Genomic DNA, 129,980 nt, shown 5'->3' with positions numbered 1-129,980 from the left:
TTATACAAAATAACTATGAGGACTTTCTATAAAGAGTCTGTCTCCTCCCACATCTGACTGGACCCAATCAAGCTTTTTTTGTGGCAGGAGATTACGTACATCGTGTACAGCGTATCAAACTGTATTCAGCAGCCGGGAAACAAGTTTTCAACGATTCAAAGCGTCAGACATCAAATAGGCCTCTGTTCGTTGTTTGACTTTTAAAGAAACTACTTTCACATTAACACAAACACACACACACACACACACACACACACAGTGGTGAGTGTGTTGACTGAGTGTGTGTGTGTGTGTGTGTGTAACTGCAGCTCCCAGACGCTATCCAGAGGCGTTTCATCAACTTCAGGGCCGGTTTGAAAACGACCTCTGTAGGGCCACACTCAGACCTAAAGAAAGCAGCCCTTGGTCAGTCACTGGGAGAGAGAGGGAGGGAAAGATGGAGAAAATATGTACACTGTGTGTAAACAGAGAAAGAAGTCAGTGGCGGACTTTGATAACGTCTCTCAGGCTGAAGCATTTACCGGCAACAGTGTTTGTCTTCATCTTCCCATAAATAAAGGTGCACCTCTCTGATTTTTTTTTTCCATTCATTTGGTAAAACACCCTGAAGCAACACTGCTCACACCTACATTTGTAATATCTTTTTTTGTTTTTTACCTGTTATCACTTGGTTAAAGCATGTCAAGCCCAAACCAGAAGAAATACCCCCAATACAATGCTTGTGATGTTATTTATGCCTTATTAACCCACAATCCAAAGTGAGCAGTCATGAACCCGGTTGGTTCACTTTGACAACCTTACCATACCTTAGGTAAAAAACAAGTTACAGAAAAGAAATTGAAAATACAAACTTACTGGAGGAAAGAAACAATTAGGTAACGGTTGAATAGAAAGGAGGGAGGAGGATTTGTGTATTTTATCCATTCTTTGAAATAAGAATGCATTCAAACTGACAGTTGGGTTAAGAACTAGTATTATGGGTTAGATTATGTGTTATAACCTGATGCTTTAATTACCCCCACCCAACCCCTTGTCCAATCCCCGACCTTCTCCCCCATCCCTCGACCGCACTCTTAGATCTCGGTGTGGTGCTGCTGCGTCAGCCCAGGGCCCGTATGGCGTCCTGCATACCGTTGGTTCAGACCACAAAACACACACTCTTCAATGGCTGCCCTTTAATCGGACGACCAACACACACACCCAAAGCGCTGCGAGCCTTTAATGATCAAAATAGCCTTCGAGCACCGAGGAGAGAGGAGCCGAGCGGTTGAAGAGGAGCTCTGAGGTAGTGATTTCAATGTCCTCTTTGGTCAAAACAGTTTAACCAGGGAAAACATTTGCCTTTTTTCACTTCCACGGGCTTCATCTCGGTATTAATCAAGCCAAATCTGCCACCTGTAGTTGTTTGGTATTACCGAGGCCGAAAGATTTTGTGCTGGAAACAGGTTGCAAGAGGAGCCAATAGTAGACGTAAAAGTACCCTGTGAAGTTTGGTGATGCTAGAAACTAAAGTTGTGTATATGTGGGTGGTATTTACACACATTCCTGCCAACGGTTTGACACTAATCCACTGATCAACAGGTGGATGTAACAGAAAAGAAGCATTCGAGCCAATAACCATGGATGCAAAACTGCAGCTTACAAAGTTTTTAGTAAACTGGGCTTTACTAGTGTTTTATGAGGAAGAAAATGCATTCAGCAAATGAGACAAACAAGTAGTTTCTGGTGAGTAACGCTGAATGTAAAAAAAAAAAAAAAAAGACACTGAAAAATCAGTTAAACGTGATTTGATTGGACCCATCTTGAGAACTCTTCGTGGCTCTTTCGGTTGACGGCTAGAGAGGAATGAAGAAAATACATTTCGCAGATATTTCATTATGCTCCACAAACAAGTTGACAAAAAAAAAAGATCCACTCTCGTTGACATTTTTTTTTTTTGTATCTCCTGCCCCAAAAGCTAAATTGTGTCTAGTAAGATGTTTGAGGTCATTCACACTTTTCTGGACTTGAAAAACAGATTAAAAAAAAGTCATGAATTGAATTCCTCTTCTTTGTGGGGGCAATGATCATATCACTTATCAGACCGGCATCTTTTCCCCCGAGGACCTCTGAGCTGAAGGAGCGTCTCTGTGGTTGCTGACGTGTCGGAGGTCGTTCAGGACAAGCCTGCAGTACAGTTGAACCTCTGTGGCGCTGACACGCATCCACAAACATTAGAGGAAGATTTGTAGGTCGACCCTGAATGCCTCGCTGTCTGTGTGGCTTTCACAGAGGAGTAACTAGTCGCTCTTCAACCTCCCCACAGTTGGATGAATGGTCGTTACTGTGGATAGTACGCCATCCATCCATCCGTCCGTCTAACAGCAGAGAGGAAAGGGATGTAGTAAGAAGGAGGGATAATGAAAATAATAGGGGGGTGTAGAGGAGGGAGGGAAGACGTCTGGGTCTAATTTACGGCGCTAATAAATCCCCACTCTTTACCCTCTAACCCCTGAACCAGCCACGCAGCTCCCTAAAATCGTAATCACTCCCCAGCCGGCCCCCTCTGTATCCTCATGGGGGCGAGACAGAGAAAGGAAAGAGGGCGAACAGTGGCCATATTATTCTGCTGTAAAACCAAATGGCGTCCTTGTAATCACCTGACTGCCCCCCCCCCCCCCCCCCCCCCCCCGACTCAGCCAGACAGCCGCTGGAGCAGTCGGCCAAAGAGACAGTCAGTTATTCAGTGAGCTGTGTGGCGGGGCGGCCTGACTGGATGACTTATAGAGGTCCTTCTAGCTTTAGGACACACACACACACACACACACACACACACACAGACGTGGCCTTCTACCCACCCGTTTTTACCGCCAAAAAACTGTGCTTTTTTTTAAAAACTGTGGATGGATTTAAAAGCTATTGTAAAGTGGACAGAAAAAGTCACGTTTAGTCTGTAATTCACAAACAGGGTGGTTTCTTGCACAATCGAGCTACTTTTTGCACGCATTTGCCTCACAAAAAAAGTCATAAAGATCCCCTCGTCTTCTCCGTTTAGTATAGACCTATCATTTAGATTGACCCAGGGTTCAATAGCCCCAACAGCTATGTTATAAAAGACCTTAAAAAGACACTTCTCTACCATTTGTAGTCTTCAGTGTCTGTCGGTTTATATTTTAAGGAGAGCTTAAACCATTGAAGTTTAGTAACTCAACCTTTTCGTTTATGGTGTTATTTTTAATAATCTAAATTAATAACAATTGTATCAGGATTGTCTGTTGAGATTCAGGCATGTGGACATCCACAAGTGGACAATCAAGCAGGAATGAAGGACATGAATCTCTATTTGTTCTCTCCGGACTTCAAGCTCAGTGTTCGGATTTACTTAAGTAAGAGTACTAATACCACACTGTGAGAATACAAGCACAATAAGTGACAGTCCTGATTTCAAAATCTCACCTAAGTAAAAGTGTTTATCAGCAGAAGTACTTGTGTTTCCTGTCAGTGTTTTTTACTAACTCCAGGATACACTGTGAAGTAGTTTTGACTACATCTTCGACTATACCTTGAATAGGGAAGGTAGAGCCGTAGTAGCACTCTAGTAGCACTTAAATGTCCCTTACCGATAGCACTTTGTAGTTTAGCACTTTAGTAGCACTTAAATGGTACTTATGGATAGTACTCTGTAGTTTAACGTTATTGAAGAAATTGTACTTGCTTGATTCTTGTTGTTCTGAGTTTGGACTCATGGTTTAATGCACTTATTGTAAGTCGCTTTGGATAAAAGCGTCAGCTAAATGACATGTAATGTAATGTAATGTAATGTACATCATCAAAATGTGTTTCGCATCGCTGTTTGTGTGGAGTGGAGTAACTCTGAGATGTAGTGGAGTTGAAGTACAAGTACCTTGAATTATACTTAAGTACAATACTTGAGTAAATATAGTCCCACATTATCTTTATGCGTGTTGCCCGGCTCTACTGACTGGTTAACATCACCTTCGCATTAACGCTCGTTTTCTCTGACTGACCGGCGTCCTGAATCCTGCTCGCCTGGCCGACCTGTCTGGTTGGCCGGCAGAAGACTCGCTGACTGACTGACTGACTGACTGACTGACTGACTGACTGACTGACTGACTGACTGACTGACTGACTGACTGACTGACTGACTTGTTTCCTGGCTGGCAGAGTGGTTCGTGTCAGAGCAGATTTATGTCGCCCGGCTCTGGTGATAACTCATTTCAGACACACTGAGCTCCCAGCGGGGGAGCAGTAAAACCACTCACTCTGTTAACCTGTTTTTCCCCTGAATGCCGTGAAAACAGCCAGTCACACTGGACTTTGTTGGTGTTGTTATTATGTATTGGGAAATGTTAACACCTCGTCTAGAACCGGGTGCATTCACATTTCGGGTCTCGGCTTTCATGGGTCCAAAATGATTGATTGCTGGAAGCTCTTGACGCAGAAACTTATTTTATAAAGATCATCTCAGCTTTCACATACACATAAACATCACTGTCGGTGCCCTTCAACACGGTTTTACGTTTCAGGAAAATGTAATTGCTGCCTGGATAATGTTAACGTTTCTTTATCCAGTGGTGTTTTCAACATTGTTGTACCACATTGCATAAGGAGGTATTGGGGGAAATAGTGGGAACACTGAATAGGGCTGAAACTCCGGATTATTTGAACCCAAACGACGATCTTTTCCTCAACCTAACTAAGTAGTTTTGTAGCCTAAACCCGACTGAGTAGTGAAGACGGAAGTTTGTTATGAAAACACTTTATGTATGTAATGAGTGAAAATGAACATGTGTTGCTGGCTTTTGTAGGAAGACGCACGAAAAATGTAACTTACGAACTGTTGTAGGAGGATGTACAACCAATCACTGAATGAGACATTTTAAAGGCTTCAACTTTCATAAAGTGAAAACACACTGAAAGACGAAAAAGAGACAACTCCCAGTTCGGACCTTAATTTACTAAATTAATTGTTTTTCCTTTTGAAACATATTCGCAGCCACGTATTTCTAGGAGACCGGGTTGTGGTGTCATAAGGCCAACAACAGTAAAAATATTAACCTATTTGACACAAAATTATAGAATTTCTCTCACTTTACCTGATCTCCAATACTACAAAACTTCTTTTCTACAGACAAAATGAGTACATTCTGGTTTTATTTCACCGTTCACTGATTATTTTATCGTCTGTTATGACTCCAGACATTTCAGAGTTTGTTGCACGAAATGCCTCAATAAATACTGAATAAAGACTTTAAGTGAAGACATGCGTAGCGAGGAGCAGCAGGTTTGCAGGCCGTGTCCAGTCCTGGTTCAGCAGGTTCAAGTCCTGGATGCGTTTTAAGGACACATGCACAAAAGGAAGCGGGCATTAAAGAGTGTGGCGTCTTGAGAGACACTCGGTCGTGAGGAAACTGCAGCTGTTAAGACAAATGAGGAACCCAAAGGTCTCATAAATCACTTTCTTTTTTTTTTAATGCAGCACTCACACCCACTTTCAACAACAATGACAGCCACTTCCTTTAAGGAAACCACATGCATCAAGCGAGGAAGAAGACAAGTGGGATGTGTGATGAGGGTGGAGCCAGCCAGCCAGCCACTGACACTGGCGGGGTTAGAGGTTTGGTCCCTCGAAGTGGGCATTCTGGGTAAAAAAACAACAGATGATGATGTTTACAGAAAGTTTTTATTATCTTCCTGTTGTCTCTAATTAACGAAATGTGCTAAAAGAACAGTGGTATGATTTTGTATGGTCTCGCCATATCTACAAATCACATTTATCTTTTTTCACTGCATGTCATTTTACTGTGTGTGTACTGAGGTACTACTTTATCGTTCAACTCCACGACGCAAATATTATATCTTTCATTGCACATTTGTCTTACAGCTTTAGTTACTTTACTTTTCAAACTTTTTATGATCAAGTTCAGGAAATATTATACCGTGCTATAGATTAAACTATCCTGCAGTATACAAACTAGCTCAAATGTGCTCCAACTGTAACACTAAAATGCTGCTTACGTGTTAAAGCATGATATTCCAATAATATATGAACCATATATAATAATTTGACTCTGAAAGGGAACTTTCTGGCCCACAAGTATTTTTACTTTAATACTTTCAGTGCATTTTTCTGGTTGTACTTTTTGACATTAACTTACATTAACTACTTTCACCAAATTAAAATACAAAAGTATTGGCATCAAATTAAATTAGACTATCAAAAAACTAATTGTACAAAATGGATGCATTTCAGAACTATATGTATTATGTTATTGGATTCTAATTATTGATGCAGTCATCTGTTCATCATTTTGATTTGTTTTGGTAAAGGTGGAAGCTTATTTAAGTATTTTCCTAATCTAAACCGATGATGTTACATCAAGTTATCAAATAAATGGAGTGGATGAAAAAAGTGCAAGATTTTCAATTGTACAATATTTCCCTGTGATATGCAGTGGAAGTATAAAGTAGCATAAAATACAATACTTGAGTTACTTTTCCACCACAGGTGAACCTGACGACAATCTAAACGCTCCTCTAGGAATATGTTAACTTAAAGTTATCAGCTGAAATTCTGAACTTAAAGTTGTATATGCACATTGATTTTCATATTGCAGTGACATGAACAGAAACAAGCAAATGGCTCTAGAAAAAAACAAACGGTATAACTCGCATCGGTTTCTGCAAAGAGGCTGCAGGAAGTCAGGACGCCCAGTTTAAAAGCAGCCATGTCCTTTAATAATACACAAAAGGTGTCATTTGTAAACAACAGATGAGTCTTTACTCAGCTGATGTGAACGATTACCGTCCACTGCAGCCCAGCAGGCCTGTAATCGTTGGCGCATGGAGCCCCAAGGATGTGACTGATTGGATGTCATTAAGTCGAATGTGCGTCAATGGACACGCAGCAAGTTTATTACAGTCAAACTCAACCCTACACTTTCTCCTCAGAGGGCAGCTCATGACCCGGAGGGTGCCGGTGGCAATTTAGACCTCTCAAGTTTTAAATGCTTCAAGTACACACATGTAAAACCTAGAGGGTTTTTTATTATTTCTGTCTACAGTAGTACATTTTTGGTTTGAACAAAAATAAGCGAGTATTGCTCCAAAATGCACATATACCTTCGCATCTATTAACAATAGTGTTTTTTGGGGGGATAGTTCTTCAAGTTTTTCTCTAAAAGAGAACATATATAAAATAAATCCTGATAACTGGTGCGATCATATCTTAAAGAGCTTGTAGTACCATATTGCCCCACTAGAGAGCTGCGCTCACTAAATGTGGGGCTGCTCGTGGTTCCTAGAGTACTAAAAATCAGGATGGGAGCAAGAGCCTTCAGTTATCAAGCTCCTCTTTTATGGAACCAGCTTCCACTTTCAGTCTGGGAGCCAGACACAGTCACCACATTTAAGACTTAAGACTTTCCTCTTTAATAGCCCTTATAGTTAGGGCTGAATCAGGTTTGACCTCGTCCAGCTCCTAGATATGCTGCTATAGGCTGCTGGGGGATGTGTTAGGATACACTGAGCACCTATCTCCACTTCTCTCTCTACTTATGGATGAATTTAAGTCTCTTCATTGCACCTTATTAACTCTACTTCTTCCCCGGAGTCTTTGTGCCTTCTCGCCTCACAGGTGTCTCACCTGCCTCCTTTTATTGTGCTTTTTCCTTCCCTACGTACTGGTCAAATCACAGAACTCTCATCACACACTTCTGTATTACATTTATAACCTGACAGGTGTAGTTTCCTCCTCTGTTCCAGGTCGGAGCATCTCCGTCTCCTCACTCATGATATTAAAACGATCTCCAGCTGTGCCAAAGCTTTGTTTATTAAGGGTGCGTTCCTGTTTGTGGGTTTTATATTGTGCATTTCTTTGAGAGGAAATTAAAAACATGTTCAAAGACAATTGACTTCTGCAGGATTTTATAACGCTGTGAATTCATGAGACTGTTTAATGGGTGAACTTTACAGCATGAACAAAACACACATCAAAGAGCTGAGTCTGTTGTTAATTGTTAAATTAACCAACCAAATATAACAAATTATGTGTGTCTGTTAGTTGTGGCAGTGCCTGTGAATTCCTTTTGGACCATTAGCACTTCTTCCTTTTGCAAAAAGAGTCTCCAGCCACACAAGGCTTTGAGCTAAATGCAAACATCAACACGTTAACATGCTCACAATGGCAATGCTAACATGCAGATATTTAGCAGGTACGTTTACCATGTTGACCAGACAGACGTCTAGATGTCCAGACGTCCAGACCTCTAGACGTCCGCAAATCTCTCTACCATGGCGGACGCATCCCTCATCAACATCCACAATCATCAACATCCACTTCCTTCCCTTAATTTATTTATCTTTTGTGGGGGGACGGGGGGGTTGTCTTTATTATAGTACAGCTAAAGATAGACAGGAAAGGGGGATGGTTTGCAGCAAAAGACCACAGGTTGGGTTCCTGTTTTACCATTTGAGCTACGAAGGCACCACTCATTCACTCTTGTTTTAATGGATTATCTGCATGGTTTATGGGTTTTCAAGGAGAAACAATTCCTTAAATGGAATTTCATTTTTCAATAATATTCAGGGCTTCACCCCAAAGTGTTTATCTCAAATTACAAGCTCTTAAAGTAGATTATTATTTACATTATAGCCAGCTAACATGACGTTAGTTTCAGGATAAGTTGTATGTATATCTACATTTACACTCGGCTCATTTCTGCCATGTGCATCGCTTTTTAGTATCCCCTGGAAACACTCACTGTTGAAGTACGGTTCTTCTTGCAACATATTTCTGTTGAGCTCTCCGGGCCAGCGTAGCAAAGGGCTACAAACAACACATCGGCTGATCAGGATCCACCCTGCTGATGGGAACACTCTTGGGAATCTTGTTTGTTCGCCTCCGTGGCAAACAAACAAGATTAACAATTACCATTGTTGAATGTAAGGACTTCGAATCAACACTTTGTTTACACGCCCTCAGCAAGTCAAACATGTTGGAGCAGAGTCTCGTGTGTTCAAGGAACCAGGAGATGAAGCTTTCCCCCCCGGGAGTCCCGTCTCCTGCCGAGAACAGTACCGACGAAGAAGAATGGTTGCATTTTATTTCGTTGTTTGTTCTCAAATCAACTTTAGCTCAGAGACACTTGACACAATTAACTTGTGTTTGAATGTGTGATTCAGATCATGTTTTGTGTTTATTAGTGTACCAGTAGAGAGAGAGACAGGGGGCAGAGATCCAGACGGGGGTGTCTCCTCCCCCCTCCTCCTGAAGAGAAGAGGAGGGCATTGGAGACCAGAGAGGATCCCAGTAGGAGGTTAATTAAAACAAACTGGCAGCGCTGTCGGACACGGAGACGTAGGTGAAACAACTGGAGCCTCGAAGTCTCTCGAACTAAAACAACTAGAAGACTCAGTTCCAATGTGAAATCATTTGAAATGACTATTTATGTCGGTTCATGTCTGTTTATTAAGGTGAATAGTTTGGAAAGTCCAGATAAATACCCTCGAAATGCACAAGCATTTGAGGTCGTGCCAGCAGCACCCCGAGAGGGAAATAGTTCAACTTTTCGAACACTTTGTTCCCTAAATATCAGCCAAGGGTTTGTAGCCCTGTCTGCGAATGATCATTTAGACATCATGATGTGCATAGTGTAGAAATAAGAGCGTCGATCTTTACAGTTCAAAGGTTAGAGTTCATGCAAATGACCATAGTGTGTGCGCCCGTGTACACGATTCATGTGCCTTCTGTCTAACAGCATAACTTGTTTTAGCCGAGTAATCTGTCAATCTTACTTGTTTCGGTGTGTTAATTGGGTTGTCCTGAGACCAATCCAATCTCTTTCTCAGGTAGAGGGGCGGGATTTAAGCGGATCAAGAGGTACCGTGTGTTAGAGGAAGGCAGAAGCTACTGTGAGCCGTGAATATTGCAAATTAAGTGCAATTTCTCTAACCTTCAACCCTGGGTCTCTGGCTTGAAAATGACATGCCCAAAATGAATAGAGTGCATCTCTGCAGCTATAATATCTATTATAATAATCTCACATTAACGGTAACTACGAGAACAGTGAGTCACAACAGTAAAAAATAGCTGAAAGATGCTAAAACGCTCTGTAAGTCTGAGGCAAAGTGTTGCAGGATGTTACACCCCTGTGGGTTTCGTTACTCCTTTCAAGTTACACATAGTTAGAAGATGAATTGATACTCTAAAAGGAAATACTGATCGCTTTGAGTTTTCACACTAACGTGTCCTAGTTTTCACCTTTCACACAAAAAACGCATTAGTATCTTAAAACAGATCCAATAAGTGAGGAAAGAAGTACTTAAATTGATGAATATGAGCGTGCGCATGTCGATGATATCAGACGGTCGTTTGGGTGACCGTGATCTCTCTGGTATGTCGGTTATTTCTGTGTTTGATGACAGATCAACGCTCCTCCCTCGGTTTGTTTGGCTTTGTTTCACTTTCAAAAACAAACCTCCCAAGAAAAACAGAAGAGGCAGCTGTTCTGATCAGAGGAGGAGGAGGAGGAGGAGGGAAAGTGACCCTCGGCACTCACCCAGAGGTCAAAGTTCAAGCATGAGGTTGGGTTTCTTCTAGCGTCATCGCAAGTTTAAGTTATGAAGATGAATTGTAAATTCATTAATACAATGACATGATTTTTAAATACATTTTCCTCCTAACGTTACTTAACGCAACGGCAAAAGTGTCTTGAAAGAAACGTGATGCCACTAGTAATTGCACCTTTATTATAAAAAAATGAGGAAATATTTTTTTTACTGAAAATTAAAGTAAAGTCACAAAAAGGCGAATTCCAATTAAGCAATTCGTGATTCAAGAAGAAGTAACAGAAGAAGAAGCTCAGTTTGTTGTCTGCACCAGGGGAATGTTTGGCCACCACAGTTTGATGAAATAAGTGACATAACTTATCTTTATTCTTTGTCCCAACACATAATCAACTGCAATAAATAACGAGGTGAAATCTAAATGTCTAGTGCAGTGGTGGAAGAAGTATTTAGCTCCTTTATTAAACTAAAAGTACAGTGCTGGAAAAATAAAGGTCCCGCATATAAAACCTCACTTAAGTAAAAGTACGCATCAGTTAAAAGTACTTAAAGTAATTAATGTTAAAATGCTCATTGTTGTCTCACAATTAAATGTTACCAGTGTTTCATTTGATGTTTCTAGATTAATATTACTTCAGTTTATCACAAACATTTAAGATCAACACATCTGGAGATACGTGGTTTTCACAGGACTGGAAGGGGAAATGATTTGATGATTAGTGGAGTAGAAGCATAAGTAAGTAGCATAAAATGGAAATTCTCATAAATGTACTGTGTTTATCTACATTCCTCCTCCGGTCTATTGTCAAACAATGACTGTGAAGACGAAACATGTGGTCCTCCATTAAAAGGAATCTCTTGTGCAAAAGGAGCTTTTAATATCATGTAGAAGGACTTTTAGTGGCAAAATAAGACACTTTTTGTGATTACAAACCTAGATATTAAGACTATTAGGAATCCACCAGTTCAGTCATAACAAAAAAAAAAAAGAAGCAAAAACCCGTTCCTTTGATTTCTACTCATAGCATAACCCAGATGACTGACATAAACACTGAGTGCAACAATGTGCAGCTTGTTATCTTGACAAATAACAGATGATAATGAGATTATGAAGAGGGGGGGTGAGACAGTCTGGCGAGGGCCCCGGTGACCGGGAGGCACCAAACGCACGACCACACAGCTACGGGTCAGTCTACACAGAGACAGGCGGGGAGACGACCACCGAGGTCTCCACCAGAAGACGTTGATGACCCGGAGACAAAGAAGAGACCGACAAACCGGCTCCAGTCTTGTCCGACTGATCTCGTCCATGAGAGATATCAATAAATCAAGTGGTGGAAAGTATGCTACATTTACTTAAGTATCTCCATTGTATGCCACTTTATGCTTCTACTCATCTGCGTTAACTTGATTTGCAGATTCAGATTGTCAACAAATAGGAAATAAAACTAATTATTATGAATTATTGGTTTAAATCATAAATTAGGACAACATTAAAGTGATTAATGCGCTCATGTTTTAATACATATTCAGAAACGGGCCATTCTGTACTTTTGGTGCTTTATCTTGACGCTTGTACTTTTGTGCTTTTACTTAAGTTACATTTTGAACGCAGGACTTTTATTTGTAAAAGAGTATTTTTACACTGTGGTATTCCTACTTTTTGTGTATAATTGTGTGGCAAATAAAAAAATAGTTAGGAACATTATATTCCATTTCTGCTAATAGTTCCCCTAAAATGCTACGCACTGGCCCTAATATATATATATATATATATATATATATATATGATTACCTCTTTCACTGCTTGTGATTGGATACAGTGGCGTTATCACACAGTCCACAATAAATGTGTTTAAATAAATAAGCCAGTTTTAAGGTCAACAAAATATTTATATCCAAAGTTTTCTGACTGTTATTGCACAAATAATTATATTTGTCTTATATATACAGTATATGTTACCTTTATCCTCTCCACCTGGGTAAACCTGCATCCTGAATGGTATCCTTTTAGCTGCTGTCTTGTGTATCGGCTGTATATCGAGGCAACTGTTACCTATAAGCTGCACACTTTGTCATTATAACATAAAATAAACCACAGTTTCCTGATTGGATAACGTGAAGCTGACTGCCAAGGTGAGTTCAACAGCCTGAACCTCGGAAAGTCCCATCGGCAGCGAGAACAAATGTTTCTTCTTCTTTTTTTTCCACACAGTCGTTTAAAGTTAGAGACATTTGGCCGGTGCAGATATATTTATAAACTCATGACTCACAATAGAAGAAAGGAAGAAAAGAAAAAAAACCGAACAGGTAAGTTTCCTTTCTCGCTGTTCAGAAGCCGGGCATTGGAAAACGGAGGCAGACAGAGGCCCTTTCTGTGTGAGCTGTGAGGGGAGCGAGTGTGCAGGCGTCACGCAGCGCCGAGACATCCTGACAAGCCGGGCCGCCGCTCGGACCAATTAAAAGGTGAGAGGAGAGGAAGAGCAGGAAGTCAGGAGCCGAGCGGAGGCCTGTCTGGACGCCACGAAAACACTGAGCTCACTGTGATCCTGTTTCACAAGCACTTGATTCTCAGTGGTGGAAGAAGTGCTCCGATGTTGTTACTTAAGTAACAATAACACCGTGTAGAAATACTCACGTTACAAGTAAAAATGCGTACATTTAAAAAAAAAAAAAAAAAAAAGCTTTCTAAAGTAAATGTACAAAAGTATCAAAATATACTGAAAGTACTCATTACGCCGAATGGGCCATTTCAGATTCATATAATATGTCATCATTCATGTGTTTCATCACTGAAATGTTGCAGCTGGTTTTAAAGCGGAGCTCAATTATATGCTGCTGGTAACTAACTTTGTTTTTTGTTGATTTATATTCTTTAAAATAATGAGATGTAATTCTTTGATAGCTTTGCTAGTCCAGTCTGTACCTCCGTACAGAAATAACAGATCTGGAATTTCTAGTAGCGCATCTCACATGAGATAATATTCTGGTTTTAATCCAGGACAGACTAACCTGGTATATTGTATGATTTTAATTTGATGTGTAGGTTCCTGAGTGTGTCTTTAACTATTGTGCATGAAAAGGGATCTATGGCAGACACGTGGAATATGCTACAGGAGGAACAATGGGACCAAATCTCCTTTCTTTAGCCTTTAATTGCGTTGCTAAATGTTCTGGTGCTGTGAGGTCTGGCAGGTCCAGCACCGTGTTGATGCTTTGGGGTTCTTTAGAGAGACGAGGCAGCAGAGAGGTTCATGGCCGTCTTTTTGATGAGGCCAGATGAGACCTTCGGCCACATTCCTGGTCAGTCTCCTGGGCTGCAGCTCGCCACATTACTGCCTGCTGTCTAAACAAACAGGGCCAGTCCCAGAGAGCCTCCTGAGCCGAGTCGTGCCAAGCCAAGGCCGGGACAAACCGCCCACCTCCGACGGTCCTTAAATATAGACTCTCCATTTTTAACTCCGGGAACAAGAAACCTTTTTTTTTTAATTTTTTAATTTTTCAGTTAGTCACAAACAAAGTCGTTCCACATGTTGTGTGGTACAAGCTGTCGTGGAAAAGCTGTTGCTGTCCGGACGTCACGAACCCGGACACTGGATTCTGTGTGCGTTTCCTCAAAGACGTTCATCTAATTGTCACCAGGCTCCTGGAGTCTTGTTTGTTTCTGTACGGAGGACATTGTGCTGTAGAGGAGTCCACTTCCACATTGTCCAGTCAGAGCTACTGTCACGAGCAGGCCCTGTCAAGTTTGGGATTTCTCTCCAAAGCCTGAAGGAGCTGATACACGGCAGTTTGTGAAATAGTCATAAAATTACATTTGTTTTGTACTGAGGGACACGAGATGTCTGTTTTCTATTCTTTTTTTTTCCACTCGGCAATAATCAGCAGATGAGTTTACATCTCTTTTCAAAAGTCATTTGTTTAGTGTTTCCTTTGGCTTGTAACTGAAGAACATAGCTGGCATGTCTGCATACGTGTGGCTGTATGTGCACCGCCTAGGAAGTAGTTATGGCAATAGCATTGTCAGAAAAAGTTGTTTTGTTGCCTAAAATAACTTCATAAGTTGATTTAACCTTCAGCCCTGGGTCTAAGTTGTTTTGCCTTCCAGGAATAAAAAAAGAAAACAGTAATCTAAAATATTTCACAATGAAAATCCCTCTTCAGGCTACAAGTAATGCTTTCGTGTCTGGCCAACCAGCGGCCGTCCAAGGCGGAGCTACAGGCAGCGATGGGCGTGGTTTAGGTGTGTGACGCAAGGACGACACTAAAGGTTTGATGGGAACCATGTTTAGTCCAAGAGACAGGTGTTCATCATTTCCCGTGCAAAACTGAAAGAACGTTTTTTCTTTAAACGTTTGCTTAAAATATGTGTGTATAAATATATCTAAATATGTGTTGGATGAAAACAGCTTGTGATGTTGTGTGGGCAGTTGTGTTTACTCTAAGTGCGTGAGAGAGGCCAGGAATGTGTGCGAGACAGAGGTCTTTAAACACGCCACAGGATTTTTATTCATCATAAAACGTAACCATATCTTTTTTGTAAACAAGTTTGTAAACAAGTATTCCTGAAATGTCCTCCCGCAGTTTTGATTGAGCCGAGACGGAAAAAAAATATCTATTTTAATTCAAAAGAAGGAACTTTTACCACGAGCACGTAATGCGCCGTTCAGAGGTAAGTGGTCGTTTCATGTTGCATTAAAGGGCGAGTTCACCAAAAATCACCAATCCATAGAATGAAGACTGTGAAAGGAAGTCTGTGGAAGTTTTTTTGACATTACATTTTACAGTACAAACTGTACCTTATGTCATGCAAATAAGTTCTCTCTCTCTCTTCCTCTTCCTGTCTCTCTCTCTCTCTCTTTCTCTCTCTCTCTATCCTTCCAGTAGCTCTCTCCAAATTTGAATCTCAAATTTAAAGACAACATTTTACATTTTAAACAAATGGTATTTACATGAAGCCAGACACAAGCAGAAACCAGACGGACGGTTCAGTGAAAAGACGGACAGAAGAGTTGTTACAACACGTGGAGTACATATTGTTACGCGGGTGTTTTTAAGTCAAATTTTACTTCAATAATCGTTTCATATAAACTGTATGAACTGTTTAATTTATAACTAAACATCATATTTATAGGCTCTCGGTGTATTTTGTATGCAAAACAAAATAAATCCTAATTAGTAATTGTAACAGTAATCTCATAAAAACTACATCATTTTACCTAATATTCGCATAAACACAATAGATGTAATTTAAGTTACATTTACATTTCTAGACAAATTCTAAATTGCAAATGTCACCCGTCTGGCACTTTTTTTCAACCAACATGTACCAACTGTTATTATTATTATTATTATTATTATTATTACATGTCATTTAGCTGACGCTTTTATCCAAAGCGACTTACAATCATACACTGTAGACACAGCTACAGGGAACAATTCAGGGTTAAGTGTCTTGCTCAAGGACACATCGACTAGGGCGGGGATTGAACCACCAACCCCCTGTTTGAAAGACGGACCTGCTAACCACTGACCCACACCTAAATGTAAACTTCCACTCCAGCTATAAACACATTGATTTGTTATACAAGTATGGTGATTGAACCCTTGACCTTGACAATATTAGCACCACGCTCTAACCATCTCAGCTAACCAGACATATATACTTGTCTCTTTTTTTAAATATATATATATATATATATATATATATATATATATATATATATATAGACCTGTTTGCCATGGGAGACCGTACCAGTTGTCACTGTCAACAGTTTAACAAGTCGAGGCAAAAAATGTGACGTCTAATTATATTTTATTGCATTTTATACGATCATTTAACTGAACTTTTCAGTAAAATGCGGACTTGAAGTGCAATAATTACAAGACTTGAGTCGTGTTTTTGTTAGGGGAGAGGAGACACAGTTCTTTGTAATATAATTGTTAAACTTCCCACTCAGACACGTTTTGAGACATGTAAAAAAAACTGCTCTCATGTCTCGTGTGTTTTTTACACAGAAAAGTTCCATTTCATGGTTTCATATTCTTCTATTGTCAAACTCTGGGGAAATCTGCACAGTGAAGCTCAAACATCCCAAAATAATGGAAACAATAATGCAAATCAAATCAAATGTTGAACAAAAACACAACAGTTAGTTTAAAAACTCTAAATAAATCGACCTCTTCGTAATGGTTGAGGGTAATATTTCGTGTAGTCGTGTTTCTACATGAAAAGAAAAGCATTCATTTGTTGATTCCAGATTGATTGTCACGATAATTAAGTGAAGGAAAGGTTTAAATGTGCACATCGCCATCACTGTACTTTCAGCAATGTTCAGTATTTACTCAGTATTTCCATTTTATTATACTTTTACTTTGCCAAATACTTATTAGTCCATATTTACATTTGTTTTACAATATAGGTAATATGACATATCTGATATTTCATGTGAAATACCAAAATATTGCACAGAAAAGTCAAAGATTAGAGAAGTCTAAAACCTGAATACAAATGTGGGTATCAGAACATAGTTCTTTAATATCTGGTGACTCTTTTGAAGGGGCTCAACCTTTATGTTTTATTATTAAACTGTACTTAAAACTCCACCTTCACCTTGAGCAGCTGACAATAAAAATGCTTGAATATTGATGCATCAGTAATGATTTATTATATCGTCGCAAGAGCCAATTTTTAATTGGTTTGGATATTTAAAGTCAATTTAACTTAGAAATACTTTGATTTTATTAAGGTACAATTTGAAAGACAATAATTTCACATGAATGGAGAATGGGAAAATGTCGGTATTGTATACTTTTTTACTTCTTCTACTTACGTAAAGGTACTTCCTCCACCTCCAGTCATGTTTTACACAATAAGTTATGTCGTGAAAGTGGTTTCACCACAGCATCAGTGAATTTGATGAATTAAACATTAATACGAGAGCATTAGAAGGTTTTTTTGCACGACACGATTTCACAACATTCATCTGGCGTTTGAATTCCTGAGCGGGGGTGTGAATCTAAAAGTGTTTATCATGGTTGTCAAATCAGATTGACATGTAACCTTTGAAGGAGAGTCTGTCGGGACGCCAGACTGCGACTCGGGGCGTGTCGATATGTGCGTGCGCGTCTTTGTGTCCGCGTCTCTGTGACAGACAGAGACGTCAAGTCATCAAGCGGGACAATGCGTCTGGTCCAGAGCTCTGAGCTCTGGGAGACGAAGACAGACAAAGAGATGGTGTGATAGGTGGAAGGAGGTGCCGGAGAGGCCAATGGGTGAAGCTGTTTGTGTCGCTCCCCCCCCCCCCCCCTTCCCCCTTCGCTGTCTGAAAACCTCTGCGAATGTCTCCGCGGGCAAATATATTCCTCCTTTTTTTTTTTTTACTGGAAACATTATGTATTTGGCTTGTTTGTGTTGACGCCGCACTGTTCTGGTTGAGGTAGCTCTTTGTCTCTTGGCCTTCTCGCTGGTTTTAACGACAAACACATTGGGGTGGAGGTGTTGGTGATCTCGAGAGGTCATCTACGCCCGTATGCAGACGATGTAGCTCTGTGCAGTAGTGAACGACTTGAAGTGTGTTTTCGTCCTCGATTCCCCGGGATCCATCGATAAACACTTGTATTTTGTTGTTCGTGTCTACAAAGTGATTTTCCAAGAATGTGCACTGTCACACGTTTATGAATTGACCACTTTGGTGCTGAATGATGCATTGCTTTGCGAATGGTTGCACAAAAATACATTTTATAGTAAATGTTAGCTCATTCATATTGGGAGAAGAAAATAAGCGTCAATGTAGTGCATGATGTTCTTGACTGTTTGATTTCCTTTTTTTGTATATATATATATATATATATATATATATATATATATATATATATTATAAACAACATGCACATTGGACACAAAAGAAAACACAAAACAAACAGATTCAGGACCATGCAAAGACAGAGGAATACAGACAAACTCCAGAAAACTGAAACGCAAATAAGCTGCACTTTAGCCATGTCAGGATTAAAAAGGAATATAACTTCCACTTGTCCAATTGTTACAGGCTTCAGGGAAAGTTGTGACATGCAGATCATACGACACATTTAACACGTTTAGTCATTTTGCTCTTTTTTAACTGGATGATTTTTTTGCCAGAAGCTCCTTGTCGATGAGCTCCATCTCATCTCCCCCACCTGAACCTCCAGTCTACCACACAGACCAGTGAGCCCGCGTCCCGTGTCCTGATTGGTCCGGTCCGTCTGCTGCCACGGCACCACAGGGGGTCATATTATGGGCCGGTGGGGGTGTCACTCAAACCCCTCAGAGGAGAAAGGGGAGGGAGGTGATGTTGCATTAGGTCATCCCCACCCCTCCTGGTCTCTCTTTGACAGGTCTCATCATACAGGAGACCTGCCGGGCAGATTGACAACTCAATGAGTCGACCAGCGCCGGGCTTTCACAAGCACCATTTCACGGCTCCAGTCTTTGTGTGACGAACCCCCTGCACCACCCAATATCCCCTTCGCTACCGCCCCCACACTCTGCCTCTTTTCTTTCTTGAAACAGCCCCTCCCTGTCTTATCGCTGCCCTGTCTCTGTTGTGCTGGTTTGAGATGGGACGTCGTGGCTCTAGTTATTATAACAACAAGAGATCAATTGGGCTTTCAGAAAAGGTATATTTTTCATTAATTGACAGAAAATGTTTGCCTCTGATCTACCTCACTGGGATTTTGGTTACTTTATTTAGCCCTCTGCCACACAATAGGTTGAATATGAGCAACAATATTCCTCAAAACCTCTCATATTGTTCTGTAAGTGTGTTTCAATCCACCAAAACTGGAAGTGGAAATGCCCCAAAATATGATTGGCTGAGGTGGAGTAATGTCTGAATTAATCAAAAGAAAGATTTGCTTTGTTGTTTAAGATTGTAGGAGATTTTGAGCTAATTTTATGTACTTTATTTCCTGCAAGGCAGTTTTATTTACATTAAAAAATCATAATGTATTAGTTAATTTATATATTGTATTAATAATCTGTAATTAACTAATATTGTCAGATAAAGGTAGTAAAAGAATACAATATTGGCTTCCATGTGTAGTGAGGTAGAAATATATAGTAGCCTACTGTATAATGGAAATACTAAAATACTCCAAATCCGTAATTAAAGGTCCAGTGTGCCAGGCTCAGAGGGATCTATTGGCAGAAATGGATTATGATATAATTAAAACAGTATTCTTTCATCAGTGTATAATAACCTGAAGATAAAAATCATTGTGTTTTCGTTATCTTAGAATGAACACTTCATAGCTACATATATATATATATATATATATATATATATATATATATATATATATATATATATATATATATATATATATACACGTCACACAGGAGAAGATTCAGTTGGTTGCAACCTGCCAACTCACTGCTAGATGGCACTAAATCATACACCTTAGATTTTTAAGTCCAGTACTTGAGTAAATGCACCTTATGGTTATGGTTAATAAAAAGGCAAATGCAGGTCTGTGACAGGACATGAACTTCAATCTCCACAACGCCGACCTCCACACCTCTTCCGTTGGGGATCCTGGGCTGAAGGATGGAGGGAAACGTGGATGCAGAAAAGAGAAGGTGGAGGAGAAGGAAGGAAGGAAGGAATGAAGGAAGGAAGCGAGGAGGGGAGCAAAGGAGGGAAAGTGGGGGGCATTGGAAGAGAGGGGATACTGTCACGCTTTGGTGCCTCTCAATTGAAGTCTGAACACCGGCCACAAAACCCGACTCGCTCCGTATACCTCTTCTTTGCATGTGAAAGGCCGGCTCCATTGTCCCGGCTTAACTGCACATTTAACCTGTCTGGGCTGAGAGAAAAGGACAATTTCTCTCCCTGTCTCTCCCCTCACACCCTCTCTCGTCTCAACAAACCAATTAGCCGGACATTTCTCCCGCAAAGACGACTTCTTTACACTCGCGGCTAAATAGCGAACAAGCCGTTCTCGGATGTTTCATTTTTTTAGCCGGAGGGAGAGAGCCGAACTCGTCCGGCTCTTGTTTGCTCTGGATTTTGGGCCTCGGGAGCCGTTAAATGATGCGTTGGAAAGATTTAAAGCCTGTTTTTTGACGGCCACTGCAGCCGGGCAGAAATAAACCTGTTGGTTGTTGTTCAGCTTTGCATCCAGAATTTGACATTAATGCACAAATGAAACTCAACTACGTTCTTATGTCACATTTCGGCTTAATTTTTCTTGTAATTAGTCACAGAGTTTAGGGTTTTTCAGTGATAAAAATGTAACTTATTACATTTACTATTAAGCACTTCACCTACGTGCAAATTCGAGGTACTTCGAGGCATTTCCATGTTATGCTACTTTATACTCCATGGGATTTATTTCATGACATACTGTATATAGATGAAGTGCAGCTATTTCTGTACTCAACAGTTAAGTGTAAGCCTCTTTTTCTTTCGCCACAATAGACGCACAATGATCCCAAAGCTTGTGTCCACAGAGAGTCGGCTGCTCAAGCTGAGAGCCGAGTGGAGATCACTTCTTCTGCCAAGGCCTCCGGCTGTGCTTTGGGTTTGTGTTTGGCTCTGAAATGGCACTGACCAACAGCGTGTGTGTGTGTTTGTGTGTGTGCATGTGTGTGTGTGTGTGTGTGTGTGTGTGTGTGTGTGACTTGTAGGTGTTGTGATGGTGCATCTCTTCTTCGAGCATAAGACTATTTTAAGAGAAAATGCTCATGCTGTTTATTGTCTATTTTAAATAAGTCTACTACACGAAGATGTAAGTATTAGATTAAAAAAAAGCAATAAAAAAAGGATAAAAGCCATTTTAAATGATTATCTCTATTTCTTACTACGAGCTGCTTTATGATATTGACCTTAAAAGTTAAACCACACACATGAATCAACTCCATATTGTGTCACAGCACACACAGTTCAGTCGGGGCTGAAAGTAACTGTAAGTAGTGAATGCTCTTCGCTCGCCTGATGCTGATGATGGTAAAGAATGAACCGCCTTCCTGAGGCGTCGAAGTCCCGGAGAGAGAGGACGCCGCGTCTCCACCTGTGAAGCCGTCAAACGGCCGACTGGGGGTTTCTTTGCATGGACGGCCGAGTGGATCCTCAGCGAGGGGCTCTGCCAACACAATGTCCGACACCCCGGCTCCTCTTGCTCTGACGCTCAGTCGAGGAGGGGGGGGGGCGTGGGGGCAGAGCAGGTCCAAAGGCCTGGTGCTGGGAGGCTCTGAAAGAGGCGGCTGAATCCCGGCGGCCCCTCAATTCCACGCTCATTCTTCTAATTAGACACTTGGAGAATTGACTCCTGCGAGGGTGAGATCGGCCTCCACTCCCCTGCAGCCAGAGTGGACGTGTGATCCCGTTTTAAATTGTACATTTCACTCTCAGAGCTCAAAGGATTTTCTGCCTTTGACTTGATTCACTTCATTTTTTGAGGGGGGGGGGCATTGCTCTGGTGTACAGGTCGTTCGTCCATGTGTAACGGTCTGGTCATGTCGGTCCAACATGGCAAAGCCACCAGAGAGTTGGGAGATCATTCTCTCTTCCGTGCCCAGTAACAGCTTCTCCGTGTGGGCCCGGGTCAGCAGAGGCCTGTACGGCCTTGTTGTCATTCGACTAGCATTAGTTGAGTTTCTCAACGTTTTAGCCAAGGGTTCCAACATCACTCTCAAAGGTTTTCATTTACTCCTTTTCTATTGTTTCAGATATATTGTTGAAACCAGAAGCTGCTCAGTGAATTTTTTTTTTGTAAGACGTAACTTGTTGTTGACGTAACCACACTTTAGCTCCCATGCTTGCATATTTTTGGAGGAATCAAGTCATAATCACAGTCAAGATTTTGTCTGGATATATAAAGTTTGTACTATACTATATATTCATGCTGTGTTCAAGTATGATTTGTTTATGCCGGTAACTTTGTTACTGTTTGAATGTGTTAGTGAGAGTCAAATTCATGTGTTCGTTATAATAATAATAAAAAACTCTGATTTGGGTTGAGAGGCTTGCACATGTTTGTGTTTTTCTGCATAGTTGTGGGGACATTTCCTGGCCGATGTCGCTGCTCAACTCTCATCAGTGTGAATGATAATTAGCGGAGAGACGGGGACGCCCCTCCCTGCTGAAGCCCCACTTTGTGAAGGCAGGTGCAGCTTTAAATGACGTGACATTTTTTGCAGTGTGCAGGAGGTGGCAGGTTGTGATCCTCCAACCCACATCTCATATACATAATCCAGCAGGCAGGCGGGCCCCTGTGTTTGTTGAATGGGGGGGGGGGGGGGGGGGGGACTCTCCCTTTCCTCCGGGGACGTTTCAGGGCTGAAAGAGAAGCCTCACCACCCGGCTACCGGGGGCCCGTGGGCGCAGTGAGAAAATGAAGACCTCTGCGCCCCTCTAAATCCCCAGGAATTTCTCATTAAGCAAGGGGTCCTGGGCTGCCGAGGGCCCTCTGGGCCCTCATCCACCCACCCCCCCCTGCGAGGGGTCTCCCTCTCTGGTGCGGAGAATGGAGCCCTCCACTCCACTTTGTGCTGGCTGCCGGCTACCAGGGCCTGTTATTCACCTTCTCCTTTCTCACCAGCACAAGAGCTTTCTCCCAATCATGCTTTCAAAGCCCTCAGGACTTCCTCTTCCTTTCATTCAGTTTTTACATAAGTGTGTGTGTGTGTGTGTGTGTGTGTGTGTGTGCGTGTGTGTGTGTGTTTGTGTGTGTGTGTGTGTGTGTGTGTGTGTGTGTGTGTGTGTGTGTGTGTGTGTGTGTGTGTGTGTGTGTGTGTGATGTCTTATTAGACCCCAAAAGAGAGAAAGGCATAATTGAATTTGACATTTTTTTTTTTTCTCTTAATGGTGTCCTGAGATATTTTTTGTCTGGAGGCGCCAAAGCTGGAATGGAGCGGACTCTCATTTCAAAGAGTGTTTTTTCTTCTTCTTCTTCCTCCTCTTATTCACACGTTGTTCACGAGTACAAGGGGGATTAATGAGGATTATGTATATGAGCAGAGGTAATGAGTTTTGATGAGAGGAGAGTAGAGAGGATATTTAGTCTGAGATTTCAAAACATCTCAGAGCGTCAAGTTTTGGCAGCATCAGCTCTTTCTGACTTTTCCTGTTGCGGAGTCACTTCGTCCTCGTTTATTTATGTACAAGATACTTTAAAATAAAAGGACAAAACGTGCCTTTAGATTGAAAAATGTACCAATAAATTGATGAGACCATTCATCCTGTTTGTGTATTTGGTTCCTCGTGAAGAGATTACACGTGATTTCACCTGATTATCACTCGTTCTAAAGTTACGGCTAAATAAGTATAATGAACACGTTTACCTTGTTCAGGTGTACATATGTCCCCTTATTAATTATTGAGATACATTTTTCATTATATTTTTGGTTTATTTATTCTTTACTCTTGTTTTGGTTTTGAAGTTATTTCGTAACTTTGGTTTAAAAAATAAATAAATACGTTTCATAACAGCTCAAACCAAACACAATTTGGTGTGTTTTTTCGTTCACTGACATCCAAAAATGTGAAGTTACTCCGGCAACAATAAAAGGAAAAACATCGGTACATTTACAACTGCACATTCAAGGTATTGACTTGAGTTTTTCTATTTTATGCGACTTTCTACTTCTACTTCTTCCAGTACATCTAGAGGTAAATATTGTAATTTGTAATCTTCGTACTTTTCAGACTTTTCAACTTCCTGTCTTGATTTTTTTATGTTTATGATAAAGTGTTTCTTCTTAAACTAAATAAACTACCTCAAAAGCCTCTTGGATCAGCTGGATGCATCGTAACAAAGCTGAAAACAGAGATGTTAATGCAGCAGTAATAATAATCCAGAAACATCATTAATACTCGTAAAACACAGCACAATGAGTACTTGTACTTGTCATACTTTAAGTACATTCAGCTGATATAGTTGTATTGAAGTATAGCTTTGAATGCAGGACTTTTACTTGCAGTGGAAGGATCTGATTACTTCCTCTGCCGTTGGCTGTTCGGTCCAGCAGGAGAGCAGGATGATATCTGTCTCCATGGCGATAAGAGGATTCAGCATCAGGGGTTGTTGGTCAGCTGTCACTCAACTCCAGGTGTTGAGACTTCTGGCCGATTGCAGCCCATGAAAATGTGTTTCCTCTGGTGGCGTGTCCTCGTTTTGTTGCTGTTTAATAATATGTGTAAAATACCAACAGGCAGGGAGATTTATTCATGTCCTGGCAGCTCGATGGTAGAATCCATAGATTTATTGATTTTGGCTTGTGAGATGTACTATATGAAGTTAGTTTTTTAGATGAGCCAAAACATAGGTTTGCAGGTACATGTTAAAGTAAATGCAACCTGTAGACGATTAACAGTGTTTGTATTCCTGTTAAAAAGATAAATAAATACAAAAACAACCCGCGAATATGGTCTTTTTACCTTTTTTTACATTGTACTTAAGTACACATTTCTTTTCATACCTTTTTATGCTTATAAGTATTATAACTCATTGCTTTTTACTTTTAACAAAAACATACTATCCTACTAAACTACAGTAAAGTATCTCAACTTGGCTCCATATTGATGGAATATAACTTTTACTTTTACTTTTGATACTTTATACAATATATATATATATAGAGAGAGAGAGAGAGAGAGAGAGAGAGAGAGAGAGAGAGAGAGAGGGAGAGAGAGAGAGAGAGAGAGAAAGAGAGCTGTCCCATGCAGGCCAGGACAGCTGACAGCTGGGTTCAGCGGGGGTCAGAGGTCACGGATTGGCAGCAGTGGGGGAGTGAAGTGGAATCTAAAACAACAGGAAGACAAAAACACACACACAGACACACACAGACACACACACACACACACACACACACAGACACACACACACACGCAGTCATACATTTCCGGGAGAGGAGGCGAGCGTGGGCCTCCGGATCTCTCGTGTGACAAACAGTTGACTAAAACTTCATCAGTGTGGTGTGAACGCTTCCTCCCTCATATATAATCCAGGAGCTTTCACTGCGCGCGTGTGTGTGTGTGTGTGTGTGTGTGCGTGTGTGTGTGTTCTCTCTCACGTACTACTATCTTTATGAGCACCAGTTTCGAGACATTGGACAGTGACCACATGTTAGTAAAGTGAGGATATAAAAAGCCCAAAGCCCATAAGGAAAACTGAGTACTTTAGGGTTAAAATACGCATGTTGGCCGTGTGGTTGCAGGACTAGTTCCCCCAAAAACAATATAATTGAGTTTTTTTTAGTGTTCACCTCACAAGGCTTTCTATGGTCCCAGAAAATGAATGCATATCAGTGCAAATAGGATTTCAACAGAGACGGCGTGAACTATTCCTTTAAGATTTCAGATCATATTTCTGCATCTTTCCTAATTTGTTTCCGACAGGGGGACTATTTGCTTTATGTCGTCCCTCTTTCTTTCTCTACATTATTCCTGTCGGTATCTAGTGCTTCATCAGAGTGCTTCATCAGAGCTGTGATGATGGCAGAGTGAATTGTCAAAATAAAAGAACTTCTTCATTAATAAATAAAAAATGCTGACAAAAGAAAAGAAATTAGTTATTTCTGGGTTGTTGTTTTTTTACCATTTTTGATCAAATGTAGAAATATATTTCAGACATGTATTTATTTAAGTCCTATTTATTTACCCTTTTAAATTATTTTTTAATTTAATTATTTGTCTATATATTTCCGTCTTTATTTTAACATTTATTTATTCTTTTGTTTATTTCTACCTGTATTATTTTAGCTTTTATTTACATATTTCAGCACATGTTTCACTGTATTCCACTCTCCATTTTGACCAGTGTTAAACATACAACGACTATAAAGCACTGATTCCACTGGGGCTTGTTAATAAATATTGTAATAAATAATAAATAATTTAAAAGAGATGTCACCTCCAGGTGCTTTTATTTTGTTCAGTCACTTCAGTCAATTTAACCTCCATTTATGTGTTTATGTTTTTATAAACTACATGAACCCAGATTAAATACTGTGAAGTAATATAATCCTTAATCCTTTAATCATTAATCCTTAAAAATATTTTACCTTCTCTGATATCTGCGTTTGGCCACATTGTTCAACCTCCAGGTCTTTTAATGTGCTGTGCTGCACTCTAGTGGACTTGATGAGTCCCTACAGGAGAATGGGGCTCAGTAACAGAAGGGAGACGTTACCACAGTCTAAAAATACATTACATGGGAAAGTCTTGCATTCATAATGTTACTGAAGTTTTAGTATAGAAAGATTCTCAGTTAAATGTACTTAAAGTATAAAAAGTAAAAGCACGTGTTCTGCAGAATGTCTCCTTTTTCAGTGTTATACTATTATAGTACATTATTAAATGATTATGTTTTTCTCACTAACAAATAATTTAAGAGCAGTTCATCAATGTGGAGCCAGTTTTAGATACTTAATTACTAAGTACTAAGTAGTATTATGTTATACTGTATTGTACACACTGATTCATCAATATGTTAGTAGTGTTGTACTGTTGTTGCTGCTCAAAGGTGCAGATAGTTGTATCGTATACAGTTATCTTAGTCCAGTGATTACAGAGAGGGGTCAGGCCGCCTGAGGTGATGTCACCTGAGTACGTTTCAAGACTTCAAGTTTCAAAATGAAAAATAATCTTGGTGTTTTGGAGTTAGAAAGAAGTGAGACCTCCGTCTGGTGTCTGCAGCAGGCCGGAGGCTCCACGCCACGTTAGGCACGACTAGCACAGCACACCAGAACCTCTGACCTGAGCTGCTGGATCTCGAGTTGCATTGTGGGTAACGTAGGCCACATTTTGATAAGAGAAGGGGAATGTGTGGAATAGAAAAGACGATATCTCTGGTTCCGCTGTATCAATGTTAATACTTTTTTTTATTTTATTAAACTGTCCATTGTGAGTCTGGTGATGTTATGGTGGAATAAGCTTTTAATTGATAGTAAATAAGAAAAATAAAGTTCTGCAACCCACTTCACTTTTTAAACTTTTCTCTCAATTGAGTTTTTGTGAAATATTGGATAACTTGTTTTAATTTAACTTTGAAGAATGTTGTATGTGTGTTAATGTACATTCCTGTATAAGTAGAAGTATAATGACATAGAGAAACACTCAAGTGAAGTACAAGTGCATCCAAAATGTGCTTATATGCAGTTCTTGCGTTAATGTAGCACACAAACAATAAAAATAACCATTATTTGTAGTGTTATTATACTGCACTATAATAGAATGTGACAAGTACATGTACTTAAATATTTGTACTTTACCCAAGTACTTCCTTTCCTATTACTTTATACTATTACCCCACTATATTTCAGATATAAATCTCACAATTTAAACTCAACTACATTCATCTGACGCTCATAATTAGGATTTTACATGCAAAACGTGAGATTATAAAATACGTTACAATTAAAACTACCCAGAAATGTATGAAGCATCTACATATTGACAAATTACAACACTAAGTAATAATATATCATGATACACTGCATTATTATTAATAAGTACTTCTGAAAGGAGTGTTTCTGCATGTACTTTTATTCATACTTTAACTTGACATGGAGTATTTTTGGACTGAAGTGGTATTTCTATAAACAAATGACAATGTATTTTAATACTTTTTCTACCATTGATGTGCAGTCAGCTGCCAGTTTATTAGGTACACGTTGCTAAAAGCAATGAAACAGTCCTGCAATAAACATTACCGTCATAAAACTAATAATGATCAAGGTTTTATATTTTTTTAAGGCGGTTTCGGGTTATTTGGGGTCAAATCACTGTGATATGACTATTGAGGCTCAAAGGCGTATTCATTGTTATTAAATGTTCATTAACAAGTGTATTGTTGGTTCACACATCTGAGGGGACTTACTGTCACAATAATGACTTTTTAGTGAGTCAGATTCATAAATCAAAACCTGGTCCGACGTGGAGAGTCCGGGGAACCTGGGAACTTACCGGCCGTCTGTCTGCTCGTGACGCCGGTTCACCGGGAGGGCGCGCGCGCTGCTGCCGCCGCCGGTGCGCGGCGCTGTTCTGCGCTGCGTCAACCCGCAGCAGGCCTCGTCCCCGTCTGCCAGTCTCTCGCTCTCTCTCCCCTGTCTGTCTCTCCCTTCCTCACCCAAACCCCCCCCCCCCCCCCCCCCCCCTCTCTCTCTCTCTTCTGCTCGGATCGAGGCTGAAAAGCAACACACACAAAAAACGCATCCGTGCTTTCCTTTCTCGAGTTTTTTTATTATTTTTATTATTTTTTTACCCGTGGGAATAAATGAGCTCGCATGATTCACCGGGAGGGTTTCAGAAATGGTTTCATATTCACATGAACGGTCCTGCAGAGACTCGTCTTGTCCTTTTCAACAGTTACACGGCCGAGCTTTATTCTGAATCTGCAGAGAAGGAGGTGGAGGAGATGGAGGAGATGGAAGAGGGGAGGGAGGATGGGATGGGGGGGGGGGGTTGCTGTGTGGTGGTCGTGTCGATCAGAACCGCTGTTCCCCATATCGCCTCCCGAGGACACGAGTGAAGTGGTGAGAGGTTATTCTATGTTTCACCTGAAACACCCCTCTCTCTATGCCCGCCCTGTCTTGTCCTCACTGGTATATCGTCTCCATAACTCCCACCCCCCCCCCCAATAAAAAAAATCAAAAAGCAGAAATCTCGCAGCAGAGCTCACCGGCCGAGAGAAGCTGCAGTTGTTTTCCAGCCTTCACCCCTTCGTTTCTGGACCAAAAAATGAACAAGAATGAAAAACAGGACCCGTGTCTTCTCCCACAATCGACGCCTCAAGTGCCCTTAAATGTTTCATTTTGGAGCAGTGAGACGTGCGTTTGGCACACACGTGCACACACACATAGTGGGATAACTGTGGCTCGGTCCCCCCCCCCTCTGGTCGTGGCACACAAACGCTCACAAGACAGTGACTTGGGGAGGCATAACATGTAGGGGGGGGGGGGGGATGGTCCTGTCGTGGCATGGCTGATTCAAGACCCTGACCCGCCACCAGAACCACGTCCACCGGCTCAGAAGAGGGTCCGCTTTCAGGCTCAGTTCCTCCGTGGCTGGGTGAACTTTATATCGAGCATATATTAACACTTTGTGGCCTGCTTCTTTTTTTTTTTTTTTTCTTTTTTTTTTTCCTCCTCTAAGGCTGGAGGACTCCATTTTGAAGGGACCGGGTGTGCAAGCCAGAGACTCCACAAGCAACTCGTCTCAGAGAGAAGGAAACCCATCTGTTTTCACCGGGTCGCCTGCTGCACCATTTCACTGCTTCTCAGACGTGTTAATGGTGGACATTTTTTTTAAAATTACTTATTATTATTATTTTTCGTCTCCAGGACGCATGTGTGCCGGCCCAAGTGCGTGTCCGGGGGTGAGGGGGGGGGAGGAAGAAGGTACCAGTTTGCTGGCACAAGTTTTGGCATGTGACATGTCAATGGTGATGGCAGCCCGGTTTAGGATAATAATTGAGGCTTGTAATTAAGGGCAGGGGCGGGGCCGGATTTTGGAGGTGTTTTATGGATGTCCTGTACGGTTTCTTTTCTCTTTTTTTTGGTGGCTGTCAACAAGGTTATTGTTTAGTTGTTTCTTGGAAGAGAGATTTACGACCCCCCGTCCACGCTGTGGACCGGCTGGGGAGGGAGGCAGTGGTGACGCCTGGCAGTGCGCACAGCAGAGAGAGAGCGACTTTCAGGGGGCAGGCAGAGTCTGCAGGCAGGAAATAGGCTTTCAACAGAGCAGGAATCCACACGGGGCGAATTAGAAAGTTGTGGTTGTCACAAATAAGAAAGGTGCGGGGGGGGGGGGAGAGAGAGAGAGAGAGAGTGTCGCTGGAGGAGCACAACACGCCTGGATCTCGATTCCAGGGGCCGCTGGACCAGGCTTTAGCGCATGTAGAGGAGGAGGGAGGAGGAGGAGGAGGAGGAGGGTGGTGGTGGAGGGGGCAGTCAGCGAGTACGTTTCACAGGATCCGGGCCTAGTAGTGTTGCCGCTGGGACTCTCCTCATCCGCTTTCAAAAAATCGGAAATTGGCCCATTTAAACGCCAAAATGAGCGGGTTGAGGGTCACGTTGGCGGTGGCCGACACCGGAATGGTAAGATTCTCGCGACAGATCCCGTGTCATTCGGCGTTTTCTCCGTGATTTTTGTGTTGTTTGATGCACACATAGCCTGCTGCATCTGTCGGGGAGGGAAGCAAGTGTGTGTGTGTGTGTGTGTCTCTCTACGCGTGTGGGTGTCAGTGTGTGTCGGTGAACTTGTTTAGTGTCGTCTCGCGTTGTGCCGTTTTGTGTCTCTTGTTTCGTGCAAGCAACGAGCGACGCGCACACACACACACACACACACACACACAGACAGGCAGACACACACATTCAGTGGCACGCGTCTATGCACGCACACACACACACAAGCGCGCGCGCACGAACGGGTCCATTTTATTTCCAGTTGCAGTGCCGGCGTGTATGACGGTTGGTTTTTAACATGACGTGCCAACATTCATTGCATTTTTAGTGTGTGTGTGTGTGTGCGTGCGTGCGCGTGGTGCATGCACGAGCGGGAGTTTACAGGCTGCTGACCTCATATCTTACTTGATGTCATTTCCATCATATCGCGATCATTCTCCTCTGAGGCTTTATTATAGCGGCGGTTGCGATGTTTGCGCAGAATCTCCATCAAACTAAAAAAAAAAACATGTCACCATAGGCCGACCGGCGCGTCGTCAGTGAGTCTGTTTACGTTTTATTTTGACATCATGTGAAGGCAGGTTTGTGTTGTGTTTCACGGATTTGATGGCTTAGCTGTGTCCCTTTTTATATTTTCTTTTATGTACCTCTGCCACCGGCTGCCTGGGATAACTTTAGACAAGCTGCGGTGATGTTATGACAGATTGTAGCAACATGATGTGCACAAAAAAACAACAATGTAATTTGTTGTAGGAATATCAATGTAGGATTATAGGACATATCATAAAATTAAACAAAATCACAGCTGTGTTCTACAGGTATACTACAACGTGCCTTGGTGCAAGTACAAATGTGCAGAATGTTTATGATTTTGGGCTCCACTCTGTAATATTTTCTGTTTATGTTTCAGGGAGGAACCATGCCAGCATGAGTGGGCCTTACCCAGGCCCTGGCAGGGAGACTCATCAGTCCAGCTGCCCTTTGACCCCCAGCCGTGACCTCTCCGCCCACTCTTGCCATGACCACAGGATCGGGCTAACCATGTCTGCCGCCGCCGCCTCCTCCCTAAAGCATGCATCCGTTTATGGGTTCACACAAAGAGACCACTCCCCTTCCTCTTCTTCCACCTACAGTCCTCTCAGGAGGCTGCAACATCTCACCACCATGGTGAGCCAGCCGGACCTGGTCCTGCCGATGAGGGAGCCAGAGAGGAGCTGGGAGTGGGGTGGGAATAAGAAGGAGAGGGGGAAGGGGATGGAGAGGGACTCCTGGGCTGATTGCACTGGCAGTGATTATTCTGGCACCCAGAACACAAGCAAAGGGGAGAGCTTTGGCGGCTCTACCGGTGGACAAAAACAACCCGTGGCCCAAACTAGAAGTAGAGACGCGCCAGCGGCCAATCGCGGCGATCCCGTGGCGTCTGAGAAAAAGACGGAAGCTCTCTTCTCGGGCCCGCCCAGCCCGGCCTTCTCTCTGGATAGCAACAGCCCCTTCGCTAACGGCTTCCTGCACTTTGAATCCTCTTTGTTTGAGGATGACGACAACGATGAAGAGCAGGGCACTGTGTCACCTCTGGGGGAAAGCTCGCAGGACAAACGAGAGACCGCGGGGAATGTCCTCCAGTCCACTCCTGGACACTCTAACTCGGAGTCCAAGGATGTTACCGGCTCGTCAGCCAAGGTGGTCACCCGGTCCCAGTCCTCGGGGCAGCGCAGGAGATACTGGGACGGCTCGGATGACGAGTGGGAGAGCGACACCGAGCTGCTCCTGCTCGAGGATTGTCCCTCAATGCATTCATTGGCAAGTTTGATCCTCATTACTCCAAGTAAACAAAAGAACACATTTTAAAGGTTGTTTCTTTTCTAGCAATAGCAGCACCTCTATTATGAAACAACCGGCTTTCTTTCTGGTGTTGATGCAACATTGTACACTTTTAATATGGCCCTCAGTCAAAGGATTTTCCCCTTACTAGATTATGTGTTTGGTGCTGGATGACATAACTTTATTTTTTCACACACAGACCTTGTGCATGACACACTGAACACCTGCGCTGCCCTTTCACCTGCTCCACAAGCGAGCTCGGTCGTTGAAAAATATGTTCGTCTTCTATTTACAAAGAGCTGCAGGAGAATGTTCGGCTTCTCAAGAGGTTTCCAGAGTGTCAGGAGGGCGGAGGAGGGAAAGACGTGAGGCTAGCGGGCTTTGTAAGGTGAAAGGGACAGCTGAACGTAAACAGGAAGTAAGTTATGGCGGATCGGATGCTGATTTGGCCAGTTCGTCTACAAGGCCTGCAGGCTGCTAATGGAGGCAATTAAGGTACTTAAAAACCCGTGGCACGTGATTGCAAAAATTACACTTCTCTGAGTCCTAGAGTAGTCAAATCTGAGCTCATGGCATGATGCGCATACATTGTTAGATTCAGTGTGACTCCAGAATTTGCCTGAGAAACATCACGTTTAAGTTTCCTGCAGTCAATGATTCAAAAAACATATATATATAATTTTTTTTAACAAAGAGATATAATGTGTTAATTACTAAGCTTCTAGTTAGGTGGATTGTTTTCACTCTGGACAGAGCAAGGCAAGCTGGCTTTTTCCAGACTTTGTGCAAAGTTAAGCTAACCAGCTGCTGACTGTGCACAGGTGAGAGAGAGAGCAGTATTGGTATTTTCATATAACTCTCAGAAACCAAGGGAATCGGTGTATTTCCCAGCATTTATGAAATGAGTCTTGAAGGACCTGGATGCTTTTATCGTATGGTCAGAAATTCGTCATTGCAGTGTTCCCCAGGAATACAATTTAGGACCGCTGTTATATCTTTGTATACGGGGTCAAATATTTCAGTAACTCAACATTGATTATCTGGTCATGATGTGATTGATTACGTGGCTTTTATTTTTACAAAATGGCACACAATTAGAACATTATTGTGGAGGTCTATTTTCTTTATTTGTTATGTAGAAACCAATGAAAGGGTGAGTGTTTGAAAACAAACCGCTATAATTCATTCTAGCTTTGTGACCTATGATTTAACATCGATTTAACAGCCCCTGGAGGGAAAAACTAAAGATATACAGTCGCTGATTATAAGGCTAGTAGCTCAGCAGACCGTCATTTACTACGTAGATTCTGTGATAAAGATTCATTCATACATGTAATGAACACCTCTGGAGGCTAGCTGTTTCCCCTGCTTCCTGGATTGACTTTCTCTTCTAACCCTTGGCAAGAAAGCGGATAAGCGTGTTTCCCAAAATGTTGGGCTACTCCTTTTTTTTTTAAATGCAATCCTAGCAGCAGCCACTATCAGCCCTCTGGCCATTGCTGCGACATGCCGGTCATAACTCAGGCCGGCTCATGTACCCCGACATGTCCTCTCAACCTGCTGCTGTGAGCAGTCACTCCTATTAACACAAATGAGGTGTGACCAGGTTGGGATTCTCTTCTACTGGGGTTTGAAACCGGTTGTGGTACAAAGGAAGGCTAAAATTAGACCTCAGATAAAGCTTGTAGAGAACATTGTTGGTCCGAAGCTGAAACTTTTGACCGTGTGTGTGTGTGTGTGTGTGTGTGTGTGTGTGTGTGTGTGTGTGTGTGTGTGTGTGTGTGTGTGTGTGTGTGTGTGTGTGTGTGTGTGTGTGTGTGTGTGTGTGTGTGTGTGTGTGGATATGAAAAGACACACAATCGTAACGACAAAGCAAATCAAGACAGGAAGGCAAAAGACATTTACCTCACACATAAAATTAAAAAAAACAAGCTCAACCTCAGTATTTTTAATATCTGAGCAACTTTAGTCAATTAGTCCTTCTTTATGCTTTTTTCATGCTGAATGACTGCGTCCAAGAGCAAGGTAAAAATATATATAAATCAAATGGGTAAAAGAAATCCCTCGTAGTCTCCTATTTTGAACACTAACCTTCAAAATGTGTGTTAGCTTATCATAGCTTATAACACTATTAAAGGTACTTCTTTGGTTACTGTTCATAGATCTGAACTATGTTATTTATACACACTGTCTTGGAGGATCAGCAGGTGTTTGGCACAGCTAGAGATGTAGGATTGCCATCGTTCAACAATCCTCATGGATTATGCAATATGTCTATGTTGATGTCTTTGAAAGTAGAGCAAATGCACATCAAGGTTATGATGGACATCCTAAAATAACAAGCGACCAACACGTGTGTAGCAGTGATCTGGTGAAAACCCAAAACCCGTCTTATTTTCATTTGTCTGATTGCAGTTTTCTTTCTTCATTGTCACGTTGTCGACAGCAGAACAGCTTCAAGAAAAAGTCTTTGCCGCTGGTGAAGTTTTTAGAAGGTGAAGTTATTTGGGCAAAGTTCAACCGAAGACCATGGTGGCCGTGTGAGGTGACCCTTGACCCGACACAGGGAATCTATCACAAAGTGAAAGGTGGGCCAGAGACATTGCTGACTTCATGTGATTGCCTACATTGCATAAGGATTATCTTTAATCGTTGCATTGATAGTTTTGGTCTGCAGTAAATTGATATCCTCAGCTGGTTCTAGCAGAGCATGAAAGATGATTAACAAGGAACTATGATGCTAGAAATGTTTTGTTAAATACTACAAACTGCTGATATTGTGGTTTACTTTTATTTCCACTGTCTATACTAAAAGAAAATCATTCTCATACGAGCATGCACATTTGATTGTAGTTATGTAGAGAGTCCAGGTTTTCTTGCATTTTGCTCAGCTGACATACAAATGTATATCCTGTGCAGGATTATGTAGTTTTAAATCTCATATCAAGACATTGAGACTGATGTTTGTTGTTGTCTTAGAGCCGAGTGACCGTCCCTGTCGGCTCTACCATGTCAGGACCTTTGGGGAGCCCGTGGAGCTCACCTGGGTGGAGGACAGAGCAACTCACAGTTTCCACGGAGGCTTTGAATTTGAACAACTCCCCCTACTTCGCCGGAGGGGGAAGCAAAGGGAGCAGAACTACAAATACACTGTAATTACTATTTTAAGAATGATGAGTCACTGCTTGCATGCCCTTAATAAAAAGTTGGTCTCGATCATCATCATTGCTGGATGATCATCGTCTTAGACAATAAAACAAAGGTTTTAGACTTGTTCAGGAATGACTTCAGTTTACAATTAAGAAATACTTCTGTAAACTAGTATATTATGTGTGAAAAGATTGAGTATTGTTTACCTTTATCTTTCTGCAGATTGCAAAGCGTTTTCAGGACTCTTGGAAATCCAGTGTGGCAGAAGCTGAATCTGTTCTCCAAGAGAGACCCAAAATAGCTTCCTTCATTCCTTCGTCTCTAGACGATGCCTTCCATGACAGTTCTCCACCGAAGAGAGAAAACAAGGCCCATCCAGCCTTTCCTCCCGCCACTTCACCAACCCTTCCTGAGACATTGCACATTACCAATGGATCCATTTCATCCCCAAGTACAACTCCAGCAAAGACAAGCACTTTAAGGAAATCTTCTGGCAAGAAGAAAACAAGTAAATCGTCAAAGGACACGAGTAGTAAAAACTCTAAAAAGACGTTGCATAATAGCCCTGACCAATCAGATCAAGACAATGGAGAGTGCCCGTATTCTGACCTTGACTCAGTCCCTAAGATTTTGTGTCCCAAAGCACTTGAACGTCAGTCGAAGCTAGCTCCGACTCAGCCATCTGTTACAGTAGTCAAAGAGGTGAAAAAGCAGCCAGAGATTCAGAGTGGTCTTTGGTTCAGTAAATCCGGCAAAGACAGACGACCTAAAACATCCAGTCCGGTGCCAGACCGCACTCTGTTTGGTAAGGTGCCCTGTAAGAAAAAAAACTCTATTGTAAGTAAAAAGTATCAGATTCCTAGTGCGTCCTCCTCCAGTGGTGGGCCCACTGACCAGTCAGTGTTGTCAGACAAGCATAAGACTCCAGTACCTGCTGAAACAAATCAGTCACCTGAACAGTACGGACATTTAAAGTGTAAAAACACCCCAGTTGTTGATGGGCCTTTTGGTACAACTGGCAGTTCCACTGGCCAGTCAAGATTGTCAGACAAGCATAAGACTCCGGTACCTGCTGAAACAAATCAGTCACCTGAACAGTACGGACATTTAAAGTGTAAAAACACCCCAGTTGTTGATGGGCCTTTGGGTACAACTGGCAGTCCCACTGGCCAGTCAAGATTGTCAGACAAGCATAAGACTCCGGTACCTGCTGAAACAAATCAGTCACCTGAACAGTACGGACATTTAAAGTGTAAAAATACCCCAGTTGTTGATGGGCTTTTGGGTACAACTGGCAGTTCCACTGGCCAGTCAAGATTGTCAGACAAGCATAAGACTCCGGTACCTGCTGAAACAAATCAGTCACCTGAACAGTACGGACATTTAAAGTGTAAAAACATCCCAGTTGTTGATGGGCCTTTGGGTACAACTGGCAGTTCCACTGGCCAGTCAAGATTGTCAGACAAGCATAAGACTCCGGTACCTGCTGAAACAAATCAGTCACCTGAACAGTACGGACATTTAAAGTGTAAAAACATCCCAGTTGTTGATGGGCCTTTCAGTACAACTGGCAGTCCCACTTTCCAGTCAAGATTGTCAGACAAGCAGAGGTCACTTGTCACTGTTGAGACTGGTGTGTCATCTGACAAATGTGGATATGCAAAGGTTAGACAGACGGTGAGTAATACAGTTGACATTGTTACTGGCTCAACGTCAGACCAATTGGGTTGCTCAGATGTGAAAAAGGACTTAGAGCCCAGTCCAGTAAGTTTCATGAACCAAAGTAGGTTGAGTGTAAAGAAAGTCAGTCAAACTCAACATTCTGACTTTATGGCTGATAAAAAGGTCTGCGTAATTGACAGGATTTCTGACAAAGCAGAAGAAAACGAAAGTAACAAGAATACAGTGTCCACTGTAAATGTTGACACTACTGACCTATTAGCAAGTCTAGACAAACAAACAAGTCTGGTTTCTAAGTGTAGGCTACCTTTTGTCAAATTGATACGCAAGGACATAAAAGGTAGGAAGTTCCTGAACTCCAGAGTTACCATTAGTCCCGAGGACCAACCTAGATGTACAAAGAATGAGAAAACACCAGATACTACTGTGACTAAAATGTCCTCTAAACCGTCAGATTGGGTTGACGGTAAGGCAAGGGTCTCCATTGATCAGACTGACGGTTCAGAATCCACAAAGGTCTCAGTTAAGAAGTTAAAAGCTAGTGGTGGTACTGCTATTCTTCGTCTCTCGTCAGAATCACGTCAAGGTAAAACTATAGTTGCCTCAGAAGTGGCAAGTGTGTCTGAGTTGCGTATCCCAGAAACTGTAAATGTAAGCCCAAGCAATGTGACTTACTCATCCTCTAACCAATCAGAACAGTCAGAATGTAAGAAGACTCCTGCATCCAAAGCAACAAGCATGTCCTCTGAACAGTTAGGCAGTTCAGAGCAAAACTCTACTCGTACAACCCCTCCACCTTCTCACCTGCATGGCAATTTAGCCTGTAGGAAAGCTCCTGTGCACGAAGGCCTGTGTTCTGCAAAATCCAAGAAAACTGTCCACAAATCAAAGCAGGTTCTTGATGAAGTCAATAAAGTCCTACTTCAAGAGCAGCCTGCCCACCTCCCTGCCAGCAGTCGCTTGATGACCAGAGCCCTGAAGGCAATGCAGGAGGCGGATCAGAAGAAGCAGGAAAAAGCCCAAAAGGAGGCTGAGCAGCAAAAACTCTTAAATCCAGACAGAAAAGCTGAGGAACATGTGTGTAATTCTGCGCATAACTCCAAACTGGACTTTTTCTCTAAAATGAAATCTCTTAAATCTCTCAATAACAATGGTGAGTGTGATCAGGACATCTTTTCTAGCTGTAGTACCCCCGCTTCGACATTGTCTGACTCGGATGTTGGTGTCAAGAGCGAAGATGAAGATCTCTCAATATCCTCAACTCCTCCAATGGACTTCATACCGCTGACTTCTAGGGTAAAGGCAAAGAAAGAAGATCTTTCCTCTAGCATACACTCCTTGTCCTCCCCTTCCTCACCATTTTCTTTTATGAATGCCTTCAAAAATGTGGAGGAGGTATCCTTCCAGTCCCTGACAAATGGGGGCGATGGTAAACCCATCTCTTTCAAACCAGACACAAACTACAAGTTCAGCACTTTTCTCATGATGTTGAAGGACTTGCATGACACGAGAGAGCGAGAGGGCACCCCCTTAGAACTGGAAATTGGGCCACCAAGTGCACATGTGAAGAAGGAACCCTTAGTGATGCCTGGGGAGGCGACACCCGCAGGCCAAGATCAACAAATTGAACATAGTAATAAAAATCTATATTTAAGTCCAGACCAAATTGTAATCAAACACAATGAGAAGAGCACAAGTCAGATGTCCAAAAGGCCCTATAACAGAAGGGGCAGCACCACCACGGTGAAAAAGAAAGCCAACCGCAAAGTGCCTTGTCGTCCTGCCAGATCTGGACCTGGTTTCCCAGGACTGGAGTCACTGCCAGCAATGGACTCTTCATCAGGAGTGGATTGCTCATCAAGAGTCCAGTCCCTGTTGGGCATACAGACCAGCTGCTGGAATAGGCAAGCTGTCGGTGGTGAAGGAGTAGTTGGGGAGGAGATGGAGGAGGATGGGTGGGGCAAAGTAAATGAGAATCTACAGAACATGGTGCCTTTGGAGCAGAGGGGGTGCGACACTATGCTGTGTCTGGAACAGCCAAATGGCCTTGACGCAGACTGCACTGAGACTAACACTAGCTTGATGCACAACGCTGGAGAAGGTGACAAGGCTCCAAAAGGTAAGGACAGTCTAATTTTAGAGTCTGCCCAAAGTAGGAAAGCACAATGTGAACGAGATCCTGGATGCATTTCGAAAAACATCTCAAAGTTGTAATTATTGTAGTTTGGCCCCCTGATTTGGCATGCAATTGGCGTTATATGGGGCCTAGGTAATAGTTTTTGTAGGTGATACATAAATGGTAGATGATGCTTCCACCTGATAAGCAATGTAACATTGTTTATCATTGTTTGCACACTATTTTCTGTAGTATTTTCTACAGTTTTGGGTGTATTCAGCGCAAATGAATTGCTAATCCAAGCTCATGACAGGAAACCACCCCTGAACTCATAGTAATGTGGTTATATACAGATAACCAGCTTGTTGAAGTGGAAAAATAAAATGGCAGTTGATATATTAAACTGCAGGTATCCGTAGCAACAGTTATTTGTATGGTTGCTACATGCTAGCAGTTAAGCTAACTCTCGGTCATGAAACTTCCGACTACAAATCTCTTTGCCTGTGACAGGTAGCTATGGTATATGTGTGATAATGCACTCTGCTGTCTAGTAACCCTATAGACAACAGGGATTTAAAAACGCTAGTGTCTGTTCTTATATATCTTTTTCAGCACATAAACGAATTAGAAAACCAAGCAAGAGGCTGATCGAATGGACTGAAGAGTATGATCAGATTTTCTCCACCAGGAAGAAAACCAAAAAGCCTCTCCAGTTGATTGGAAAGGTAAAACTCATACAAAGTAAGATCTGTTGTAATTTTATAGTTATATGTCGTTAAATATGCATACTACTATGGCATTAAGCTTCCAATACCACTTGTTTCCAGCGACACACGAAGCTCGTATCACCGATTTGACAGTGAAATCTCGTCATTTGTTTCCTCAGGACAATCAGCCCATCTTGGCCATGTCCGAACCCCCGGAATCAGACAACAGCGCACACGACCAGCCATCCGTGAACTCGCTTCCTGAAATACAGACGCCACCTCCCGAGGACATTGCAGCAGCAGCAGCGCCCTCTGAGCTACAAATTCCCGGCACTGAAAACACATCCCCCCAAGAAGCACCGGTGCTCTCCGTAGACACACTAACCCCTCCTCCTGAATCTGACGTCTCGCTGTCCGAAGGCCCCGTCAAACGCAAGGAAGGTGAGGAAGTCTTTTTTGTTTCTTTCTTTGCTACTTAACTGTAAAGTAAAACGTCTTCTGGGTAAATGGCCAAAATAATGTGGACACACGAACATTACATCCATATGTGACTATTAAAACCACAGGTTTTGCAATACAATATAAATATAATAATTATATCTGCTGCTATAAACCAACCGTAAAGTCTGGGAACCACTGATGAAATATATAACAATCAGGGTTTTTATGTGACATTTAATTCACAGGAAAAGTTCCCGTGCTGGAGAAGAAGCGGAAGAGGAAACCCACTCAGAAGATCCTGGAGTATTGTATCGAGGCAGAGGCCTCAACGGTCCCCAAGAAGAAGGTAAATATATATATATATATATATATCTTCTGTGTGTACATTTACTAATCTGTGGTACATCTATATTACTTGTGTTTTACATTTTCTGCTACTTTTATACTTAAATATTGCACTTTTTACTCCGCTACATTTAATTGTTAACTTTAATTACTTTGCACTTTGGTTAAACTTAATAACAACAATACAAATATAATCAACTAATGCATTGTGATGTATTATTATCAGTTAAGAGCTTTATAATTAAGGCTTTATGGTCCCAAAGAGCAAATAAAGAAGTTACCCAGCAGGATGTAGTTCAAATGAGCACCACATTTACCAGCTGCAACATTAATGTGATAAATACACTAATGCATCAATTATAATCCAATTAGATAATATACATTATTATGAAATGAGCAATTCTGCATATTGAATATTATTTTTATATATATATGTGTGTGTGTATGTATATATATATATATATATATATATAAACTATATTTTGATGTAATACGTGGTACTTTTTACACTGTTCTTCCAACTCTTGAGGCATTCGTTAATCTGCTATCTATTAAACTAAGAGTATTTAAAGTCAGCTTTTAAATTTAAGAAGGTTCATATAATAGATGTTATCATCATTTTCGTTGAAAATAGACTTTTGGAAAATTAGTTTTAATTTCTGTCTGGATTCACAAACGAACGCAGGCGCATGCAAACTTCATGTTGGACAGACATTACATTTAAGATCAGTGAAGATGAGAAAAGAGGTTTATTTATGACGATATTATAAATCAGGGAGTTTCAAAAAGGTTTTTTCTCGTCACAGGTGAAAACAGTGAAGAACAACACGAATCCTGATCCCCAATCAGGTCAGTGAACCATCTAAGTATATTACACCGTTCAATTTATAATAATCTAACATTTTGCTTTTCTTGAAAAGCGGAAAACTAAATGTTTTAGTTTGCTAAACTCTTCTAAACAGTTGAATTTCCAGACAAGAAAACATTCTTCTATATATTTAAAAATATGATGGAAAATGATTGAGAATCTAAATTGGAATAAATAGTTGTGGAGGATTATTTTCCTGCAGTGTTGTGATTTATTTATATAGTTGGGAAGAACAGATTCTAACGCGTCTTTCTTATACCCAGATGCCGGACCACCATCTTTAATATCAAAGAGTAATAAGCAGCTCGTAGCCTCCAGCTCCACGCCGACGCCAACAGAGGCGTCCGCCTGTGTGCCCGCAGATGCCCCTCCCGGCTCTCCGGGCCCCTCCTCTCCGGCACCGTCCGAACCCGCCCACGTGGAGACGGCATCGGAAGACGTTGATGCTCCTCAAGCGGAAGACAAAAGGGACACGGCGGAGTCGGAGGTCGGCCGTCTTCCTTGTAGTCTTCCCCCATTTTGTGATTTTAATTTGATCTCAGCCAACGTTTAACAGAGCTCCAGTTAGAAATGACCAGAAGACGAGAGAAGAAGATAAAGAGCCAGTTCTGTGGGAGGAAAGACACGTTGGTTGATGTCAGTTAAAAGATACCGCTTTGATTTAAAACAAGAGTCAATCATTTCTTGATGGGCAAAAGAGAGAAACTTCACAGCAAGGAAAAGATTTGAAACGCGTAGTTTTTTGCAGTGATAAATCTAACATATATATATATATATATATGAATTTGTCTCCTTAGGGTGACCTGTCCAGCTTGGATCAAAGCTTCTCCTCGATGAAGGACTACTTGTCGCTGTGTGACGATACGCTTTTACCCTCCAGGAAGATCATAGGAGACAGAGGAGGTCCTGCCTCCATGAAGGAGAACATATGTCAGGTGAGGCCCCCCCCCCCCCCCCAGAACCCTAAATTCAAAGTTATTTCATACCAGTCTCCCCCAGAGCGGCGTCTTCATCACTTTCTCCTGAGCCTTATTTTCTGGACGACATTTCTATTTAGATTTATCTTTATCGATCCAACTTTTGACACCGCAGCGAACGACCTCGTAAAAAATACTAGACTCTCGAGTTTCTGCTTAAGTTCACGCTATATTTAGAAGATTATCATCGATCTACCTTTTTGCCGTCAGACATCCCATTAGGAAGGGGAGCTGCAGCCGTTATCTATGCACTCTTCAAAGCCACGGGACTCCTTTTGACCAAAACTGTATTTTTGTTTTTTAGCAATTCAGCCTCTGCTTGCCTTCGCCATTCAGTCTTTTCTTGTCATATTATAGAGCTTTGTCATTATTACAGAAAGTCTGTGTCGCTTGTTTTAACACCGTATCTCGTGGGATGAATTCAGTCCGTGCTGAAAGGGAGATTGTAGTGAAACCCGGGAGGGATCCAGTAATGATTGAAGTGGACATCTGGCTGTGAGGAAGATATTTAAAATGAATGGCCTGTAAAACACACTAAAATACATCCTCCCCTTTTCTCATTATCACAATAAATCAAAAAAAGTCCCCAAAGATGAAACATGGATGTGACACCAAGTACACACTGTAGCACCGTGTAGCCCCACCACCACCACCACCACCAGCATTAATACTGTTTGATAATATTTCCTGCCTCAGGTGTGTGAGAAGACGGGGGAGCTGCTGCTCTGCGAGGGTCAGTGCTGTGGAGCCTTCCACCTGCACTGCATCTCTCTGGCCGAGGCACCGAAAGGGAAGTTCGTCTGTCCAGAGTGCAAATCAGGTACGACCGTGTTTATGTATATGTGTGTATATATATATATATATATATATATATATATATATATATATATATTATACAATAACAAGCCAGAGCGGCACGGGCTCCCATCTGATTGTCAACGAGAATACATTCATTTAACCTGATGAACTTCTGCGGACTGAAACCTCACAAAATACAAACTTAATAATATAAAATGTGAAGAACAAAATCCCAGATTGTGTTCAATTGTAACATTTGATTTCACAGTTTTTTCCGCCTTCTGAATTATAGGATTTGACAGATAACAAACGAGAAACATTCGTATTTCGGTATCTCTGTTCTTCGCATTAACAATAATAATAGTAACGATAAGCTTCAACGCTAAACATGTACACTCACTTTTCTTATGTATATATTTGATTGTGTCGTATTTATGTTATTATTGTATCATTCAAATTGTATTTATGGAGATTTAGAGTTTGGGACGTATTTGTGTTGTAATGGATCTCTTGATATATATATTTGAATTAAAAAAAGCATGTGGTGGACGCTAAAATGCACCACTGTTAAGTACAGAAGGTGATCATTTGTAACAATAAAATTCTCCCCAGGCGTCCACACCTGCTTTGTCTGTAAAAAGCGCAGTGAGGACGTGCGTCGCTGTATGATTCCTGTGTGCGGGAAGTTTTACCACGGCGAGTGCATCGCCAACTTCGCCCCGACCGCACCTGTGAACCGAGGCTTCCGCTGCTCCATCCACGTCTGCCTCACCTGCTTCATCACCAACCCCAACAGCTCGTCCATCGCTAAAGGTCAAACCCGGAGGACGCTCGGGACGATTTTACCCCCCCCCCCCCCCCCCTCCCTTCCCTTTTCAGCGCTCTTGACCCCGTACGTGTTGTTGGTTCCGTAGGTCGTCTGGTCCGGTGCGTGCGCTGCCCCGTGGCCTATCACGCCACAGACCTCTGCATGGCGGCCGGCTGCGTCGTGCTCTCCAACAACAGCATCATCTGTCCCAACCACTTCACCCCCCGCCGCGGCGTCAAGAACCACGAACACGTCAACGTCAGCTGGTGCTTCGTCTGCACCGAAGGTAACGGATCAAGGAACGCGTGGCCTGGGCTTGAATCTGCCCCCAGAGCCGGTAGTTTAATGGAAACGTTGTGTAAAACAACAACTTGACTTAATTAGTGTGGTTTAAAGGAGCTGGTTGGTAGATGTAGTTTCCATCAAACACTGTAAACCACTGTTTCCAGTCTTTGAGCTCGGCGGCACTTATTTACAGTATCTTCACAAGAGTGGTATCAATCTTTTCAACTCACTAATTATCTGTACAAAAGAGTGAGAACACCTTCCCAAAAGGTCAATGTATTCCTTCTTGCACACCATCAATGGTAAAGGAATAATTCAGCTCCCATACTTAAGTAAAAGTACTCATATCACACTCATAAATACTCTGTTACAAGTCCTGTATTGAAAATCACAAAAGTATTAAAAGTAGATAAATGTAGTGAAGTAAAAAGTACGATATTTTCCCCTGAGATGTAGAAGTAGAAAGTAGCGTGAAAATATAATACTCAAGTAAAGCACGAGTTAATTTCAGTTACAAACGACCCTACACGCTGTCCATATGAAACTTATCTGAGTGTCTCAGGACCAACAACACACAAATACAGTGAGTACACGTGAGTTCTTTCACTGTTGTGTTATTTATTTGAAAAAGGCAAATTACTTGACATATTATCTTCTTATTAACCCTAATGCTGCTTTTTGCTGGGTCAATAGTTTCAGAAAAAAAGTTTCTTATTTACACATCCAGCAGATGCGTCCAATCTAAGTCCAACGTTCTCTCTCTTCTTGCTCTGTTTTTGGTCTCCCCCCAACTCCCGGGGGAAATATCTGTCCCTTTCGCCGCTAAATGTTTCTATTTATTATTATTATTATTATTATTATTATTATTTAGTCGCTAACAGCGTTTGTCTCAGCGTAGACTGAGCAATAAGCTAAAGTAGGCTAAAATGTCACCTTAACGTAGGTCTAGCTAACCTTCACGCGCAACAGTTGATGCAGTTGCTCCTCTCGTCCTCCAGGGGGCAGTCTGCTGTGCTGTGAGTCCTGTCCGGCTGCGTTCCACCGGGAGTGTCTGAAGATGGAGATGCCGAAAGGCAGCTGGTACTGCAACGACTGCAAGGCTGGGAAGAAACCTCGCTTCAAGGACATCCTCTGGGTGAAGGTTGGCCGGTACAGGTCAGTTTTTAATTTATTTCAAACAAAGTTCTTCTCAAGTTAAAACAATGGGGGACGTTTTGCCCTGAGGATGACAAAAAGTGCTTTTTAGTGAAATGTCTATTGCATAAATTAGCATGAAATCTGGTTCAGACATTCATGTTCCCTTCAGGTTGAACTGCTATTACTTTGGATTTTTTTCATTTGGCGCCATCATCAGGTCAATATTGTGTCCAATGCTTTGGTTTTTTTACCAAATACCTGCAGAATTGATGAATTTTCCATCAGCCTCACAGAGCTGCAAAGCGTGCGTTCAGACTCTTTAGCTTTCGCTGTGTAAATGACACACCTTTCGTGTTTTTTTTCCCTCTCCTGCTCCATAAAGGTGGTGGCCGGCGGAGGTCAGCCATCCCAAAACGATCCCGGAGAACATCCAGCGGATGAAGCACGATGTCGGGGAGTTTCCCGTTCACTTCTTCGGCTCCAACGATTACCTGTGGACGTACCAGGCCAGGGTCTTCCCTTATATGGACGTGGACGCCAACAGCAAAGAGAAGATGGGGAAAGGCGTCGATGCCACCTACAAGAAAGGTACCCCGCGCTGTTGGTTGTGTCTCCTGCTTGTTCCCGCGATGATGACTCGAAGGGGTCTGACTGGTGTTAACGCTCCTCAGCTTTGGAGGAGGCGGCTGTTCGATTTCGGGAGCTGCAGGCGGAGAAGGAGCTTCGGCAGCTTCAGGAGGACAGGAAGAACGACAGGAAGCCTCCTCCGTACAAACACATCAAGGTCAGGGGGACTCGTGGTCTTACTTTACGTCTCTAGTTTACTTCCGAACATGCTTCACCCTCCAGGTTTCTCTTCAAAAGGTGAAGCAGCGGTGTCTGTTTTAGTTTAAAATAAACTACCATTAAATACCATTTCCATAAACCACTGGAATCGGTGTAATTAGCCAGTTTTTAGTTCCTTTTTCTTTTTTTACTTCACTACTGTAAAGTCTCGTAAAAGATGGTATTTAAATAATGGCTGTTGTAAATATTAGCCACGTCTAGAAAGATATAAAGATGGTGTAAATGCTGAATCTGGTGCACATGTTAAATTCAGGATAATGTCCTTTAAACAGCGGCTCTGGTTCTGTGTTTTAACAGAAATATTTAAGTAGTGGTTTCAATCACTTATCAATTCATTTTTTCTGGATTAATGTGAATCTACTGTTTAAGAAATAGCAGTGGGACAGTGATGTGATTACACTTTGAGTTGAGTGGGGAAATTGGGAATTAAGGCGTGGTTCTTTCTACCATCGAGGTGACTATTTTCACTGCGTGTTTATTTATTAATTATGTATTATGAGTCATGCTTAAGACTACCGATCTGTGACAAACTTGAAATATTCCTTAATATATTCCCCGCTTCCACCTTTTTGACTCGCTCAGGTGAACCGACCAATAGGGAAGGTGCAGATCTTCACGGCCGACCTATCGGAGATCCCGCGATGTAACTGCAAGGCGACGGATGAGAGTCCGTGTGGGATGGACTCCGAGTGCATCAACCGCATGCTGCTGTACGAATGTCATCCGCAGGTAAAGAGACGCCTCCGTCACACTCGCTGCATGTTTTATAGATGTATAGGTATTTATGGCTGACGATCAAAAATCAAAAGCAAGTTATGCTTCGTGTCGAGGTGCTGAGTGACCTCCAACTTAAAGCTGCATGTAGGAGCTGCATGGAGAAGGCATGAGCTGTGATTGGTCTTCTCATTGGCTTATTGGAAAGTATGATGTGCATGAATAAATCTGTCTCGATATTGCTAATTAATAATTCTTTTTATTAATCAAGTTTTATTTCATGAAAACTCAACGAAAAAAAAAGATACGACTAGCAGAAATATTCATTGTCTTCTTCACCCAAAACAATGTCAATGTCCCTCTTTATTAAATTCACGCCTCTTCCCCCGCTGGCCAAACAAAGAAGTGATACCTGTACATGGATACATGGACACACATTCATGCGTACATACACAGCCTCAACGTTCATTCTTGACCCTGGAAAGAGAACATAAATATAATATCACCACGTGTGTCATCAAGATTAAGATCGTGTGGTGATAGTTTATATTTTCTGGAGATATTCCAAGGTGGCTGTACCCCCAACCTTATAAAACCTTTATCAATGTCATTTTTTGAGAGACTGTCGATTTAGACTTGAATTTTCACGTCCAATATTCACTCATTTTTAGCTCTGGTTTTGGTCTCCACCAAACTCCAGAGGAAGCATCTGTCTCTCCAGCAGCTCCTCTGTGTTCAGCAGGTTTTTCTATTCTCTGAAAAAGACGCTATAAGAACGACGAAAGCGAACCGCAAAAGGTTTTGGTCTCCGTAAACTTTGAGCTCAAAGAGGTTGAAATTGTTTCTCAGGTTTGTCCGGCGGGCGAGCGCTGCCTCAACCAGGCGTTCAGCAAGCGTCAGTACAGCCAGGTGGAGATCTTCCGGACGCTGTCTCGTGGCTGGGGACTCCGCTGTGGCCACGACATCAAGAAGGTGACTCCTTCTCTTATTGGTTGCTCGTTCAGGGGGATCGAATCGGGCCAAATGATGTTGAGTGGGGTTTTTTTTTGGTCTCAGGGTCAGTTCGTTAGCGAGTATGTCGGGGAGGTGATTGACGAGGAGGAGTGCAGGTCCAGGATCAGACACGCCCAGGAGAACGACATCTGCAACTTCTACATGCTGACTCTGGACAAGGTACAGCTCCACAGCCAGAGTGTGTCCGTTTATAAGTTTGTACTGATACTAAACATGTTGATGGCGCACTGTGTTGACAGTGAGGAAAGAAAAAAGGTGTACATTTAATTTCTCGAGGAAAAATGCTTTTCCTTTTTTCAACAAGCACGAGGATACTTGGACCCAATCCAAAAGGCTCTTCCCGAGTGAACTAAATAATAGACTATATCATTTAGCTGTCACTCAGGTCTTGATCTATACTCGTCCTACAAAATGTGTTTATTTACCTATTTGTTTGACCCTTGTGACCTCGCTCTCTTTCACTCGTTTCCTGTCGTTGTAACCGGTGCGTGTTATCGTGTTTTCTTTTTCTTTTTTTTTTCTTTATAGGATCGAATCATCGACGCCGGGCCCAAAGGGAACGAGGCTCGCTTCATGAACCACTGCTGTCAGCCGAACTGCGAGACGCAGAAGTGGACGGTGAGCGGAGACACCCGGGTGGGGCTGTTCTCTCTCGTCGACGTCGCTGCGGGTAAATACAACATTATAACCGCTGGAATCGGAGCAATAACGCACGCACACACACACACACACAAGTTTAATGGAGCATACATGCCGACGAGGAACGCTCACGTGGAGGTGTTTCGTGTGTTTCCGTTCAGGCACAGAGCTCACTTTCAACTACAACCTGGAGTGTTTGGGGAACGGGAAGACGGTCTGTAAATGCGGGGCACCGAACTGCAGCGGCTTCCTGGGCGTCAGACCAAAGGTGAGGGCCAATGACGCACGTTTAAATACTCGTGTGTATATTGTTTGCCACCTGAGGTCGGAGGTGGAGGAAGTATTCAGATATACAAAGTAAATGTAAAAATATATAGCCTGCCAAAGAAATGTACTTTTACTTACTATTATATATGATGTTTCTGAATTTTAATATTACTGCTGCATTAATGTTGCATTTTTCTCCTGTAGATGTTTACGGTTGTAGTCATTCTAACTACTTTATACATTGTTGGGTAGTTTCATCTACGCCAATGCATTATACTCTATGAGATCGTCATCTGAACACTAACTAAAGCTGTCAGACAAATGTAGTGCAGTCAAAAGACCCTCCGAGATGCTTTTGATTAGAAGTATAGTACAATACTTGACAAAATGCACCCAGTTACACATTATTTAAATGCTGAAATCGGTCAACTGAAAGGTAAACGTGAAGTCAGCTCATCAAAAGCTTCTCTCCTCTCCAAACCAGAACAACCCGCCTCCGTCTGACGACAAAGGCCGTAAGATGAAGGGGCGGGGCCACGGCAAGAGGAAGAAAAAGGTGGTGGTGGCCAAAGAGCGAGAGGACGAGTGTTTCAGCTGCGGAGACGGAGGACAGATGGTCTCCTGTAAGAGACCCGGATGTCCCAAAGTCTACCACGCCGACTGCCTCAACCTCACCAAGAGGCCTGCGGGTCAGTGGCTCTTTATTTAACACGATAACTCACGTTTTCCATGGAATGACGAAACATTTCAGTATTTCGTGCTGCAGCCTCTTTCCCATTCGACAAGAAAAAAACGCATTAACACCCACTTGGATCTGGCTTTTGTCCTTAGTGGGAACATTTATTGGTTTCCCACACATAGACTTTACTGGAGCGGGCCCCCCCAGGGATATAAACGGCCGCCCAAGTATATTTTGCAACCCGCAGTGCGGAGACATCTTAGCAGCCTACATTTTTTATGAAAAAAAACGGGCACCTCAAAAAAAAAAAAAAAAGTCAAACATTTAATTTTCATGATCGAAAAAACTTCTGAACAGAAACATTGATTCAGACCCTGGCCGTTGAAACTGACCAATCAAAAGGAGCGGAGGCTTCGGGCCACTGACTCAAAAAGTCAACGTGACCAGCGAGCGTGTGCTTATCACGGGCCCCCAAGCTTTTTTGTGCACGATAAGCAGAAATGATAACCTCCGCGAGGATGTTTTTTTTTTCCGCTGGCAGATATTGTTCCGCGCGCTCACATCCTGGTTTTAATGCGAGTGTGTTTTTGAGACTTAATTAAACGGTATCAAACTTTCACAGGTTCAAGTCCCAAACGCGAAAAGTTTCTTTTGTGCTTTCCATCGACGTTCTCGCCTGTGTCTTCATTGTAGGTCGCTGGGAATGTCCGTGGCACCAGTGTGACATATGTAACAAGGACGCGGCGTCCTTCTGCGAGATGTGCCCCAGCTCCTACTGCAACCAGCACCGCGAAGGCCTGCTCTTCATCTCCAAGCTGGACGGCAAGCTGTGCTGCAGCGAACACGACCCCTGTGGGCCCGATCCCCTGGAGCCGGGCGAGATCCGGGAGTACCCGCCCGAGCCCAGAGCCCTGACCGCGGGGCTGGGCATGGCCGTCATCCCCTCCGCTGCTTCTAACACCACCACCAGTCAGAAACCGACCGCCAGGAAGCTCCAGGAGATCGGTGCTGCCGGCGGCGGCGGTGGTGGCATCCCGCGTCCCTCCGAGTCGCTTCCTGCGTTTTCCATCCCGGTTCCCATCACTATTCCTGTCGCCGCGCCAGCTTCCTCACCTCCCCCCTGCAGCTCAGATGCTCCCAGCAGCCCTCCAGTGTATGACCTCCCGCACTACTCGCCCATCTCCTCGTATGAGGAGGAGAGGGATGTCTTGGAGGAGGAAGAGGAAGAAGAGGAGGAGGAGGAGGACGAGGAGGGGCTGCTGGAGGAAGTCGAAGAGGAGTCGGAGGAGGAGGAAGAGGGCGAGGTGGGGAGGCAGGCGTCAGTTTCTCATGAAGAGGATGGAGAGGCGGTGTTGGAATATGTTGAGATCAAAGAGGACGACGACGATGACGACGATGACGACGATGACGACGAGGAGGACGAGGAGGAGGACAACGAGGATGATGAGGAGGAGGACGACGACGACGAGGACGACAAAAAGGAGGACGATGAGGAGGGCGAGGAGGAGGACGATGAGGAGGGCGAGGAGGAGGACGATGAGGAGGGTGCGGAGGAGGACGAGGAGGAGGAGGAAGAAGAAGAGGAAGAGGAGTGACGCACAGTGGATAATTATTACAATCGCAGGCAGCGAGCCCTCCCAGGGAAGATGAACCAATCACAAGTAGCTCAGTCTGTCACTGTATGGAGGAAATCTTAGGACAAAACTAAATCAACGCATAAATAAAGTGTTCATAAATCAAATAAATAAACGGCATAAATACTGTATAGAACCATATTTATACACAGACATTTCTTCTATTATTTATTTAGTTTTGTCCTAATCATCGGTCACACGCTCGGTTCGTGACAGTGACTTTGCACACGCGCTGACTGCACCTTCATATGGGAGATCCGACAAAGACAATGATCTGGAACCGCTACACGATGTACAACTTTGAGATTTGTGAACATATTTCACTCCAATATACTTGTTTGTTTTTTTTCTTTCTGCTGGTTTGTTTTGGTATTTGTTCTCAGTAGTATTTCAGCAAGTTGACCCTGCAAAACGTAAGTAGTGGGAGACAGTTATTGTATCTGCAGAGCCAGTGTGTATACTGTAGGTGTTTCGTGCTAGAAAAGACTGCACTGTACTGTAGCTTCCTGTCAAGGTCGTCTTCGGCCCGCGTAAATGACCTCCACTCGGTTACATTTGAATCAAATAGTGGGCACGTTTTTTTTTTTTTTTTTTTTTTAAAGAACCAGAAGAAGAAGAAGGAAAAAAAAACATGAATTTATCCGGCCATCTGCTTTCAAACGTGAACATTTTATTTTTATTACCATTTCATCCCCCCACCCCCCAAAAAAAGGATCTCAAATTGACGAGGATTCAGTGTTTCCTTCTGAATACTCTAGATGCCCTTTTAGAGAAATAGTTGTTCAGCAGTTGTTCAGCAGCTCCGTGACGGGTCGGACACTCCAGAAGCTCACGTCCATCACAGAAGGGGGTCTCGCCCCCGGTGGTCTGAATGCAGAGACGGCCCTACTCATGCTGTGCTCTGCGGTCCTTTATTTATAAACTACTCTGTGAGGCACAAACGATGACAGGGGGGGGGGGGGGGGGGGGGGGGGGGGGGGACGAAGCGTCTTCGATGGGACGCTTACTCCAGTATATGTTCTTGCCACATTGTGTTTTTTTTTTTACGCTCTGTCTTTCAAGCTTAATATTGTCTGTGTGTTATCTGCCGATGCCTTAGCGTGGTTTTTTTCCTTTGGAGATGTTTTTAAGGAGTGGTTTGGCGCCTGTGAAAGCCGAGTGTCCCAATGCCTTTTTACGGTTGCCCAACAAGCAGTGTTTCATTCCAGTGTAATTATGACCCGTTAGATCTCAAACCATTGACCTGTTAAAAACAACTGCTATATATATATATATAAATATATAAGAAAATGAACTATGAAATTAGCTTTGTTCTGGCCTCGTTCTTATTACATGTCTTGATCCAACATGAAGCTACATATAGATAGATAGATCTTTGACATTATTTTTGATGACGCAAGGAAGGCTTTTTAAAAATCGTGTTGTGGCTTTAAATTTGTTTAATTAAATGAAATCACAATTCAGAAATGCCGGACGGTCATGTAACCTCTCAAGTGCTTTAAACACAGTAAGAAAACTACAACGACTCCCAACAAGCCCTCGTCAGAGTGCCAAATATCAATGAGCATTGTCGCTGAATGCAAACCAAACAATCATGTTTTTTTTATCCAGAGGACGAGATTAAAAATCCTTTTAATTCAAGCCGTGTTCATGTTTCACCCATTTAGCGTAAAATGTTGCAATGGAAAAGACCTATTTGCATGCTAAATGCTAATTAGCTTCACATGATAACTTTGTTAACCAAACAAGTCATTGTTGGTTTTCTCCAACGAGAGAAATAAACACACAAAATTGCTTTGCCAAGTGCATAATAAATATTATATGAAGTGCTTTTTTCCCCCTTGTTGCAATACCCTGAGTGGCCACTGAGACAGATTACCAGACTAGGTGGCAGTGCTGCATCCACCTCTCTCAATACATCCGTGACGTAGGGTAGCAAACCAGTAAAATGGTTTTAGCTGCTTCGGTTGCAGATCCCTCAACCTCCTGACTCGCATGAATAGAACCGAGCCATCGTTAATTGTTACCAGGAACACCTGCGAAAAAGAGTCCAGCCAACCTCCACTCTTGATTTATTGTTTCTCTAACGGAGGGAAACAAAACCAGCTCTAGTGGGAGGTTTCAATCTCTATTATCTGATCATCAAAAACAGCAGCAGCAGGAAATGGAGATGCCGTGGTCAACTTTATTTTTCACTTTGCACAACTTGGCTGAGACGTATCTTTTGGATTCAGCCTTGAAAAGGAAAGGGGAAGCCAGAGAGAGTGTAATCAGCTGAGATATGTAGAAACACATGTGCAGGTGAGAGGAAATAAAGTTAGAACATGTACCAATGATAGACTCAGAAACTGGTGTCACTGCATTTAAACATTTTAAAAGAGTTTTGCAATGAAAAGAAGTCCCAAAGCCCAAGAGTGTAAACACAAAGCGCTCCAGAGATAATGGCCATTTTCATAAATAATAAATGAGCCTTTTATGAAACTTTGTAAATTAAATTTAAGACGTGGATTTGTTTTTTTTTTCCTAGGGATCTGAATTTAATTATCTTAAGAACGGCAGATCCTCTGTGATTAGACCTTGTTTCTTTATTTCCCAGTAGTGTACCTCATCTGTGCTTTTGGGGGTCAAGATTAAATGTCCGAAAGTCCCTAAATGCACCACAGAGGATCAGTTAATATTGTATGTTATTATAATACAGGTTATGTTTTGCGGTACAAAGCACAGAATTTTTTTGTTTTTTTCATTCCAGTGACAGTTTTGCTGATTTCAAAAGGATTTTATTTGGCTTATTGTAACGTTTCTTTTTGGAGGCACAAGCGTTTATGTAAATGTTTGTTTTCTTTCAGGTTGGGAAAAAGTGTATGTGTAATATATATATATATATATATATATATATATATATATACACACACATACACACATACACACACACACACTTTGAAACCAGCAAAACAGATTACAAAAAAGGTTTTCTTAGCGCCACAGATTCGGTTCTGTAGCCCGTTATGCATTAACGTTAAGGTTGGTGATGATTTGCAATACATTTAAGCTTTTTCCAAACAGCATATTGCCATTGTTTTTCAATCAAATGCATAAAAACCTCCTATTATACACAAAGGCAAAAGAAAAAGTGTGGATCAATCACTATAAAACCCTTCAGAGCTTTGAAACATTAATTTAACAAGCTTTTAATTTCACAGAACATATTTGTACTCGACACCGGTCTGTCTTGAACAGCCCTCAATATAAAATATTGTGCATCAAAATATCAACACACGAAACGTCAACACATCAAAGCAGCAACATCGAGGAAACCGATATCGTGTCAATTTATTTCCCCACGTCTTCCTTAAAAATAAGGCAATAAATTAAGAGTGTTACAGCTGTAAATATTGTGCTGAGGACATTGAGATGACAGTTTGAGCCACGTTACAACATTTGCCCACAAGGTTTTGGTGAAATATGCAGTTCCTCACCACAGCGGAAGAGAAATGTGATCATCTTCCTGAAGAAGCGTTTCTTAAAACCATTCAGAGCTTCGGAGGATCATGTCACTGCCACAAGAGGACTGCAAGAAAACAAATTGACGGCCACAATTCCACATGTGTACTTTTGCATTTGAAATGACAAAATGGATCATTTAGAGAGTTTAAATGTCCCTTTTTATAGTTGTCTTTCAGTGAGCTCAGGCCATGCAATTGAATTAGAGACGTTGGCGTTTTTAGTCGCCTTCAAATCAGAATCGGAGCCGATGCTGCAAACGTACCAGAAACGTGTGGTCCGTGCCGTCACTACGGATGTATTATAAGAACTGGAGTCATTTGAAGGAAAGTCGCTCACTCGGCGCATAAGCCCAAAAAAAAAAGAAAAAAAAAAAAAAATTGCTTTTAGGATTGCCCAGGAATTTTGTTAAATAAAGTGCAGTACCACATATGACCACCATCGGCGTGGCAGCGCCCTATCCAGCTCTCCTAATCCATCCATAATGTCTTTGTAAACACTGAAGACTGCGGGGGTATTAAGGCCTTTTTATAAGGCTCATTGGTATCAATTAATTCACGAGTTATACCAGATTTGCAAAAGAATAATTCATTTTAAGTAAGTATGATGGGGCACATAAAGTGTTTAGATTTCTTTTCTTTTCCTTTTTTTTATAGCCGACTTGTCTTCATCGAAGATGACGATGAGAGGAAACAAAAAATGAACCGCTGTAAACAAACCATTCGCCCTCCTGACGCACTTCTTGCTAAAAACAATCAAGTTCTCTCTGCCAGTCCAACTTCAGATTGATGAACACCACCGCTTTAGAGAGACGTTTACTTCCACGGTCCCGTTCAAGAAGCTACAGAAGAAAAAACAAAAAAGGGACAAAACTGAGGGGAAAGGAAGTGGGGGGGGGGGTTTGTTTGTTTTTTTAAATCCCTCTCCCACCCAGCAACAGCCACAGCAGCAGTAGATCCTCTTCCATAAAGTCTTGCAGCCGTCCGTTCTTTATGGCACAAAATAAATAAACCTATCTAACAAGTGTTTAACAGAAACCGCTTGATTTTTACTTTTACTTTTCCTGCGATTTGGATTCCAGCTCCAGAGACATCCAGCCAGCATATCCACGTTTTTACTCCGTCCGAGGGAAGGCGACCCCCTTCCGTATCCCTTCCTGTTGCTCGGCACTAGTTGTTATGGCAACAGGAGTAGAAATATGAGTCTTTCTTCTGGCCCAAGTCCACTCCCGTTTCCTCTGCTGAAAAACCAGGAAGAGACTTTATGTTCAAAAGCTTGTATTCATAGCAGCTTTGAAGGAAAACTTGCCCCCATGGATACGCGTTATTTCCCACTTGGGTTTGGATTAAATAACCCAAGATTTAACCGTGATCTTTAGGAGGTGCTGGTGGGCAGATTATCTTTCCTTTTGCTGTCAACCGGCTATAGTTCTATCCAACATAGTATTTAGGTGTATTGTGTGTGTATAGTACATTTACAACAGTGTAGAAATGTACTCTATTAAAAAGTAAAAGTCCCGCATTCAAGATGTTAGGGAAAAGTAATGGCATTGAAATACAGTACTCATGATGAAAACTGGGCTATTTCAGAATAATGTATATTAATGTCATTGATGTGTAGTTAGTTCCATCCCAGACGAGTAAAAAAATGGTAAAACTTATTTTCTGTAATCAATGTAGCATTAAAAGCATGGTGTCCAGCTAGCTAATGGACAATTTGACAATTCCACCATGCTTATTTTATTTCTATGGTCCCGCTATAGATCCATATGATGTAGGTGTTGATTTATAATGGAAGAGATTAGTGAGCGGAAGGTCTGGTTTATAAAAGAGGTCGGTACATTTCATAAACCCCCCCCCCCCTTAAGATTTGCATAAGCAAACGTTTAGTTTCGAACACACTCACCCGTCATATACTGGAAGGCAGTAGTGTTGTAATCCTCAGCAACTTTCTGGAACAACTCATCTGTCAGATGGGCAGATGAAAGAATAAAGCTTGTTAGTTTCCACCGGGGTCCCGATAAGAACCGGTCCAACCCCGTGCAACATTTAGTTTCAAACAAGCAGTACGTTAGATAAGAGCGGCTCCAAAGTCCCTTCGGACACTTTCACCACTACATTATCTATTCCAGAATACGCGCAGCGGCTCTAAAAAGGCAACACACAAGCCGTCGCTCTCGTTCTCAAGTGGAGAACGAGAGCGCGTGTGCTCGTGTCTCTTTTCTGATCTGGGAAGCTTGAAATGCACTCGTGGGAGTAATGACAAGACGTGAAGCGTTGTCGAGCTTAAGTGAACCAAAAATGAGTGTCGAGCTCTAAGCGGGCATCTCTGTACAAAAGACGATTATCCGTGAGAAATCTTTTTTTTTTTACGACGGCTCTCCGTAGTGCTTCCGTCATCGGAGTCAAATCCTGGTAACGTGAGTCTGAGGAGTTCCCACTGAGGGTAGTCTGCAGTTTAGAAAAGCACTTCATTCTCACAGCCGAAGTCTCAATTTGACTCATGTCTTACATATGTATGCGCTGCGCTTCCCTTCCCCCCCCCCCCAATCATTCAAGAGTCAGAAATATTTCCAAATCACAAACAATTCACTATTACCCATTTTGATATTATTTGAATGTTTGTAATCAAAGAAATTCTGTCATCTATTGCTCAATTAAAGCTCATTTGAATTAGCTTGATTAACCAACAGCAGAAGGTTGACGCCCATCTCTTGAAAGAATGGCTTTTTGTCAATCACACATACTGTAGCTGTCCCCCCCTTAATGGGTTTTACTAAGCTGCCTTATTTTGCAGTTGACTCGCATGGTTAAAATCTTCTAAAATCTGAAAGAATACAGTGCGTTTTCTTTCATAATAGTAAATCAAAACGTTCTAAATTTGAAATTGGGAGTACCTCAGAGCTCTGTTTGCGGGCCTCTGCTCTTTTCTCTTTATAGTCCACGCTATTCCCGAAAATGTTTTTCTTACTTCTTGTGATTTTAACGTAAAAAAGTGACACAGGAGCTTTGATGGACGTTAAATTAGCATTTACGAATTCAAAAAAGGTGGTGAATTCAAAAAAGGTGGTGAATTCAAACGAGGTAAACCTGCTTAAAAAAGGAAACTTTCTAGTTAAAATGTTCCAAACTGACTTTTCATGTCGTTTACATTTTTTAAGTTTACTGCATATTGGGAGCTGGCCTTCAGCAGTGTCTCATCTGCTATGATAGGATGGGTGTTTATGAGTTTGTGTGCTTGAAAAGTTACCAGCATTTGTCAACGTTAAGGGTTCTGAGGGTCACTCACTTCCTCAATTGACAGGCTGGGAATAAACACAGCTGTGATCACAGCCAACCGCCCGTGGTAAATACGTTCTGCAAAGAGACTGAAGGTTTGACTCACCCACGTTATTTCCTGTTTTACTGGAGGTCTCAAAATGCAGCGCACCAATCTCTGTAAAACAAACAAACACACACACACACTGATAGAGGTCAACCCTTTCTTAATATCCTTTAACTATGTTCAGGAGGTGTACAAGTGCTTTTTATTCCCCGGTTTGGGCAGTAACCTAAAGGTTCAAAGATTAACTCTTAACACGGCTAGAATTGAAAGCCTTAAACTGCAGGGTTCACCAAGTTCAGATCTTTTAGCTTTTAGCCGCTTCACAGTTGCACCGGCCTAAGTGTGAAAGCAAGATGGAAAACCACAAGGGACGATTTGGCCGAGAATTAGGCCCCAGAATTCAGTACTTCCCAGAATTATATCATTATTTGTCATACTAATTATTAATTATTAATGTAATAAAAGCAAGATAAGTGGCAGAAAATGCATTGATGGATTAACATCATTTCAATTAATTAAAAATGTTGGTTATCATGAGACAATGAGCTTCATCGCTAAAACATTCAACATTTTAATTTACAAATGCTCATAATGCCCTTTTGAGGATACAAAATGCAATGTTTGGTAAGACTTTTCAAGACCCGCAGACCCCGTTAAGGTTTTATTTATTTATTTATTTATTTATATATATATATATATATATTAAATCAAAAAGGTAAAAAAAAAAGAAAAGCTAAATATCACCAAAATGATTTCTTGCATCGTATATAAAGAAACTATCAGTGCACACATACAAATATGAAGCCAAAATAACCACATCAATCTGTTGCTTTCTGCTGGTCAGACATCTTAATGAAGAGTCTATGGCATCATCAATCACACACACACAGTACTGTACAGACAAGAGCACCAGTATAGTGACCAGTAAGGTTTATAACTGGGATTCACCGTCAGCAAAGTCCTGAGCGTCGTGGTGGTCGATTTGCCGCTGGCTTCGATCTCCCTCAATCACGTCGCTCTTTGTGCCGCACAAGTAGATCTTACAGTGCTGGAGTAAACAAAAGAGACAAGAGAAACACGACAGAAGGTTACCGAGTTACACACACACACACATTTGCTCTATATTGTGCACATAGTTAGAGACCTGGGTGTCAAACCTAAATACTATTAAAATGTGTCCTATGGGATCAAATGTCTGATCAGATTCATAATCATGTTTCCTGGTTTTATATTAAAACATGTTTGTGAAATGTTAGCCTTCCAAAGTTCCAGCGAAGCTACGTGTATCTTTTTAAATGACCTTTAACATGTTGGTATCCGTGTTAAACTTTGGTCTCCAAATCGATAACAAAGCAAGCGCACACCGCTCCCGTATTGTTCAGCGGAGCTTCGTGAACTGGGAAGCTTTATGATGACGACGGAGGGTAAAACAGAAAACCCATCAGCTCTTTTACATTAAACTTTAGACTAGAAAAAGCGGCCTTACTTCCTCGCAGTTCTGCAGCTCCTTCACCCAGAACCGAGCTCGCTGGAAGCTGCTGCTGTCAGTCATGTCTAAAAATCGAAAAATAAGATATGCATGTAAACACAACGTTGCATGAAGCGCACAAGGATAGCAAAGCCAAAACTTTAAATCCCAGACTAACCGACCAGCTATTGATTTCTCTCAATAAAGAGTCGTATTAAAAGGAAAACGAAGGAAACACTGAAATAAAGGTTGAACACTAAAACAACAGAAACAGGGAAGGTAAACAGTGATATGTTTACATATAACAGAAGGTCCGTAACATTGAAGCCCTTGACAAACAAGATCACACAATGCTGATCAAGTCTATCGCCACCCGTGAAAGCTCTCAGTATTTTGCAGTACACAGTTCTGCAAGAACTGTCACAACATTTTAATGTTTTGTTCTACGATATAAAATACGTCATTAAATACCGTACTTGTTTAATTTTGAAAATTGTACGTGCCGGCGCGGCGCCGTTCGTTTATAGCCCAACGTTAGCTTTTTACCTGAAATCATAACAGCGGTGTTCCTTTTGCGAAGATTATCGTGCGGAACAAAAACGTGTAAGTAACATAAACTTATTTTCTGTAATAATCCAAAATGCGATGGGAAAAATCCCATTTGAGGGAGCCAGCGCGATGCAAACTTCCGGTTGACCTACAAAAAGGTCACCCCTGCAACCATCTGCAAGGATGTTACATAATAAGATACTGCGTTTCTTAAACCTTTTCAAATAAATTATTCTTTTTATGAATTGGAACTCCAAGCCAAAGCCAAAACAAATGCACCTGCGATGAGCATCAGCGGCTCTGTTCCCCATTTGAACGTAGCCGTGGGCATTCAGTTCTGTTTGTTAATTTAGAAATGCGTACAGCTGTTGCCCAAATACTAAAAGACCTCCCATCCAGCCACCGCAGGTTGTGGAGTTACGAAAACCTAAATGCTCTCTTTAGGTTTATGATGAGGGTCAGTGTAGATTTACCGTAGCAGACTAGGGCAGCCCGGGCTCCTCTGTAGTAGATTCTGCTCATGGCTTCGTAGCGCTCCGATCCAGCCGTGTCCTGGGTGAGACGGACGGGGAAAGAAACTCATTTAAATCCATCTTCCTGTTGAACTTGCATGTGATGTCTCTGCCTCAGATCTGATAATAATTGATTACAGTCTGCATTCCTACAACCCCCCCATGCAGGCTTTAAATGCCTTGTAATCCCCAGTGTGACGAGCGCCAAGTTAATTTCCTCCTAAATACCAAATGCTATAAAAGTTGTGGAATCACCTCGAAAGAAGTCATTTATTTTGGTAATAATTAACAATTTATTTATATATATATATATATATATATATATATATATATATATATATATATATATATATAAATAAATAAAACCTTAAGGTTTTATATATATATATATATATCCGTGAGAATTTTATATTATTTTTTGATACCATTCATAGCCTATTGGAAACTTAGAAAAACAAATAAAAAGACCATGGATTAAAAATACAAAAACTGTCTGGGGGTGAGTTGCATTGTGGGCAATGTAGGCGGCAGGTTTTTTTGTATGAAATAAAAGACCATGCATCTGGTTCTGCTGCACCAATGCTGATCCTTTTTTTTTGTTTTGTTTTGTTTTAATTGTCCACCTTGGAGTCCGACAATGTCATAAGAGTACAACACTAAAATTCATATCAGGTGGCCTCTGACTCACCCATATTCCCAGGGTGATCACTTTCTCTCCCACCTGGATTGGTTTGGCAACAAAAGCAGCACCGATAGTCTGTCAGGAAGAGAAAATAAGCATTGTGAATGGAAACGTCGGGAGTCCTCATGGACTGTGGGAGCTTTGAGTCTGAATATGGTGCCGTGTCATACGCCAACATGGAGCTTTTGCTAATAATCCCGCAATTAAGTTGGTTTTTTTTACATTTTCTTTGCAGATGCAGAGGTTTCAATATTGCCACGGTGGAACCGACTGAATTGATTATATCTTTTATATCCTCATGCGTTGGTCACACCAAACTGTGACTTCTGTGTACCGTTACACCCCGAGTCTAAATACGTCCCAAAGCCACTGTATTGCGTAATGCAACCGTCGAGTTATAAACACGGGACACGAGAGAGGCATATCTGAACAGCTCCAGCATTTAATGTGCACGGTTCTTAGAGAAATGCTTGTCTAATGAAGCATCTGAACATGACCACATCGGTTTCTGGGAGTGCTTCCTTGCTTTGAGCTGATCACAGATTTGAGCCTGATTACCACAACCTCCCTGGGGGCTAAATATTTTTTTTATTAAAAGAATAACGTCTCTCATCGTCGGCATGGACATTTTAAACAGAGCAGCCGACACTCACATTCTGGTAGGGGCCGACCAAGAAGCGATGATGAACGTATCTCTCCACCAGGCTGGTCTTCCCCACGCTCTCCTTTCCCAGCATCACCACTTTGGCGTCCACACGCATTGCACTCATGGTAACTGGAGTGAGGAGGGAAAGCCCAGGATGAGACCGCAGCAGAGCAAACAGGAGGGAGGGAGGGAGGTTAATGTGCGAGGCTGCTCAGTGGGCTGTGTGATGAAAAGACAGGACGGACAACAAATGGGTGATGATTTGCAGGCATTAGAAAAAAAACCTTTGTGAGGTTTGTTTATATATATTTCTAAAACTCCATAATAACCACATTCTAAACTTCTGCCAAATATTGTATACTTCTTCCAATAATCATCTGTTACGTCTGCAGATATGTGATGCATTTCTTTTAACTCACCTTCATAATGTTCTTACGTATGAGATTTAGAACATGAAAGTGAAACCGAACTAATTGCCAAAACTATATTGTGAATGTCAAATTCCAACTTTCAAAGTACAAAAGTATTACCAGCTACATGTACTTCAAGTATCAAAGTTAATGTACTTGTTGGACAAGATTGTCCCATTTAAAGAGTTATATTATTATTATATACATCATATTATTGGAATATTACTTGCATTTTTGTGTTTCAGCTAGAGGCACATTTAACCACTTCATGTACTGTGGGGTAATATTATATATTATAAACTGCTCGTGTTTTGTTTGTAAAATAATAAACTGTAAGAAGTACAATACATACCTCTTAAATGTAGTGAAGTAGAAGTATAGGGTACAAAGCAGCAGATAAGATTATTCAAATTCAGTAAAAGTACCTTAAGTACAGTACTTTTTCCACCACTGGATATTGTGCTTTCTACTTGTCACATGACAAAGTAGATAAATACACCTCAATAATTACGAATTAAATAATGTAATCAAAACTAGCTTTCCCTAGAATAACGTCACGCTAACTGAAAGCAACAATAAAATGTTAAAGGTCTTTTGTGCCACCTTAAGGTTAAAACAGCGGACATGATTCAATCACTGTTCACTTGAGGTTACATTTCAAAGCTAATACTTACTTTCACTTCGGCAAATGCGGGACTATCCTCTGGTATTCACGCTAACTAACGTTAGTACTTTGTGTACTTCTTCCACCACTGTCCTCCTCATGGGGACAAACACGACACGGCAGCCGAACAACAACCAGCCAGCCGGAGCTCACGTACAAACACTCACCTGGTGGCTCGCTTGAGTCAACAAATATCCCTCGACATGCCGAGCACGAGCCGAGCCGAGTGTATCCGATCCGACCCGAGGCGGTCAGACCCGTTTGACCGACAAACCGCTTGTCATCTCTCCGGCTGCTGCCGTTTGGGTTCTGAAAGCGGCAGTTAGCTAACCCGGTTTCGGTTGCGCAACGGGGAGGTGAAGTGACGAGCCGCCCGGTCGGGGGGGGGGGGGGGGGCGGGGGGGCGGGGGAATGAACGGTAGAGAAAGAGAAGGGAGCCGGTTAACGGAAGTTCGGTTTTTCTCGTAATAATTCCGGGTGACTGACGGTGGATCAGCTGGCCGGGAGACAGAGATGTGTCTGGGAGGGTGTTCGAGCTTTTTGTTTGGGTGGGAACCAAAGAGGCGACGGCGGTTTCCAGGAGACGGAAGTCCCCGAATTGCGTGAGCCAATCACCGGATGTGTTGATCCTAAAAATAATATATATATTTATATATTCTGATTCTTTATTCAACAATTGCACGTCAATATATAAATTGTCAATAAGAAACAGAAAAATACATTTAAACGTACATGTTTTAAAAAACATGTTGATCATCATATATATACATATATACTGTGTGTGTATATATATATATAAAAATGGACTAAAACAAATAATAACGTAACTTAAATAAATAATATAATAAGAAACGGAAAAATATGTTTAAACGTACATGTCTTAAACAACATATTGATCATTATATATTATATATATATATATATATATATATATATATATATATATATAAATGGACTAAAACAAATAATATCAACATGTTTTAAACAACATGTTGATCATCATATGTCATATGTATATATATATATATATATATATATATATATATATACTGTAGCTATATACATACTGTATATATATATCTATATATAATATTAAAATGGACTAAAATAAATAATAACGTAACTTAAATAAATAATATATAGAAGTAAAAAAAGGGGACGCAAAGGCACCAATTGAGATTGTGTAATTACATACATATATAACAGGTATCTTTGGTACAGCATTTCATATTTTGTATATACATTTCAAACTCTTTGTCTTTGGCTTGTAAACATACACTTGTGTATATAGAATTTGGCTGGATGTATTGATCCTAAGTGGATGTTTCGACATATTGGGCCGGGGAACTTGTCCATAACTAAGACAACTCTCAGAAGACCGGACTGGAAACAGAAAAGAAGATGCCTGATTGTTGTTAAGCTTAGGTCTGCCACACAATGTGAAGCAAATCTCTGGGAATTTCCAGTAGGAACAATTGTTTTGGGTTAGGGTTAGGGTTAACTGATTCAAATTAAATAAAAAAGACATAATGAATCTGACTGTTAGCTGGCTTGCCAACTTTTGTCACACATTTTTTCAACATTATTTGTATTGGTTTTTGAAACATAACTAGTGTTGTAACAGTATGATAACCATATCAGAAAGTGTCCCATTGTACATATCTGTTTATACAACACAGACTCTGAGATAATAAAACAGTTGCATGGACGCTGAAACCCTGTGTAGGCTGCTTTTCTTCCCCACAGAAAATGTATCAGGAATCAATAAGGGAATCAATAAAGAATCAGACCAATGAGCAGAATTGACAAGGGCATTGGTACAATAACACCTTAACAATTCCCACCTTTGGTTTTGTGTCATTTTGTGGTTGTTTTGCATCCCTTTGTTGTTGTTTTGTGTCTCTTTGTGGTCACCAGATTTTGTATTGATCATAACATCAAAATATATATATATCTTTTTAATTAAACGTTTTGACATACGTTTATTGTTATAGCCTACACACAATATCGACATAAAATAATTATATGGATTAGTTTATTAATACAACATTTTTGATAATTGATTAATTGTTCAAGCTTTTCCCGTTATTTATTGACTTTTGTTTCTGGCACTTTATAAATGAACCTTAATGAACACAATCAACAATGAAAACTAGTATTTATTGCGACAATACATTAATAAATTACAGAAATAGAAGTATAATCGTAAGAGCCTATAGTTTAGAACATATAATAAAATATATATATATATATATATATATATATATATATATATATATATATATATATATTTATCAAGCTACACGCAGTAAGAAGAATCGTATTGGTTTAAACCGTTAAACGACGCGTCTCAGGCTGCGGCTGTGATTGGCTGAGCGTCCATGGGCTCCCACCCACACGCACACACGCTCACACACACACACACACGGACAGAGAAAGGACCCAACATGGCTGAAGCAGAAGAAAGCGAGTTAACTTCTGGTGGTATTTTTAAGGAGATCTTCACCTCCCCGCTGAACCTGACCCTGCTCAGCCTCTGTCTGTTCCTCTTGTACAAAATATTCCGCGGGGACAAACCACCAGAGCTCGGCGAGGTGGAAGAACCGCTGCCCAAACTGAAAAAGAGAGACTTCACCTTCGCAGAGTTGAAGCCCTACGATGGACTCCAGGACCCGAGGATCCTCATGGCTGTCAACGGGAAAATCTTCGACGTGACCAGAGGGAAGAAATTCTACGGGCCAGGTAACCATTACTCAAGCGGTCCCCCATTAACTTGGTATGACCCAGTTCGAACGTTTTTAAACACAATGCCTCTCGCGTGCGGGTTAGTAGCCGTTGGCTCTGAGCTACATAGTCTGGGACTCTCTGAGGTGACATTTTATTCGCTGATATTATTACCAAATAAAACAAGTTTAAATGTAGTTTAGTAACTCGCAGCTAACGTCACACCCACCCTTTAGCTAGAGGGCACATAATACGAAGATCCCCTTTCACAATCACCAACCGATTGGAGATTGACTTGTAGCCTTGGAATCACAGATCGTCTATTGAAGAAGTTGAGTTACTCCTTGGCTAAAATGAATATAAACAAACCGGCCGCCGCCATGTTTCCAAAGTGCAGTGGGCCATTCTTTATATTGTAATGTTTGTGTTTCATGCTCAACATGCTATGGAAACCGTATTATATTTACAAAATGGGAAATGTATCAGGAAAAACATTTTTTTTTTATAGAACTCAATCTTCAATTTAAGACGATTTCTCAATTTTAATGCAAAAATATAAAGTTTATCGAGGAGGCCTCTCGGATCCGTTGTTCTTTGCAGGAGTTGAGGTTAAATGGAGGATCGTACAGAGTAAACCTTTTTTATGTGTTCTCTCAAATGAGAAACTGCCCCGTCATGCGTCATAGTTTCTGATGACCTGGAAAGAGACGCAGAGTTAGACCTCTGCTTCTTTTTTATTATCTTTATCTCAGATCGTAACCTCTGACCCACATGATGTCTCAGTCGTGCACACTTGCTCAGTACGCTGCACGTCCGCAGCCCTAAAGCCTGCGATCCTGTGTTCCTGCGGGGGGGCTTTTGTTATTAAAGGATTTTTGGCTGATTTAAAAATGTGTCCATGAACAGAGGAGAGGGTTCGGTGCTCAAGGACACGTTGATAACACTCATGACTTCACTTCAAGGGCCATGTGTTGCAAAATAGTTTGGGTATAAAAAAAGAAAAAGAAAAAAGGGCACGGTTTTCTCCAGAGGCTAAATACCTCAAATATTAAACACCACACTAGAGCTAAGAATACAGGTCTGAAAATGGCACAATGTTTATTCAAATCAGGACATGTTAAATACATTTAACGTTGCTTCCTGTCATTCTGAGGAGCAAATGATTATCAGTTGTAACTCAAATTAAAATAAACATTCTTTTATCTTTGTTTTAACCATCTGAGTGAAAATATATTCCTTCTGTTGCATAATAAGTGTCAGCTTATCAGCTAACTGTGTGGTGTGTGTGTGTGTGGGGGGAGGGGGGGGGGGGGGGGTTTGAATGCAAAATAGGGCAGTTATATTTTTGTAATGTATTAGTTATTTTCGGCGACCTGGAAGGAAATATATACAAAAAATCGTGTTTATCTCAGAGCAGACTGAATATATTTTGATCTGGACGGTTCAAAGGTTTTTTTGAGGATTTTGGAAAATAAAGGCTGCTTATCTGTTATAAAAAACAAAAATTAGCTGAGCTCAAAGGCCGTTGTTTCCTACTCAAGGCACACATCTTTTAAAAAAAAACACCTCACAAATATATTATTTAATTTAGAGGAGAAAAATGCTCAGTTATTTACTGGTCAATGTAGTTTTTATCACACAAATAGTTTATTTTAAGCAGTTTGGTTAGTTAATATGTGGGGTAGATTCTTAATAGTTTTTGGAGAACAGTGCAGCTTTATGGCACAGAGGAAAAAGATATATCAGGCTTTGGCAGACAGACAATATCTAGAATCGGTTCATTGTTGGGTCTGATCTTTTCATGAGAGAAATATAGACTATCACCTGACATATCTGTTAAATGGCAGGTGATACTCTCCATTTCAAAGATCTTTCTGTATGTGTGTGTATCTAGCTCAATATCAGGGCACTAGAGCGAAGATCGCATGTAAAACAAGCTCAAAATGATACGTTTTCAGCAGCTCTCCCTGCTGCCATTGTGGCTCCTGCATTCACCTCGCTGTGTATCTCTACCACCTCGCAGAGGGCCCGTATGGCGTGTTTGCGGGCAGAGACGCGTCCAGAGGTCTGGCGACGTTCTGCCTGGAGAAGGAGGCCCTGAAAGACGAACACGACGACCTGTCCGACCTGAACGCCATGCAGCAAGAGAGCCTCGCCGAGTGGGAGACGCAGTTCACCTGTGAGTACGACATGTGGGAGGTATCGCGTTGGAACACAGCGGTTACAGAGGCCTTTTGGGGGATGTTTTTATTTCCACCTAACGGAGAAAGTAACCGTGCTCACATTGATGCACGAAACAAACCGAGATGCCTCATTAACATCGTTTTTTTCCTACATTTTCCCACCATATAAGGTTCGACGAGAGCTCTTTTAATAACTTCCCCTTCTTCTTCTGCAGTGGTTTAAGGGCACCTGACTGTAGCAGCTCCACCATCCCATAATAAGGAATCTGCACAACAGTCATAGATGGAAAAATAAACGCATGCATTTACATTTTCTGAATTTCTTTTAACATTTGCGCGACATTTAAATGTGTCCTATTTAACACGTTTGAATGGTTAAAATATATTAATATTTTTTTTAAAGCAGAACATTTTTGTGATGGACTGTTGCTCTTTGTTTTTCTCTCTGCAATCAATACATTAAGAGAATAATTACTTTCATCAGATCTAGTTCCAATATATAATATGTGAAATACATTTGGGACTTTTTTTCTTCTTCTTTTTCCTTGAAACATCAGACAACAAATTAGATCTTTAACTTCATGACTGGAAAAGAAACGGTGTTACATGAACAAGCTACAAAACGCACAATGCACTGTCCTTGAATCTCTATCCGATCATTTGTCGGCTCTTATTCATTTTCTGATAGTTTTTTTCTCTCCGTTCCAGTTAAGTACGACTACATCGGCAAACTCCTGAAACCCGGGGACGAGCCCACGGAGTACACCGACGACGAGGAGGAGGGAAAAGACAAAAAGGAAGACTAGAAAGAAAATAACAAGCGAACCTAGAAATGGTCGATGCCTTAATGTTGGTTTGTAATTTTTAATGCCTGTTGCCTCCTATTAGGGCCATTCTTCTGTATGTATTCTAGTACTTTGTTGGACTTTCACGGCCCAGACTGAATTCCATTCATCTCCGTTGACCTTGTGCTCACTAACAGATAAATATGCTGCGTTCTGTTGTAGAGCCGTAGTGATGTTAGCGTGCCATCAGCTTAAACGCGGACCCCGTAGATTGTTGTGGAGAATCGAGAACTTGGACCAATTCCACTGACGGTCATTCGTCCTGTAGGTTCGAGAGCAGTCGGTGGACTAAAGCAGGAGGAGATCCGCTGTTGCTAGGAGACGATCCGCAGCTCCTTCGTACACTTTGTCAATATCGCGGCTGACGCATCGCCGGTTGTACACATTCCTTTCGTTCAAGGTTTGGCCTCAGCTCACATTGAAATGAATTATCTCAGGAAGTAGTTTCACTCAAAATGTTGCTCAATTATGTTGAGGATCTAGAGCCAGAAGGCTGATTTGTTTTTTTTGTTGTTTTTTTGCTTTCTTAACCTGTTTTAAATGCACGTTTTTGAGTCAGACCAAAAGTTAGTTAGTGTCGCCGGCAAGTTTCCCATGAAAGTCGATCTCTATCCGGCGGACTAATGTCGGTGTTTACTTTTGTTCTGACTCTTTAAGACAAGCGCTTGGAGGTATTTGTGTCAAATTAAGTTCATTTGGAGGTCCGTTAGTAAGCTTGCATTTCCCCCCATAATATGTTTTTTTTTTTGGCAACACAAATGTGAAAATGACACCGGCTGAAAGAAACACCGCTAAACGGATGTATTTGAAGGACTTTTTCTTTATAAACTGTACTAATCGCATTAGCTTTATTTACCAATATCTGAGAACTGAAGAACTGTTTCCCGTCTGCTCTTCAAACAATACGATGACATACGAGGACGATGACGTACAGGTGTCTTGGTCTGCTGGTCTGAATTCTACGATGACGTATTAGGGCTATTGTAGTTTTTGTTTTTTGTTTTTTAAGCAGTAATATTCCATTTAAAAAAGACAAGAAAAGAATTCAGAGAATTAGTGGTAAATTTATGAGGGGGGAAAAAAATCAACAAATGTATAAGAACATAAGAACTTGAATATTCTCTGAGATTGTTAAGTCAATGATTTGCAATTTAAAAAAATCTGAAATTCAAGTCACAAATGTATGAGAGAAGAATAAACCAACTTCACTTTGATAAAGTTATTCTCAAACATTTGTGATTTTTATTTTAAAAAAACTTAACATTTAAATCTGGAGAATTATTCGTTTTTAACCCCCTCCCCTGGCTCTGTAATTACTATAATTTTATTTTTCTTCAATGGCCCTTGTATGCCGTCTTAAAAATTCTCCTCTCCGTTAATAAATAAAAGAAAAACAAGCTTTTTGGCAGATGTTCTGAATGTAAAACTCACAATGACAATCCTGGTTGTTTGCTGCAGAGCCTCCGATCCCAAATATATATATTCCATTCACCATTTTAAGTAATTTGCCAAGCGAAACAAAATCATTTTTCTGGTTGCAGCTCCACAAATAGAAGAATGTGCTGCTTTTCTTTTGCTTCACACAATTATGATTTGAGTTCCTTTCAGATTTTGGACTGTAGGTCGGATGAAACAAGTAATGTGCAATGATTTCTTCCCAAAAGAATATATGCAGAAAACAATAAAATATGAAGCGCTCTCTCTCGTGCGTCATTTTAGTGCTCAGAACTGTTGTTAATCACATGGTGCAGAGGAAACGTGTCGGAAGGTTCAGAGTACAAAAGCTGCTGCCAGTAATGTTCGATTTTATAAAATCATAATTTCTATTGTTACCCATTCAGCTAATGGTTTGTTTACCTTCTTTTTGACACTAAATCCATAATGGAAAGAGAATCGAACATTTATTGGGAGGTCTCTGACGCTCTCAAAGTATTGTGAACTAGATAATAATGAAAAAATGTAAAGTTAAAATCTCCTTATCAGAGTATTTTCCAGTTCACATTTCTATGTTTCTGTGAAAGTGTTGCAGAAACTTTTTTTTTGCAAGGAAAATGTTAATTTTTTTTTTTAAATCCTGGTCTTTTATGGAAGAAGTTGGTTTTAAATGTTGTGTTAAATAATGTGTTCACGATATTTTTTCTTTGCCTCCATCGACGGAGAGATCGGCCACTTTCCGAAAAATACATTCAAAGAGGGAATCTGTTCCGTATGCATGTACATAAACTAAATGTCATAATCCTGAAAATGATATTTTGATTTAATAAAGAAGACTACAAAATAAAGGCAGTGTGTTTATTTTAATACTTTTTTTTTAACGATTTTGAATTATGAAATGACATGTCATTATTAAACTATTCTTATTACATTTTAAATTATTAAACATTATGCTAAAGGTTGAAATGGTCCATCCTACATAATGAGTACTTTTACTTTTGGTACTTTAAGTATATTGTAATGTGGATACTTGTATACATGAATGCAAGGCTTTTACTTCTCTCAGTATATCTACACTAATATTACTACTTTTACTTATTGAAAGATTAAAGTGCCTTTTCCTCCACTGTGTAAATCACATCAGATAGTTTCAGGTTTTTCTTTTTTTCTTCTCGCTAAATGTTATTAAAGCATCTCCAATGTTACATTTTAAAAGAAACTTTGAATTACCAAATTTAGGAGACTCCTCTTTGCCCAATTAAAATAAAATATTAACATGGCGGTTTCTTAGTAGAAATGTTTGATGCCTGTGAGTTAATATTTGCATAACTAGTGTTTTTTTAATATTATACCATATTACAATTTATAACCTATGTTATGTTGCTTTACTATACTACTTTATTATTGCATTGCACCTTATACGTTACTGTTTTACTACATTATAAACTATATTTATATAATTGATTTCTATATTAATATAAACAGCACAAAGTTGCATTACTTAATCACATGTTATGTACACTGTCTACATGTATGCAAGACTTGCTGAATCTGCTGCTATAAACCACCACTTTAATTACTCTCAGAATTTCTACTTTTACTTATATTTGTATTCTAGTTGTATATACTCTTGTTATTTTTTAATTTGTATGCATGTATATTGTATTTATGTATATGTCTTTGTGCTGCTGCAACATCTGTTTTTCTCTGTGGATCATAAAGATGTCTCCCCATCTACACACGTCTTTATTATCTCTGTGCAATGACCATATTCTTTATGCTTCATACTGTGAACCTTTGCACATTCTTTGGTTAATATTTTGCATATTATTGCACAAACCGTATTGGCTTTCTTCCTAAAGTAGAGATAGCACAGCTAAATATGTTGTTATCATATTTATTTAATATTTCAATTGTCAATCTTCCATACATATGTTTCTGCTTTTTACTTTAAAAAAGAAAGAAAATTATTTATCTTACTAAAGACAAATTCTTTGTATGTGATTATCTACTTGATTCTATTCCAAGGCCATTCTGTGCCAACATTATGATTTACTGTGTAACTATATGTGTCCCAGTTATAATTACAGCCGGACATTATTGCACTTTTGTATTAATAATATATCTCGAGTCAACCATCTCACAGCCACAGCTGCTGAATACAAGATGGAAAAGTAGTCATGAATATAGAATACCAGGATCCGGTGAACTATTAACAAGAATATCGACGGCGATCTTTTTATATTTAAAAAAAAGACGGGGGCACATATTTGGTTTAATTTATCTGAAAGCTGTTTTTGTTTAACACAAAAAGGTTATGTCAGAAGTGGGATTTGAACCCACGCCTCCATTCGGAGACCAGAAGTCCCAATTCAGTGGAAGGATATCAGTCCTTGAGTCTGGCGCCTTAGACCACTCGGCCATCCTGACACGGTGCCTTTAATTCTGTCAAATTAGGTTATATTCGCTCCCTAAATCAGTCAAACGATCATATATAGTTGTGTTTTATCCATCACATACATAAATCGAAATTACACGATGTCTTATTTCGTTATCTGATATGTAAAATGTGCCTTTAACTTCCGTTTCCACCGTTTTCAACATAACATTTAGCTAGCTAACTCGGTCGGCGGATGCTCACATTACGTGACGTAACTTCCGGTGTGTCTCCGTGCGGTGGCCATCTTACACTTCCGTTCTTCAAGGGTATCCGAAAGCACCAAGCTAGACAACATGTACCGGTTTGCTAAAGCTGCAGTTAACATCACCGGTAAGGAAACTAGTTCGTGTTTAATTATGTTGTCTGTGTTTATTTGTGACAGTCGACAGTTTAATATCAGGACATTAAAAGTCGGACTGGTCTTTGGTGGTTGACCGAGGTCAGCGTGCTAACGTTGCAAGGCAAGCTAACGTAAACTATATCTCCCAAAAAACACAATTATGTGTCTAAATAGCTGCCCTGCTTTATCATCCGAGATTAAAACACATTGCATGTTAAATGTTGAGTTAATCTACTAACGGTACAAGAAGTAGCCTTCATTAGGAGGCCCATACATTAGCATAATAATAAGATTTCCCACTTGAAATGTTTTTTTCCTTATTGAGTGACGTTAGTCAGTTATGGAAATATGTATTTGTATAGTAACGTAATATAAAATAATAAGCTACGCTGACTTGTCTAGAGGAGGCACATGTGTTAGTCGGGTTTAGGAAGGGCACATAAGGACAATCATATCTTGATGTCTAGATCAGAAGTCATCTTTTATTTGAATGTGCTCAATTTACAGAGAAAGATGCATCATTTCCATTTGTGCTTGAACATTTTTTTAATTTGACGTGTACAGATACACAAAAGTATAAACATGATGATATAACGTAAAATAGGGTTAACATCTTATTGCTAAAAAATAATTCCTAGTGTATTAAACTGTATTTTACACCGTGAAATCATATTGTTATTGCTTGTGATTGTCACGTGCAGGAGCTACTGTGAATTGAAAAAGAGACTTTTTTGATCAGAATATCCAGCTCTATGATCATACTAGTTTCTATCACAGCACCCTGGACTGTGTCTGTTTTACATGTGTATTTATATTAAGTTACATATATTCATTGAATTACATTCTACATTAAAAGAAAACTGCAAAATGGAAAAAATTAAAGAATATAAGTTACCAAATGGTGCAATATAAATGCCACTGTGTTTTGTTGCCTTCCAGGTAAGACCGCAAGGCAGGTGAGGCACAGCTCCACCGCTCCCCAGGACTTTCATGCCAAGTACGGCACCGCCGTGATGATCGGTGGAACGGTCTTCTGCACGGCTGTGTGGGCATACGTAAGTGGTGCTGTCCCGTCAGGCCACGTCGCATTCATTTAGCTTCCTCACAAAGTGGTTAATAGAGCATCACAAGTGCAGGTTAGACATGTTGAAGTCAGGGGAAATGAATGCGATGCACACCTCCCACGGTTTTAGTTATGGGGGTGAAAGAAATGGGAAGTTCTGGGATACCAGTCACAATACTAAAAATCTTTAATTTAACTTGTATAATTAGGAATACAATTGGAAATGTTTTTTTGTTTTTTTTTGCCGACTGATCAACAAAAGTGTTCACAGATATCAACCCCTTTATTAAACTCTATATTCAAGCCTCAGATATGCAGTGGTTTAGAATGTTTCATTGTGTTTTTGTGTATGATTTCTGACAAATATATGGTTCAGCTGTAGACTGGATTTACAGTTGAATTTCTTTGCAATAACAGGGTCTTTAAGAGTCACAAAGAAAGTGCACCATTGCCCTTGAAAAACTAGTTTGCTGTCTTTGCAGGTGCTGACTCAGACTGGCATCACCTGGAACATGTCACCTATTGGGACGCTCACGCCCAAACCATGGAGAGTGCCCGAGGAGTGAAGATCCTCCATGACAGACCTGCATCCTACCTTATAAACCTTCTGGTTGTACAGCTGAATAACAATAAATGCCTGTTTATTCCAACAAGTTACTTTGTCCAAATAAATTATGAGTGATTCTACTCATCATTGTTTCTTTTCTTTTTTTTAACTGTGTGAATGTTCTGCACACAGGGGCTACCGTATCCATCACAGCTGTATCTAAGCTGTTTGAGGTATCTGGTTCTCTAAGTTGAAATGTTGTTTTTGGAAGTCATGATGGAGTTTGCATCTTGCAAATCAAACTCCTGCATTCAGAATTTTACTTAAGTTCTCAGAAGTATTAGCAAAAAGTATTCATGCAAAATGGCTTCTCTCACATTGTTATATTTTGTAGAATATATTGTTTTAGTACTAACAAATACATGTCACAGTATTTTAATGTTTGTCAGCATGGAGCCAATTTTAGATACTTTGTATACTACTGGGTAGTAACTATTAAACTCAAATAAATGTGGTCAAGTAAAAAGTGCATTTTCCTTTTGAGATTTAATGGAGTCAAAAGTAGCAGAACATTTTTTTTAAAGTACATGTACATGAGAATTGTACCTTAATACAGTCCTTGTGTAAATATATATGTGGAATTTAACCAAGTACATTTACTTAAGTACTGTACTTAAAATTTAAAAGTTACATTCCAGTGGGGTACTTACATTTTCTGCTACCTTTTCTACTCCATATCAAATATTGTACTTTTTACTGCGTCACATTTATTGATAATTTAGGTTACTCTGCAGATTCAAAGTATCAATACGAATCAAATTAATCATGTAATAATATAGACACAGGTACCCACCAGTACATAAGGAAATTTAAATTAGCTCCAATTTCACCATCTTCAACATAAATGATGAACCCATTTGTGCATTAATGTGTATTTTGAAATGGTCCATTCTGTTATGAGTACTTATACTTTATAGTCCTTATAGTATATTCTTATCCCAAAAAGAATAAAGTAGTTATTTTTACTACTAAAATATATGAGTATATACCCACAACGGCTTAAATTTGTTCTTTAGTACAATATTTGAGTAAATGTGCCTTTAGTAGTGTTTAGTGTTTTTCCTGTGAAATCAATGAGGGTGAGTTGACAGCGTCACCAGAGGAAGCGTGACCTTACGTCAGATAACGGACAGCAACGTTATCCAATCTAATGCCTCGCTGTCTTCCGGCTGTTACCAATCAGCAGCCAGTGGGCGTGTCCTGTCTCCACCCCTTCGCTGCTGCTCCTCCTCCGCGCTGCGCTTAAGGTCACCGCTGTCTGTCACTCGGTAGCTAACCGGCGTAAGAGACCCAGCGAAGGAAGGAGTGAAGGAAAGAGCCGGCGGAACAACAGAAACAAGCGACATGTCTCTGTCTAACAAGCTCACCCTGGACAAGGTGGACGTCAATGGCAAGCGGGTCATTATGAGGTGAGCGGATACTGCGTAGCGAGAAGAACCGCTCAGCGGAAATGGGGTTATTAGACACGAGCTAAACGTTAGCTACCCTGCTACTTCGGAGACGTTCTGCTCCTCAAACCTTTTACTTCCTGCGGCCACGAGCTGCTCGGTTCTCCCGTAGTGACTCTAACGGGATGGTTACCGGCGATACTTGTTGCCTGTCGCGTTTCTCCCCCGTGTTGCAGTGACGTTACGTGCCTGTGAAGCGCTGCTAAATGGATGCAGCCGACGTGCAATTAGTCAGCCCTCAACATTAAAGTACAGCACCGTCACTGCAATAATGCAAATTATCCCTTTTTAATGTCTGTGTGGCACTGCAGTGATAATCTGAGGAAATTCCGCAGTAATCCAGGTATATTTGTCAATTAATATGTAAATGATGTAATCTGTATTTATTTAATGTTGTAGCTGGTAAAGTTGAGGGATAATGTTTTATAAACCGAGTATTTTTATAATAATACATCATGTATTTGTTTTTGCAGGAATCTGCAAAGTAACCAGTTAAAGTTCTCACATAGATTTAGTGAGGTAACAATGTACAATAGTATACAGTACCTTTTTTTTAATTGTACACAAGTGCAGTACCTGTGTAAAAGTTGCATTCCAGCTGGTAACGGTCGAGCTGATGTTAATCACTTTATATACTGCTGGGTAGCTTAACCTAAAAGAATACCTCATAATTCTCAATAAGAATCTGTAAAGTAATGCATTCCCATAGACTGCGATGGCCATTGGCGCTTGAAACCGACACCCTCTGTGGAAATGTCAGAGGTCAACGTCGGTTTGCTCAGATTGGTGACGCAATGAACGGCAGCATTGGACAAGGTTCGTGCCTGCAGCAGCTTCCAGCTCGCACCGCTCGGTGTTACCAAGTGAAATCCACTCCATGTTGAGTTGGTCTCCTGTGTTGACACAATAAGTTACTTCATATCACACCCAGGCTCCTGCCACAGCATGTTTGTGTTGACTGAAATTTCTGGCTGTAGACGAGCAGGCGTTGTGAGAGCTGCTCGTCCAGAATTAAAAGGAAGGCGAGCGTGACGTTGCTGTGGAGACCCGGGAGTGTTTCAGAAATCTGTTCAGGAGCCAAAATCCAACATTGGAGGCAATGAACTGACTTCCTAGAGCTTCATTTAAATGATAATAAAGATTAGGTTACGTTAACCTAAACTGGAGCCGAAGGAATTTTAAGAATGAATTTATCTTAAGTTTGCCTTTAGCGAACCTGTGCTGTGAACAACTGCAGTTCCTTTTTTATTTTTTTTAAGGTTGAAATCACCCCTCAAGATTGATTCTGCAGCTCTCATGCTGACAAATGTGTGTCGAGTGTGTACTTGTTTGAACGATGCAACAAAACCTTTAATAATATCCAGATCCACCCTTGAGCAAACCGATTGGCACATTGAAAGACCGGAAAACTACTGCAGTTGTTCGAGGGCACAGGAGCTGCTGAGCTGCTGGTTTCAAGCTAAGACAATGGGTCAGTGTTAATATAGCTGTGTGTGTCTAGGCTGGTCATGTGTCTCGGTGCATCAGGTCCACAGACAAAGGGAGGGAGGTGGTGGTTATGTAACTGCCTGGAGTACGAGGGATGCAGCATGTTCTCATGAGCTCAGTGGTCAATGCGTCTGAACGTGTCTGTTGACTGTCTATTGATAGCATACAGGTACCAGAATGCAATGCAACAAATCAAGTTGTTTGTATTGTAAGAGCTTTAAAGGGGGAATATTGTGCCAGAATGACCGTACGGTAGACTCACTAGCTCAGAAATTCGTAATAAAATGTTCTTTAACGTAAAATAAAATTGGCACTCAATTTCCGTCGACTCAAGTTATATTTATTTAATTTGTTTCCAGTGTAAAGACTACTTCCTTGATCCCTTCTACCAGGAAAAGAAGGTTTCCTGCATATCTTTGGTTGTTTATGTGTTACTTAAGGGGGTTAATGTTGACGCTGTGAACCTCAGTTTGAGTTGTCAGAAGGTTTTTGACTTAAATTTCATATAAGAAAAGCCCCAGTGTGCTGTTGGACTACATGTTATGTTCACAGCTGTCCATAATGCGTCGGACATGGCATTATTTTAGTTTTCTTCTCTTTCAGGGTCGACTTCAACGTTCCAATGAAGGACAAGCAGATCACAAACAACCAGAGGTAAAGTCCCATCTAATATCTAAATAATGTCATCTGGTCTCATAATAAAACCAAAAGGTCTTTCTTTGTATGTTTTGCTTGTAAAAAAGGACAATCTAGAGTTGTATGAACATCTTGTTCTTCAATCCTTCAGATAAATGAAGGTTAAAAATAAATGATCGCATGGTTCAAGGGAAACGTTTTAATGAAAGTGTGTTGATTTACAGGATCAAGGCGGCCGTTCCCACAATCCAACACTGCCTGGACAAAGGAGCCAAATCTGTCGTGTTGATGAGCCATCTGGGACGCCCCGACGGAAACGTTGTGCCTGAGAAATACTCCCTGGAGCCCATCGCCGCCGAGCTCAAGACCCTGCTGGGGAGGTTAGTTGATTAACTGAAAAAGGGGTGTGTCCAGATTAGACTGACAAATGAATAAATCACACCCTGCCTCCAGAAATCATTGCACATTCTCACCGTTTCCTCCGTGACTCTGCAGAGACGTCACCTTCCTGAAGGACTGCGTGGGTGCAGAGGTGGAAGCTGCCTGCGCCAGCCCCGCCACCGGATCCGTCATCCTGCTGGAGAACCTCCGCTTCCACGTCGCCGAGGAGGGAAAGGGCAAGGACTCCTCTGGCAACAAGGTGAGGAAAATGTATATTCCACCACGTATCAGAAAATGGAGGCTCTGAGGGGCCAAAATCCTTTTATGGGACAAACTCAATAATTGTGTTATATATTTTTTTTTTATTTAAACGTGTATCAAATTATTTCATACTCCGCATTTTGGAGGATAAAAGATGCCGAAGCATGAACATTGGACAGTTTTTGTTGCTGAATCTGGCAACACTGGTTGTCTGTTCCTTTCCGCTGGCTCACCTGGAGGAGAAAATGCAGAGTCACTCCAGCTGCAGCGTCACCGTCTGATGGTGCAGAGACTCTAACACTGAGTGCTGGAAACAACCTCTCATATGCAACCTACTGCAGGGCACTATGTTTACTTCACAACATTTAAAGCTCTAGTGGGCCACCAAAAGTTGCTGGACTTGGCCTCTCAGTAAAACTAGAGGCTCAGGGCCGTCCTCACACATTGTATGAGTGTCGGTCTGCGGCGGGTCGGCAGCTTTGACCTGCTGACATTTATCCTGAAGGTCAGCGGCGCTGTCTTGGCTGGACGTGTTGCTTTTCCTGTCCTGAAAGGCCTGGTAGGTATGCGGCCTGTGTGGCTTGGTTTTCTACTGTACTGCTGTGTACCGCGTCAGGCTTTATTTTTAGTTCATCAAACAAACATTTCTCAGATAGCGGCTGAAATAATCGCGCAAGAGGAATCTCAAAGTGTGTCCCAACTCCTTATGACCATGCTATGAATTTGAATGTGCAACAAAAGCGTGGCCTTGCCTAACGGAGCGTTTTGGGGCAAAGGTAAAAGCCCCGCAGGCAATATTTGATAAGTTGTGACTGTAGGAATCCGTAATGAAGCGTGCCGCTCTCGTGTGACATTTGAACGACACTGAGGAGCTCGCGTGACCTTTTTGTTGCCCTCCAGTCACACGGTCACAACCTTCATCAGTGAAAGGGCAGCAGGAACCTGATCCACAAAGAACTGACATCCAATGTGTCGTCCAATCAACAATGTAGTCCGTGGTGAAGGAAGTACTAATACTACACTGTGGAAATACTCCAAGTCAGAGTCCTGCATTCAATACCTAGTGAAAGTATTATTACTAGTCTGTGCAGTAATTCTCTTCAATGTTTTTACTATTCTATTGTCTGTTTCTGAGATAATATTACTGCTGTAGATTGTTTATGGCTATTTTAACTAACTTCTTCATATACGTTTGTGGTTGTTTAATCTTGTTCTATTGCAACGTCATGCGTTTGTAGTGCCACCTTCCTGTGAGAACCACGATTCTCTAAAGTCAACATTTCACGAGCGGAGAATAAACGGCTCTGTTTTTAGCGTTGTGACGATGCATTTTCCAGCTGATTCAAGAGGTGTTAATTTGAGTTATTTAGCTTCTTAACCCATAAAGGAACCGCTAGGAATGTTAACCTAGAAATTTAGTTCAGATACAAGTGAAACTCCAAGATTCTAGATACCAAATTGATTCTATGGTACAAAACAATATATAATCATGAGTAAATTTACAATAAAATATGTACTTAAGTTGAAGTACTTGGTTGCATTCAACCACTGAATGTTGGTTAAATAACATGAAGATGTTTCTATTGAAGTCTTTAACGGACTGTTTCCTCCTCTCGACGGCTGTTTACCAGCAGGTAACAAAGTAACTGATTGCATGTGAAGCATAAACGGAAACATGTTGGAAGAAACGTATTAAAGCCATTTCCTTTATTTATTTTTTGTCCCTCAGACGAAGGCCTCTCAGGGCGACATTGACTCCTTCAGGGCGTCTCTGTCCAAACTGGGAGACGTTTACGTCAACGACGCCTTCGGCACGGCTCACAGAGCCCACAGGTGAGCAGGGTGGGGATTTTAATGGAGGACGGAAGCAGCGACAGCTGTGATGTGATGTTTATGTCTCTTGCTCCTCTTCCTCTTAGCTCCATGGTGGGAGTGAATCTGGATCAGAAGGCGGCCGGCTTCCTGATGAAGAAGGAGCTGGACTACTTTGCCATGGCTCTGGAGAAGCCTCAGAGGCCCTTCCTGGCCATCCTCGGAGGGTGAGTGCGCTCCATGTCAACCACTTTGGAGCGAGTAGTTGGGCGTTTATACTGTAAACAGACCTGTGTTTTTAAAATGTAACGATGCAAGCACATCAAGTCCAGTTTGAGTAACGGATCCACCACTGCACATGTTTATTATACTGTGACGCAGGATTTAACAACGGGGGCAACTATTTTCTCTTTCGAAATGCATCATTCACGTTAAAGTAATCTACGAGGAATGTGCACTTGCATGTATTGGAGTTAATACTGTAGTGTTTAGCTGGATGAACGTGCATGTTTTTAAATGTATTTATTTACATATTACATCTAGATCCCCCTGTGGTTTCACTCGGATTGCACATTTTCAAGGTGGACCATCATAAGCAGACGTGATGTAAACACGTCATAGAGGCGGGGTGGGAGGACCCCCGGTGAGCGCTGAATCTGAGAAGAGTGGAGAAATTATGCATGCCGGTGTAGTTCGGATATGACGTGCACAAGACTACTGCACTGAAACGTTTTTCTTTTTTTTCTTTTTTTTGACTAATTATAGTCGCGTCTCCATCGTTTTAGTGACGGCAAACATTAAACTAGTTGACATTAACCAGACTGGTCCAGTTTCAACTTTTTATTTTCAACCTCTTACCCTGTTTTATGGCGTATACTGGCTGAAAGCATAAAACAATACCAGATTTTCTTTGTCAGCGTTGTCCTCTCTCCTGTGATTTTGATATATTATCACTGCTGCTTTTTTTTTTTAATACACCCAGGTGGCCGTCCAAGAATAGAGTCTAAGCTCATTATGTAATCTGTGGTGTACAACTGCATCAAGACACCAGCAGGCAGTGATGCATGTATTATTATAATAATACTACTAATAATAATAAACTAGATCTATATCGTACTTTTCGTAATATGAGAAGTTACACGCAGTGTAGAGTAAGCTGCAGCAGGTGGTTTTACTTTAGTTTTTTCTATGTTGGGTGAGATCAGAGGAAAACGTCCGCTCAGTTGCGGTGTGGGTTTTGGCCTCGTGTCAAAAGTCCATTTTGAACCTGAGTGCATTGTGCAACTGTCTCGGCGTCGAGCAGCTCGGCCAATCGCTACTTTCAGGTCACAAACAGAACACATTGATCATTAGTTTGTAACGATCAGTCAGTGAACGACTACTGATAAACGACAAAAGTGTGTTTTTTAAAAAAAATTTTTTTAAAGGTTGTAATTCTGAGTGATCACAAATATGTTGAATATCAATTAATTGTTGATGCACAGTTGGTTGGTTATTTGGATGGGTTTTTGGTGGAATCGTGTGTCTGAAATAACTGTTTTCTTTAATTGATTGTAATCTAGAGGTTTATCTGGGAGCAAAACAGAACTAAACAACAGTTTATAAGACTAAGAAATGGCATTTTACAACTTAATCACTGTGCCAGCTATTTGTGTTAATATTGGGGTGGTTGAAAATTCAACAGTTTAGAGCTGCAACAATTAATCAATGAGGCAAGAATGAATGGAGGCCTGCAGAATAAGGACCATCTTAAAATGTGTATTTAAAAAAAATTAAAATTGTTTTACCCTATTGACATTTTAAGGTACACTTTTAATACATTTTATAGACCAAGCTATTGCACATCAATAGAATAAATGGCAGATTGTCCGATCATGAAACTACGTGTTGCATCCCTAAAAGGTAGACTAAAACATAATATAACCAGGTCAGGCATTTTTACAAACCAGTTAATACTTTATGTACATATCGGTCAAACTGCTCTCTATCTATACTGACGTGTGCCGCCTCTCTGTCTCAGAGCGAAGGTGAAAGATAAGATCCAGCTGATCGACAACATGTTGGATAAGGTCGACGAGATGATCATCGGCGGCGGCATGGCCTTCACCTTCCTCAAAGTCCTCAACAACATGGAGGTGAGGAGGACAACCTTAACATCAAGCACCTCCTACAATGTGCAGTGAAACACTTGGTCGCCTTCTCTCTCTCTCTCCGATTTATATATCTATAAATTCACCCCCTTTCTCTTTCAAGATCGGTACCTCCCTGTACGATGAGGAGGGGGCCGGCATCGTCAAAGACCTTATGGCCAAAGCCGAGAAGAACGGCGTAAAGATCACGCTGCCCGTCGACTTCATCACCGCAGACAAGTTTGACGAGAAAGCCACCGTCGGCACCGCGACCGTCGCCGCCGGCATCCCCGCCGGCTGGATGGTGAGGGGGAAAAAAAAAATCTTTCGTTTTTTTTTTTTTTTTTGTGGGTTTCTGTTGCGGTAATAATTTTCTCTGCAGGGTTTGGACTGTGGACCAGAGAGCTCCAAGGCCTTCGGGGAGGCGGTGGCCAGGGCCAAGCAGATCGTCTGGAACGGCCCAGTTGGCGTGTTTGAGTTCGACAACTTTGCCAAAGGGACAAAAAACATGATGGACAAAGTGGTCGAGGTGACCAAATCAGGCTGCACCACAATCATCGGTAAGAAAGACAAAGTTCAGGGTCAATAAAGTGACGCATTTTCTAAATAACATCCACTCGGTGCATCCCTCGTCAGACCAGAAAACAACCGAACACTGTCCCTGTGCACAATGTTCTGTTTTCGTTTTTTTTTATGTGGTAATAAAATCTTTTAAAAACGTGTGTTTTGTGTCCAGGTGGGGGCGACACCGCCACCTGCTGCGCCAAGTGGGACACAGAAGACAAAGTCAGCCATGTGAGCACAGGAGGCGGCGCCAGCCTGGAGCTGCTTGAGGGTGAGTGACTTTCTTTTTTTTTTTTTTAAACATGTGCAGTCTAGTTTATGGTTCATGTATTGAACACATAAACGGTGTTTATGTATTGAAGCGTGGTGTCACTGACGGTGTGTTTTGCTGTCTCTTTCAGGTAAAGTCCTGCCAGGTGTGGACGCACTGAGCAGCGCCTAAACTTCCTGTCAGCCTGCTGTTTGCGTGAATGTGCGAGGACGTGTGTGTGTGTGTGTGTGTGTGTGTGTGTGTGTGTGTGTGTGTGTGTGTGCGTGTCTGTCTGGAGAGGTGGGTACCTGCGTCTGAAACGTAAAAAACAAGAAATTGACCTGCTGACTCAAATGGCTGAAACTCATCAGATTGTTACCGTCGCCTGAATCTGGGTTTAATCTGTCCGTTCAGTCCTGAGATACTTAAGCACCGGCTCGTGTGTGTGTGTGTGTGTGTGTGTGTGTGTGTTGCTGGCTCACTTTTGAATAACCACCCACTTGGAAACATCACCCACATTAAATGTAATGAAACGGTTAATTTGCTGTACGTAGGCTTTCTGTCTTTTAAATCTGGTTGTTCAGACGGAGACGCCGCGTCGACGTCGACTGATCTATTCAGATTTAATAAATCTGCGTGAAAACTGAATTCTGTCACTGTTTCTTCTTTTTATGTTAACGACACAGTAATCGGGCCGTAACTCGTGATACAACGATCTCATAACAGGTTATTATGAAGACGCATCAGTTGGGAGGAATTAACTTAACCACAAATTTGAGGGATTTACTCGTCTTTACTTCATGTCACTTTCGACTTCTACATCTTGGAAGTATACATCATACTTTTTACTTCACTACATTGATCTGACAGCTTTAGTTACTTAAGAAAAAAATAATAGGCCATAATCCCTATTCAACTCTGAACCAGCTTAAAAGACTTATGAAGCTTTCTTGAACATAATATTTTGTATTTTTAAGTAGTAATGTGATTTTTAAAAATGAATAGTTACTAAACCCTAAATGTAACTTTAATAAAGTTCACATCTAATTATTCAACATATTTTGAATTGGATTAATCTCCTCAGGTTTGACACTCAATCGAGGTACATGAGCATTTTTATTCACATCATCATTAGCACATGGAAAACAACAACAACTTCAGTTTAACACAACAAAATTCAGAGTGCAGGCTGATGTTTTCTGATGTCACGTCAGCCGTTTTCATTCACATAATCCGGCTCATCTGTTACAAAAGAAGGTTTATGAATGGTTAAAGGGATCTTTTGAAGTGGCTCCTTTTTTGCAAACAATGTAGCGATTTAAATAATTCCAATAGAAACTTTTTTATTTTTGTATTTTTACTCTTCCTGTAAAACTAAATATGAAGTGTGCTTTAATGTAAACTCGTACCGACCAATAATGACGTAACACCCAAATCTAAGGAGATTCCGTTTACAAATTTAAAATAAATAAAAAACAACAATTTGTACTTTACCCGTCTTCTTTGATTGTTTAGGTTTTATTGATTCTTTTGAGCGAGGATTTTTTTTAAAATTTATTTTTGAAGCCCAATTTTAATTTTAAGCCTGCAATGATCTGTGTAGCCACAATACAGACTCTTGAGGACAAGAATGAACCCACAATATTTGAGCCACGACAGAATAAAATCATGCATTGTATTATATCAGACTTTCAGTTTAAGTTTCAGAAGTTTTTATTACTGTCCACCAGATTGAGCCGTTCGCTCTGTCTCCATTAATGATGCTGTATTATTGAGCAATAATGTGTTTTCTGCAATGCACCAAAAATAATGTTGATGCTAATTGTTTTTTTCTTTTTATAAGTAAATTTTTGTCCTCAAGCTACTTTCTTTTTGGGTTTAAGATGACTAAAACAATAATTGTTTCTAAAATAGTTGCAGATTAAGTTTATTGCACTAAAGACGTAGCTCTGCTTGAGTTGATTCAGTCTGTTTACTTACAAGGGTACAAACATTCTTCCGCTTGAGTAGAGTATCGGTACACAAAACCATAGAATATAATGGAACTTAATGAATAAGTATTATTTATGGCACTCACCATCATTTTGCTCCTGCACAACTTGGTCCAGAAACTCAGAGTTCTCGTAGTCGTCCTCATCTGTTCGGTGAACGTATGAGTTGAACGTCAGAGTCTTAATTATTGTGATATGTAATAAATGTTTACGTCAACGGTTGAACTAACCGTCTTTACTTGATGATGAAGTGTGCATGTTAGCATAGACATCTGGAGTCTGATCAGCATCTACAAGAAAAAGGGGCACATTATGAATGTTAAACTGGAGAATAATTGGTTATGAACTTATTTTCTTGATCTTTTACTTTGTAGTTTTAAAGAGTAAAGTGCAGATGCTCACCAGTTATTCTTGGCCTTTGTTCATTTTCATATATTGAGATTGGGAGTGGAGCTCTACAAGACAATACACAAATATGATGTGTGTATATATATACATACACATTTTGAATGAGAAAATATAGTAAAAATAGCTTTAAAACTTACACATATGTGTGTTCCAAACTTCCTGTTGTGGCTGCAGCAACACAGTAATGACATGTGTGAAAAATACACTTAAAGAGAAATGTATTTATTGTGTTTTGTGCCTGTGAATTTACCATTTGAGATATTTTCATAGTTTGACTGTTCCTCCAATGCAGCTGTAGCAGAGTCATTCAATTTAAACCTCTTGTGGATGAAAGGTGTTAAAGTCTTTGACATGAGAATAAACATAAGAATCTTACCTGTTGAAAAGTCCTCAAACCCCCTTTGTGTTTCACTGAAAAACAAATACATTACAATTAAAAAGACATGGTTCCTTTGCTAAAATGAGAATGTGTTTTTACAATTCTATCTGTGCACAGATCAAACAAAGGAGATCAAACGTTAAGTAGTGAGATGTTTTCAGTGTTTTCGTTTCTTTTGTATTACTTTGAACAGAGCCAGGCTAGCCATTTCCCCCTGTTCCCTGTCTTTATGCTAAGCTAGGCTAACCACGTCTCCAGCTCTGTATGTACAGACATTTGATTAATCTTCTCATCGTATGAAAGAAAGCATAAGGGTATTCCCGTATAAAATGCTGAACCGTTCCTTTAAAGACACTGGCGGCTGCGAGGTGAGCCGATGTCTGTCAGAGTATACGTACACTGCGGTTGACGTGATCTGATTGGCTCTTGTGACTGAAAAATAAAAAACAAGGTGTCAAAGGTCAGTTAAATACAGAGATAGAAGTAGTCTGAAAAGTAACTCAAGCTGTCAGACAAATGTAGTGCAGTGAAAACTAAAATTGTTCTCTAATAATTTAGTAAAGCACAAGTACCTTGAATTTGAACTTAAACATGTACTGTAAAATGTATAATGAGTAATGAATATGAATAATCCCTCACTTGCCTGTTTTTGATCGCGTCACAGCAAACACACTTCCCCCGCGTTGGCTGTCGGGATATATTTTATGAAAGAATTCAAATTATATATCAAATTGTTAACAAAACAATTCAATACAATGCTGCCATGTGACTGATAGGAGTTTAACATGGATGTATCAAGAGGAAAAAGATGTGTTACCTGTATAAGATTCTATATGTTCTATCAATTCAATACATTTTCCATAACTTGGACCGCATCTTCATTTTATCTTTAGCCTCCATTGACTTTTTGGGTAATAATTTCCCTTAAATTTCTCTTCCAATGCTATTGGATTCATCTGGAAAAAGTCGATAGAAAGGTCGACCAACGTGAAACAAATACAAACACTCACAACATCTGCGGGTTGTATATTTGATGCTCCTCGTGTATGACCTCTGCAAGAAATACAAAGCAGACGAAACGTTGACGTGCGATACTTTCAACATCAGTGTTATTCAACACTTTGATCAAATCTGCTTTCTGAAGACGGACGTGTGTGAAGTTACTGTAAACAAACGGGACTGATGTTGCTTGGTGCACTTTTGCAAATTAAAAGAAGCTAAAATTAGAAACTGGAAAATATTTTTGCGGGCGTTCCATTTGAAGCGCCTCAGGGCCTCGGTAACTAGTCAGAGCATTAAGTGTGTTTCCATCCGCCTGTTCTCATGTGCATTTTCAGTTTGCATATAAATAGAAACCCTCAATGGAAATTAAATAGTGGGCAGAAAGTGTTTACGCTTGGCTGAGGTGGAAAAGTTGGTAAAAGCGCAACAGAAACAGACTTATAAAGACAAATAAATGATGACTTACAGTTCAAGCCAGCTAGTGGAGGAATATAACTACAACATTACATTTAATATTACACTAACATGGTGTTTTTTCCAGGAGAGTCGTGAGTGTGTTAGTTATTCATCTATTTATGTTATAGATGGGGCCATTTATTTCTATTAAAATCTTTTAAATTGCCACTTTAAACACAAGTAATTCGACTTAGTTTCATTCCACTGCAGGTAAAACCTCCGTCGACCCACTTTGCTCTTCCTGTCTTCAACGTGGAGGCAGCGAACGCCCCCAAAATGTCGATAATATACAGAGGACATATCTAACTCGAGCACAGATTGAAAAAGTATTCACAAAAAAAAGGGGGAAAAGTCCCCAAAATGTGCCTGTAAATACAGTTAAAAGAGCCCAGTATTACACACACACACACACACACACTCTGGCCTCTGATATAAATGAACTTACTGGATTTCTTTTTGCATCGCAGGCAGAGAACAGACAGCAGACTCAACCACATCACTGACACAACAGTCAGGACTGCAGCCAGCAGACTGGAGTTCCCTATCATACCTAAAAGACACAGAAGAAGAACAAATAAAAACTGACTATGATGTGACCTCAAAGTAGACTAACTTCAGCTGCCGTCTACAGGTCAACCATCAACCGTCATTCCCCGTCATGGTTGAAGTAGCCGTGGTTTTCCTGTTCCACAGGATGTGGTTGTCCAAAACAAAACTGAAACGCCCCTTTTGTATACGAGACTTGTGAAGTTTTTTATTTAACAGTGTAGCCATTCTTCTGACTTAATTATTCTGCAAATCTTGGATTATTTTTTATTTTGTGATTGCCGTTGGCTCCTGCTCTCCACCGTTGCCGCCTGGACAATCCTGGACAATCCTGGACAACTGGCGTTGGCTGGCTAGCCGACAGTCTCTTACTGGCTGGTTCCACTATTTTAGTTTGTCTGTTCTGCTTTATTTTGTATTTGTAATTTTCTATTCCTCTATTGTGTTCATTGCCTAGAATTGTCTCCTTTGCCTGTTTTTAAAGGTGCTATATAAATAAATGTATTATTATTATTATTATTATTATTATTATTATGTTTTTATCACTTCCATATGGAAGCCCTGAGAGTAAATAAGAAATTAAATGTGGTCATCTGTTTTTTTCTCTCCTGTGTAGATAACTTAAGGAAAATATTGTCAGGATAATTTGACTAATTTTACTTTTCTTTCACCTGTGAAAATGGGTTAAAAAGGTTTTGGCTGGTGTTTTTGTTGTTGTTGTCGGGATACTTTTTCTAATTCTTTGTTGTTGTACTCATTTCTGATGAGTTTTAATTTCTCCACACACTCTAAACAAAAGCAACATATATTGTGTTTTAGGAAGTTAAAACTCACCTGGAAGAAAACATGAATGCATTTAGTCCAATAGAGCGTGTAGAGGTAAACATCAGCCTCTTGTGGCCAAAATGAAGAAAATAAATCACATGACTATGTTTTCCCATGTGTTTTAAGGAATCATTTAAAGATCTTAGATTATCCTTGCAAAACGTTGTTCACCTGTTCTTCAGTCACAAACCGTAAAGAAAATGTGTCACTTACCTCTCAGGGCGTACCAACACGTGAGAGCATTTTAATGTTGTAGTTTGTCAATGTGGAGCATATTTAATACCAGATAGGTGAACTAGATTAATAGTATAGTATTAAATCATATTATACAAGGATATCATGTATTTATTTGTAAAAACTAAGAGTAACAAGTGACTGTATTGGTGTATAAAGTACAACATTTCCCTCCGAAATGCTGTGAAGATGAAGTATAATGTAGAAGAAAATGGAGATACCCAAGTAAAGTACAAGTATCTCAAAATGTATCTTAAGTACAGTAGTTGAGGTTTCAGTGAAATCAGAAAGTAGTACAGAATTTAATGTATTTTAGTATTAAGTATTGAGAAAATATATGCAGTACATACCACACTATAAAAACTACGACTACAAGTAAAAGTCCTGCATTCATTATTTTACTGAGGTTAAAGTACACCAAGTGTTGGCATCAAAACGTACTTGAAGTACAAGTCATAAGGCAACAGAATGCTCCCTTTCATGTAATCTTATATGAACTATTCTGATGTATATAAGTTATTACTCAAGTGCAAAAACATAAGAATTACAGGCAAAAGTACTCCAGTCAAACACACACATTTTAAGATAATATTAAACAATCAAATGTGAGGCTTTAATTCAGTCAACGGGCATATTTCCGACATGTTTGCTGTGTTTTACCTTCAGTCGTCCGGCCGCCTTCATTCTTCAGACAATAGCAGCAGCACAAGCTGTTCTTCCTCTTTCAACAGCTCCCCACATCCGTCAAACTCGAGACAGAGGAGATCTGCATTCTCTGTGCGGTCAGAAGATTTGGCACAAAAACATCAACGTGGTCGTTGTTGCATTTGTAGCGCCCCATAGAGGTCGAGTTCAATGACACTTTTAAATTATGTTTTAAGTACTCTTGTGTACATATCCTGCAAATTGTGTCATGATTGGCCCAACGGTTGTTGACTTTGGTCTGGTTATTTGCTGAGCCACGTCCTTTTGAAGTTTATCGGTCGATATTTTGAAAACTAAAAAAGATGACAACAAGCTTTTGATACGTTTTGATAACCGTCGTCCAACAATGATCCACAGAAAATATCAGAGCAATCAGAGTCGGGGTTTAGGAGAAGATGTCAAACACGTGTATTACAAAAAAATTAAAAATGGCGGAAAATCTAATCAGGCGAACATAAGTGCATCTTGAGGCTCTTTTTTTTTACAGATGGAGCTGGACACCTCCTCTTGTCCTTCCTCTCAAATATAGAACCTCAGCCTGCTCTGATCATAGATTGAATTTAAAAAGTAGCTGGTAACTAAAGCTCTCTAAACCTCTGAGATGTAATGAAGTAGAAAGTAGCGTAAGAGGAAAATACTCAAGTGACATACGCGTTTCTCAGAATAAATGTGGTAAAGTAAAAACATGTATAAGTATAGTAGCCTCTATAAGTAGTTTTCCTCAAAACTTACAGTAACTTTACATGAAAAAAGGCCATTATTTATATATATATATATATATATATATATTAATATTTATATCATTAAATATATATATATATATATTAATATAAAATACTATTAAATGTCCCCGTACAACCGTGAAGTGTTTATATTTTACGTTTAAAAAAAAAAAATATATATATATACATCTCATCGTGTATTACAATTCCACGCGGTCCAAGCGCGCTCCTTGACGTGATGACGTCACAGTACGTATCAGCGGAGAGACTGACAGCACGGAGCACACGACCAGGCCAGAGCGCGGATAGGCCGCGAGTCTCTGCTCGAGCGCAGTTTGGACCGTTAACCCCGAAAACAATATGGACCTTGTAGTTCTTTCATTTTCAATTACCGAAAGCGGAACGTCTCCACTTCCGCTCTGAAAGCGGGGGCATGTTCGGTTCCTGCAGCTGCTCGCGCCGCACCCTCCGGTGTTGTTGTTGTTGTTGTTGTTGTTGATTGTTGTAGTGTTACTAAAAGAGTCACGCGCCGTGGCTCCTACTGCCGTTATCCCTGCCCTGATTTTGGTGCCGCGGCCCGACAGTTGGCTCGTCGCGCGCATGCAGCAGAATGGCTCGAGCGGTTCCAACGGTTCTGAGGGCTGCGGCGGCGCGAGGGACCGCCAGGCTCTGTCCTTCAGCCCGCTGCCCGCCGCCACGACGCGAGTCAGGCGGTTCATTCAGGAGAGACGGACGCTGCCTCTACCCAGAGTGATGGTGGTATTCTCGGCCGCGGGTGACACCGAGAAACCGGGCGATGCGATGTCAAGCTCGGACTCCGCTGTGGAGGATGACTTCCGAAAGCCGGCCTCCCCGGCAAAGAGCTTCGCCCTCAGCAAGCCGCTCCGCTCCTCGCTCAACACGCCGGAGCAGGAGGTAGGGCAGGCCGCGTTACCAGACCGTTATACCGGGGTAAAATCACGTTCAACTGGCACACGAACATGACAACTACACCGACTTGATATGTAGCTTAACACATTAAAGGATTCAGTTATTAATCCCCAGTGGTGGAAGAAGTAAAAATACTCTGATACAAATAATAAAAAAATTTAATAAATCTCAATCCATAATAATACACCTTTTATTTGCAGATGAATATATTGTATTAATAATATAAACCTGCTACGTAACTAACGTTATAAAAGGATTGTAGTACAGTCTGACGTATGTGTATAGTAGTGCAGTAGAAGTAACGGTATTCTGTAGCAGAAAATGAAAAGTACCTCAAAATTATACTTTACAAAGGACTGTCAGGTGTACTAATAAACAAAACTCAGACTTAATCTGTGGGCGTTTCTATACTTTTCTACTTTTTCAATATCTAAAATGCAGAAAACACACAATAATAACAATGTTGTATAGCAATAAGGTATTACAATGTTTTTCAAGCAAACTTGAGCAAGTATTCTCATGTCCACCCTTGGTAAACTGCACACAAGCCTTGTTAGTCAATAAATAACAGCTGTTGTCTACAACACCATAAACGTTTTAAAAATAAAGAAAGTACAAATACACTCTGTATAAGTATTCACACGGCTGTTGTAATTATGCACAAAACATAATATTGACTGTCTATGGCTATTAATACAGGGGTCAGAGGTCGGTTGAGCTGACTGGGCCCTGTCATGATTGGCTGTCAGGTGTGTCACATGACTTGAGTTAATGAGTGACCATGTGATACAGCAGAATAATCCTCTTATTTCTGTGGTAGTGTGTGACAGTGAAGCCAAAAACAGGGTTATTCACAGCTCTTTGTATATAATCCAGAGAGGTGTTAAATTAGCATTTATTTTTAAATTCAATTTGGTCTGATGATCGACTGGATGCTACTTTAAACCTATGTAGGTCCTAGTAGGCATATTATACATTAACTCCTATAATGTAATGCAGTACAAGTCAATACACAAGGAGGACACACAGACACAGCAACAATGTAAAGAACATGTTCTAAAAGTATACCTAATAAAGTAAGCAGCTTTATAAAAAATATAAACAAAAGTCACTTTTTTTAATGGATTATATTATTGTAAAATTGACAGATATTACCTTAGTAATGCTAGAAATTATTATCTGCATTGTACCTTTTTTTCATCTATGTACAGTTTATCTTTGAGTTGCTGGTAACGATGTAATACAGGCTAGGAATGAATGCATTTAACCAACACAGTTCTGCATGTTCAAAAAGTATCAAGTCTTTTAAAGTCTTTAAACTTAAACCATACATAAACCTACCTTTTATAAGTCTAATATCCTAAAATAAAATAAATTAAGAAAAATACAATTACAAACACAAAACTGCTCGGACCACACATCTTTTAAACTGTTTTAAATGTGTGATTGTACATTAATTGTCACGTTTACCTCGTTGACCACTTTATTAAATACAACTGTGCACAAGATTCTCTCTCCTTACAGGGAGATTATTATTTGTTGAAAATATTCAGTAGTTAAGAACCCTCTTATAGGTATTTGTTTATTGTCAAATAACCTCTTTTGTACCTCCTTTCTCCATCTAAATATGTAATATTGTACATTTGTTTGAATCACACTTTTATGTCTTCTTGTGGTTTTTTATGGTGTGAAACCAACATTACAGTTTCACTTTTCTTTCCATATTTTCTCTAGTTTCCAGAGGTCATCTCTCTGAATGTTGGGGGCACGTACTTCACCACACGCCTGTCCACTCTGCGGCGGTACGAGGACACGATGTTGGCCGCCATGTTCAGCGGGCGTCACTACATCCCACGTGATGCTGAGGGACGCTACTTCATCGATCGGGATGGAACATATTTTGCGTGAGTTGCGCTGTGTGTGAGATAGTTTTAGACCAACGAGCTGAAATATCCAATATGAATAGTGGATTATGCTATTGATTCAATCGACATTAATGTACAATCACGCTGCGAGGACTTCTCTATATTTCATGCTGTTGAGTTGTAGGAAGAATTTATTTTTTAATAAAGGATTTGTTTTGTACATGGTGAACAAAACGCTGTTGGTTCAACCAGACTGACAATCGAAAAAGCAGAACGAGACAAAGATCCCTCTGAGCAACAGGTGAATAAGAATAGAAGAAATCACCACTCGTGGGTAAAATCCAATAAAATGTGTGTGATTTAAATAGAACAGGTTCCTGTTTCAGGGTCACGTGCACAACGACGATAACAAGCTGGAATATTAATAGGCAACGTGTTGCTTTAGCAAAGCTCTTCAAACTTCACAATAGAAATAGAAATATTTTAACTGGATATAAGCTAAATAAACTGGACTCTCGAATCACATTTTTTAAATCTCACCACTGAGTAGAAGGCCCAAAGAAAAACTGACAGACTCAATATTTAGAGCCCAATTGCACCGTCTTGGTTCAATAATCATCAAGGGTCACTTGAATTCAAAACCCAATGTTAGAATAATTAAATTATTCATCTTTTGGGGCCAAAACTATTCTAAATACAACAATTGGCATCTGAATTATACTGGTGTTTTTACATCTAGTAAAATAGACATTAAAGGAAAGAAGAACAATATCAATATAACAGCTGATTCCAAACTTTTTCAACAGTAGCGTAACACATTTATTGACCTGTTCATGGAGCAGTTGCAATAGTATTTTCTCACCAGTATGTGCGAGAGAAAGTTGAGTATAATAAAAGTTCACACTGCAATCTGAACGAGTTTCTTAAAGCCGCAGACGGCAGCTCATTATTTTCTGACAGGCATCTGTGAGTCTCTCTGGCTTCTGTTAGGGCTGTAAACTTATTTACATATCTATTTCTGTGCTTGTTTGTTGATACGTACGCCTGCACCGGATACTTACAATAGCCTTCAGTTACACTGTGGTGTCAATCTGCATTGACAACGGGTCGGAAAGCCAGAGGAAACTGGCAAACGGAAATAAATGTGCGGCTAATTAACAATATTGAGCTGTGTGCATTGCCTCGTTAGCCATCTCAGCTGCTGCTATCGACAGATCTTCACTGAGATTTGTACTTTCACAAAACTTTTTGTCATAAAATATTTTTTTATTTTTTTTACCATTGAGACTTTTTGTTTTTACCACTGAGAGCTTATTTTTAATGATTATAAAACAAGAAAGAGTAGATTTCCTCAGGCACCCACAAACTGCTCCTGCACTATTTACACATATTTGTACACTCTCATTTACATGTATACTTTTCTTCATCTCTCATTAATATTTATACTTTTCTATTTCGCCTATTGCACGACATGTTTGCATCTTGTTTTTGTACTTTGCATCTTTTATGTGTTGCGTCATTCATTGACCGGGAGAAACACTATTTTGTTTCTCCGTGTACTGAACTGTATACAGATGGATGACACTCTCTTATCTCATCTTAAACAATTAACATGAAGTACAGACATAAAAAGAGAATAGCGTGTCTTTTTTGTGAGAATATTTTTATTTTGTGGCTACATGTTGGGATGTAACTGTAACACAAACATGCTTTTTAAAAACATTACCCAGCATAGCTTTAAGAGATGTCCCAAATGGTTACAGTTCATCCTGAGGGAACGTGACTGTCGGAACCAAATTTCATGGCAATCTATCCAATAGCTGTCGAGGCATTTCACTCAAAACCACAAACGTCACGTGACGCTCGCGGAAAAAAGTCAGAGGACCCACCGCGGTCAGTCGGCATCATCGTCTGGGGAACATCAACGTCTGTGCAACATTTTATAAAGTATTTAGGTCTATAGCCTGGACTAAAGTGGGCTGCTAGTTTTGCTAAAAGGCAAAAAGCAAATCGCTTTAAATATGAATGTGATACGTCAAGACGTATTACTTATGTAAGCAGTAGGTTGAGTTGAGGTCAGTTCTGTATGAATGTGTCTGTGCAAGGGATGAATTATTTATAAACAAAGAGCTAGCAGAATGAGACATGGACGGTATGTAGTTATATAAAGTACTACCACCCAGACACTCAGAAGGAGCCTTTTCATGTGGCACAAAAACACCGGTGTTTAAAGCCAACCTTGTGTTTTTGTGGCTATTGTCTTTGCTGAAAAATAAATCTTCTTCCAAGATGCTGCTGTTTTTGTTCTCTGCAACAGCTTTCTTTTCCTCCAGGAGTTCTCTGTATTTTTCTGCATTCATATTTTTCCTTCTCTGTTTACAAGCCCCTCTAGGTTCTGCAGCAATTACGCAGAAAAAAAAAAAAAACTACTTTATTGGCTAAGTATGTTACTGCATTAACGGAGATTAAATGGCCAAATTTATTCATTACAATTTAATTAGTTTTAGCGCCAAAAGAAGAAGAAAAAATGAAAGAGAATCCTGTTGTAACTTGGATTTGGTTATTTGTTTTCCAGTCTTGAAAAGCGTAAGTGACCCTCGATGTCCCACGTAGAAAACCACAAGGGTGCAACTGGGCCCTAAATATGGAGTTAGTCTGTCTTTCTTTGGGTTTACTAAGTGGTTAGATTGAAGAGGTTTGTTCAGCTGATATTCCAGTAGCGCTAACTCTACACTAACATACTTTTATCGTGATGTTTATTGTGCACTTGTGCCTGAAACGGGAAGCTGTTCCAATATATATATATCGGCACACATTTTTTATGCGAAGCTTCCCGTTTCTTTCACCGTTTTCTCCGATACCCGACGCTAACAGCGATCCACGACAAATTAAACGGAGTCGAGCCCGAACCATGCAGTGGAAATGAGGCATTTGTCTCTTTCTGCGCTCCAGTTGTCAGTCGGGTTGAACTATTGTGCAGCGTTCTGTTGTAAAAAAAAGGACTTTCTACAACCTAAAAGCATGAACGTTCACTCTGAAATATAAAGTAGTCCTCTCAAGACATCTGACTGGAGCCAAGCAAGCTTTTGTGGCAGGATTTTACAAACCTTCCAACCTTAGTGTTTGTGTATCAACAACAGCCCTCTGACATCAGAGCAGAGTTCCTCAAAGTCGGATTCACCAGGTCGGAAAACATAGTTTGAACGGGATTTGTTCCTCTTTCCATTTTGAAGGGACATCCTGAACTTCTTGCGAGAAGGGGAGCTTCCTCACAGGGACCGGGTGCGAGCGGTGCACAGAGAGGCTCAGTACTACGCCATCGGCCCGCTGCTGGACAGCCTGGAGGACACTCAGCCGCTCACCGGGGAGAAGGTTCGGCAGGCTTTCCTGGACCTGATGCCCTACTACAGAGGTACCTGGAGTGCCACGTGCTGGAGAATGAGCACGCATGTGAATGTTAAAGGCGGAGAATGACGATTTCACAGTCTCATGTGGCATTAGCCCCATTCCCATTTGCCTGTATTGGTTTACATTTTTGGCAAATTTGGCGAATTAGCTAATTTGCCATTTCTGAGACAGGACTACTTTTTGAGATTCATCAAATGCAATTTTCTTGTCGGATTCTTTTATTTTTTTATTATTTTTTTATATAAGTCTGGCCTGACGGCATACACAAACATTTTTGTAAAAAACATTTTGTAACACGGAACAACATGGAGAACTGAATACAATTGTATGTTCATCAGAAAACATTGATAACTTAACTTAATAGTTCTGTAGTTGTGAGGAGCGTCTTTTTAAACAGCGTTCACTCTCGTTGGTTGTCGGAGATATCGATATCATCGTAAGTCACGCTGAGCCCGAAAATAAGGTCGTTCATGTCTTGAGTTTTCAGATTTGACTGCAAATATTCGGTCCAGGACTTTGGTTCTCTGAAACAATTACAGTCTCATTAGCCAAATCTAGACCATTTAAAGTCTACATCTTCACGTGTGGGGAACACAGGATCAGCCATTCAGAATTCCTCGTGATAATTGAACAATGGACAAAGAGCGGTAACGTAATCAATTTAATTGTGTTGTTGATGCAGAGACGACAAAATGTAGAGAGGACAGAAATGCAAAATGCCATGACAACAAACTGATGTTAATTTTGTCAGCAGCACCTGATTGGTCTGAAGAGAGGAGTCCTCGTACAAGGGGAATGATATAAATAAGTGATGTAAATTCATTAATTCATTCCAAATTAAACACAAGAGAAAGCTCCAGACTGTATATGCAAACACAGACCCGGGTGGCTCACAGCTACAGTACATAATACACACAGACGCTGCTCTGTTTAGAGATGTTTAACATATTTGTACAATTTTATTCAAATCAGGAGAAATACAACAAAATTAGGCTTTTTGTTCAAATAAATCGCGTTCTTTGCTGAGCGTCATCAAAAACACGACTGGGTCGATATAGAACGCGTCATTTATTCAACCGTTTTGTTTTCCATTTTCAGAAAATCTGGAGCACATTGTGGAAATCGCCAAGCTGAGGGCGATGCAGAAGAAGGCGCGCTTTGCCAAGTTGAAGATCTGCGTCTACAAGGAGGAGATGCCCATCACGCCGTACGAGCGTCCCCTTTTTAACTCTCTGCGCTTCGAGCGCTCGGACAGCGAGGCCAAGCTCTTCGAGCACCACTGCGAGGTGGACGTTTCCTTCGGACCCTGGGAGGCGGTGGCGGACGTTTACGACCTGCTGCACTGCATCGTCAGCGACCTGGACGAGCGCGGCATCACCGCCGAGCAGCAGTGCATCGGCGTCTGCGACAAGCACCTCATCAACCATTACTACTGCAAGAGGCCCATCTACGAGTTCAAGATCACGTGGTGGTGAAGCTGGGAGGGGGAGGCGGTCGGGGGCCCCACGGGGACCTAAAAGCAAAAGGACGGATGTTCCTTTTTTTACTCCAACTCGACCAATATTGGTTTTTGTATTGCCAATATTTTGTGCTAGTGTCTTAAATGTGAGCCTTTAAATCGTGCTTCAACATATAGGTATTCGGTTTCCCCCGCGATATTTTTTATTTTATTTTTCAAAATGAATAACACAAACTAAACTCAGTTGCTAGTTTATTAAGAACACCTATAATGCCGTCTTAATACAAACAGCATTAACAAAACCTCATGAAGGGAGATTTATTGCAGGACTGTTGTATTAGACTGCATTAGTTTGCCTAATAAACCGGTAACTCAGTGTCAATACCAAAGCAATACTACTACTACTTTAAAGAGTAACATAGCAACACTTAAACGCCCGTCTTTTGCTGCCCTCCAGTGATGTAACATCTCATCTTGATGCACATAAAGGTGTTCTCCGGGACCTCGTGACATCACTGTTGGGTGCTGTTACAGGTGTGTCAAAAACACACTTCTGACCACACCCAACAGTTAGGAGGAACTTTCCAAACGACGGCAAAAAAAGGTTACACAAATGTCCTGTGCAGCATCATCCAAGTCTTGTATCCATTCATAAACTAACGTAAATCCAAACAAAAGTATTTTTGCTATGATATTGCTCACCAAACCATTTTTTTTGGGGGGGGGAAGGTTTTTTTTTATCCTCCTCTGAAATGCTTCGGATAATGCTGCACGTTTTATAACCCTTTTTGACGTCTTTTGGGCAGCTTCTGTTTGCACTGATATGCTTTTGTGAGTGCTATATACAATCAGGCTGCTTTTGGGTGAACTATTTACTTGGGCGTTACTCTTCAACCGTAAATCATGATATTAAGGGTACATTTTGAGTTTTGGTCGCACCCGTAGTCCAGCACAGTCACTGTAGTTACATGCAAGTTGAAGGAAAAACACAGTAAATATAAAATAAGCTTCGAGTCGCAGCACCGTGTGAAAGGCCCGGGGGCCGTTATGCAGCTTCTTTACACAGCTCTGTTTTTGACAACTGAAGCTTGGACGACATGTTTGTCGTCTGACGGAACAAATTTGTTTTAATTGTTATTCAGTAGCTTCGGCAAACAGCAGCCGCTGTGGTCATAAATAAGAAAACATTTGTAATTGTGCTTAAATGTAGGTATCTATTTAGTTCAAAGACTACGTATTGTTGGTCATACATATTTAGATGGATCACAGAACTTTTAATTTGGAAGAGAAAAGACTTTTACTCTTTCAAACATCACGTAGTCCTTTAACTTTGACCCAAAAGGTGTCTTTTTAGACATCAAATCTATTTTTTTTCTATTTCCACCTTGCTTGCGTCAAGCTACAGAGACTGTTTGTTGGAGTTCTTCGGCTGAACATATCCAGTTGTGGACACATTGACGAAGGATTGTGCAAGAGATCTCCAGCCTGAGATGATCAGTAGTGGGACCCGTGACCGTTTATCTAATTTAAGAGTAAATCCTACCCATTGTTCTAACTATATTATTATAAAGTTTTATTTATTACCTTACGTTTATCCTTGTTTTGCCCTAACCTGGATCTGTATGTGATTGGGTTCAGAACCGTCTCACCACATTTCCAGAGCAAAGAAATGACCATTATAGTAAATATTGAATATTGTAAGTAAGTGAAGCCTGAATACAAATCTGTATTTTTTAGTGAATAAGTTGTATTTCAGGATGCAGATTAACTGTTTAACCTGTTCCTTTTTTTGGGGGGGGGGGGATAAACAGAGAGTATATTTTAATTATGCAACCTCCTGAGGAGCTTTTTTTTAAAGATGTGAGAAATGTTCGGGTGGTATCCGTTTTGTCGGTCTTCACATTTTTCTCGTTTTACTCAAAGCTGCCGGCGAATTGACGGTTGCGGAAGTTTTTGCACAGTGATGTAAAATTTGCAGATGAAATACAACAAAAATGTCTAATATTTATTATTGTCACTGTCACAGAGCATCAATAATTATTATTTATCGTCAACTTCATTCCACCTTTTAAGTTACATGTTTTTTCCTACTGTACTTGATGGTGAAGTCGAAGCACTTTGTGATTGTAACCAGTTTATGATTTTGTTTTACCTCAAGTGAAAATAATAGCGCGGTACATCTATGACATGCTTATTTTGTTGCGGGAGAGATGCAACACTGGTAATCTTTGTTTACACTTTTATGTTTGCGCTCTTGTTATATTGTTATTTATCTGTTCTCGTTAGCTTCTAGGAAGCTACACTTCTATTGTATTTTTTGGGTTCAGTTTGTTTGCTGTGAAAAAGAAATGTGTTATTTTTATTATTTAAGGTCAAAGTAAAAAAGAAAAAAACTTTTAAATGCTTTTACAATGTGCCCTTTTCATTTATAAAAAGCATCTGGAATTCTTTTCACGGGTTTTTACTGTGAAATAACCAGAGGAAGCGAAAAAGTAATCAATGAAAAAGACCAGAAGCTTGAAGAGGATGTCGGCCAGAAGCAGTGGTGGATGAACTTCAATCTTTTACTCAAGTAAAACCAGTAACACCACAGTGTAGAACAACTACAATTCCATCCATCCATCCATCCATTATCACCCGCTTATCCGGGGTCGGGTCGCGGTGGCAGCAGGTTCAGCAGGCCGACCCAGGCCTCCCTCTCACCCGCAGCACTTTCCAGCTCATTCTGGGGGATCCCGAGGCGTTCCAAGGCCAGCCGGGAGATATAATCCCTACAGCGTGTCCTCGGTCTTCCCTGGGGCCCATACCAGTTGGACGTGCCCGGAAAACCTCTAATGGGAGGCGTCCAGGAGGCATCCTGACTAGATGCCCGAACCACCTCAGCTGACTCCTTTCGACACGAAGGAGCAGCGACTCGACTCCAAGCTCCCCCCTGATGTCCGAGCTCCTTATATATATATATATATACGTATATATTACATCAAGTCAGAGGTCATCGCTCTATCCTCTGACTTTTTCTCCATCATGACCATGAGTTCACAACTTCAGTTTGACGTTACTACTGTATTCATTTTGCGCCACAAAAACGATAGCAATGTTATTATTTAGCTCAAAGTGCAGCCTCAAAGAGCTGCTAGCATGTTTGTTTGTTCCCGTAGATCTTGATCCCAAGAGACTTCTTAAATTAACACAACTTAATAAATTGTACTAACCAACAGGTGAAGTCAATGGTTAGATGTTACGTTAATGGCTCGAGGTTTACCACTGGTGTGAACTGGAGATCAGCACCACGGAGAGCTCCAACACAGTCTGAACCCTTAAAGGTGGTAATCTTGAGCCCGGTGTTGGCAACTCTTTTCCAAGTGAAGTAGTCAAATCTGACAAGAAAGTCGCCAAGTCTAAAGCCACGCCCACAAAATGATCATTATAAATGTAAACAATTCAATTCAGTTTATTTTGTATAGCCCAATATCACAAATTACAAATTTGCCTCAGAGGGCTTTACAATCTGTACACATAAGACATCCCTGTCCCAGGACCTCACATCGAATCAGGAAAAAATCCCCAAAAATAACCTTTGACAGGGAAAAAAGGGAAGAAACCTTCAGGAGAGCAACAGAGGAGGATCCCTCTCCCCGGATGGACTGACGCAATAGATGTCATGTGTACAGATGAACAGAGTTACAGAGTTACAACACATTTAATGAACATGACAGAAATGTATGAATAATTAGTAGGCTTGGACCACGATCCAGATTTCCATAATCCATGAAACAGAAGGAGAAAGAGGGGGGGGGTCAGCAGGGCCATGGCAGGAGGCAGGGTTAGTAATGTGCAATGGAGAGATGTACAAAATAAAACAATAAAACATATATACAGTATATATATATATATATATATATATATATATATATATATATATATTATATACATGTTGTTGAAGATTACCAACCCTGCCTTTAACTTAAAGTATAGTAAAAGTATTTAGTTACTTTTCAGCACTGCCTGCTTGTACACACTGTATTCTCTCTTCCCACCACACACGTCTCCGCCCCTCTCTCTCTCTCTCTCTCTCTCTCTCTCTCTCTCTCTCTCTCTCTCAGTGTTCTCCTAAGTCTCTCTCCCATTTGAGGGGTGGAGGCTGACCGCTCGATGTCTTTTTCTGTGTTGAGGATGTAGGAAAGAGGGAATTAGTGGCTATTCTCCAGTCGAATTTCGTAGAGAGAGAGAGAGAGACTTGATCATCACGTCCTATAAACCAGAGTTGGGACATTTTCTTCATGGGATCAAACCGGCTTTAAAAATGACTCGGGGATTGAATCTGCTGCGCCAGGTATTAATGCACCTTTCCTTCCTATTCCTGGTGGCGATACTGGTGATAGCTTGTAATGTAATCATGTGTTATCGGTTACATTGGGGATGGGGGGGGGGGGGGAGTTACATAACAGCGCGACCCGAATCAGAGATTAATTAAGAATGATTACACGCATGAACTATTAATTGTGGGCTATAAGCAGGCTGTTTGTTTGTTTTCTTTCCATATTCTTCTTCCTGTTGATGTGATGGAGGAAAAAATAAGCAGCTATGGTTATAGATTGAAGAAGACTGGAAGAAGGTGTTTTAGAGAGAGAGAGAGAGAGAGAGAGAGAGAGAGAGAGAGAGAGAGAGAGAGAGAGAGAGAGATAAGGAAATGTTCCGGGCTGTAAGAGCCCGCAGGCCCCGCCGGCCCTCACATCACCAGAAACGAGCCACACTGGTGCATTTAAAGAAAGGAAAACATTACATTAAAATGATTGCCTGTATCACCCCCGTCTCCATGACAACGGGTGATCTCCAGCCTGTTAGTTTGCTCTCTCGCTTCCTCGCACCTGATCGCAGAACCCCCCCCCCCCCCCCCCCCCCCCCCCCCCCCCCCCCATATTATGCTCATTATGAGCAGGTAAATACACAGGTGATCTCCAAAAGGCTTTCAAGGTGGGACCACTTTGTTCGGTAGTTATCCTCTAACCAGCTAAATCAGGTCATCTTTCAAATAAATGTAAAAAAAAAATTTAAAAGCCTAATATATGATAGATATACGAGTGTAAGTGTGTAGGTGTAGTCAGGAAAATATAGATAGATAGATACTTTATTAATCCCCAAGGGGAAATTTGTTGTCATATTATATAAATGTAATATGCAGGATTCTTTTTTTTTATGATTCAAAATATATTAAACTTATTAAGAATAAAAGCAGCAAATCTTCACACTTCAAGAAGCTGAATAAAAGAAATATTTCAAATGTTTGCACAAAATAAATACTTAAGTAGTTATCTAATTATTTCCCCAATTTATTTTTCCGTCAATCAACTAATTGATTAATTGACTGTTGGCTGTACATGAATAAACTGTTGAGTAGTAACAAAACATAATATTTTATAAACTCTTTACATGGTTTTTATGCAAACATCTTATTCTGTAAAGTAGCTATACAGCTGTCAGATAAATGCAGTAAAAAGTCCAATATTTCCCTCTGAGAGGAGTGGAGTTGAAGTAGAAAGTGCTCAAGTAAAGTACAAGTTACATAACATATTGCTACAGTACATAATCCAATATTTCTGCTGTCTTCTTACTGATACTTACATTACATAATACATACGTACTTCTAGTGAGGCACATTGAAATGTAAGTTGTAGCTCCGTCATGCTCCACAAACATCGACCATGTATGCAAAAGGTTGTATCAGAATAGAATGGAGTGACATCAAATTAAAAACAATATATGCCGTTATGTATGTGTAATCATTTTAATAATATGCCATTAAAATTAAAAGCCGGCGCTGATAGACTTTTAATGTGAAACGAACCCACACTTTTCCTGTTAAAGGGGCACCCAAATCACTCAAAAATATGCTCTGACTTACCCTTAGTGTGTTTCAGTTTCCCTTTTAGTTTATGTGTACATGTAATGTGGGGGAACTGGTCCTTCAAGCTTACATGATTTGGGATAATTGGGCTCAATGCACCATAATGATGAACAGCAATACATTGTTTAATATCAAACACAGTCGCTAATTGTGCCGTATTTTTTACAATCAGTTGTTAAATGCGGCCGGTTTGGATCCATCTGACGACCATGTTAGTAAAAGAAATACAATAAGATGTATGATTTTTTTTTGAGACGTCCATGCTCCCTGTTCCCGGCTGTTGGTGCGTGCCTAAAAATAGCACGTGTCCCCACGAGGCCTCCGATCGATTTTGTATCCCCGTCTGGATATAGCTACCTGGTTAACAGCCTCCTACACACAGCAGCGACGAATCGTAAATCAATATACACGAACGAGCGTCTCCCCGATCGATAGACTTTCCTCAGAGTTCACCCTGTGTGCTCCACATCTTGTTGCAGGCCGAGTACATTTTTCAGCATTCATTGGTTGAAACGGGCCTTTTCAAATTGCACGACATAAACATTCAAAATGGGGCCCCTTTGTATTTACTTATGGTCAACAAAAAAAAAAGAAGGATACGGATATAGAAAACCACGACGTGTTTCTCACCACCAATCAAATGTACGTCCTCTTGTAGTTCTTTTTATGGTCTCCACCATTTCCTCTGGGAAATATCTGGCTCTTTAGCTGCTAAACGCTCCATTGTTTTCACCAGCTAATCTCTTATCTAGTCTGCCAATGTCAGATGTGCGTGAACTAAAAGAGTTAAGTCGTGGGCCGTAAAATTATTTGTATTTTATTTAGGTATTTTTACAGTTTGACAAGAAATACATCCTTTGAAAGTAAGGAAGGATAAAGGAAATTAAACATGCATCTGGCCAAGTCTGGCCATAAGGAAAATTAAATATAAAGTAATTGTTTAAGCAAGTAAATAAGTATCATATCAACCATGCAACACTGTGTGTCAGTCACTCGTGTCAACCATACATTCGGTCCAACCACCAGCCAATGTCCTTATTCTGACGTATTTGGTCCATTTTGTCCATCTTGCTGTGTATTGGTCCTTTCTTAGTCTCAGAAGGAAGGTCATTCTTTCCATCTCGTGGATTTCTTTAATGGTTTCAGTCATTTTTTTCCGCTTTTTACATGCACATTGTCCTTTAATCCATTGAAGCAACAAGGGACTTTCCTTTTGTAACCGCCTCGTAAAAGATCCGTTCTTTATCGCGGTCCCGCTTAGCGTTGCTTTTGTTCTTTTGTGCCACACTATCAGGGTCAAAGAGAAGAACCTCTGGCTGACGTACTTCTCAGTGCCAAACTTTTTGTGTCTTTTTAAAAATGTAAACGTATATGCATCTCCTGGGCTGCGTGTCGTAAAGTCGTTTCTTCTGATTTCGTGGGGGAATCTGTTTATCCTGCGTTTTGTCGAAGGCGTTGTCTTTTCCGTGATATTCTTATCCTCACCCGACCCGATCTCACTCCACATGTCTAACACTAAACAACCAGCGGAGGCAACGAGTGCTAGCCTGGTAGCGTTGAGCGGGTCACGCCTCCATCGAAGAAAACATAAACTAATATGTGTATTACTGTAAATAAATAGCCAATCTTCTCGCCGATGGTCTTGTTTGCTTATGTGGGCCATATAAAGGCACCAGTGTTACATTTAAACAGTTTTTTACAACCAAATAAAAAACTCTTTGTAGTAACTTTAATATATAGATATGAGCTAGCTTTAATTAATTTCTTCGCTGTGAGAGTTACAACATTGCTGTTGATTATATTGGCTTTTTTAGTGTCTTTAATGTCAGTGCCGTCATAATAAACAAGCTCTACACCTGTGTGCTTGTGTTTCCATACGCAGATATTAATCTATTAGAGCTAAAAATAGAAAACACAAAATAACAACCAGATGTTTCACAAATAACCGCTTCATGTACAAAGCAGGCGTACGAGCACATTATTCCTCCTCAGGCCCTCTAAAACAACATGAAACAGACAAATGTTATCCAACACTGTGCGCAGCCTCCTCCAGTACATTCCTGGTATATTGTGAGGACTTGGGTAGGCTTTGCTGTGCGTTGCCATGGAAACCCTCCCTGCTCAGGCTCATAATATTCTCCGGTGAATGGAGAGCAGAACGGCTTCAGCATAGCCATTTGTTCCAGTGGTAACCCCCCCCCCAAAAAAAAAAAAACCCACTGATGGTGGCTTAGGCAATGTAGTAGAGGAGATCTGCCACATCATGTCATAGGCATTATATTTATTTAATTATTCTATTATTCTGGGATCAGTGGTGGACAAAGTATTACCAATACCACAATGTAAAAAATAGTCTGTTACAGGTAAAAGTTCTGCATTCAACATCTCCCTTGAGTAAAAGTACTAAAGTACTAGCATCAAAACATACTTAAAGTACCAAAAGTAAAAGTGGTCATAATGGAAAACGAATCCATTTTGCAGCTGGCAAATGTGCAGCTAATTTAAATGTATTTGTATACCGCTGGGTATCTTAATCCATATTATTGCATCATAATATATTCATATTATCATTATATATACATATATAGATTTAGAATCTGCAAAGTAACTATAACTGCCAAATAAATGTACAATTTTACTCCAAAATATAGTGAAATAGAAGTGTAAAGTAGCACAAAATGGCAATACTCAAAATTGTTCAGAAGTACAGATGTCTTGCACTCATTACTATTAATTACCGCCATTTGTTTCTTCCCTTAAAGGTTTGAATCCACATAGAAACCACATGGAGCAGGATGTGGAGAGCCCGGCCATCATCAAAAAGCCCAAGTTGCCAAAGCAGGCCCTCGAGGACCTGCCGAAACCGCTGTCAGAAAAGGAACGGGCCAAGAGGGTCCAGCGGTACGTCCAGAAAAACGGGAAGTGCAACGTCCGTCACGGTAACGTCCGAGAGACGTACCGCTATCTGACGGACCTTTTCACCACGCTGGTCGACCTCAAATGGGGACTCAACCTGTTCATCTTTGTGCTGGTGTACACCGTGACGTGGCTCTTCTTCGGCTTCATGTGGTGGCTCATCGCGTACCTTCGGGGCGACCTGGAGCACTTATCGGACAACCAGTGGACTCCGTGTGTCAATAACCTCAACGGGTTTGTAGCGGCTTTCCTGTTCTCCATTGAGACCGAGACCACCATCGGTTACGGCTACAGAGTCATCACGGACAAATGCCCCGAGGGGATCCTCCTGCTTCTGATTCAGTCGGTGCTGGGATCTATCGTGAACGCCTTCATGGTGGGTTGCATGTTTGTTAAGATTTCCCAGCCCAAGAAGCGAGCCGAGACACTAGTGTTTTCCACCAACGCCGTCATCTCCATGAGAGACGGACGGCTCTGCCTGATGTTCAGGGTCGGAGACCTCCGGAACTCGCACATCGTGGAGGCTTCGATCAGGGCCAAGCTCATCAAGTCCAAGCAGACCAAGGAAGGGGAGTTCATCCCTTTGAACCAGACGGACATAAACGTGGGTTACAACACGGGAGACGACAGGCTCTTCCTGGTGTCGCCGCTCATCATCTGCCACGAGATAAACCAGAGCAGCCCCTTCTGGGAGGTCACTCAAGCCCACCTGACCAGGGACGAGCTGGAGGTAGTTGTGATTCTGGAGGGGATGGTTGAGGCCACGGGTGAGTCATCAAATGTTTCAGATGTTGTATTTGTGATGTTGTTGTGCATATAATGTAACCACCAGCCGACATTGTTCGCCGTTTATGTAGACACCACTATTGTTCCATGTAGAACATAGTTTGTTTGCTGCTATTTTAATGTTCAGAATGTCATAGAGGGAATATGTTGCACAGTATAATTTTTTTAATTGTATATATTTTTTTTTAGCCATGCCGTGCTCGAGGAATGGTAATATAGGTCTGTCAGTTAATCCAGCACTTTGGTCCTGACCGAAATATTAAAAATTCTGTGAGGTCAAATTTTTTTTTTCAATGGAGTCTCGTGGGCTTTGGCGAGAGCATCCATGGATACGACGTCAGTTCCCCATTGGCGAGGGCCGTCTCGTGGCAAAGTAAATATAGTTTATAGTATACCTCGTGCAACCCAATTTCAAAGGACCCACACTCTTCCTTTAAGACGGACATTTATTGTCACCTGACTGAATCCTGCTTACTTTTCCTGTAGCGCCACCATGACGTTGACATTTTTTATGGTTTAGAGTAAAATGTCAATCAACAGCTATTTGGATGGATTGGCACGAACTTATGTACACACTTTAATTTCTCTTTAATTATAGGTTCACACTTTTTAAAGTCCTTCTTGAAATGATAGTTCAGTGCCCATATCTGCATCTTAACAGGTTTGCTTGCTGTAATCGTTCCTCCTGCTCGGATACTAGAATTCCTTTTATTATATAGTTTCAATGTTTTGGGACAAAATTGTGCTGATCTCGTTGCGCTGCTACGTAATTGCTGCTGTTCGGTAATCCTCTCAGGAAGATGCTTGAGATCCTGAAAGCCTGTTCATGACTAGGCACCATCCCCGCCGAGTAAGCAAAAAAAAAAAATGGGAAGATAATTCTTTTTTTATTACCAGGCGTTTGGGTTTATAACAATACAGACTGCTGGTTGGGCTTCCGAGGTGTTTTTTTTTTCTTCTTTCTTTCTGAACATTGCAAATAAATGTTCGTAAATCCACATCGAAATGGAGGAACAAAAAGAACTGCAGAAGCTGCATGAGAATCGCCCCGCTTTTAAGTTTTTCTTCAATATCAAAGTAACCTAGTGATGGTTGTCTGTACATCCAAAGGGGACGCTGCAAACAGGAACTGCTCATAACTCGGCAGACTATTTACTACTGTTGACATTTGCCAAAATGTAAATGAACAAAGGTTAAAGAAACAGGGCCTAAGCTCACTTGTTTTTGAGGCGATTAATAGAGGAAAGTGGGAAATGATGTCGTTTTTTTGGTTTTGTGATGTGTGTGAACCGCGTGCCTCGAACTGTTTGTCTTCATGCCACGACTTTGAATGCCTAACGTTGTGTCTCCAGGCATGACGTGCCAGGCGAGGAGCTCGTACGTCAGCAGGGAGATCAAGTGGGGCTACCGCTTCACACCGGTCCTGACGCTGGAGGACGGCTTCTACGAGGTGGACTACAACAGCTTCCACGACATATACGAAACGAACACACCCGCCTGCAGTGCCAAAGACCTCGCCGACATGAACAACCGCACCCGCCTGCCCCTCACCTGGTCACTGGCCAGTAGGCTGAGCCAGCAGGGGTTGCCCGAGTCCCAGCGGGAGGGCCCGGAGACCAAGACCAGCCTGGGCGACCAGGGGAAGAGCGAGCAGACTGAGAAGAACGGGGACGTCGCCAACGTGGAGAGCGAGTCCAAAGTGTGATGGTTTAATAGAAAGACAGCAAAGTTTGAGGTCCGTATGAGATTATATTTGTGTGCTGTACATGTCCCCGTTTTGGGATGACCGCACACGCGTACAGAGCACATGGCGAGAGTTTGAGGTACAGCGAGGACCAACGAGCACAGTGGACCAAGTAATCCTGCACCAAGAACCGTGTTTTCTCAGTGATCTCACAGTTATCCCCCAAGAATCCCCCAACAACACATGTAGACATGTGGCCCACCGCTGAACTGAAGACCCTCTGCGGGGAAGTGCATGTTTCAAATACAACGTGATGTCCGTCTGATGAGATTCCTATTATTTTTTCTATTAAGATATTCCTATGGGCATTTGCATAAGTATTTTTGTATATACTATAAAATGTTTTGAATTCTTTGTTTTGTGTGAATATTTGATAAATGTTTGATACTAATTCTTATAAGTTAGTTCTGTATATTCTCTGCCTTACTGTATGTATAAAGCTTACATTATTTGGTTTCTCAGAAATATATCAGCATGTATATAAACATGATCTGCAGTTAATTTATCTTGTATTGTCTATATACTGGAACACTTAATTATCAATGGATGCAAACACTAGTTTAAACCAATGAAAAATACTTCTACACATTATAAATGTATGTTTGTAGTTACTATTATTATGTTTTCTTTAGAAGCCATGACTTGCTGTTTGCAGCTGGGTGACTTCAGACAACGGCCCTTTAAAAACTGCGTCTCGTCACTTTTGCACATTAGAGGCCTCCGATGGAGAAATGTAGTCGCTGTTTCAGTGTCCAGAAATCTCTCACGTGTCACCTAACAGTAACTAATAATAAATAAATCGCATATTATGCACTTAACGAGACATGTTTTATGTGATTATTGCATCTTAAAAAATTGTTTCAGCGGTGGAAAAGAAGCACTTTAGAAAAGTCCTGCATCAAAATCCTGCTTACATAAAATTTGTATTTTCAGCTAAATGTAACTAAAGTTATCATTCTGCAGTAAAAATGTGTCCTGCGACACATTATCTGACAGATTATTAATACTGAAGCATCCATATTGTAGATACTCGAGGTGGAGGAAGTAATAACTATACATTTAGCTAATCCAGTGGTTCCCAACCTAGGGGTCGAGCCCCTTCTGAGGGTCTCCAGAAATGATTAATGGTTCAAATATCAGTTTTCAGTGTCTAATCTTCAATTTCTTTCTTTTGACTTGTGAAATATTGGATTATTTTTAATTATTTGGAAGAAGCGGCAGAATTTAAGACATTAACGTTAATGCAAATGTATGAGAAAAACATTCTGGTTCCCAAAGGTACTCCCCTTTGGGAACCAGAATGTTTTTCTCATGAGGCACACGAGCCATATTAATATCAAGTAACATTAACCTAACATGCTGTTAAAAGCAGTCGGGTTAGACCATGCGACTTTAATAGTAAGGTACATTTCTCTAGACAATAAGTCAGGGAAACAAATGAGCATTATTTCCTCTTTCTTCCTTTAAAAAAAATAAAAAATAAAACCTTAAGAAAATGGACCCTTGCCACATGTACTCGCTTGATGGCAGATCACACATATTTGTGTATAGGCTACAGCACGGGGTCCTGTATTTATCTGTACCGACAGACATTACTGGTCAAATGAATCCATATGACCATATGAGAAACAGGTACCTTGTTTTACGCTTACCCTTATTCATGTTTTTACTCTTTAAATTATGATTTTTATCTGGTAGTTTTACTTTGTATAAACCGGAGGGAACTGTTGGAAACATCTTAGTCTTAGTAAGTGAATCTGTGTAACTGTTTCAGTGTATTCGTTGACCTCGCACACATTGAAGTGCACCGCCAGGGCATCACCCACATACAGCCTGTCTTTGAAGGAGATAAGATGGAGAACGGGTTCAGACCGCTTGACCTTTCACCGTCCCATCCTGTAATTAATTGTTTATCTCAGTGTATACGAGTCAGAAACTCGGCTACAGACCTCTGAGCAGTAGCCACTTGACTCGTGATTGCATATCATTTGACTCGGCTCCTTCTTGCAAGAACAAATGACCTGATTATTGATTATACACTTGGGTGTTGAGTAGAATTGTTCTAACATTAGTCATACTGGACTGCATGGTACAGTATTACAATGTTATCACTGGGATTCTCAAATATATTCAGAATTCTGTGTGAACTATGACTAAATTATATATTTTGCTTTGTATCGTGAATTTAGACAAATTGTAAATTACGATATAATTTTAAAAAAACATGATGTGATATCTTGCCAGCCCTATTTGATATACTCAGTAATGTGTCAAGAGGATGTTTCTACGTCATCTTGCTCCAACGCTACGATCCAGAAACCGATGTGGATAAACAGTTACTTCCTGTTAGTCAATCCGAGCTTCGTCGTTAACTTGATTGTTAATTTAAGTTTGTTTCATAAATCTGCTTTAACATAGATAAAGATGTTGGTCTCAATTTATTTCACATCTCAGAATACCTTCTGCACTGCCTGTCACTCAACCTGAAAAAAAAAAATATATATAGTATAATAACATGAAATCTGGACAGTTTGACTTCTATTCATGGTGTCTTTTATTTCATAATAAGAGCACACTGGTCTTTCAAATAACTTAATCCTAGATTTTTTAAATAAAATCAATTAAAAACAACTGACATCAAACAACCAAGTTAGCTATTTGAATTTACAGGATCATTTAAACTTTCTGACATCACCTTAGTCTGGATTAGTTGACCCACACATGCCAAACAGGGCTCTGATGAGTAGATATAGTAGTTTACAGTTATCATTTGTACAGGCTTTTAATCCAATGCTAGTCACTGAATTAAAATACTACAAACACTCTCAAGCAAATGAGTCAAAATAAAAACAAAACCAGTAGTTGGGCAGCAGACGATCGGACACCAGCCTGTTGCAGCGCCCAATATTATACAGTACGTCACAGGAAAATGACATAATCAATATTTTAAAACACATTGTTCATAAAACATGCTTTTTTGCAATCAAACACAGATTCATTATGAAGTTGAAAATGCATGAAAGCTTGTCAAAATATAGTTTAACATAGTACAACGTTAAATCATAGTGTTGATAACAATTTAAAATTCAAGAGCCTCGTAAAAGTTAATTTGAGACTTGACTAAATGTGTTGCAGCTGGATCTCAGTTCAAAGTATTAAACGTATAAAACACAAAAATATGATTATGTTGTGATATTAACAAGTCCAAACAAATAGTATATTTAGAGGTAAAGACCCTCCCCTTCTGGTTTTGGAAAAAGAGTTGTACGGTAGTCAAATTTAGATTTGTGTGAAACCGCTCAGTTAGCTAACGTTACGTCTCTCGTCTCGCACAATGCTCGCCACCAACACGGCCGTCACCGTAGCTTTCTAGTTGGGTAACTTAGTGAAGATCCACACACAAATGTAACGTTATCGTACCAGATGTGTTTTAAAATCAGCCGATAAGATAAAAGAACAAGCAAGACCCGTAGTTTCTGCAGGTAACGTTACATCCTGGTATGAAACACACAGACATCATAGCTTATTGACGTATAATTTCACGGTTTTTCCAACTAAATGTGACTTTCTTGATGAGCAAAATCGTCTTTTAAATTGACAAATATATGTGTATTTAAAATATGACTACCGTACATATTTTTTGGTCCACCGTAAGTGGTTGGGACCTCGCCTCTCTATTAGAAAAAAACTAAAATAACGAGTCAAACAGAAAAACACCAACTCATTGGCCATAAACCGAAGTTTATACTCGCCGTTGTTTGTTTTTTTTCCGGACAAACCAGAATCTGTGGTTACTAAAAAAAAAACGTGACAATTTGGCGAATGTGATGGAGGAGCAGAATAACCGCCAAGGCCCGGTCGCACCAGAGTGGCCAACTGCTAACGAGCTAGCGAGCCCCCGGTCGCACCAGAGTGGCCAACTGCTAACGAGCTAGCGAGCCCCCGGTCGCACCAGAGTGGCCAACTGCTAACGAGCTAGCGAGCCTCCGGTCGCACCAGAGTGGCCAACTGCTAACGAGCTAGCGAGCCTCCGTACACTCTGAGCTTCCTTAAGTACCGTTTACTCCCTTGTATTGTTTTCCTTTTTAATAAAGAGTTACTGAAGATCGGAAAAATATTCTCTCTTTGCTCACGAGTTTCCTAACTGACAACAAGTTCACAGTTTATTCAAGAGACGTTTCAGTCGTTGGATTCTAGTCTGTGATGCTATACTGCTGGCTAATACTGATACATTATAAAGTATTTGATTGATTACATTCTGCATTATTAATCTCAATCTGCAAGGGATCTAAACACATCAAATAAATGTTGGTGCCGCGCTCGCTGCTACTTCTTTTAAATGTAGTGGAGTAAAAGCATAAAGTAGCGATAAAAGAAAATACATGTCCCCTAAAGGTACCTCAAAACTGTACTTAAGTAGAGTACTTGGATTATCCCTCTCTCTCTATTCTCCTGAAGGTCGGCACCGTCTCGATAACTTGCCATCGGTCAAAGGTGCTGATTTGCGTCTCGCTCCTGTTTACAAACAATAGAATCCGGGCGTTTAAGGTGCACAAGAAGCTCAGCGTGATATATATTAGTTGGTGTGGGGCCATGAAACTCAAAACATCGGGCAATGAGCTGACTTTTTTCGTTAAAGCAGGAGTACCGTTGCCGTGCGTGAAATGTTTCCACTCCCATTTGAAGACTCCGCTACCCGGCGAACACCTGGGGCGTGAGCGGCGGTGGCAGGTTGTCATTGTCCACGTCGTTGTCGTCGATGGCCGAAACGGTGCGAGGCAGGACCTCCAGAGGGTACTTCTCCAGGACGGCGTCCACCTCCCGCTGCACGCCGGCGGGCCAGGAGAGGAGGTCGGCCTGCAGGCTCTGAGCGGCCTCCATCAGCGTCTTCTGCCGGCTGCTGAGGCCCGACAGCGCCTCCAGGTTGTGGTTCAGCTGAGCCAGGACAGGGTTGGTCGGCGGCGGTTCGGCGCGGCTCCAGTCGCCCTCATGACTTGCTGTTTGCAGCTGGGTGACTTCAGACAACGGCCCTTTAAAAACTGCGTCTCGTCACTTTTGCACATTAGAGGCCTCCGATGGAGAAATGTAGTCGCTGTTTCAGTGTCCAGAAATCTCTCACGTGTCACCTAACAGTAACTAATAATAAATAAATCGCATATTATGCACTTAACGAGACATGTTTTATGTGATTATTGCATCTTAAAAAATTGTTTCAGCGGTGGAAAAGAAGCACTTTAGAAAAGTCCTGCATCAAAATCCTGCTTACATAAAATTTGTATTTTCAGCTAAATGTAACTAAAGTTATCATTCTGCAGTAAAAATGTGTCCTGCGACACATTATCTGACAGATTATTAATACTGAAGCATCCATATTGTAGATACTCGAGGTGGAGGAAGTAATAACTATACATTTAGCTAATCCAGTGGTTCCCAACCTAGGGGTCGAGCCCCTTCTGAGGGTCTCCAGAAATGATTAATGGTTCAAATATCAGTTTTCAGTGTCTAATCTTCAATTTCTTTCTTTTGACTTGTGAAATATTGGATTATTTTTAATTATTTGGAAGAAGCGGCAGAATTTAAGACATTAACGTTAATGCAAATGTATGAGAAAAACATTCTGGTTCCCAAAGGTACTCCCCTTTGGGAACCAGAATGTTTTTCTCATGAGGCACACGAGCCATATTAATATCAAGTAACATTAACCTAACATGCTGTTAAAAGCAGTCGGGTTAGACCATGCGACTTTAATGGTAAGGTACATTTCTCTAGACAATAAGTCAGGGAAACAAATGAGCATTATTTCCTCTTTCTTCCTTTAAAAAAAATAAAAAATAAAACCTTAAGAAAATGGACCCTTGCCACATGTACTCGCTTGATGGCAGATCACACATATTTGTGTATAGGCTACAGCACGGGGTCCTGTATTTATCTGTACCGACAGACATTACTGGTCAAATAAATCCATATGACCATATGAGAAACAGGTACCTTGTTTTACGCTTACCCTTATTCATGTTTTTACTCTTTAAATTATGATTTTTATCTGGTAGTTTTACTTTGTATAAACCGGAGGGAACTGTTGGAAACATCTTAGTCTTAGTAAGTGAATCTGTGTAACTGTTTCAGTGTATTCGTTGACCTCGCACACATTGAAGTGCACCGCCAGGGCATCACCCACATACAGCCTGTCTTTGAAGGAGATAAGATGGAGAACGGGTTCAGACCGCTTGACCTTTCACCGTCCCATCCTGTAATTAATTGTTTATCTCAGTGTATACGAGTCAGAAACTCGGCTACAGACCTCTGAGCAGTAGCCACTTGACTCGTGATTGCATATCATTTGACTCGGCTCCTTCTTGCAAGAACAAATGACCTGATTATTGATTATACACTTGGGTGTTGAGTAGAATTGTTCTAACATTAGTCATACTGGACTGCATGGTACAGTATTACAATGTTATCACTGGGATTCTCAAATATATTCAGAATTCTGTGTGAACTATGACTAAATTATATATTTTGCTTTGTATCGTGAATTTAGACAAATTGTAAATTACGATATAATTTTAAAAAAACATGATGTGATATCTTGCCAGCCCTATTTGATATACTCAGTAATGTGTCAAGAGGATGTTTCTACGTCATCTTGCTCCAACGCTACGATCCAGAAACCGATGTGGATAAACAGTTACTTCCTGTTAGTCAATCCGAGCTTCGTCGTTAACTTGATTGTTAATTTAAGTTTGTTTCATAAATCTGCTTTATCATAGATAAAGATGTTGGTCTCAATTTATTTCACATCTCAGAATACCTTCTGCACTGCCTGTCACTCAACCTGAAAAAAATATATATATATATAGTATAATAACATGAAATCTGGACAGTTTGACTTCTATTCATGGTGTCTTTTATTTCATAATAAGAGCACACTAGTCTTTCAAATAACTTAATCCTAGATTTTTTAAATAAAATCAATTAAAAACAACTGACATCAAACAACCAAGTTAGCTATTTGAATTTACAGGATCATTTAAACTTTCTGACATCACCTTAGTCTGGATTAGTTGACCCACACATGCCAAACAGGGCTCTGATGAGTAGATATAGTAGTTTACAGTTATCATTTTTACAGGCTTTTAATCCAATGCTAGTCACTGAATTAAAATACTACAAACACTCTCAAGCAAATGAGTCAAAATAAAAACAAAACCAGTAGTTGGGCAGCAGACGATCGGACACCAGCCTGTTGCAGCGCCCAATATTATACAGTACGTCACAGGAAAATGACATAATCAATATTTTAAAACACATTGTTCATAAAACATGCTTTTTTGCAATCAAACACAGATTCATTATGAAGTTGAAAATGCATGAAAGCTTGTCAAAATATAGTTTAACATAGTACAACGTTAAATCATAGTGTTGATAACAATTTAAAATTCAAGAGCCTCGTAAAAGTTAATTTGAGACTTGACTAAATGTGTTGCAGCTGGATCTCAGTTCAAAGTATTAAACGTATAAAACACAAAAATATGATTATGTTGTGATATTAACAAGTCCAAACAAATAGTATATTTAGAGGTAAAGACCCTCCCCTTCTGGTTTTGGAAAAAGAGTTGTACGGTAGTCAAATTTAGATTTGTGTGAAACCGCTCAGTTAGCTAACGTTACGTCTCTCGTCTCGCACAATGCTCGCCACCAACACGGCCGTCACCGTAGCTTTCTAGTTGGGTAACTTAGTGAAGATCCACACACAAATGTAACGTTATCGTACCAAGATGTGTTTTAAAATCAGCCGATAAGATAAAAGAACAAGCAAGACCCGTAGTTTCTGCAGGTAACGTTACATCCTGGTATGAAACACACAGACATCATAGCTTATTGACGTATAATTTCACGGTTTTTCCAACTAAATGTGACTTTCTTGATGAGCAAAATCGTCTTTTAAATTGACAAATATATGTGTATTTCAAATATGACTACCGTACATATTTTTTGGTCCACCGTAAGTGGTTGGGACCTCGCCTCTCTATTAGAAAAAAACTAAAATAACGAGTCAAACAGAAAAACACCAACTCATTGGCCATAAACCGAAGTTTATACTCGCCGTTGTTTGTTTTTTTTCCGGACAAACCAGAATCTGTGGTTACTAAAAAAAAAACGTGACAATTTGGCGAATGTGATGGAGGAGCAGAATAACCGCCAAGGCCCGGTCGCACCAGAGTGGCCAACTGCTAACGAGCTAGCGAGCCCCCGGTCGCACCAGAGTGGCCAACTGCTAACGAGCTAGCGAGCCCCCGGTCGCACCAGAGTGGCCAACTGCTAACGAGCTAGCGAGCCCCCGGTCGCACCAGAGTGGCCAACTGCTAACGAGCTAGCGAGCCTCCGGTCGCACCAGAGTGGCCAACTGCTAACGAGCTAGCGAGCCTCCGTACACTCTGAGCTTCCTTAAGTACCGTTTACTCCCTTGTATTGTTTTCCTTTTTAATAAAGAGTTACTGAAGATCGGAAACATATTCTCTCTTTGCTCACGAGTTTCCTAACTGACAACAAGTTCACAGTTTATTCAAGAGACGTTTCAGTCGTTGGATTCTAGTCTGTGATGCTATACTGCTGGCTAATACTGATACATTATAAAGTATTTGATTGATTACATTCTGCATTATTAATCTCAATCTGCAAGGGATCTAAACACATCAAATAAATGTTGGTGCCGCGCTCGCTGCTACTTCTTTTAAATGTAGTGGAGTAAAAGCATAAAGTAGCAATAAAAGAAAATACATGTCCCCTAAAGGTACCTCAAAACTGTACTTAAGTAGAGTACTTGGATTATCCCTCTCTCTCTATTCTCCTGAAGGTCGGCACCGTCTCGATAACTTGCCATCGGTCAAAGGTGCTGATTTGCGTCTCGCTCCTGTTTACAAACAATAGAATCCGGGCGTTTAAGGTGCACAAGAAGCTCAGCGTGATATATATTAGTTGGTGTGGGGCCATGAAACTCAAAACATCGGGCAATGAGCTGACTTTTTTCGTTAAAGCAGGAGTACCGTTGCCGTGCGTGAAATGTTTCCACTCCCATTTGAAGACTCCGCTACCCGGCGAACACCTGGGGCGTGAGCGGCGGTGGCAGGTTGTCATTGTCCACGTCGTTGTCGTCGATGGCCGAAACGGTGCGAGGCAGGACCTCCAGAGGGTACTTCTCCAGGACGGCGTCCACCTCCCGCTGCACGCCGGCGGGCCAGGAGAGGAGGTCGGCCTGCAGGCTCTGAGCGGCCTCCATCAGCGTCTTCTGCCGGCTGCTGAGGCCCGACAGCGCCTCCAGGTTGTGGTTCAGCTGAGCCAGGACAGGGTTGGTCGGCGGCGGTTCGGCGCGGCTCCAGTCGCCCTCTGAGGTGTTGCATCGCGGCGAGGCTTGGCCCGACATGTAGCGCTCGAACTCCTCCGGGGAAAGGTTGAGAGACTGAGCGTCCAACTTCTCTATGAAGGCCGCTGCACAGCACTAAGAGACAAGAAACACAGAGAGACATGGCGGCTGAAAATGATCGCTGAGACTCTTGATGGCAAGTCCACACCAACCTGAGTCATTTGGAGTCAGATTACCTCCATATTTAGAGTTAAATTAGGAAATCTCATAACATATCTATTCTTTAGAATAAGGCTGAAACCAGTGGCACTTAGCTTAGCTGAGACTGGGATTTAGGGGGAAACAAACTAGCTCTATCCAACAGTAACACATTCTGCCAGCCACTAAAAGCTCATGAATTAACATATATTATATATATTGGTATGAAAGGGTAAAAAAAACGACAAAAATAAGACTATTTTTTGTACTTATTTCTCTCTCTGGGAGACATTTTTCTTATTTTAAAGCCCTAAAAAATGTGTTTCACGTCCTGAAGTCTGACATTTGATATTAATGACTAAATAAATAAGCAACAATAAGAGATTAGATTAGAGCAGGGGTCTCAAACTGCCCCCCTCCCAACTGCCCCGCGACATAATGCCAAAATCATCATATTATCCGGCAATTTCTTCAATAAGATTTCAAACACTCTTGTTTCATTAGGACTGTGTGTGTGTGTGTGTGTGTGTGTGTGTGCGGTTTGATCAGATTTGATTGACGCTGAACAAATGAGGCCCACCAGGTTGGTGAAGTAGTATCCGTCCTCTCCGGACATCAGCCTGCTGGGGTTACAGAAGCGGGTGATGTACTGGATGTTGGACTGGAGTCGCGGAGGGTTGGCTTTGAGCACGATGTAAATGAGCGCGGGCAGAAAGTCGTCGGCTGAAGCCGGCTCGTTCTTGGTGGTCCTGATGGCGCTGAAGATCTGTTTGCTGCAACGCGTGATGCACCCGAGTTTGTCCCGAGGAACCCTCTTGGAGTCCATCTCAATGACGTCTGGAAAAGACGGAGGAAAAAGTCAGCGGGTTGGACAGACACGCGTTACCGTCAGTCACTTCGAAATAAAAAAAAAAAACACCTTTATTTAGTTAATTGACAGAAAACTATTTACATAATTGATTCATTGTTTTTGGCATTTTTAAAAAAAAACAAACTGGCAAATATTCCACTGGTTCCAGCTGCTCTGATTGAAATATTAACTTGTTTTCTCTTTCTCTTCTCTATTTTTGTATTTTAGGATTGTTGCGTCGGACAAAACAGGAAATGAACTTGGACTTGGGCTCTGTAAGAAAACTGAGACGTGTCTTTAGACGATGCACAAGACGCAGTGGTGTGTGTGGGCTCCCGAGATGAGCAACCATCGTACTGCTTGTGACAGTAATCTCCGGAAACGCCCGGGACGCACAAAACTAAATTCAGTAAAGACGCCAGACGTCAACGAGCACCTCAACCCAGAAAAGGAATTTTAATTACCTGTGAACTCATGTGAAATATCGATTGATATACTTTATCACCTTTTATACAAACCCTGTAAAGAAAGGAGTCACTTTTGTGGAACATCAAATGTATTCCAGTGAAAACGAAAGGTTAAATATCATGGTAAAACAATTTGATTATGCTGCCAAAAATATTTTTATTTACTGAAATGTAGATTTCAAAGATCGCCCCGCTTTTAAAAAGCGAGTCTGTTTGTCTAAAATCCTGTGACATATTAAGTTTGAAATTATATATATCATTTTACTTTTCAATTTAAAGTATTTGCTTTTTATCAGTCCATTTGTGGCAGTCGTGTTTGATAGTTTTTCTTTCTTTTTATCGAGTTGTGTTGCGAAATCTGTCTCTGAGATTTCTGCCTCCACCACAATGGTGAAATATGTGTGTGCGTGTGTGTGGTTTTGTGTATGTGTGTGTGTGTGTGTGTGGGTGTGGTTATGCTGTAAAGTTAAACATATAAGTGAAGCCCATTTAGAAACTATTCAAACTACCTGCGGGTCCTTGTCTGATTGACAGCAGCTGGCACGCCTTATTATGGCGACAAAGTAAACAAACTCGTAGCCAATCAGCAGTTAATTAGCTGTTGAGCAAGTTAAGGTGCATGCCGAGACGTGTGCTTATCTAACGTGTTTCAGTTAGATAAGGAGGAGGACTTTAGCAGGAAGGCCAACGGGGTTGTTGTTCAAAGTCTGCGGGCTCTGGCCTCGTGTCGGCTGTGTCTGTGATTGGAAGCTGATGTGACCACAAATGTGGTTTTGTAATGAAGATTAATTGTCTGTTCTCCATCCGTGGAGACGGAGAAACCAACCAGACTCATTACGCGGCGGTCACACCGGCGGTTGTATCGCACGCTGGACTGACCTGTTATCGCTTTGACCACATTCTCGGAGACCTCGGGAATTTCCTCGTCCATAGAAACACAGAGCATCTCGATGGTCACCCAGTGTAGCGCCCTGCAACGCAGAGAATCGATACAGTCGGCTTTATTTCACTGCATACGAACGCACATTATTTTCCAGTGACTTCCTCCATGTGTGACAAACAAGTCAACAGCTGCTGCCGTGCACGCGCATGGGGAACAACAAGGAGAGCGCCGCCGGTAATGACTGTTGCATAATTAAACAGACTCGGTGTTCACAGACTGCTGAAGATTAAAGATGAGCATTTGTGCAGCGATACTTAAGAGACCCACACTCCCACTAAATGTAACACTAAAACCAGCAACGGCTCCTCGAAACCTTAATCTGAATGTGTGTGTGTGTATTGTTCCACTTATCGTAATAAGAAATTTTAAAAAGTTAGTAATCAGCTGTTACATCATTCCTTCCTTCAATAACAACTCTTTTAACAGAGACACAAAAAACAGTGTAACACAGACACCAAAACGTATTATTTACAATTTAAATAGTTTTGGCTCCCAAAGAAAAAACAAACTAAAGGACTCAAACTGAATTTGTTTTCCAGTCCAGAAAAGCCTACGTGACCCTCGATCATTATTGAACCACAATGACGCCATTGAGCTCTAAACAATGAGTCAATCTGTTTTTCTTTGGGCCGTCTGTGCGAAAGCAACACGTTGCCCGTCAGTTCCAGGTTGTTATCGCCATTTTCCTATTCAAATAGGCACACATTTTACCAACAACTGCCCTTTTCAATTGTCCGGTTGAGCCTTTGTTCAGCTTCTCGGTGTACAAAACAAACACCTTCATACAAAACAGCATCTACTTGTAAAGAGGACTTTCTACAACTTAAAAAGAGCATTCAGAAATGATGAGTACTCCTCTCAGACTGGACCCAATCAACCTTCTGTGGCAGGAGATTCCAAACTTACCAAAGGTTATGTACATTATTATTATTATTATTATTATTATGAAGACATCACTGCCCACCTTATCCTGTTCTGTGTGGCCAAGTCCTTTTTCTCATCATCCGTGGTCTCTGGACAGAACACGCTCTTGTACAGACGAGTCATGATGTACTTTTCCACTTGGTCCATCACCTGCTCCACAGACTCTGAGGAGCCTGGATGAACAAAGAGTAATCAGATGCTGGTGGTGCTGCCAGCTAGAGGCTGCTATGTCTTACGGAGATCTCTAAAACCCACCTTTAAAGTGACCTATCAGACGGTCGGACAAGTTCTGGTAGAAATCTTGAACGCACTCCGACAGCTCGTCGGCGCCCAGGTCCTGACAAAACAGGGAAGTTAAATAGCTCATCAGCAAAAAAACGGTGCTATAAAAGGCCATTATTATGCCACGAGATGTCAAAAGTATACCTTCTTGCCCGACATGTTCACAATGAAGGCCCGGCACTGCTTTTGGATCTCCCGGCCGGGCTTCTGGAGGTTTTTCAAGAAGTCCGCAAAGTCCTTGGACACCTGGTCTGTATCGAAACTGGCCCGGTGGCTGATTGACGGACTGGGTGTCTTGCCCTCTGGGGTTTCTGATGAGGAAAAGGGGCAGTTAGAAAGAGTAATGTGTTTGCAGGAAATAGTTTCAATTCAAAACCATACATTGAATTGGATTAACAGCATTAAACAAACAATATATAGGCAGTTAAAGAGCTTTAGAGGTGCTGTTGCAGTTGGTGTATTCTTACATTTGGAGAGAGCCAAGCCTAGCTATTTACCCCTGTGTTGACCCAGACCCCTTTAATATTTCAGGCTAGGCACAAAATGGTCGTTGTGCCGAGTTGCTCTCAATGTAAATGTACCTTTTTTGGGAGCAGTGCGGGACGAGGGACTAAAGAACTTCTTAACGGTGGTCACTTTTCGTGTCTTCTCGTTGGTCTTCTTCTCCTCAAACTTGGAGAAGGGTCCCAGGGAGGCGTGGCCCGGGTGTGGTAGCGGCGCTGTGGACTGGGAGTGTGACTGTGTCTGCGCTCCATGACTGCTGGCATACGCTGCCTCCTCCTCCCGCTGCAACCTGGAGCCAAGAGCATTTTGGTTTTTTTAAACAGAGCAAACACAAGCAATCAGTGGGGGGTGGGTGGGGGGATAACGGAGGAAAACTGTACCGCCATACACAGCAAGGGCAGTTGGAAATGTTTCAACCCAGGACGGGAAGTGGTTGTTGTTGTTGTTTATGATGCAGCAGAAGGTCTTACTTTGCCGCCAAGGCCCAGTCGTCCTGGATCTGTTGGTGCCGTACCCGCTGGTACTCCTCCCGCCAGCACTTGGAGCACAGGCCCTGCCACGCCGCGTTGCCGTAGTAACCGCATCCCTTCTTGCACAGCAGGTCCGATTGGTCCACGTGTATCCCCCCACGTCGTTCGGTCCGCTGACTCATGATGCTGGACAACCTGGAAAGGGGAAGAAGAAAAAAAAACTGCAGTGAATTTGTATGCGTCGCTGTAAGATTACAGTATCACACTCTATATGCACACATCTCACACTTCACAAGGTACTACACACACAAATCAGAGTGCTAGACATTATATTGTACACCGTTTAAAGCTACATTATTAGCTGCAACATGAATGACCATCTTGCTTTGTAACAGCTGGATGAGTAACATTTAAACTTAAAATCTAATCATACGTTAATGTTGAACGTTAAGGTAGGTTACATTTGTTTTGGGGGGTATTCAGATATATGACTAATTTCCTAAAAGACATTTATTTTGACACTTGTAGTTACTTGTTTTTAACGTAAATAAACACATGATGCAGTGCTATACTAACGTTACTCACTAATCTACCCAGTAGTACACAAGTAAAATACTCTTAGGTGTATTTGTTAGTGATGAAAACAGAGTAACACATTATGTTATAATAATAATAACACCTAAAGGACATGTTTGGTATTTCTACCTGAGTAACGTTTGTTCTTTCACCACTTCGCCTTGTAATAAACACATTAATAACAATATTATTAACAATAACACGACCCCGCAGCTTTAGTGTACATTGTCGAGTAGCTCGAACACGCTGCGGTGTCGTCAGCTATCACAGACTTATCATAACGTTAGCTAAGAAAATATTTAATACCTCTCGTCGCTAATGTTTGATTCAACCATTCAAGCGTGTTGCGTGCGAACAGCGCGTTGTTTACTCACCTGTAATTACGTGTTCAACGATCGGGGAGCGCGAGCGCCGACTCTTCGTTTCCGTTCGCGAGAGACGGCGTCACGAACAGCGTGTGAGGACAGTGACGTCGACTCGTCCCCCCCTGTCGATCACGGGTTTACACTTCGCTTTTTAAACATGCATTCAATTCGTGAGCCTAAATGTGGGAGACTGGTTGGTGTTGGGACGAACGGTTCCACGCGCACGGGGTTGTTTCACGTCGGAATGTTGGTTCAAGTGGACACGTCTGGTTTACTTCCGCATTAGGGGACGAGTTTTGAAGGACTGGTACGTGACGTCCTGTTTGCACCGGGCATGCGCACAGTTGAGAGTGTGATTTCAATGATTAATGGCTTCATTTGATCCTGAAAGATACAATACAATAATAAATAACCTTTAAAGTGATGAGAAAAAATAATGCATCAATAATTATAATCGAATGATATATAATAATTCTGAAGTTGTCCATTCTGCATAATTAATGCTTTGTGTACTTATTTATTAAATAAAACTTATTTCAACTAATAAAATGAAAAGCGGAAAATCTTCCAATTTTTTAAGCTGGTACAATGACTCCAGATTTCAAATAAGCTGCGCATTTCCATGTTTTGCGTGCCAACATCTTTACCTGCAAAAAAATGTAGTGGAGTAGATGTACATTGTAGCATGAATACATGAATAGTATCTCAATATTAGTACATGAGTAAATTACATTCCAGCGACTGAAGTGCAATAATTAACACGTTTTATCTCATTTGTTAATTTGTATAAAAAGAGACATATTTGTGGTTGTGTGTGACACAGTTACATTTAAACGTTCTCACAACAGTCGGCCTGTGGACATCCCAACGCTTTTTAAGTTATTTCTAAACACCGCTGAGCAAACTCAATATATCTCTTTGACTCTCACTTGGCCTGAAGGGCTCAGCACAGTAGGTCCTCAAAGTGTGCTGACTGCTTATTGACATTACGGTTAATGTTCAATAGTTGTATCTGAGTCTAAATACCAACCTGATTAGAAAAAGTGCTGTGGTATTGGTTTTATTTACCAGTTAATCTGAAACAGGTGGTTACTACAAGCTTGCTGTTTTTTATTGCTGTTGTTTGATGTTTTTCTAAGCTGTCTTCAGTCTGTCTTCACTTCTGACATGCTTGACATTCCTCATACATATTGCTTTTTCATGATAGAAAATTGACAAAAATAAGTGAGAATGACAAAGAAAACATGTGACAGACAAAGGCAATGGGCGAGAACGTATTCCAGCAGGCTAAATGTACTTAAGTATAAATTTGAGGCACTTGTGCTTTATTATTTTAATGTTATGTAACTGTATGCTTCTACCTCACTACATCTCAGAGGTAGATATCGTACTTTTTACTGCACTACATCTATCTGACAGCTTTAGTTATACTTTACACGTTACAGTTTATATTCCATTCAATTTTGATAAACTGAAGAATGAAGCTTTAGGTGTTGAGAAAAGTCTCCTATGTCTTAAGATAAATAAACTATTTAAAAAGCTTCTTGGGTCAGCTGGAAAATGCATCGTCACAAAGCTGAAAACAGGGCTGTTTTTCTGAGCTCATGATAAGTGACATTTTAGAGATCCGTGGTTCTCACAGCACAGCGACGCTACAAACAAATGATGATCTAAACGAATATGATGCATTGCTGTAGATAAAACTACCCAAGAGTAAATTAAGTAGTAGACCTTAAAACATCTACTGTTTCTGGATATTAATCCGGAAACATTATATTTACTGGCAGGGAACATTTTTACTTCACAATGAATACTTTTACTTGTAGTACTTTAAGTAAACGTTGCTGATAATACTTTTCCTTAAGAAAAGGTAACGTTTTGAATGCAGGACTTTGTACTTGTGTGGATTATTTTAAGGACTTTTGGTACCAGTAAAGAATCTGAATACTTCTTCCATTAGAACAGATGGGTTGTGATGCATGTGTGTGTTTATGTTCACCAGCGTGCTGTTGGACTGCTCATGCTGAATGATAACATCTTTCTGACTGGGGGCAAATAAACACACAGAGGGTCAGAGACCCAGATAGCAAGCAGACACTGGCTGGACAGAAAGACAGACAGACAGACAGACAGACAGAGAGACAGACAGACAGACAGACAGACAGACAGACAGACAGACAGACAGACAGACAGACAGACAGAACACACACAGCCATGATCCTGATGGGTCGCACTTTGTGTCTTCCTTCTCCAGCCACCGTCCAGGAGCTCTTCTCAGTGGCTCGAGACGCCAGCATCATCCCTGATATCTCCTTGGATCCCGTCCTCGCCACCTTCCTCTCGCTGGACTCCTCGGCCGCTCTGCAGCATCACCATGCCTTCCTACAGCGGAGCATGAGCGGGGAGCTGCAGACTGCATTCGGCCTCAACTTGACCGGAGAGCTGGGAGGCAGCAGCAGGGTCCCCAGTGGCGGAGTCGGGGTTGTTGCTCTGGCTCTGTCCGTGCTTTTTGACCAGGTGGCCCAACTAGTAGGTTTGTTTTATGTATATTGTCAGCGCTGGATTTTTCATTCCTGTCATTCCTGCACAGTTTCAACAGTTCAGAACGTGCAGGTTTACGTTTTGTTTTTACTGGAATATCTTGACAATTTATTGGGTGGATTGCTATGAAATTTGGTCCAGATATTCATGTTCCCCAGAGGATGGTGCCTACTGGCTTGTCCTCCAGCACCTCCAGCAGATTGACATTTTCTATTAAACATACCTCAACTCAATCATTGGATGGATTGCCATGACATATGTTGCAGACATTGATGTTCTATCAGGTCCAAACTATACTCTTCAATATGTATTCAATACTTTGGTTTTGTGAGTTCAAAAAACTTCAGAACTAAAAGAACATCCCATCTGTGCTTTGTATTTACTGCTGATTAGAACGTGTTTTAATGCCGACACGCTAAACTAAGATAAAAGACACATCCGTTGTGTATTGTACTGTACTTTAATATAGTCTGAGGTACTTGTACGTGAGTATTTCCATGCTATAATACTTCATTTTTCTACTCCAATACATCTGAGGGCAATATTTTACTTGTACTTATTATTATGTTATTTATACAAAGCACATATTCTAATTTAATAATAAATAGACTAATACATTATGATGTATTTTCATAGTTTAATTAAATTAATTAAATTATTTATTAATGCATGAATAATTATTATCAAATAATTTAAATTGGCAATTCTGAAAAATGAGTACTTTTGGTATTTCAGAACTATTTTGATGCTAATACTTTTGTACTTTTACTAAAGTATGATTTGACACCACAAAGGCTAATAATATACAGTATATATTTTTGTTGTATTGCATCACAAAGCACGACGCTAAAACAGAACTGAAACTCAGAATTCCAGATGCATGTTATCCCAACAGGTCAGAGCACAAGGATCCACAGAGGGGAACCCATCAGCTCAGAGATCCCAGCCTAAGAGGATTTTTGGCATCAGCAGTTCTTCCAGAATCGGCTCGCTCATCCACAGCTACCTCCGCGTGATCCCCGGCATCGCCAACAGCCAGGAGAAGATGGCCGAGGCCACGGAGCTCCACGACAACTGGCTGAAGCTTGAGCTGATTGACCACTATGAGAGGATGACCACGAGGAAGAGGATGAGCTCAGTGTCCATGCAGCAGTGGTTGGCAGGAGCTGCGTTTCATCTACACATGAGGATTCACCAGGTCAGGACAGACAAATGAAAACAGTTAAAAAGAAGTTAAAAAGCTTGTTTTTATTTCTGCGGCAGGATAAACATCTGAAATACATAAACTACATATCCTCTGCAAAAATAAGCACCTCTATGGGAAACATTAACATGGCAATTATATAATAGGTTGTCAATATCAATATGGCAGAACCAGAGAATTCTTCCTCCTTGTCAAAACGCCTACATCACCCACAATGCAACTTGACCCCTGACACATTTTTCATAGACACAATAGGCCTCCCTAAGATCTGTGAAGAGACTTTGAAGTGCAAAACTCAATGTTTTAATCCTCACATGACCAATTGTGTAATCATAACACCATCTTGCTCTTGAAGTCCAGCATGGGAATCCGTCCCATTTCTACCATCCATCGTGAATATGTCAGAAGATCAGGGAAAGATTAAAATATTGTAACACAGAACTTTAGTCTTGTGCCAGAAGTTATAAAACATGATATATTGAAGTAATAGTGCGCAAAGTTGAAAAAGTAATATTGCTGTTATGGCAAATTAACTATGTTAAGGTAACTAAAACCGTTAAAGTGGCTATAATCGATATTTTTTTATCACAACAAGGTGAAAACAAAGTGACAATGCTGCTCCTCTGGACTTTAAGAAGCTTTATAGTGAGTTGATGCTCACAATTAGTGTTGTAAAAAGCCATATATTTCCCTCAGGAGTTGGTGCAGAGGTAAAAGAGAGAGAATATTGGACTTGCATTAATCAGATGGACACAAACACAAAGGACCATCATGTGTGTGGAAATCACACACTGATTTATGGTTTGCAGAAAAGGCTGATATGAGACGCAGACTGGTCTCCTGCATGAAAGTCAGACATGCTAGTACACGTCTCACCTCCACCTCTCTTCATGCAGGACAAGCTACTTCTACACCTGTTTGTTGTCACCGTCACTTGATCCCATCTTGTTTTTCGACAGGTTCGTCTGCACTCTGTGCCTCCGGGATC

General features: G+C 40.9%; 9 protein-coding genes and 1 non-coding gene across 31 annotated transcripts; 6 read left to right on the top strand and 4 right to left on the bottom strand.

Moving 5' to 3' along the window:
* Nucleotides 1–30,501: 30,501 nt before the first annotated feature.
* nsd1b (nuclear receptor binding SET domain protein 1b) lies at nucleotides 30,502–51,503 on the top strand (the record flags this gene model as incomplete). Its single annotated transcript, XM_034551002.1, has 24 exons — nucleotides 30,502–30,649; nucleotides 31,647–32,536; nucleotides 35,007–35,145; nucleotides 35,537–35,709; nucleotides 35,930–39,506; nucleotides 40,116–40,228; nucleotides 40,390–40,651; nucleotides 40,897–40,997; nucleotides 41,803–41,845; nucleotides 42,128–42,351; nucleotides 42,662–42,799; nucleotides 43,538–43,661; nucleotides 44,252–44,452; nucleotides 44,554–44,733; nucleotides 45,731–45,887; nucleotides 46,252–46,457; nucleotides 46,541–46,653; nucleotides 47,298–47,444; nucleotides 48,279–48,401; nucleotides 48,486–48,602; nucleotides 48,972–49,113; nucleotides 49,244–49,350; nucleotides 49,834–50,038; nucleotides 50,722–51,503. Coding segments are annotated over exons 2-24 (8,247 nt in total), but the record flags the coding sequence as incomplete, so codon positions are not given.
* Nucleotides 51,504–54,834: 3,331 nt separating this feature from the next.
* On the bottom strand, nucleotides 54,835–63,971 carry rab24 (RAB24, member RAS oncogene family). 4 transcript variants are annotated; one of them, XM_034550999.1, is made up of 9 exons: nucleotides 63,586–63,971; nucleotides 62,352–62,473; nucleotides 61,705–61,773; nucleotides 60,978–61,056; nucleotides 59,974–60,041; nucleotides 59,436–59,535; nucleotides 58,548–58,598; nucleotides 57,069–57,128; nucleotides 54,835–56,403 (listed from the first exon to the last, which is right to left on the bottom strand). In XM_034550999.1, the coding sequence occupies exons 2-9, from the start codon at nucleotides 62,466–62,468 to the stop codon at nucleotides 56,333–56,335; spliced, it is 615 nt and encodes a 204-aa protein (XP_034406890.1). In that variant the 5' UTR covers nucleotides 62,469–62,473; nucleotides 63,586–63,971; the 3' UTR covers nucleotides 54,835–56,332. The 4 variants fall into 4 exon arrangements, with proteins under 4 accessions (XP_034406890.1, XP_034406892.1, XP_034406889.1 ...); XM_034551001.1 differs by having other exon boundaries at nucleotides 63,429–63,799; XM_034550998.1 differs by having other exon boundaries at nucleotides 62,352–62,563; nucleotides 63,586–63,799.
* Nucleotides 63,972–65,818: 1,847 nt separating this feature from the next.
* pgrmc1 (progesterone receptor membrane component 1) lies at nucleotides 65,819–71,452 on the top strand. Its single transcript, XM_034549894.1, has 3 exons — nucleotides 65,819–66,160; nucleotides 68,166–68,321; nucleotides 69,034–71,452. Exons 1-3 carry the CDS (start codon nucleotides 65,866–65,868, stop codon nucleotides 69,129–69,131), a joined length of 549 nt encoding a protein of 182 aa, XP_034405785.1. The 5' UTR covers nucleotides 65,819–65,865; the 3' UTR covers nucleotides 69,132–71,452.
* A 1,470-nt stretch (nucleotides 71,453–72,922) lies between these two features.
* trnal-caa lies at nucleotides 72,923–73,034 on the bottom strand. The gene is made up of 2 exons: nucleotides 72,997–73,034; nucleotides 72,923–72,968 (listed from the first exon to the last, which is right to left on the bottom strand). It is a non-coding gene; the product is annotated as a tRNA-Leu (tRNA).
* A 211-nt stretch (nucleotides 73,035–73,245) lies between these two features.
* Nucleotides 73,246–75,138, top strand: LOC117742483 (cytochrome c oxidase subunit 7B, mitochondrial). The gene is made up of 3 exons (XM_034549895.1): nucleotides 73,246–73,374; nucleotides 74,324–74,439; nucleotides 74,930–75,138. Exons 1-3 carry the CDS (start codon nucleotides 73,338–73,340, stop codon nucleotides 75,011–75,013), a joined length of 237 nt encoding a protein of 78 aa, XP_034405786.1. The 5' UTR covers nucleotides 73,246–73,337; the 3' UTR covers nucleotides 75,014–75,138.
* Nucleotides 75,139–76,272: 1,134 nt separating this feature from the next.
* pgk1 (phosphoglycerate kinase 1) lies at nucleotides 76,273–84,671 on the top strand. 3 transcript variants are annotated; one of them, XM_034551082.1, is made up of 12 exons: nucleotides 76,273–76,463; nucleotides 78,594–78,644; nucleotides 78,851–79,006; nucleotides 79,122–79,266; nucleotides 80,998–81,101; nucleotides 81,188–81,307; nucleotides 83,101–83,215; nucleotides 83,334–83,513; nucleotides 83,592–83,769; nucleotides 83,946–84,044; nucleotides 84,175–84,255; nucleotides 84,290–84,671. In XM_034551082.1, the coding sequence occupies exons 1-11, from the start codon at nucleotides 76,399–76,401 to the stop codon at nucleotides 84,213–84,215; spliced, it is 1,254 nt and encodes a 417-aa protein (XP_034406973.1). In that variant the 5' UTR covers nucleotides 76,273–76,398; the 3' UTR covers nucleotides 84,216–84,255; nucleotides 84,290–84,671. The 3 variants fall into 3 exon arrangements, with proteins under 3 accessions (XP_034406973.1, XP_034406971.1, XP_034406970.1); XM_034551080.1 differs by having other exon boundaries at nucleotides 84,286–84,671; XM_034551079.1 differs by having other exon boundaries at nucleotides 84,175–84,671.
* LOC117743248 lies at nucleotides 79,265–90,708 on the bottom strand. 13 transcript variants are annotated; one of them, XM_034551090.1, is made up of 12 exons: nucleotides 90,525–90,655; nucleotides 88,705–88,809; nucleotides 87,812–87,854; nucleotides 87,445–87,488; nucleotides 87,200–87,233; nucleotides 86,799–86,833; nucleotides 86,673–86,714; nucleotides 86,560–86,590; nucleotides 86,417–86,469; nucleotides 86,245–86,304; nucleotides 86,101–86,160; nucleotides 79,374–79,501 (listed from the first exon to the last, which is right to left on the bottom strand). In XM_034551090.1, exons 2-12 carry the CDS (start codon nucleotides 88,805–88,807, stop codon nucleotides 79,395–79,397), a joined length of 612 nt encoding a protein of 203 aa, XP_034406981.1. In that variant the 5' UTR covers nucleotides 88,808–88,809; nucleotides 90,525–90,655; the 3' UTR covers nucleotides 79,374–79,394. The 13 variants fall into 13 exon arrangements, with proteins under 13 accessions (XP_034406976.1, XP_034406974.1, XP_034406983.1 ...); XM_034551096.1 differs by lacking the exon at nucleotides 79,374–79,501 and adding an exon at nucleotides 84,797–85,265; XM_034551085.1 differs by having other exon boundaries at nucleotides 79,265–79,501; nucleotides 86,254–86,304; nucleotides 86,560–86,714; nucleotides 87,441–87,498; nucleotides 90,525–90,708.
* An 851-nt stretch (nucleotides 90,709–91,559) lies between these two features.
* Nucleotides 91,560–99,927, top strand: kctd7 (potassium channel tetramerization domain containing 7). Of its 2 annotated transcripts, none has more exons than XM_034551078.1 (4): nucleotides 91,560–92,206; nucleotides 93,956–94,125; nucleotides 97,320–97,498; nucleotides 98,593–99,927. In XM_034551078.1, the coding sequence occupies exons 1-4, from the start codon at nucleotides 91,892–91,894 to the stop codon at nucleotides 98,967–98,969; spliced, it is 1,041 nt and encodes a 346-aa protein (XP_034406969.1). In that variant the 5' UTR covers nucleotides 91,560–91,891; the 3' UTR covers nucleotides 98,970–99,927. The 2 variants fall into 2 exon arrangements, with proteins under 2 accessions (XP_034406969.1, XP_034406968.1); XM_034551077.1 differs by having other exon boundaries at nucleotides 91,560–92,242.
* Nucleotides 99,928–103,078: 3,151 nt separating this feature from the next.
* Nucleotides 103,079–111,126, top strand: LOC117742578 (G protein-activated inward rectifier potassium channel 2-like). Of its 2 annotated transcripts, none has more exons than XM_034550090.1 (3): nucleotides 103,079–103,286; nucleotides 107,621–108,541; nucleotides 109,913–111,126. In XM_034550090.1, the coding sequence occupies exons 2-3, from the start codon at nucleotides 107,644–107,646 to the stop codon at nucleotides 110,263–110,265; spliced, it is 1,251 nt and encodes a 416-aa protein (XP_034405981.1). In that variant the 5' UTR covers nucleotides 103,079–103,286; nucleotides 107,621–107,643; the 3' UTR covers nucleotides 110,266–111,126. The 2 variants fall into 2 exon arrangements, with proteins under 2 accessions (XP_034405981.1, XP_034405982.1); XM_034550091.1 differs by lacking the exon at nucleotides 103,079–103,286 and having other exon boundaries at nucleotides 107,644–108,541; nucleotides 109,913–110,153; nucleotides 110,208–110,265.
* Nucleotides 111,127–114,681: 3,555 nt separating this feature from the next.
* On the bottom strand, nucleotides 114,682–125,535 carry rabgef1 (RAB guanine nucleotide exchange factor (GEF) 1). Of its 3 annotated transcripts, XM_034549956.1 has the most exons (10): nucleotides 125,189–125,247; nucleotides 124,307–124,501; nucleotides 123,914–124,125; nucleotides 123,477–123,643; nucleotides 123,306–123,387; nucleotides 123,091–123,223; nucleotides 122,063–122,154; nucleotides 120,447–120,703; nucleotides 119,690–119,803; nucleotides 114,682–115,290 (listed from the first exon to the last, which is right to left on the bottom strand). In XM_034549956.1, the coding sequence occupies exons 1-10, from the start codon at nucleotides 125,215–125,217 to the stop codon at nucleotides 114,997–114,999; spliced, it is 1,575 nt and encodes a 524-aa protein (XP_034405847.1). In that variant the 5' UTR covers nucleotides 125,218–125,247; the 3' UTR covers nucleotides 114,682–114,996. The 3 variants fall into 3 exon arrangements, with proteins under 3 accessions (XP_034405847.1, XP_034405848.1, XP_034405846.1); XM_034549957.1 differs by lacking the exons at nucleotides 114,682–115,290; nucleotides 125,189–125,247 and adding an exon at nucleotides 125,257–125,535 and having other exon boundaries at nucleotides 117,192–119,803; XM_034549955.1 differs by lacking the exon at nucleotides 114,682–115,290 and having other exon boundaries at nucleotides 117,238–119,803.
* Between the last annotated feature and the right edge of the window lie 4,445 nt (nucleotides 125,536–129,980).

This window comes from Cyclopterus lumpus, chromosome 14 (genome assembly GCF_009769545.1).
Source record: "Cyclopterus lumpus isolate fCycLum1 chromosome 14, fCycLum1.pri, whole genome shotgun sequence".
Taxonomy (NCBI): Eukaryota; Metazoa; Chordata; class Actinopteri; order Perciformes; family Cyclopteridae; genus Cyclopterus; species Cyclopterus lumpus.
Note: the sequence above shows the minus strand (reverse complement) of the source record. Positions and strands in the feature narration are given on the sequence as shown.

Excerpts from the sequence above, each read along its gene's own strand:
- rab24 (XM_034550999.1), bottom strand. The coding sequence starts at position 62,468 with ATGAGTGCAATGCGTGTGGACGCCAAAGTGGTGATGCTGGGAAAGGAG. Across the intron at positions 61,057-61,704 it reads TGATCACCCTGGGAATATGG|GACACGGCTGGATCGGAGCG; the intron begins GTGAGTCAGAGG and ends CGTCTCACCCAG. Across the intron at positions 58,599-59,435 it reads CGCTCAGGACTTTGCTGACG|AGATTGGTGCGCTGCATTTT; the intron begins GTGAATCCCAGT and ends TTTGTTTTACAG.
- pgrmc1 (XM_034549894.1), top strand. The coding sequence starts at position 65,866 with ATGGCTGAAGCAGAAGAAAGCGAGTTAACTTCTGGTGGTATTTTTAAG. Across the intron at positions 66,161-68,165 it reads GAAGAAATTCTACGGGCCAG|AGGGCCCGTATGGCGTGTTT; the intron begins GTAACCATTACT and ends ACCACCTCGCAG. Across the intron at positions 68,322-69,033 it reads GTGGGAGACGCAGTTCACCT|TTAAGTACGACTACATCGGC; the intron begins GTGAGTACGACA and ends TCTCCGTTCCAG.
- LOC117742483 (XM_034549895.1), top strand. The coding sequence starts at position 73,338 with ATGTACCGGTTTGCTAAAGCTGCAGTTAACATCACCG. Across the intron at positions 73,375-74,323 it reads AGCTGCAGTTAACATCACCG|GTAAGACCGCAAGGCAGGTG; the intron begins GTAAGGAAACTA and ends GTTGCCTTCCAG. Across the intron at positions 74,440-74,929 it reads GCACGGCTGTGTGGGCATAC|GTGCTGACTCAGACTGGCAT; the intron begins GTAAGTGGTGCT and ends CTGTCTTTGCAG.
- pgk1 (XM_034551082.1), top strand. The coding sequence starts at position 76,399 with ATGTCTCTGTCTAACAAGCTCACCCTGGACAAGGTGGACGTCAATGGC. Across the intron at positions 79,007-79,121 it reads CTCAAGACCCTGCTGGGGAG|AGACGTCACCTTCCTGAAGG; the intron begins GTTAGTTGATTA and ends GTGACTCTGCAG. Across the intron at positions 84,045-84,174 it reads CAGCCTGGAGCTGCTTGAGG|GTAAAGTCCTGCCAGGTGTG; the intron begins GTGAGTGACTTT and ends TGTCTCTTTCAG.
- LOC117743248 (XM_034551083.1), bottom strand. The coding sequence starts at position 88,807 with ATGATAGGGAACTCCAGTCTGCTGGCTGCAGTCCTGACTGTTGTGTCA. Across the intron at positions 87,499-87,811 it reads ATATACAACCCGCAGATGTT|ATCCCGACAGCCAACGCGGG; the intron begins GTGAGTGTTTGT and ends TTCATAAAATAT. Across the intron at positions 86,305-86,416 it reads ACAAAGGCCAAGAATAACTG|ATGCTGATCAGACTCCAGAT; the intron begins GTGAGCATCTGC and ends TTTTTCTTGTAG.
- kctd7 (XM_034551077.1), top strand. The coding sequence starts at position 91,892 with ATGCAGCAGAATGGCTCGAGCGGTTCCAACGGTTCTGAGGGCTGCGGC. Across the intron at positions 94,126-97,319 it reads CGGGATGGAACATATTTTGC|GGACATCCTGAACTTCTTGC; the intron begins GTGAGTTGCGCT and ends TCCATTTTGAAG. Across the intron at positions 97,499-98,592 it reads CCTGATGCCCTACTACAGAG|AAAATCTGGAGCACATTGTG; the intron begins GTACCTGGAGTG and ends TTCCATTTTCAG.
- LOC117742578 (XM_034550090.1), top strand. The coding sequence starts at position 107,644 with ATGGAGCAGGATGTGGAGAGCCCGGCCATCATCAAAAAGCCCAAGTTG. Across the intron at positions 108,542-109,912 it reads GGGGATGGTTGAGGCCACGG|GCATGACGTGCCAGGCGAGG; the intron begins GTGAGTCATCAA and ends TTGTGTCTCCAG.
- rabgef1 (XM_034549956.1), bottom strand. The coding sequence starts at position 125,217 with ATGGTTGAATCAAACATTAGCGACGAGAG. Across the intron at positions 122,155-123,090 it reads GCCACACAGAACAGGATAAG|GGCGCTACACTGGGTGACCA; the intron begins GTGGGCAGTGAT and ends TCTGCGTTGCAG. Across the intron at positions 119,804-120,446 it reads GATACTACTTCACCAACCTG|TGCTGTGCAGCGGCCTTCAT; the intron begins GTGGGCCTCATT and ends CTTGTCTCTTAG.